Source organism: Phyllopteryx taeniolatus, chromosome 15 (assembly GCF_024500385.1).
Source record: "Phyllopteryx taeniolatus isolate TA_2022b chromosome 15, UOR_Ptae_1.2, whole genome shotgun sequence".
Taxonomy (NCBI): domain Eukaryota; kingdom Metazoa; phylum Chordata; class Actinopteri; order Syngnathiformes; family Syngnathidae; genus Phyllopteryx; species Phyllopteryx taeniolatus.
The window spans coordinates 11930638-12052533 of NC_084516.1; the positions used below are offsets into that span (position 1 = coordinate 11930638).

Sequence of the window (121896 nt, forward strand, 5' to 3'; positions counted from 1 at the left end):
TTCCTCTTTTATTTCAACATGTAAATAAGCTTTATCAGATTTGACGGCTTAGTCGCAGACTTTCCCCCAAAATCTGATGCTATCTTTCAGCAAAATGGGAACGAACATACGTTAAAATGTGCAAAACAGTGAAATTAAGCACCCCTCAGCACAAGTCAGCATCCCTAAAACTCTGATCCTACAATCGGCCCTGGTCTGTGACAGAAACCCCAGAACTCTGTAATCTGTTGATTTGCATGACTGACTTCATCATGACAGCGTTAATTACTTATTGTTGCTTTCTCTTTGAACTCCATGCGTTTTAAGCTTGCACAAAGCTGAGGTTGTGCCATAAAAATTACACCCATCAGCAAAGTACTTTAACTTGCCAAGTGCATCATTAAATATTCAATGCAAACTGTGAGCTGGTTTAAACCTGTGCATTTGCCAAAAACTAATATATGTGTCCCCACAATATACTGGATAAACCACTGAAGTACATACTTTTGTCTTTCACTGCTGCATCATAGTTATAATTATTAATTCCAGATATATCCAGTTTGGCTTAATAACAACCCTTACAATTAAACTCTTCCAATAATGGTTCGCGCTACTCCCAATGTTCAACCTATTAAACATACTTGTGTCTAGTTTCTCAAAATGGTTATCACTGTTTTAATGACTAGATATTTAGAACATATACATAGTTTTGATATTAATCAAAAATAAGACCTGTTGCACAACAATAGTGTTCATATACATTATTTAGACGTTTATGCAATAACAGCAATTGATAGTACGATTATGGTCGGAGGAAGTCACTGATGGTGTAGTGGTTCACTTGCATGATTTCTGTGTAGGCATGGTGGGTTTGGTCTCCACTCAGTGACAAATATGAGTGTGGATGGTTGTCTGTCTCTACACTGTATGTGCCCTGTGATTGACTAGCAACCAGTCTAGGGTGTAAGTGTGTCTTTTTTCCCCAAAGTCAGCTGGGATAGGCTACCGCTTCTCGTGAACAGTATAAGCGGTATAGAAAATGGATGGATTATGGTCAGAGGTCTTCAGAATAAACAGCATTTGAGTCAATTGGGTGACCAAGCCACAATGCAATCTCATCTTGGACCTTTCTGATGGGAGTTTGTACTGTATTTTCTCTGTCTTCTTGTATGGATATTGACCAGATAATCCAGTTTCCTTGTTCCTAAAACACGCAACGTTCATTGAAGACTCTAAACTGCGTGTGAACGTGAACTTTTGTTTGTCGAAATGTGCCATGTGATGGACTACAACCAATCCAGGATTTAACTCTTGCCCAAAATCTGCAGGGATCAAGGACGACCTTGATGAAAATGGTTGGCATTAAAAAAAAAAAGGAAAATGTTAAATAAAGTAAACACTTAATTTGCTTGAGTGTGTTGTTTATTGTCAACCAGTTCCACATTATGTTAACAACACAAAAATATGAAGTTGACCTAACATTATCATATTTGTTTTGTGTTTAACTAACACAATACAGTTGTGTGGAGGCAGTTGAGAAGAAAGTATTAATTCAAGTCAACACTTCATTTGTTTGAATGATCAGCCCAATATTTGTGTAGTCCTAACCTAGGGGCTTTTAGGGGGATCCGATCCTGTGGTAGGTCTACTTTACATCAATGTCTTCTGGGTTAACTATATGAATTCAGCTGCCAGAAACATTTAATTGGAAATATAGTCATAAAAAATGTTGCTCAATTTGCTGTTTTGACATTTTCATCTCAGAGCTCAGATCAAATAAAGATAATATATATTTTGTTATTACATTTTTGACACCAGAACAACTCAGTAGTATCATCAGCTTGACAGTCAGACAGACAGTTGAATTTAAGGATGTACAGTAAAAACTCAGTCAGTATAGAAAAGAGGCATGCAGGCAAGGGGCGGGGCTTGCTAGGTTAGGTGGGTTTGTCCACAGAGGTTCTCTCATCAGCAGAATGTCAGGATAGAAACACCTCCGTCTTCTGCGTCTGTGTCAGACAGGATAACGGAGGACTGCTGAGTGACCACCATCTTTAAAGTTGCAGCATCGAGACGCGCCCTCGGTAAGACTTCTTTTCTTTCATCCACCCCACTGATGACTTTCCTGGCTTAGTGGCTCCTCATGTACAATATTTAAATAGGTGTCCTTCCCTTGAGCACAATATGAATGCAACTGATGGCAATTTACACAATCAGTCCACATTATTAAGTCATGCATTAATCTTTCATGTTTAATACAATTATCTCATTCAAGACAACTAATTTTGTTGGCTTGCTAATGCAACATTAGGCATGCTTCCTTTTGCAGCTTCATTTGAAATGTTAATTACAATATTTCTTACTCAAACTGAATACCATTATAACGACACACATTTCAATAAGATGATTTTACCATGGTTTACAATGTAAAAACTTGATTGATTTCATTCTTTATGATAGGTTTGCCATTTAGGGACATCTCTTGAACTTAGGGAGTGAGAATGGTTGTCTGTCTCAATATGTGCCCTGCGACTGACTGGTGACCAATCAAGGGTGTAGTCTGCCTTTCTTGCCGATATAGGCTCCAGTTCCCCACAATCCTGGACAATATATCGCATATAGTAAATGAATGGATGGATGGATGGATGGACAGCTCTTGAGACCTGTGACTGCTCCTTGTACGCATTACACTACAGAAATCGGCAAAAAGCAGCAAAGGTTCAAGGTTGATAAAATGTAATGATGGCAATCATGGAGGAATTTAATTATAACTTCAGACGAGGACTTCTCTCCCTGGAGGGAACAATATTTTAGAAACAGAGCTCAAATGTGAAGCAATTCATCACAGTATGTGTGTGCGTGTACGTGCATGTGTGTGTGTGTGTCTGTGCGCGTGCTACCATGTGTATGTACTGTATGTGTATGCATGTGCAATTTAAAAAAAAAAATGCTGGATTGCACTGGACCTGAAATATTTGCAGTGGAGCAGCCATAATATTACATTTTGAAAGCTGTCAGTCATTCTTTCGTTTCTGTTTCTCATCAGAAAAATGGCCTCAAAACATGATCAGCCAAAAGCTATGAAAGATTGTAACTTTGAATAATTCATTAGTTTTAGAAGCAAAGTCAATATGTATTTTCTCCAAGAAAAGAATGAGCAGATGTTTGGTTGTTTAGGTGTTCCAGCTATCTGTCTGTCTGTCTTTCTGTTTCTATCTATCTATCCATCCATCCATCTAGCCATAGAAGGCGGGATGTGCAAAGGGCAAGAAGGCCATTAAGTCTACAATAGATTGAAATATAATTTAACCGTTTATCATTTTCGTCACTTTGCTGCCATTCCAATTATGTATTAAATGCGAGTGTGAATAAAACGTGAAATGGAAAGATGTGCCAGAGACTTTATGACCTCCATATGGCGACCGCTACGGCAAAAGAGGCTTTAGGTTTAGCACTTGTCTTATTCTCTTGCCCTGAGGAAATGTCTTCATGTAGGTCTTAGTCATCCACTACAGCAGTCAGGTGTCCTCACAAATCACATTTTGGAACATAACCCATAAATGCATTAGTAGGTGATGATAAGCTGTCATAATCTTTGATAAAATTCAAAGGCCAAATGTTAACTTGACTGCAACTGAATGGAATATACTGTAAATCCAGTAGCGTGTAATGTCCATCCATCCATCCATTTTCTGAGCCGCTTCTCCTCACTAGGGTCGCGGGCGTGCTGGAGCCTATCCCAGCTGTCATCGGGCAGGAGGCGGGGTACACCCTGGACTGGTTGCCAGCCAATCGCAGGGCACATAGAAACAAACAACCATTCGCACTCACAGTCATGCCTACGGGCAATTTAGAGTCTCCAATTAATGCATGTTTTTGGGATGTGGGAGGAAACCGGAGTGCCCGGAGAAAACCCACGCAGGCACGGGGAGAACATGCAAACTCCACACAGGTGGGGCCGGGGATTGAACCCGGGTCCTCAGAACTGTGAGGCTGACGCTCTAACCAGTCGTCCACCGTGCCGCAGCGTGTAATGTATATTAGTTAAATAAAATGTAATTTAGGATAAAAGAATAAGCCGGAAGCCAGGCTTGTGTTACTTCCGGTTTACCATAATTTTAAGTTGAATTGTTAAAGTCAAACTAATATGTCTCGAAAAGGGACACCACGTCACTTTTTATACGTATAAATTTTAGGGAAAGTGACGACAAACCTTTTTATCAGTCTCGTAATCTGAAGGTTGCTACACTTTATGGCATTTTGAGTTCTAGATGACAGAGGTTGAATGAAACTCAGAACACACACAAAATACATCCAAGAGTGGAATTTTATGGTATATTTAATGACATCTACATTAGAAATCTAGAGGGAAACACTTACAAAAGAAAGGAAGCACTTACAAAAGAAAGAAAATAACACTAATAATGCTAAAACGAAGGAAAATAGGTGTACGAAAAGGGATCTAGAACATCGTGTGTTGGACTAAAGTTGGAAACGTGAGTGTTTACTGCGTCCAGTGCGGATGTGAGAGAGAGCGAGGACAAAGTTGAAATTTTGTCTGAAGCTAGTAATTTCCCTGAAATTATTAGGCACTAATATTGTATCCTGGCAAAGGTTTGCCTCGTCTACTCACGACCGTAGGCTCAAGCTGGTGGGTGGTAGTCTCTCTCTGGAAGTGGCTCAGGAAGCAAGGCGACAGATTTGGTTGCAGAAGAAGAAGATGTAGAAAAATTAAGCAAAACAAAAGAGGCGGAAGACGAAAAATGGTTGTTTGTCACGCCTCCTTGGGAGAGTATGACTGTCTCTCTTCCTGCCTTTTTTGCGGCTCGGTGGCTATTTCAGAGCGATCATGCTTGGCTGGAAGCATACCTGGTACCTTAGTAGCAGCTGCTTTGATCGCCTATAGCGGTGGCCCACGGAGAGGCTGATTACCGAGCCATGTGCCCGAACAAAGAAAGGGTGGGGGGGGCGAAGGCCAGCCTGGCTGGCAAGCTGCCAGCAAGACGAGAGGGAAAAAAAACAAGAGAGAGAAAACACACGAGCGCCAGGGTTAAGTATCCCAGGGGCGTGTCGAAGAGGGACGGAGAAGACCACGCCCATCATCTTGAATCTTGTCTACAAATTTGATAAAATGGGTTGAAAATCAGATATTAATATAAGATAACCTCAACTTGGTACCCTCTTTGCTCACAAGTGAAGCACATAGAAACTTTATATTTTAGTTTTGGCAAATCAACTGCTTATGATTCAAATCACATTTCATGCTGCTTGGAGTCAAATCAAGATAAACAGTTTCCCCATAACTTTATTAAGGACTCGCAACAATAACAGAAAATGAATACTCCAAGCAGGAGTCCACGAAAGCATGTTTTTGTGACATGCGGCACATGATCATAGATGTATTATCATCCATTCATCCATTTTCTTTACCGCTTATCGTCACTAGGGTCACGGGCTGCAGGAGCTAGCTGCTATCCCAGCTATCTTCGGGGGGGAGGTGGCGTACACCCTGAACCGGTCGCCAGCCAATCACAGATAGATGTATTACTTTTTATTTATTTTTAATTTAAGCGGAGAGCTCGGGTGTGTTTGTGGTGCATTTGGAAATAAATCTGCAAACAATCAATACTGTTAAGTTTAGTTCTTAATTCTCATACTATATCGATGACTCTTGCACTGTGTGTGCATTTGGTGGTGTGTAGCTAGACCTGAGTATTCATTCCCCTAAATGAATATAATACTGAACTTTTTGTTTCACTTAAAAAGAATGCAAGCTCACAGGTTTTGGTCCAAGTGGAGTGTTCGCACAATTTCCGCTGCAGATTTAATTCTGTTCTGTACGTGTATTTGGGTAACGACATTGTTTAAGGATTTACTGGGGGTGGGCAAAAAAACCTTCATAGAATTCAGGGTTATGTAAGTATGATGTAACATATAACCGTGAAACATACAGTATTTGCAGGAGCACATGCCATTTTGCATTTGTTTAATACTTTATTTCTTTCCATGGTACTTTCATTGACTTTAAATCTTGGGAGAAACACGAAATTAATATTTTAAAGGCCGCAAAAATCTTCTGTTGGCACTTCTACACACTATGAAATCTCATTATACCAAATATCCTTGGTTTTAGATCTTCTGCAGAAACAATACAAAATACTGCATCGGTTGACTTCCTGTATTCGCCCTCTGGCTGTGAAGACGGAAATCCCAGCATCAAGTGTTATGTGGGTGAATTTTGTTCCACTGCGTGGTGGGATGCTCAGTGAGCAAATGCCTTTGATCTGCACAAACATGTGACAAGCATGACTCTGCCATCCGCCTGCCTTATCTCCACCGCTCTCTCATTCGTTTTGCCTCACCGCCGTTTATCCTGCTCTGTGACTAGAAGTGGGAAAGGCTTCTGCTTATGTAATATAGTGGCCCGAGTAGGCTTTACCAAACCACAAATGGTATCACTCTTTTGGGATGCAAAGCGACAGTCGTTTAGATGCCTTGCAAAGAGGCCTCTGCCCGCAAACTGCAGTCACTGAGTGGAATTTCCCTCGTTAATATTTCATTCAGTTGTAAAACAGGTTGAGGAGCCACCTCAAGGCCAAATGTAGCCATGTTGTTTGCTTATTATTGAGTCTCTGGAAGGGACGAAAGGACGGCATTGTGTGTGAGAGATGGGGAGTGTCATAAGCCTCTGCCTCTCTCATGCCTCTTTCAAACCTTGTGTCTTCTCTGTCCAGAATATGCACGTTTTTGTCCTCAAAAGAATGCTGTTTCACTTTGAGGTGCAGGTAGACAGCTGAGTCTTGACTTGAAGAGTTTTGTCAATAAAGTGTTTTTCTAAAACTCAAAATCAAGGTTAAATTCTCAGCCTGTCATCTTATGCTGCAGTTAGTGCTCGGCTTGTAGACATAAAACGGTCAGAGGCATTGACATACTGCGGCTTTATGTCTGCTCTTAAAATAAATGAGCTCACTCTCAAGTCTTTAAATTGCCTGCATGGGTGGGTCCTACTACGACACAGATTTGTTTAAACCTTATGCGATCGCCAATGCATTACTGGTGTCCGTTTATCCTTCCTTGTTGCTCTCTCAAAGCTTTCAATAAACATACAGCACATCTATTCACTTGGTCAGTTACCTAGATATTGCATGTGAATGCAAACAGTCAGCCAAATTGCCAAGGAAAATAAAGACTATACATAGCAATATACAGTATATTGTTGGAGGGCAGGTTCTGAGTTCAAATCTCGGCCTTCCTGCGTAGAGTTTGCATGTTTTCCCTACGGTCTATATTTTATGTACCCTGTGATTGACTGGTGAGCAGTACAGCCTCCCCCCCAAACAACCCCCAGCCCCCTCCCACTCCCTGATTGACTGACACTTCCTAAGTGCTAGACATTTCGAGAAATATTATGACATCATCGTCACACTTTTACTTTCTGTCCACTATATTGCCTATCATGATCTTGTGGAAAAGGCCCATTGTTTCTTTGCTGAACTATAACATTTGATTGTCCCAGCATTTTAAATTATGATTTGTTTATACCTTTGACTTCAGAGTCGGAAAAAAAAAAAAATTTAATGTGTCAATGCCTACTTTTTTATTGATTCCCCAATATTATTGATTTGACAGTATTGATTTCCCAATACTGTCAAAGAATAAACAACATTTATGCAGAGTGTCACTTTGGGGAGCCAAGAGCAAACCATGATGACAAATATATAAAGTTATGTGGCATGTAAATCACTCATCAGTTATTTTTAATGTCCAGATAAACTTTCATTCCAAATGTCATCATGATTTAGCACTCAATGATTCACTTTTTTGTATTTATTTTTCATCTCTTAATGAAACCTGATCAGAATGTACCACAAACATAAAATAAGTATTTCATTTATTACTGCAGTGCAGCCACAGTCATTCTGTTGCTGGTGCACTGCACCCTGCAGTAATTTTATGGACCATGTTATGAACACATTTCATAGTCACCATGTTGGCTCATGAGAGAAGCAGATATTTATGCAAATTATACCACAATATATTAATGTTGCAGTATTAAAAATACAATCAAAAATACATACACTGAATGTAATGCTGATAGTTTCACCAGGCCATTACCACACATGCACGCAGGCAGGCAGGCAGGCACGCACGCACGGACACAGGTACACACACACAGACACACACATAAACACACACAATATTAGACACACTTGTGCAATCTAATGAGATATTAATGAAGAGTTGTCTAATTCTGGCTTTACAAAGATTTTGATGGACAGGTTGGAGAGGTATTAATTCAATTATTTCTTTATTATTGTTGTTATAGTTTGCAGTGCAGTCAACTGGTTCTGGTTTCAGATCTCAACTCAGGCCTTTCTGAGTGGCGTTTTGTATGTTTTCCGGGTACTCAAGCTTCCTCTCACATTCCAAAACATGCATGTTATGTTCATTTGACTCTATATTTCCCAAGGTGTGAATCTGAGAGTGAATGGTTGTTTGTCTGTATGTGCCTCGTAATTAACTCGCAACCAGTCCAGGCTGTATTTTGCCACGGATAAACAGTAGAAAATGGATGGATGTGGCAATATATTGTCCTGAGAGGTGTATCATTTGTTTTTGCTTATGCCCTTTAGCTCCATAAGAGGGTAAAATATCTGAGTAAGTAATAAGATGCTTGTTGCAGAGGTTGGGGACTCAAGTCGGACTTAAGTTGCTAATTTTAGGACTTGGGTTAAAACTTACGAAAGACTCAACTTCATTTTTGACAAGTTTGCATATGAAAATCTAAATTTTCGAGTGTAAAATTTGTTTTGTTTTGGAAAGAAGTTATTTTTTTGTGTACTGTGCGCAAGCCTAGCCACCCAGTACGCTGTGACGTGGAGTGCAGAGGCCACCTCATGAAACAACTATCATGGAGGGAGCACCAAACGTTATTAAAAAATGAATTCAAGGTTTACCTTTTCAAATCCAGAAACATAAAATGACAACAAGGTAAGTTTTGATTCTCAAAGATAAGAGACACAACTATGACCTCTAACTTCCTCCATCGCTATAAAACCCACAAAGCGACATTAACGTCGCAGTTTAGCTAAACGATAACAGGTCCAACAGGTCAAAAAGATACAGTATGGTAGCATTTTGTTGTTACTCCGCAATACATGTGGAACATACAGAGGACCAAAATTACTTTTCGAAGAGGCCACTGTAACAAAAACAATACAAAAAAACCCATAAACCATTAAACATCAAAAATCCATTCATACATGCGCTTTGTTGTATGAAGCGGTTTTGATGAAAGAGGCGGTCTGGAGTCTCCCTTCCCCAGTGGTTCATTAGATGTTGCGTGCGGTCACGTCACGTCCGTACACTACAAGCCTTGCAAGTTCAAAGTAAACAGGCAACTTAGCGTCCATTGTCTAGTAACACACATTCACATACAGAGAGAATGTCTCCATTCTCCAGATCTGTCTAGCTCTGTACCACTCCTCAAGTTCTCAGGGCCACTTTGCAGACGGAGTGATGGAGTGCCCACCTGTCCCAGCTTTTTTGGAACGTGTTGCAGCCATAAAAGTTAAAGGTTAATGATTATTTGCTAAAAATAATAATGTTTATCAGTTTGAACATTAAATATCTTGTCTTTTTAGTGTATTCAATTAAATATAGGTTGAACATGATCTTAAAATCATTGTATTCTGTTTTTATTTAGGTTTTACATAACGTCCCAACTTCATTGGAATTTGGGTTGTAGTTCTCTGAGTTATACAGCGCTATCTTACTTTACAATAAAACGGTGTTGCCTCTTTGGATCATTAGCTCTCCAAGTTATTGTGTGTTGTAATTTTAACAACCATCTGAAGTGGTGATTGATAAAATGTCATAAAAAAAATATTGTTATTGTACATGTGAGTCAATTTTAGCCCAGCTTTCAACTCCCAGTTGTTCACTTGTTTCAAGCATTTGTCATTTCTCTGTTCATTTAATTCAAGCTTTAAAAGTATTGGCACATGAAAATGATCTTAGATCTTGTCTTCTTTTCTGTTGTTTGAACAGGTCTCTTGCCTCTAACACTTGTCAGCATGGATAAACACAAGATGCAAAACACACCAGTGATTGCCTCGTAAAGTATGAATATTTGTCATTTCTACGGTGCCCCCGCTGGAATGATTATAACAAGCCATGGCTATGTTTGTCTCTCTAAATATGACAGTCTGCAGAGAAAAAAAACAAACTGTTGTACAGTGTGATGAAAGCTGCTGCATCTGCAACTTAATTACAGTAGAGAGACCAGACGAAAAGTTTGATCCACTGTATTAGGAGGAGCAGATGGGTGCAGATGCAATAAATATGGAGCCAATTTGACAAGACCTAATAAAGCAAAAACAAAAAGACCCAAAAGCTGGCCAGAGCATGTCAGAGATTGTCTTTTCTATGGAAGAGACTTGTCCTAATTGTAGCTCCACCACAGACCCAAAGGTGGATGCAACCAAAATGGTCTTGTTGGGAATAGTGCTGCTGGTCTTTGTTGTGTTCGGCATCCTTGGCAACATTCTTGTCATCCTCTCGGTGGTGTGCCATCACCACTGGCGCTCGGTGACTCATTACTTTATTGCCAACCTGGCGGCGGCCGACCTACTGCTCAGCTCGGCAGTCCTGCCTTTCTCTGCCACCTCAGAAGCGCTTGGTAGATGGGTGTTCGGGCGGTCTTTCTGCAGCGTATGGGCGGCCCTGGATGTCCTCTGTTGCACCGCCTCCATCCTCAGTCTGTGTGTGATCTCTATCGACCGCTACCTTGCCGTTAGCTACCCTTTGCGCTACCCGGTGATGGCTACTGGCAGACGTGGCATGGCTGCAGTGGCTGCTCTCTGGGGACTCTCAGCAGCCATATCTGTGGGCCCTCTTTTTGGCTGGAAGGAGCCTGACCCAGAAGACGAGACAGTGTGCCGAATCACGGAGGAGCCCGGCTATGCCCTGTTCTCAGCATTAGCGTCTTTCTACATACCACTGGCAATCATTCTCTCCATGTATTGTCGAGTGTACAGTGTGGCAAAGAGGGGTACAGAAACCCTCAGAAAAAGTAGTGATGGAGTAGGAGTCGAGACCGAAGGGGTGATTCTGAGAGTGCACAGAGGGAATGCCGCTCAAATGGGCAAGCATGAAGAGGACAACATCCCCGGGAAGTCCAAATACATCACCAGTAGCCTCCCGAAGATGCTCAAGCTGCCAAGAGAGGAGAAAGCAGCCAAGACCCTCGGGGTTGTCGTCGGGTGCTTCATTCTTTGTTGGCTCCCTTTCTTCCTGGTCTTACCAATTGGTAAGTAACACAGTATGCCTCTCACTTATGTATATTCCAAATAATTTCTGCAAACTAAGTCAATTTAAGTGTTATCTAAACTGCAGAAGGTCAAGCTAAAACCTGTGGATGTTTGGTCAAGGGCCACATTATTAGCTACGCTCATTCTCCCAAAAAGTCGTTAAATCTAAACCCCATACACCACGCATTAACGAGACTGTCAAACATCAGTAGCTCTATGTTGTGGGAGATTATAATTACAACCTTAACTGAAGTTTCATTTGAATGTGCTTCGTTATCTTTGAGATTAATCAGATAATCGCGCTAAGAAGTTGCTTTGATTTCTGCAGCATTTTTATCACCATGTCGTCATTCATGTTAAAAGCTACAGCGAGTTAATTATGGAATTCTTGAAGTGGTGCTGCTAAAGCCGATGATGTTGTGTTAACATCCTCATTAAAAATCAATCTGTTAAGGAAAGATTGCCCTGGGAAACACTATTTTCAACACAATTCAAGTCATGCTGATAAGAATATTAGAATTTGGAATATTTTTGGTGAACAAAAAAATGAATTTAGGCTACACCACATGATGATCCATAAGATTGTATTTAATTAAATTAGTTGTCACTTCCAGTTGTTGTAGCCCCTATGGAGAATCTGATCTGATATAACAGAAGGTCTCCTGGGTTTCAAAAGCTGTTGATCCTTGAAACATTTACACACAAATGTTCTGTCATAAGAGCACAACACCAGGTTTGACCTTGCCCAGTACGTTACCTACACCTTGACCTTTTCCATAAGACACGTCAAGGAATTCAATCACAAGCAACCAACTGACTAAAAAAAGCACAGTGGAGCAGAATAGACTTTGACTGTGAAATGAAATTGAATGAGCGTCTCTCCTCTGAAAGCTATTACAGATAACAAGCATACGGTTTAATGGGCTGTAATGCTCATAGGCATCCTCAGTCATCGGGTATCCTCTCAAGGCAGTCATGTCATCACAGAAAAAAGTTATGCATTTTCAATCGAGGCAGACCTTCACGGCTCACAGCACAGCGCTCATTCCAGCTCCGAGGCAATGATAGCTCGGCATTCCCAGTATGACACTTTTTAAAACTGCTGAAGTTTTGAGTTTATTCCCAAACAACCCACAGGGAGGCTTCTTTGTTTGCCTGGCTGTCACTGCAAATGATGAGGGGACTGATCACCATCAGGAGATGACATTGCTCGGGGTGAAAAAGCTTTTTTCTCACATAAAGTTGAAATACAGCAGTTTCTATTTAGCAACTAATAAACTAAATACAAATCGTACTTTTATGGCCCAATCATTGGTACTGTTAAACAGGCATTCCATTCTGTAGATTATTACATCAAAAAATCTTTCAAAGCTCTCCCTCAAGCCATTATTCTATTTTTTAAAGATTCATGTTTCTTGTAAGCGCCACCATTGTTTACAAATATATCAATATGAAGTTCTATAATGTATTTGTATATTTATATTACGTATACTAGGTGCCTCTAAAGGTTTAATATGGTCTTGGACAAAAAGCTTTTCTGTGGAAAAAAAAAAAGTCCAGTAAGTGCTAATTTTAGCCATATTTCCATCAAGCTGTAGCATGTAGCAATAGCATGTAGGTGTATGGGGTTTGGTTGGCCAAAGACATTATTACATGAGACAATATTGCTAGTTGTTGATTATGTGTTTGGATTACCACCTCCACCACATGTTAAGTGACTATGCAGTGGAGAGGATACACACATGAAAGTCAGTTTTGATAATACTCCTTATGTGCCACTTGAGTCAATACAGTATAATTTGACCTCCATTGTGCCCAGAAGTGCAGTTTTTGTCAACATTTTCCACAATTAAATGGCCAAAAGCCAGCAAACATAATCAAATGATTAGCCCTACATATGCAGTACACTAAAGAAAAATGTTAATTTTTATGAAGCACTTTTGTATTTTTTATTGATATTGTGACAGTAAGTTAAGAATGACTTGGGCAATTATGCTATTAGGCTAACGATATGTCGATGTATGTCTGGGGATGTTCTAGGATCCGTCTTCCCATCCTGCAAGCCTCCTGAGACGTTATTTAAGATAACCTTCTGGTTGGGGTACTTCAACAGCTGCATTAACCCCATCATCTATCCATGCTTCAGCCAGGAGTTCAAGAAAGCCTTCTACAACGTGCTCCATGGCCGTTGCCTGAGATGTGCTAAAGCCCAAGGACCTCACACCACCACCCACTCCACAAATCCAGGCCCAGTAACTAATACCCCTGATTTCTCAAGCCATAATGGTGCTTCTTTATCGGGTTGCTGTGGGGCGCTGTGTATGTCCTCTGAAGGTGGCGCCGATGATATAAGTTCAGCAATCCAGAGAAAGCGTCTTCTGAGGTCATGGTGCTTCTCAGCTCGTCAAACTCCGGTACCTGAGAACTCGTCTGCAAAGGTCTTACACCTTTCTCTTAATGTTACTGGCGAGGCTGTTTGACTGCTACCTTACAGTACTTGGGGAAGCTCGATCCCACAAGGATCAATCACAAGTACAATGTGTATATTTTCATTGGTATGTCAACTGATACAACAACTACTTGTACTACTACTATTACTGCCTATAATTGTGCAACAGACCCTTTATTAGCATCAAACATCCATTTATTGCATTCCTGCGCAAGCACACTGGGCCTACCCAAGCCTACTTTAACATGATTATAGTAGAAATACCTTTGAGAGTAACCCACCTGTTAAACAACTCTGAAAAGAAAATAATACTAAACTTATCGGAAATCAAAGCTTATTTCCACTGATCTGACTACTGTTTCCAAATGCACTGGTACTCTATCCAAAAGGGTGAAACTAGACATATTTCTTGATTGACAGCTAATCCTCCTTTTCACGAGGCAATGTTAATGGAATGAGAACACAAAATGTGAAATGTATTAATTAAATTTAAAAAAAGCCCACATGTAAGGGATGAAGAACAGAAAAACCTGGATGTTCTCCATTGATGTCTTGTTTACTGTGCTGCATTGCTCTTTGTTGGATTCATTGGCTGTGTGGCTCACAGAAAGGGCTAAAGGAGATAATGGCATTAATTTGACATGACAAATTACTTCTGCGAGATTCTTTTAAACATGCACATAATAGCTGTTTTAATAGCAAAAAACTCATAGCACAATTAGTATGCGGGCTTCAATACTGGACAGAAAACTAAAGCAAAATTTGCATTCGGGAACGTAACTATTGATGTTTTCAGCCCTTCGGTAAGTTTCCTTTGAAAACAGCACAGAATCTATTTTTCAACCATGTCAGTGTAAAACGACATTAAAATTGGATCATTGAGCAGTTGAGTTGAGACATCGCAATCAGAAAGACGCACATCAATACCTCACTCCATTTTGTACTGCTGATGATCGCGGGGGAGCTGGAGCCCATCGCAACTGACTGGGCAAAAGGCAGACTATAGGCCTACTAGATTGGTTGTTACATTTAACTTTTGCAGATTACCATAACATGGGTGACTGATAATCTACACAGACATGCAACTGCAAGCCCTGTTACCGTGACCCCTGAACATGGATCTTATTTTTTAAAACATGGTGTCCCAAGTTGGCCCCTTTTCACCCCGAGCCTCAATAATGACCACTTTCTCTTCTTTTTGATGCATAACAAAAACAACAACACAAGTGCTAAATTTCGTCTCACTGGAGACAAAAAAATCCATACAAATAGAAAAAAAACTGGATGCACACAGTGCACAGTGTTCAGAACTTAATATTCATTCAGTCGTAATGATGATTCAATGCGAGCGCCATCGCACAATGTAAACGTGCAGTGAATTGATAATCCACCCGTGTGACACTGCGCAGTAGGCATGCAACACTTGTACAGTGTAGAACAAGCTTGCAAGGCCACAGTACTGCTCGCCCATGTTCAGCAAAGCAGAAGTGAACCTTCTCCAAATCAGGGTAGCAGGTGAGCTAACATCTATCTCAGCCGAGGTGGAGTACAACCTGGACTAGTTGTCCGTCCATCCCAATGTACATACAGTAGAGAAATATAACCTTTCACACTCCTTTGCACCTATGGACAATTTAGCCCAATGAATTGGTCTATCTACTGTACTAATTTATCTGCCATGCGTGTTTTGGGAAACTGGGAGGAAGCCAGATTACCAGGAGAAAAAACAGGCAAGCAACTGCTTATTTTTCTTATTCGTCTATGATTGTTTCCTGTCTTGTCACTGTTTGGTGTTGACACGTGAACAGTTATTTGCATGCAATTTGGGAGTTATTTCATGTGTTTTGTGAATGCAAACACTGTCTTATCAGATAGTGTATATATTTATATGGATAAAATATTTTAAATAATGCTAATACTTGTAAATGCATGGATTTACAATGATTTACTTCTAACACAAGTACAGTTGTTTTTTTCCGATGGAATTTTGCGCCCGATGTGAGCATAGCCTCACCTCTCCCCATACTATACTACTGGGTACCTTTTATTTTGTATAGTAGTTGTATTAATTGATCATTCGTTTACCTGTTATTACTCACTTCAAAGGGAGCAACAAGATTGTGGTCAGAAGTTAGAAAAGGACAGACGATGAATACAACATGAACAGTACATGCTGAAGATGAAAGAAAACAGCATTCCTCATGTATTGGAAACATAATCTGATCATTTTAGTCCGCAAAGGAAATTTCTAAACACACCGTACAACTCTGATCATTAGCATTACCACAACTGATCTTGAGAGGTGTACTGCCTGGTTTATATGATTTAGACCACGAAAAAGATGATTTGTGGTTTATTTGTACTTTAAGGACTGGCTCACAGTTCATCCATCCATCCATCCATCTTCTTTACCGCTTTATCCTCACTAGGGTCGCTAGGGCAGCTGGAGCCTATCCCAGCTATCTTCGGGCGGGAGGCGGGGTACACCCTGTACTGGTCGCCAGCCAATCGCAGGGCAGATAGAAACAAACAACCATTCGCGCTCACATTCACACCTATGGGCAATTTAGAGTCTTCAATCAACCTACCACGCATGTTTTTGGGATGTGGGAGGAAACCGGAGTGCCCGCAGAAAACCCACCCAGGCACGGGGAGAACGTGCAAACTCCACAAAGGTGGGGCCGGGATTTGAAACCCGGTCCCCAGAACTGTGAGGCAGATGTGCTAATCAGTCGTCCACCGTGCCGGCCAGTTCATACATATTGATGCAAATTTAAAGCATCAGCAATTTTTTTATCTACTTTTTAGTTTGCATTATATTTTCAAGGCTAAAACAAAACTTCTTGTGAAGCAAGGGCAATGATTAATTTCTTGGATATACCTGTATTGTGCCAAACGCTTGTCTAAATTATGAAAGAAATTGTATTCTTTAGAAAACAAAGCCAGGCTACTCTGTGAAACAGTGGTTCGCACGTCAGCCTCGCAGTTGTGAGGTTCAGGGTTCGAATGTCAGCTCTGACCACCCTGCGTTGAGTTTGCGTTGAATTGTCCATAGGTTTTAATGTGAGTATGAATGGTTGTTTGTCTACATTTGCCTTGCAATTGGCTGCCGACCAGTCCATGGTATACCTCACCTCTCGCCCAGTCAGCTGGCATAGGCACCAACAAAACCATGTCCCTAATGTGGATGAGCGATGTAGAAAATGGCTGGATGGATGGATGGATAGATGGGAAAAAAAGCCATATTTCTCCTTTTCCAGCTCAAATAGCCTTATGAATGAATTGATGAAAAGCTTTAACAACATGTTGCAGTGTTTTCTTTTTAGGACTATTCCCTTTGCCTCGTATTAAAAAAATAGCACTAGAATAAAAAAAATAAATAAATAAATAAATAATAAATAAATAAATAAATGTTCTACCCCGCAGGCAGGCAGTGGAGCAGTGCTGATACCTGAGCTGTCTTATCTGCCAAGTAAAGAACAATGAAGGAATTTTTTCAAAGACACATAATTTGTCATTTTGAAGTCACCTGGGGTGAGAACACAAGAGGGGGCGCTGCCAATATTCTGCTTCCACTCAGAGGATTGTTCTTTTTTTAACAGTGGCAATGTATTTTTTTAACTGTATAGGGCCAACCTCAAGCACTTTGTACTCTATAAGTCTCTCAGATATGCTTTCTCATTGAGAGATAATGCATCAAAAGACTTCCAAAGGAGGGTATATTAACATGTAATAAAAGACGCATGACTAAATTTGAAATGATAGTCTATGATATATTTTATTTGTTTATTCAATACTCAAACACTCATGTAAATCCAGAGCTTTCACTGTCCGTTAGCTTGAAAGTTTCTCTAATGTTCGTTATGATTCAAATCTTTGCATGCACTGCAGATCGTGCGTTCAAGCTAAGTTCCCCTAAGAAAATAAAATGCACAAAGCTTAAAAATGAATAATTCAGAGCGTATTTATCGAATTCATGTTTGCCTCCTCTGAGTCTCCTTACCAAAGTGAACAACCGGCATATGATAGCTTTTCTGTGTGTGGGAGTGTGTCAGATTATATTTTAGCAGCTCTGATTTAAGAAGCGGTATGCCACTCAAATAGAATTCAAGCAAATATATACATAAAAAATTATAGTATTCCTACTAATAATAATTTTCATTTAACCCTGCGATTTACTAGTGACAAGTCCAGGGTGTCCTTGAAGTCACCTGGGATACGATCCAGGATAAGCGGTGTGGAAAATAGTAGGGTGGACGGATAATATTTTATTATTGGTAAGGACAATTAAGGACATAACCCCCCCGGAAATCTCAGAAGCATCACATTCAGTCTTTCTGTTCATATAACTTTCAACAAAATGACTTTGCACTAACTTTCAGTTTTGCAAACACTTACAGCTGCTAATGTTCTCATTTAGTAGCTTAAAAAGGGAAAGTTCTGCTTCAAGCTGCTCCTTCCTAAGTCTTTAATGAAGCTTTAATGAAAATCACTTGCCTGTCTTAATATATGAACAACTATAGGAATTTAAATAAAAACGTGCAAATACACATGGGTGCGCAATTCATTTGAAATTTACTAATGACTTATCTCAGCTGAATAATGTACTGGTCCGGAAACTACAATTTTTAATTATGCAGTTGTAAAGGTCATCCAACTTTGAATTTGATGAAAATATTCAGGAAAAATACAGCTTTAATGTTGCAAAAAAAATCATTGTTTTTAAATTGCCATTATGCTTAACATCATATGAAATGGCAGCATATGAAACGTAATGTTAGCATACTTCGAGGACTCAATTCAGCAAGGTTCATTAGATTAAAACTATGTTTGTTTTGCACTTTCTTATTTTTGTAGCATACACAGCTTGGAGTGTTAAATGGCACATATGGAAATTGTACTTTTTAACTGGGGCAGTCCAGGTTTCCAATCTTGGCAAGCTTCTCCCCGTGATTGCGTGGGTTTTCTCACTCTCTTCTTTCTACTAAGGCTTCCTCTCACATTCCAAAAACACGCAGGCACGTTTCATTGAAGACTCGAAATTGCCCTGCGATTGGCAAGTGACCAGTCAAGGGTGTGGGATAGGCCACAGCCACCTACTACACTAATGAGGACATGCAATATCCAAACTGGATGGGTGGATAAATTGATGATGTAATTGCTTGTAAAGATACTGTATACGGAACAATAATATAAATGCATCACTTTGGTTTTTGCTCCCATTTCTCATAAGCTGAACTCAAACATGTTAGACTTTTTCTATGTACCCAAAAGACCTATTTCTCTCAAATGTGTTCACAAATCTTAATTTGTGTGAGTGAGCACTTCTACTTTGCCAAGATAATCCATCCACCTCACAGGTGTGGCATATCAAAATACTGATTAGATAGCATGTTTATAGCATAGATGTGCCTTAGGCTTCTCGCAAGAAAAGCCACTCTATATTGTGCAGTTTTATGCCACAGATGTAGCAAGTTTTGACGGAGCATGCAAGTGGCATGCTGACTGCAGGAATGTCCACCAGAGATGTTGCCCGTAAAGTGAATGGTCATTTCTCCACCATAAACTGTCTCCAAAGGCGTTTCGGAGAATTTGGTACATTGGACCCCCGCTATTGGCAGGGGATAACAACCAGGCCGGCCCGGACTGCAAATAGCAAAAATCCCTGGATAATTAAGGCCCATAATAAGTGCATTGGAAAATGTTATTTTATTTTAATGTTATTTTTCATAACTTTCTCGTTATAATGAGAAAGTTTCTAATTCGAATGAGAAACGTCTACCTGTGAGTGGTAACTTATTTACTTACTAACGGTAGCTTTCTGCTTTGGGGTAGCCATACAGTAACTTCCTGCGAACGGTATCTTATTTACTTACGTACGGTTGACTTACAACTATTTACAACCGAACCAGACTAAAAGACTTAAAAATTTGTTTTAAATGTCTCTCGGATTCAACATAATGGTGACAACGTAAGTAAAGCAGCAATGTCTGTAATAAAGTCCCAGGTGAAAATATAACCGAACTAACTCCTGCACTGTCATTTTCACACAGAAATGCAAACCGAAATGTATAAGGGTCTTTTATACATACTTTTATATATACTCCATACAAAAGCAAAAAAAATAAAAAAAAATTAAAAAAAGGGGGAGCGGGCGGAAAACAAAACATTATCGGAAAGGTGAATCAGGTGGTGCTGAACCGCGAGTATGCAGCAGTCTGCTGTACATCCAACCACACAAGCCCAGGACCTTCACCTCCAAGATCATCTGAGACCAACTGCCCAGACAGCTGCTGCAACCATCGGTTTGCCTAACCAAAGAATTTTTCCACAAACTGTTAGAAACAGGGAAGCTCATTTGCATGCTCATCATCCTCATCAAGGTCCCGAGCTGACTGCAGTTCGTCATTACGATCGATTTGCGTGAGCAAATGCTCACATTCACTGGTGTCTGGCACTTTAGAGAGGTCTTGGCTCCATGGATGAATCCCACTTTTCACTGTACAGATGGCAGACAGCATGAATTGCATCATATGGACGAGCGGTTTACTGATGTCAACGTTGGGTCATGGTGGTGCTATGGTATGTGCAGGCGTACAGTATATCATGAACTACAAACACAGGTGCATTTTATTGATAGCATTTTTAAATGCACAGAGATCCTATGATGAGATCTTGCAGCCTATTGTTCTGCCATTCATCCACGACTATCACCTCAAATTGCAGCATGATAATGTAACGACCCCATGTTGCAGAGGTCTGTAGTACACAATTCCTGGAAGCTAAAAACAAAAACAAAAAACATCTCAGTTCTTGCTTGGCCAACATACCCACCAAACATGTCACCCATTGAGCATGTTTGGGATGCTCTAGAAAAGATCGACATACACAACAGTGTATTCCAGTTTGTGCCAATATCAAGCAACTTTACGCAGCCATTGAAGAGGAGTGGACCAACATTCCACAGGCCCAAATCAAATCTCTGAGCAACTCTGTGCAACGTAGAGGCTGAGTGAGGCATATATGCCACAGTGCCGCCCACTGGGAATGTTAAGCGGGAAATCAAAGGAGAGTGTTTTACTATCCAAAGAGTGTAAGAACGAGAGACATATTTGAATGTTATAAACAATGCATGTCTGAATATTCGGTCACTTACATTTCACTTTGTTTACATGGACGCAAAATCTAATTCAAACCAATTGGATTTATACGACACCACATCTGAGCTTGCATTATCGCATGGTTCTTTTCTTAAAGAGCTTACTTACTCTTTTCAACAAACTGACATGAATTTGGCAGAAATTGTTATAAATTAATTAGAAAAGGTAATCTCCACATGGAAGTGAATTTGTATTTCATAATGCTGGGACCGGAAATGATTTTATATTAAATATTGCAGCTGTGAGCTTAATAATATGAGTCAAAAATAACATTGCTTGTAACAAAATGTGAACCGTATGATAGAGTAAGCAACTGGCTGTTATCCTTGAAGCTTGAAGGCATAAAATGGGCCTGGAATTAAAAAGTCAGGTGAGGATTCCTCATTTACGTGTTGCGTAATATAAAAAGGTCAGGATAGCTCAAATGTGGCTGTTTGAACTTAAAAAATAGGGCTGCATTGTTAAATTCCTAAAAATTGTGTGAAAATAATTCGTACCTCCAGTAGGAGACCTTTTCATTGCCCGGATATAATATCCTCGAGAACCAAATGGAAAGGTTACCTGATGGTGTGGGCGGCTTATTGTATTCAATTAACAGTCAGCAACTATTTTCTCTTCTTCTCTCTCTTTACCATGGATTTTTGTAAATGGCAAATTGGGAGCAGGGTGAGCTCTGGCTGAAAACAAAAAGAGTGAAAAGTGTGTTATAATCCTTGATGTTTGGGATATTTTGATATAGACATGAGGGAACTGTTTTAAATTGTGGGGACGAATGCATTATACAGTGGTGCCTTGAGATACAAGTGACCCGACTTTAAGTTTTTAGAGATACAATATTTTCGGCCCATATTTCGCTTTGACTTGTGGGCAAAATTTGGAGATACGAGCGTTGCATGGTGGCAGTGAGTACAACTCCCTTTATAAAGAGCTGCAGTTTGGGACAAGGTGGGCAATTTGTCAATAAAGAGGCTTCAAGGAGTTTGTTGGCAACCCCAGTTGAAGTTTATAGTCAAACTAAACATAAAACATACTGCCAAAAGGTAAAAGTCTACCCATGTATTTAATACAAACACATTTTGTAACTTTGCCTTAAAGTCTGCTAGCTAAATGCTTACACATAATGGGAAAAACTATGGCTATTGAATAGCATCGATGTGGCGGTGTCAAACAATGGATATTTGAACACAAACAGTGGACCATCACATGTACAGAGATAATCATAAAATCACAATACTCCTCTGCGAAGAACCACAAATAGTACTACAGCTTACTGAGCGATTGTGAATTTCTGCTTCATATATATATATGTATGTATATATATATATATAAAATCATCATCATCAGCTATTATCTATCCACTGCGCGATGAAGGCCTCTTCTTCACGTTTCCAACTACTACGACATTTTGCAATTTGTTGCCAGTGCATTCCGGTGTGTTTAATTAGATACCACTGGACACAAAGCGACCACGGCGAAGACCTAAGAGTAGATGGATATATATGTCTGCATTATACTGCCCCAGGTGGTCAAGGCATGCACACCAGGAGCAGCACAATGTCCATCATGCTGAAGTAAACATGGCAAAAATAGCTAAATTTCTTTACATTCTATTTCATTATGTCATTACTGTTTGTTTTATAATCTCATAGAGTCCTGCTTTTTCCTAGCCGGCACGATGGCCGACTTGTTAGCACATCTGCCTCAAGGGGGCCTCAAGGAGGCCTGATGTTCAAATCCCAGCCCCGCCTGTGTGGAGTTTGCATGTTCTCCCTGTGCCTGCGTGGGTTTTCTCCGGGGCACTCCAGTTTCCTCCCACATCCCAAAAACATGCATGGTAGGTTAACTGAAGACTCTAAATAGCCCGTAGGTGTGAATGTGAGTGCAAATGATTGTTTGTTTCTATGTGCCCTGCGATTGGCTGGCAACCACTTCAGGGTGGACCCCGCTTCCTGCCCACAGTTGCTGGGATAGGCTACAGCACGCCCGCGACCCTCGTGAGGATAAGCGGCACAGAAATTGGATGGATGGATGGATGGATGGATGGATGTTTTTTCCTATAAAAAAAACATTACAGGCATTTTTGTTTGTTTTGGGGGCAGTCTGAAACGGATTCATGGCTTCAGTTGAGATATGAGTATTTTTAGCTACATGCGGAAAATAAATTATACTCGTATCTCAAGGCACCACTATATGTCTCATTCAGATAACTAAAATAAACAAAACTCACCATGAGATAAAATAAAGCTTTGGTGATAGTGTCATAAGACATCAGTTGCTCCAAAGCTGTCTGCTGGAAATAGATCCCAATGAGTCATTGTGTACAATACAACCTCATTAGAACGTGAACTGTCATACTGCCAAAGAGCATATTCCTGACCTGTTGTCAACAGTGTTGCAGATCGTGTCTTAAGCATTAATGTGTTAGCTAACATTATTACAGTTTGTTATATCCCACACGCAGCGCCCAAACCACACACGCAGACTCGTTAGCTGTCAACGTTGTGTCAACAAATGAAGCTCCCAATCCACACTCTATGGAGAAATTCAATAAATCTGTCATGATAACCTGTCAGCCATCCTGCTCTCGCTACAGACCACTTTAATGAATAAGGGGGCTGTCTTCCGATATACCTTTACGTACCGTATTTCCGCGACCATAAGGCGTACCGTATTATAAGGTGCAGTCTCAGTTACAGGTGCTATTTCTGTATTTAACACATACATAAGGCGCACCGTATTATTGGGCGCAGGCATGGTAAAACATATGCTAGCTTAAAACATACGGTAGCATGCATGCACACTAAAACATACGCTAGCCTACATTGCTAGCGTATGTTTTAAGCTAGCGTATGTTATTAAAAAGGCAGCGGGAGCAAAACTGAGTTCGGTTGTACTTTATTGAAGTATTTAACAATGTACTCACGTTATTTTTTGATCAATCCTCATCCACAAATCCATCAAAGTCCTCATGTTCTGTATCCGAAATGAACAGCTGGGAAAGTTCTCCATCAAACACGCCAGGTTCCCTCTCGTCATTCTCGGAGTCAGTCTCGTTGCCGTGCGGCTCCTTACAAAAGCTCGACTAACAGTGCAAGTAGACATGTTAGCCCAAGCATCCACAATCCATCCATCCATACATTTTCTGAGCTGCTTATGCTCACAAGGGTCGCGGGAGTGCTGGAGCCTATCCCAGCTATCATCGGACAGGGGGCGGGGTACACCCTGAACTGTTTGCCAGCCAATCGCAGGGCACATTCAAACAAACAACCATTTGCACTCACATTCACACCTACGGGCAATTTAGAGTCGTCAATTAACCTACCACGCATGTCTTTGGGATGTGGGAGGAAACCGGAGTCCCCGGAGAAAACCTACGCAGGCACAGGCAGAACATGAAAACTCCACACAGGCGTGGCCGGGGATTGAACCCTGGACCTTAGAACTGTGAGGCAGACGCTCTAACCAGTCGTCTACCGTGCCGCCGCATTCACAATCTATTCACAAATTGTGGCGTAACTCACCCAGCACTGCCTCCTAGTCTTAGTAAAGCTGATAACTGATAGCTTGCAGTTTAAACTGTGCTTCGTAAGCGTGTCTCTTTGTAGGTGCCATTTTCGGGGGCCCTTAGCCAAACCGATGTTGTTTTGCACAATGCACATACCGGCGCTATATACCTACTGAGGGCATGCCTTTAGCGTCCTCTTTCACCCGCACCCTTCCCCCTTTAACGTCCGCATGCTGTCCTCAGTCACGTCTGCCTTTCCTCTATATAAGCAGCGTGTCGGCAGGAAACACTCCCAGTCAGCGCTCATCAGAGTCACACAACAACATTTACAGATTTCGGAACTCGGTGCACACATAAGGCGCGCCGCATTATAAGGCGCCCCGTCCATTTTGGAGAAAATCTAAGACTTTTAAGTGCGCCTTATGGTCGTGAAAATACGGTAATCCTTATTTACTGTCAAAATGTCAGAACAGGAAGGCGTTCCCCCTAAAATCCATCCCAAAAGCATCTGCATAAATGATGAGTTGGACTGTAGTCAGGCTGAAGTCATGGTGGCAATGCACACACATACTGTATGTACAGCAACAACTTACATGAGGAGTAACAATTCAAGAGTTACACTTGCACAATTTACAGTATATTCAATTTACAGTGGATGTTCCATTTTTGGTGAGGAACATAAAGAAAATAAAACCAAGATGAATTATTTCAGAACAGAGCAGAAAAAGACCAGAAGAGGAAGACCCAACTGGTGAGGAAGAGGACCCACCTGAGAGTTGAAAATTAAAACATTGATTGGCCTTTCCAGAGTGAGCAGAGGGCAAGACGAAGCGCTGTGGACAAAGTGCATACCAACAGTATCACCATGATAACATAAAGACATCATCTATGTAACTGAAGACGGTAAAACAATATGCAGAGTGTATTTTCAGGAGTGAGAAAAGGTTTTGCAGACACAATAAAACAAAGCACAGATCAAAATTAATGGACATATTTCGTACCAGAATAATTATTATTTATTTTTGTTATCTCCAGTTAGTCCAGTAGTGTGGATACGTGAACAAGCATCATATTGATACAAGGCGTGAAATACAAAATGCTAGTTTGTTGAAAAAAAAAATTTATAACAAATTGTTTGCATTAATGCTTTAAACCATCCATCCATTTTCTGAGCCTCTTCTCCTCACTAGGGTCGCGGGCGTGCTGGAGCCTATCCCAGCTGTCATCGGGCAGGAGGCGGGGTACACCCTCAACTGGTTGCCAGCCAATCGCAGGGCACATAGAAACAAACAACCATTCGCACTCACAGTCATGTCTACGGGCAATTTAGAGTCGCCAATTAATGCATGTTTTTGGGATGTGGGAGGAAACCGGAGTGCCCGGAGAAAACCCACGCAGGCACGGGGAGAACATGCAAACTCCACACAGGCGGGGCCGGGGATTGAACCCGGGTCCTCAGAACTGTGAGGCTGACGCTCTAACCAGTCTTCCACCGTGCCGCCTGCTTTAAACCAATACATTATTTATTTTTTTTAATGACAAAGTCTTTTTGGGCAGGATTCTCTCATCAAGGCACATGTCGACTTAACTAGATAAAGTATTTGGAAAAATCTAAAGGTGTCAGACTGCGAGGACCTATTTTGTGAAAAGCCTTTTTCAGCTGAGCGTACATTTTTCAATTCAATTCAGGTCTGGACTCTGGTTGGTCCATTGCAAAACTTTTATTTTCCTCTGTTAAAGCCGTTCTTTTGTTGATTTGGATGGATGGTTTGCCTCGTTGTCACGGTGAAATCATAAATTCTTCTTCATTTTCAGCTTTATAGCAGAAGCCTGATGCTTTTATGTCAAAATAGACTGCTATTCGGAGCTGTTTATAATGCCAGCCGCATTGACAAAGGACCCAGTTCTAGCTGAAGAAAAACAGCCCCAAGCGTCATACCGCCACCGTAATACTTCTGTGTGGTTAGCACATTGTTTTGTGATACAGTGCTGATTTAGCACCAAATCATACCTTTTGCAATTATGGCCGAAACGTTGAACCTTTATTTCATGAGACCATATGACATTCTTCCACACGCCTTCCTGGGGAGCCCTGGCTAGGGAGGACAAATTTGTTTCTGTTTATTTATTTATTTTGGGCATGTGTATGCGTGTATATGTAAGTATGGTATGCACATTTTTAAATGATATGATATATTGAGTCATTGCAAATGATTATCCAAATTACAGCTCACGGAACACTGTTGGTCCAGGGACCCCCATTTTAGAACCACTGCTCCAAACCAAAGCCCAGCCGTATTGAGCTGAACACCTGAAGCTTATTTGGGGTTTATCCAAGTCAATCTAAATGATGGCAGGTGTGTGCTACGGACGAATGTTTTACAATCGCGTCGGAATGTGTTTGGTCAGTGATTTACACAGCAACATAACCAGTTTTTATTGTGACCCCCTCCACCTTAAATATTTCAGTTCGATTTAGTATAGTCACAAAAACCTCATGTGTTATATTATGTATAGAAAGAGCAGTATGTGGGCTCCCTCTAGTGGTATGAGAAAGAATCCCCGTCTATGGGAAGTTCAGTTGTATTTCACTTTTAAGTTCGTTTCAGACAATACTTTTTTAATTGACTCATTAACGTGACAATGACATAGTTTATTTAAAGGTTATGTTTTTGTCATATTATGAGATAAATATTGATTGTGCTCCAAATGACATTGGAGTGTAGAGGTTTGGAGGACTATATGGTCACTTCAATCCACCACTGAAGGCCCAGTTCTGAAGTAGAACATAAAGCTAAGGTGGACAGCCCAAGAGGTTGCTTCCCAGAGAGCTAAAACCACTTTCGTTGTTGTCATGAACTAAATCTGTGAAGGTATAAGACCATCATTACATCATCGTCTACGCCAATGACTGAGAAAGGTAATTCCTCTGCATAAGAACAAAAGTATCTTACTTACATATGATGATGATGATGATTATCCAAAAAAAGAGGGAAAAAATTTACCAACCCATGGGTTCCATCCGTCCAGCTCGTCTGGCGCTCAAACATACCGTTTAACTGCAATATAAGGGCTACACTGCCATCTAGTGTTAAAAAATACATTACAAGGAGGACATTCAGAAGAGGAGAAGGCAGCGATGATTCTAATATCGCGTGATTCTTAGTCTGCTATGGGGATTTAATGTTTCAATTTCATTTTCACATAGTTTAACACATTTAAAAAAAAAAAAGAAAAAAAGAGTTTCCCGAACACTTACTGACTTCTAAATGCCCCTGGGTTGCCAGTATTTTCGACCACGGCTGTATTCTCTTGATATAAATATTTGTCTAAAAAAAAATCCTTCTCTCACTATTCTGGTATTAAACAAATAGAAATAATTTTGGACCTAAAACAGGAAACGTTTTGTCTGATTTCATGTCAGACAGCCAAGAAAAAAAGCATAGTGTCTTTTTATAGTCATGCTAAAACACACACACACACACACACACATATATACAGTATATTCCATCTTGATTGTGGGACCTCCAGTCCATATTTGGTACAGATTTGTTCAGATGAGACAAAAGAGGACCTTTTCAGCAAGTCACATCATCTCTGTGTTTACAGATGGTGGCAAAATGAAGCATCCAAAGAAAAGAATGCTGTGCTTTCTACTGTGAAATTTGGAAGAGGGACCTTTGCGTTTCTGAGGCTGCTTTTCTACACAGGGTGTCTTGACTATGTGCAGGGTACGACATCTCAAGACTATCAAAGTATTCTGGAGCCAAATTTACTGCCCAGTGTCACATAGCTTGTTCTCAGCCATAGGTCATGGGTCATCGAAAAGGATAAACCCAAAACACGCCTTTAACAACACAAGAAAGGCTAAGGTCAAAAATTTTGAAATTCTGAAAAGCCCAAATCTACATCCTATTGAACATCTGTTGAAGGAGAATTAGTTGCATGTATCTATTATTTCATAATAATAATAATATCAATATAATATTCTAATCTAAAAAAAAGTTATACTTTCCATGATTATTTTATTTCATTTCTGTCTAGGAGCAGTCATATGGTTATAATGTCTCATAGTAAGGGTTGAAAGGTCAGTTAAATTAAGCAAATATGTTTCCTTGCACTTTACAACACTAGATATTTGATTTTAATACATTTAATTGTCTGGCAAAGTGTAGTCTCTCGAATCACTTTTTTTACGCTTGCCTTGTCCGTTATTTCTGCATTTCATACAACACGACAATATGACACTAAAGAAACAAAGATTGCATTTTTTCATCTTCTTTTTTATTCTTTGAAGTCCATGTTGTTGTTTATTCCCCACTTGTTTTTAAAACATTACCAGCCATCAAATTTGACACTTTGTATTTCCTATAGTGAGCAAGCATCCCAGAATCCCCACGGCAACTGGGACAAACACCATCACATAGTTTCACTTGCACAAAGGGGGAAGGTTTATCAGGGGTTGGTGGTTGGGGGCCGAATATGGGCGATGCAGGAGAGAATCTCCTCTCAGTCTGCAGCACATTGCAAACATACACGTCACTTATATAGGATTAGCATAAAATGGCATAGTATTAGAACTCGGGCTGACTCGGCGTTATAGAAAAGTACAGCTGTGTGGTTCATGTGTGAATGTGCAAGGAGGGATGGGACACACACAGGGTTGTTTTGTTCGTGTGTGTGTCTGCAGACTGCTAATGGAAAACTCCAATCTGACAGGCAGGGCCCAGACAAACCACAAGCAGCGACTCATGACAGTGAAGAGCTCTGTCGGCGCGGCAACAACTGCAAACAACCAAAACATGCAGAGACACAAAAGGGCGGGACAGGTTGTGGAAAAGAGTGGGAGTCTCTGACAGGTAGTCACAAACTGGTTGAGTGTTTGAGGAGTTTCCACCAAGTGGCACAGGTTATTTCAGCTGAACGTGGTTCAGAATGGTAGAGCCTGACCTGCCTTGTAAGAGCTGCATGACATCATCTGTGCGAGACCATGTAATCAATAAACTTAATTTTAAAAAAGAGACAGTAAAGGATACGTGGAGGACATCAAGCTTTTAGAGCAGGGGCGTTCAAGCTTTTTCCTTTAAAGGCCACGTCCAGAAAAATGGAAGAACATTTGGCCACTTTGAAATTCATCCATCCATCCATTTTCTGAGCCGCTTCTCCTCACTAGGGTCGCGGGCGTGCCGGAGCCTATCCCAGCTATCATCGGGCAGGAGGCGGGGTACACCCTGAACTGGTTGCCAGCCAATCGCAGGGCACATACAAACAAACAACCATTCGCACTCACATTCACACCTACGGGCAATTTAGAGTTGGCAATTAACCTACCATGCATGTTTTTGGGATGTGGGAGGAAACCGGAGCGCCCGGAGAAAACCCACGCAGGCACGGGGAGAACATGGAAAATCCACACAGGCGGAGCCAGGGATTGAACCCCGGTCCTCAGAACTGTGAGCCAGCCGCTCTAACCTGACGTCCACTGTGCCGCCCACTTTGAAATTCTTCCACATTAATTCATTAAACACACTAACACCAATCCATCGAGTAATTTTATATTGTTTATATATTTTGGTTATTTTTGGAAAAACTGCTATGTCAAAGCTTTCTGTTATAAGTGACAAGTTTAGGATTTTTCAATTTTGGGGTGGCACACAGCCCTCTATCCCACTACAATAGATCCACCCCTGCTCTGAGCAAATCACAATATTCAGGACCATGCCGAATATTACTGTCGTCCCCTACACAATTTTAGACAATGGCAACACACAAAAGAATTGTCTACCAAGTAGGTGGAAACTCCAACGCCATCCCACCTCAAGTACTTCTGCTGTACACTGCAAAATGTAAGACTTTTTAAAAGTGAGAGAAAGCTTATGTCAGGGAGTGTTTTTAAAACCATGATTAGGAATGTTAGAACATGGAGGGAAAAGGTGGAATGAAGACACTTTCATCCTCCTGTGTAACTGTGAGTGCTTTAAATAGCCAGGAGATGAGGGGAGCAATGGTGGACAGATACCAAGCCGCATCCATTGCTCGGCATCGTGAAAAACAGATTATGCACGAAGAGGGAATAACAAGTTAGGAGGACTATTTCAGTTCTGCCAGATTCCATCCCTCCAACATCTACACTGCACACAAGTCACACATACAGTACAGAACATTATCAGCTCGCCGCCACTTTCAAGCGCAAAACAACGTGCTCAGCCGCTTGGCAACTACTTACAAATCGACACGAAAAAGTAGTTAAACAACAAAGTAAAAAAACAAACACATTTCAAGATAGTGCGCGCTTTTCATCTTTACAGGGGCTCTACTGGCGCAAGTTGCTCAAATGAAAGCGCAAAATCTGGCACCTTTGAATCGGTTTAACCTGGCTATTTTACATCTTTTTTCTATCATACATCCTTCACTTAAAGAATAGCAAAACAATTATGTATACACCTTCCGTGGGTTTAGGCACAAGGAGTAAGAACAAATAAAGGAGTTATTGATGAGTTGAGAAACATTCTGTGTGAAAATGCACTAGTTGGTGATGGACGGCTTCAAAAGTTTGGAAATTCTACAGCTGCTGTGTGAATTGGATGACGTGGAGCAACAATAAGGCATCAACTTCATTCATCTTTGCCTTAATTACCCGTCATGCCACCCGGTAATGGCTAAATACGTGCAGAGATGAGGCACAACGCTACATTTATAACAGACATCAGGACTTTTCAGCTGACAAGGAAGCTTAGACTAACTGTATGTACGTCAGCAAAGTGAGAAATCATATGAACGTGAAAGTGAAGAACCCTTGGTTGTTCTATTTTTTTTTTTTTTTTTTTTACTTAAGACAGCCCTGTGGGTGAATTATCGATTAAATGTTGCGTGGTGATGAAGCGCACATGCTGCTCTCAACTTAGAAAATACAGTACATTTGACCTTTTGCACTCAAGTACCCAATCCGCTTGACAATGTTAAATCAGCTCGGCCAATGGCGGCTGAAAAGGAGAAAGACCAGTATAAAACAAAATAAAAAGTGCACAAATTATAGTTTGTTTTTTTCTCTTGATGTGAGGCAGATCTTTTTTGTTTGGAACCGTCTTTTAGGATCTGGTTTGAGGGGGAGTGAGAATGTGGCGGGAGACAGGAGGTGGAGAAGTTACAGATCACAGATGGAGAAACGCCCAATCGGTTGTTGTGAGAAGTTGCCAGCACGAAACCCTCGGCATTTATCGGGCATCCTTCCTCAGATCCTTTACCCTCCCCTCCGCGCAGTGGATGGAGCACTCTAACCCAGGCTGGTGATGTTAGCCTTCCCACCCGGGGGCGCCACAATGCGCTGGGTGTTGCGGCGAGGAATGTTGTCGTCAACCTGAGCGCCTGTGTGGACAAAGAGAGCCAATTTTGCACTTTTAAAAGGAACGGCGAAACACTATATGTAGCTGCAACCTTTAGAGTAGCACAGTGGTTCTCAAGCCTTTCACACTAATTACCAACTCCAAAAGTACTTAGCTTTCCAAGTACCATCGTAATGACGAACATTGAAATACAGTAATGTAGTAGGCCTAAGGATTCATTTAAAAAATGATGGTTTTATTCCTAAAAAGTATATTTATTATTCTAAGCCACGCTAACATAACACACAGATTAAGACTACACATAAATATAGGAAAAGAAAAACCTGCATTTAAATAATCCATCCATCCATTTTCTGTATGATTCAGTTAAATGGATTTCACATAAGTTAAAAAATGTACATATATACATGTTTAAAAATAAACCGCTCTTAAATGATTAATTGCAAATGTATTGTACTATACATACTTACATACCTGTACTTAAAAAATGAACTGATGTCATAATTACCAATTTCCTCTTTAGCATTTTATCACAGAGCACAGGGGAAAAAAACTCAAGACAATTTAAAAAAGCCCTGAAAAATACAAACTAGGGGGAGGAGGGGCAATCAGTTGATCGTTAAGAATTTTGGTTGGCTGTGTGGAATTCAATAATAGTAGTACAATAGAAGCGCGTTGATTCAGTCCCAACTAGTTAGCGATCTGAAGAAGAACAGTATGACAGGAACTATGGGAAGCAGTTAAACCCATGCAGACCTCTTCCGGGCAGCGTTCTGCTCAACACAGCACTATGTTCATTCAGAGAGAATTTCCCATCCTATTAAAAATTATACTCGCAATATTCTCTTAATGTTCTCAATTAGTTTCTTTCTCGATGGAAATCTATAAGAGAAGTGGCTGTTTTCATTGAGTAACTCTGTCTTTTTAGTTCAGTTTAGTCAAACCTAGGCAATGATTTATCAGTATGAGTCTCCACTGACCAGAGAGGCTGAAGCCAGATTGATGCAGATTCCTGACCGGTTGCTGGTTCGGCTGCTTTGCAGGTGACGTCTTGGCGGATGAGGCGGGCGTCATGGCTTTAGGCGTGACCGACACCTCGCAAACCGGACCGTCGTACAGACCTCTGGGTACACCCCTCAACTCAGCCAGCTGCATTGTGGGAAATATAATTCAGCCAATTAAAAAGACAAAAGAAATAAGAACATCGATATCGATTCGAACTATGTGATACCCTGCTGCGAGCTTTTATCCTCTTGTAGACGTAGTCAGGGAAAGGTTTACGGGCCACGTAGCGTCCGGAACCTTCGGTGGTGTGGAGGTTTCCTTCCTCTAGGACGATCTTGCCCTGGCTGATCACCACCAGAGGCCCGCCACGTACCTCTGTTCCTTCAAAGATGTTGTACTCCACAGTCTGCAGAAGGAAGCCATTAAAGAACAAGGGAAAATATATTAATACAAGTCTTTCTGTTGCCACATTAAGAAAATCAGTTTGAGGTTATGTTCTGATCTACAAAGAGTCCTCATCATTATTGAGATGAATGAAGAATAGTCATACAGAATAAACACTAAACTCAAACACCCCTGAGGTCATACAATTAAGAATTTGAGTGGCCTCATAAGTGGCACAAAGCACCGTCATGCAAGACCTTGTAGTGTGAGACGTCACGTCAACAAAAGTTTTGTAAATTAAAGCAATAAGACTAGTATGGGTATCATGATGGTCAACGCCAGCATTTAATATTGGCACATTATATTTACACTTGTGTGACAGTTAGATTGTATGAGGTACATCTGCAAGTACAATGTTTGAATTTTCTTTTCCTTTTACTAATTATTTCATTTGCTTGTTAAGAATCTGCAAATGGCTGGCAACCAGTCCAGGGTGTACCCCAACTCTCGCTCAACCCAGCTGGGATAAGCTCCAGCTCACTCCCAACAGTGAACAAAGGGTTTTACGCTGGCTGAAATGGATGAATTCTATTTTTATTTCCAATGGGAAAAACTGGGCAGGAAGTCGGCCCAACAGTTCCGAGGTTTGGGTTTAAAATCTCACCTCTGTCCTTCCTACAGGGAATTTGCATCTTCTCCCTGTGATTGGGTGGGTTTTCTCAGGGTACTCCGGCATTCCTCCCACATTTAAAAAAAACATTCATGTTGGGTTCATTAAAGACTCACAATTGTCCAATGATGTGAATGTAATTGTGAATTGCTGTTTGTATATCTGTGCCATGCTATTGGCTAGTGACCAGTCCAGGGTGGATCACTCTTGTCACCCCAAATTGGCTGGGATAGGCTCCAGCTCACTTGCGACCTGAATGACGAACAGCGGTATCGAAATTGGATGGATGCGTTGCGAAAAACTGTTTCTGAGTCTGAACCAATCAGAGCTTGACCAGTATTCCCGAATGGAATGTGTTGGAATAAAAATGTAATGATAAAAAGCAACAAACACATTGAACATTAAGGCAAAGAGACTGCATCAAATCCAATTCATTGGCATATTTTTAAAGAGGTCCTACTAAATGGATGTAAACTAAAATGTAATATTCATTTGGCAATATTATCCGTGTCATTGTAAAAGAAACAAATTTCATCCATGATGCACTGTGTGATTTCCAGGTTGTGTTAGATGTGAAGCGGAGAGAAATTTTTATCTAACAGCTCCCGGCTGGGTTTCGCAAATGCTTTAATACAGCTGCACTGACTCATGACACAAATACCAGTCAGTATATTACACCAAAATAACTTCAAAGCGGAAACACATTGATTTCATCCTGTCAACATATTTTATTTTATTTTATCTCCCATCTTCATGATGATGATGTGAACTCCCTGTAGACCATGCTGCACACACAGATTTATGAAAATCCTACCCAGGAAGCTGTTGATGTCCTATTTGGAGTATCAGGCAAGCAAGTAAAATTAGAACATTTATAGTATGAAAAGAGCTTAAGCGATTTAACCCACATTGACCCCAAAATGTTCTAGGTTAAAATTGTCATAACAACAAGCACACAAGCCTCAGGGCAGAAGAACAACCAGGGTCAATCAAGGACAGTCGAACATATGGTTGCGTTTGTGCAAGTGCGTGCCTGTGCATATATGTGTGTGTGTGTATGCGTGTGTGTGCGTGTGTGTGTGTGTGTGCTGAAAAGTTACTGAAGGCTGAGGTCATACATTTGGTTGATTTTTGAACGGCGGAAATGAGATCACTAGTACAGTACACTGAGCTTGTATAACACACGCACATTGCAAATACCCAATCCTTACCGGGAACATAGCTTCATAATTTTCCGACCAGGCAGAATAAAAAGAAAACAAATAACAGATCCAAGTAAAGTGCAGACACACAGAGATTTATAGCGACACAGAGATCTGCCTGCGAACAATCAAAACCAATGTGTTCCAGTTCTTTCGGAAGATTTTAAGGATGACATCAGCGCCCTACGTCTGTGGGAGGTTCACACCCTACCCAAGCGAGACAACCATAAAACATCCTCTGACAGAATGCTCAGGTTTTCCTTGCTCGCTAATAAATACACACTAGAAAGTCTGAGGGGGAATCAAAAGACAACTTTAATCACCCTGCTCTATATAACCTGAAGTCAGTGAGTGGAGCACAGACCTCCGCCAAGTTGAATTGGTAACAATTTTATGGGTCATTTTCATGTAATTTAATCAATAACGATAAAGACACATTGAATTTCATTTTGAAAACAAATTCATTTTACTGATGAGTAGTCGTAGTGAGTAGAAGTAGTAGTGCATTATTGCCAGTTGTTATCATTCAAAAGGTACTATTTGTTTATAAGAAAAAAACATTTCTAAAGTTACATTTTTAAAAATTTTAATGCCATGTCTTGCAGCATATTTTCTATCCATCCATCCATCCATTATCTGAGCCGCTTCTCCTCACTAGGGTCGCGGGCGTGCTGGAGCCTATCCCAGCTGTCATCAGGCAGGAGGCGGGGTACACCCTGAACTGGTTGCCAGCCAATCGCAGGGCACATAGAAGCAAACAACCATTCGCACTCACAGTCATGCCTACGGGCAATTTAGAGTGGAGAAAACCCACGCAGGCACGGGGAGAACATGCAAACTCCACACAGGCGGGGACGGGGATTGAACCCCACACCTCAGAACTGTGAGGCTGACGCTCTAACCAGTCGCCCACCGTGCCGCCCATATTTTCTATAGATGCAAAATTAAATTTTGGGATATATAAGGGCACGGTGAATGACTGGTTAGCACATCTGCCTCACAGTTCTGAGGACCGGGGTTCAAATCCCAGCCCCGCCTGTGTGGAGTTTGCATGTTCTCCCAATGTCTGCGTGGGTTTCCTCCGGGTACTCCGGTTTCCTTCCACATCCCAAAAAACATGCACGGTAGGTTAATTGAAGACCCAAAATTGTCCGTAGGTATGAATGTGAGTGCGAATGCTTGTTTGTTTATATGTGCCCTGCGATTGGCTGGCAACCAGTTCAGGCTGTTCCCCGCCTCCTGCCCACAGTTGGCTGGGATAGGCACCAGCATACCCGCGGCCCTAGTGAGGATAAGCGGTGTAGATAATGGTTGGATGGATGGATAGATAGATATAGAGGATATTACTCATATTGCTTATTATTCATTTTCTATGAAAACTAACACATACATCTCAGTGTCTTCAGAATTCCTTTTTTGTTTGTCTTACAAACAGTCCTCCTAAATACTGACAGGTAAAATCATCAAGGAGGAGGAGCTGACTAACCAGACCAGGTGAAGCGAATGAGAAACCATGAAGTGCAGCAACACAGAAAAAAACACAAAGACATATACACACACACACACACACACACGCGCACACAAAGTGAGATATTGTGGTTGTAAAATGGTGATTGAACATCGTACCGAGTTGTGGCTCTTGGCAGAGATGATCTTAGTGACATCAGGGTCCCAGAGTACCAGATCTGCATCAGAACCCACACAAATACGACCCTTGCGGGGATACAGGTTGAAGATCTTGGCCGCATTGGTGCTGGTCACCGCCACGAACTGGTTTTCATCCATCTTGCCAGTCACCTAAAATGAAACCAAACCCAGAGTGAGAATAATCCCAATCAGGGAAATTCAATTGCCATTTCACTGAGTACAATGTAATCAATTATACTACAATTACATGATTTAAAAAATTAAAAAAAAAAAAAAAATCAGCTTTTACACAAAAGCTAATAATGCTCTTGTTGACTGACACTGTCAAAGGGATAATAATTTAACATTTTTGTAGCCATATAGTGGGATTTTGCTTGCTCAACATGGTTTCCTAAATTTGAGGGGCAGTTACATTTTTGGATAGAGTAGAAGTAATTGTGTGCATTTACTGCAACAGCGCTAATATGCTTAATATGCACTGTAAACCGTCAACGTAAGCACTCAGCCCACTCCACAAAGGTCAGTAAAAATTTGCCTTGCTGCACTCCTTCAACATCCTTTAGTTGGAGAAAGTCATTAGGTTCTGTCGCTCTCTTCTACTTGCTATCTGTGAACTGAGGTTAAGTGAAATACACATGAGAACACATACCACACATTTGTCCCAGATAATCGACATCCTCTCTTCCGTCCCATTAACACCTTCAGGAATCAAGCTGAAGTCATCTTTGCCGACAGCACGTTGGGCAGTGTTGAAGGGACAATGTGCACTTCCTGTCACCTGCAGGTCACCACTGTAAGAAAAGGAAGCACAAATATAAAGTACTGTCAGGGTATCTCCACTTGGAATGTTATGATGGTGTTACCAAGAGAGCAGGGAGTTAAGATAGTCTGGTGTGGTGGGGTCGGGGCTCAGTGGTGGCGAGGTGACGTAAGCTGCTGCCTTGGCCCAGTTCTTGCTCCAGTAGTGTGAGCCGTCTGTTCCCAGGCTTGCAGTGATCGGCTCCCCGTAGACAACAGTGCCTGCCCAAAACAGTTTAATATATATTGAAACTCAATTCACAAAGTTTACAGATTAATTGATTTTGAAATAATGCACTCCAACTTTGTCTGTAACAACCCAGGCTAAATGTAGCTCCTCAACAACATATACATCTTGTCTTTCTTTCTCAAGCTTTACCACGCCAACATACTTCCTTGGACTAACAGTACTACTGTCCTATTTAGACTGGGCTTTGGTGCCATCTTGTGGCATCGTAGGGTGTTTGAGAAAAAGCACCAAACCTGCAAATAAGTGAGTTTTTCAGCAAATAACGTAGGATAGGTTAAAAAAAAAACACTAACAGTGAACTGCAAATGTGTGGTGGATTACTGTACACCGCTATAATTTGTGCAGGTATTTGCAATGAGAGCCTTTTATTTGTATAGATCAAATTACTAAAAATAAAACCTTTCTGCCAAAGACAGCAACTGACTGCATCTCTTGTGTAGTAGTGACACGGGGTTTTTGAGTCTCACCCTTCTTCCTGGCTTGAGCGATGACATCTGCAGCACTCTTGCTCATCACCTTGGTGATGTACAGAGGGCAGTTGGTCTGATTGGCCACAGTCACAGAGCGGTTTACGGCCTCCGCCTCCACCTGAAAAAAGGAAATAATAATACATGCGATCAAACAAGAATGGCAAGATGAGGTAGAGTGCAGACTTCCATCAAGTCTGATCTATAATGCCCAATTGTGGTAAATATCCTCCTAACCTGCTTTACTTTTAGTGACTGTAGGTACAAATGCTGTACACAAGGGACAGCAGAGAGAGAGTTATTATGTTATTGTCTGGTTGATTTCCAGTCAATAATCGTGTCTGCAAGTTATTCAAAAAATATTGAACACGCTAATATAATTTCTATTATCTTGCACTACCCATCAGAACTGTTTTATCGGGTCTGCAAGTTATTCAAAAAATATTGAAGACACTAATATCATTTTTATTATCTTGCACTACCCATCAGAACTGTTTTATATAAGTGGATGATGTCCATTCTACAACTTATGCCTGTGCTGGAAGTTTTCTATATGATAAGAACAATGGTGTGATTTATTTTGACTTATTGACTTCCTTTTCAGATGCCTGCATTTTATGAAATTATAAAACTATAAATCGATTAGGAATGATATCCTTCCTCCTCTTACTCTTCTTTTCCAGCTGGGAAGTGAGAAGTGATTTCGTGACAGTAGGAATATGATAACAAGAAGAGGGAATTGGGAGATAAACAGAAGTTTTTAAGCAATGAAACACCCTGTTGTGGTAGTTGTGATGAGGCCAGCTCTCTTACACACTTAATCTCTCGTTTCCATTGTTTTCACCACGAAGGATGTGCTGTAACAGATCTGCTCAGCCTCACAGCAAAATACAAAATACTGAGAGTCTAAACTGCAGAGGATGTTAAAGGACTTTCCAAAAAAGTGACACATCCAAGGCCTAAATGCATCATGGTCCCATCCTCTATTGCAAGATGTCTAAAAAGGCAACATGAACTGATCCAACATTGAAGTCAGATTTCAAAAATGTGTCTCACCTCCTCAGGACGGCTCAACACGTGTCCCTCAGGACCACTGATGCCCTGCTCCAGGATCCTACGCTGTTCCTGAAACACACACATGTACATGCACACACACGCACACAAACACACACACACAACAGAATGTTGAGGCAACTGAAGTATGTTCCACATGACCAGGATTAAGAGTACAGACTAAGCACACATAATATGCCCTCTATGAATATTCATCATCATTTGTCGGTGATTAATGTTAATCAACCTTTGTGTCATGACATTATAGAGACGTAGGGGATAAAGAAACCTACCATTGAAGAACATGCTATTCATGTTAACCCTGTCCAGATTGATTTCGTAGGTCATACCTCAGCAACAATGTCTCCATTTTCGGCATGCACCTGAGCGATGGCTCCAAGATCACGGATCACACTAAACACTTCGTAAACCTGCAGGAAAGACGAGGACTTGTTGTACAAGTTGTAATATGTTGAAATGCATTTACACTCACTGGCCACAACATTAAATACACCTAAGCAACAGCTCTGAACTTACAAAAATAATAATGCACGGTTTTAATTAACATTGCTGAGAAATATAAACGTTACAATACCGTGCGTTCATTATTGTATTTTTAGACAAATAACGCTTCACTTTTTGCCACTCTTGTCCAGCTAAATAATGACTTCTACATCAAACTATGCAATTTATATTCTTATTATGTTGCTGTGCAGTCCTATATGAATGCAAACTATAACCACAAATGTGAAACTAACATCACTTCATGTGTCACTCAATTGCTTTCAAGCCACAACTGAACTTTGTAAATGGAAAAACATGGATAAAGCTCTTATATCAGATCTCATTAGATTGTACGAAGCCCAGTCCCCTAAATGAAAAAGAAATGTGGAAAAAATATATATAATAAGCATAAAAGGGCCCACCTGAGTGTCAGTTAGCTGGAAAAGATCCTTATAAGCTAAGTAGACCAGGAAGGAGTTGATACCTGAGAAGGTGGAAAATGATAGAACAGTTTTAAATTGCAAGACAAAACATGATGATATAACACACACGTACAGGTATCTCTGAGTATGGCGCAATTATACACAAGGAAACAGTAAATGTGTGATAAATGTGTGACAACTGCACAGAAGCATAAAGACTTAAAATGACACATCAACTCCACAAACTACCACAGCAAACTACATTACTAGTTAAAAGTGATGGTTAATTGCTCCATCCTGGTTTGCTAGTGGCACACAACAGCCTCTCGGGGCCACTAGTGAGCTTCATTAGTCCTTTCTTAAGCAATCTTTTTTTTTTAACAAAAAAGCATGGTTTAAAGTTGTTCTTTTGTCAGTAGCTCATTGCAACATAGCATTTGTTACATCCTAGCAGTTTAGTCATACCATGATCCTTCACAAGGGCCTCCATCTCTTCCTGCATGCCTCTGTGCCACTCAGTGATGTCCATATGCAGCGAGTAGTCGCAGCACGACTTGCTGTCGGCCCATTCACGCCACTGCTCGAAGGCCAAGATGAGACTGACGCCGGGCTCGGGTACCACATGGTCAACTGGAAACACACATAAACAAAACAACTCATTCTCTTTCATCTGTAATGTGTTACTATTGACTATAGCCAGACTGAGATCACAACCTGGCAGCGGAATGTTGCAGTTTGATCAGTGTCAGGGATAAGCATCACCCATGACGTAAAGCAGACATGAAATGACAGCAAAAGCTATTGCAGTTTGTGGGGGTTGAGATGTTTCGCAAACAAAAAATCTCGAGTCTCTTGTATGAGCCCGTATTCCCTGACGATAGCCTTCATTGTGTTGACTTCAGCAGGTTTTTCTCACTGTGTATTCTCTTTTCCATAGGGATATTATAATTCACTTGAATCTTGCGCATACTGCTTTAAAATGTAATCAATTCTAAGTCTGTTTGATTATCTCCCTGCGAGCCGACCCCCTCTTAAGAGGAAGAACATATAGTGAGACAAAGCAAAATGGCTGTGTTTGGGAGGGGGGGGGGGGGGGGGGGGGGGGGGGGCATTTGTATAATGCAGATGATAACTGCCTGTTCATATGTGTATATACAGTATGACCTCACTTCTGGAGAAATAGGGAAAATAAATAGGGAGACACTTCTTAGACCAACCATTACGTTGCATTTAAACTGTCTCCTTGTTTTTATTAAATTTTTTATTAAAATAAATAATTTTTTATTAAATAAATCTCTCATTATTCTCAAAGTGCTTGTCCTATCTGTTGTCTACTAAAGGGTTAACATTTTTCCCTTAACATGAATAACATTGTACCGGTATCGGTACTACAAATTAAATAATGAAACATGATGAGGGTGTCAACATTGATAAGCATTCAAAAAAGGAAGATGGATCCAAAAGAGTCAGATTCGGATTCTAAATAGAGGGAGCTCTCAAACGGCATTAAACTACATTGTTAGAGCAACAAATCCAAGTGCCACATACAGTAAAGGTTAAGGGAAGATGGGAGATAACTCACTGATCATTGTGGTGCCTCCCGCCAGTGCCGCTTTGGTGCCCTGGTAGAAATCATCAGCAGAAGTCATGCCTCGATCAGGCATCTGGAAGCGTGTGTGCACGTCGATCCCGCCTGGCATCAACATGCGACCGTGGGCGTCGATGGTTTTGACCCCACCAGGCACGATCAGGTTTTCCCCAATTTGTCTGAAAAAATTTCCAGAAAGTCCATCCATCCATTTTCTGTACCGCTTATCCTCACTAGGGTCGCGGGCGTGCTGGAGCCTATCCCAGCTATCTTCGGGCGAGAGGTGGGGTACACCCTGAACTGGTCGCCAACCAATCGCAGGGCACATATAAACAAACAACCATTCGCACTCACATTCACACCTACGGGCAATTTAGAGTCCTCAATCAACCTACGAAGCGTGTTTTTGGGATGTGGGAGGAAACCGGAGTACCCGGAGAAAACCCACCCAGGCACGGGGAGAAAATGCAAACTCCACACGGGCGGGGCCGGGATTCGAACCCCGGTCCTCAGAACTGTGAGGCAGATGTGCTTACCAGTGGAAACCGTGCCGCCTTCCAGAAAGCCAATTGTTGTTATATATATCGATTTGAAAGTTTCAAGCCTCAAATTCATTATGCATTTTCCGAAAGATTAAAATGTTTATGTTCGCTGGCATTCTTAAGTACAACAAAATAATTTTTTTAATTTGATTTATTATCTGCAATTGGCTGGCACCTAAAGTCAGCTCGGCTCGGCTGCAGCTCACCCACAACCTTAATGAGGATAACCAATAAGTAAATGAACAGATGGATTATTTTTTTTTTTATTATTAATTGGAATTTAATCTGTTGAGATAAAACAGAATTGTATTTGAAAAAAATAAAGACACACCACCATAACATCTTATTAAATTATATTAAATTTAGGAGAAAAGAAAACAAACAGAATGTATCTACCTATCAATCTGTATAGTATTAAATTACATGTCATTGCTTGATTTATTTTTTAAAATGACAGCCATATTTTAGCATTACGGCACAAAGATAAATTGGTATTTTTATATTTAAAACTTGAACAAATATATTTTCTTATGTATAGTTTATTTTATTTCTTAAAACTTAGATTACGACTACTGTCATTTTTGTACCGTGTTGACGTTCAAAAAACTTTTGTGAATAAAGCTTTCTATAACACTTTAAAGTCTATTACAATGCATGTTGCCAAACTCAACGGAATGGTGCAAAAGAAAACTCGATTTGGCTTTCACCACTGAATAAACATGCAGCTCACTTGATGACTCCATCCTCCATATAAATGTCGGCGCAGAAGGACTGGTCATCGTTGACGATCTTCGCTCCTTTGATCAGGAGTCGGTCACTCTGAAAGATAACGATCAGGATCACTCAGCTAAATTCAAATAATCCTGTTTTACGTTACATTTTCTTCAATGAAATATTCTACAAGAAGCAGATGCTGCACATCTGAACGTAGAGGTACTTTCATCAGTGTGGAATTTTAAAGACTGTCAAGATAAAGTTACAATGCTGAGCATTGGATTTGGCTCGACTTGTGAAGGGAGTTAGTGTGTATGTGGAAAATGTGACATAAAGCAGTGGATTGACTAGGCAGCCTCTGACTGTCTTGGGTTGCTTTCTGATAAGAAACATTGTACTCTAAACTGGCTTTATTCCTCCAATAAAGCACTGTGAAACACATGAATGCATCGATTGAGGAGAAGGAAATTGCAAAAAGCTCCCAAAAAAGGCAGCATGAAAATGGGGGAAAAGTACTTAAGAGTCCAAAGGAAAGGATAAAGTTACATTTGCTGTATATTGTACAAATTAGTCCGTTAAAATATGTAAAGTGCAGCTGCTGAAGCAATTATCTTCTGTGTTGGCTCTGCTATTCAATTATGGATGTAAAAGGCATTTCACCCAATGATGATTTAATTAAATAAAGGCAGACATATAGTATAATGCTTTAATTCAGTATGCTGCACAGACAACTCTGCCAGTGGGGGGGGGGGGGGGGGGGGGGGGGGAATGAGGGTGAGAATTCACTGGTGAGAGAATGAGGACAGCAGCCCACCCCCTGACATACCCCACAGTCCTTTTTAAGGATTTAGAGCTTTGCAGAAGCACACATGGGAGAGGACCAATCACAGGGCCAAGTGTGAAATCAATCATTATTCTAAGCCTACTGCAGGGCCACTTGTCTCGCTGTGCAAGAGACAGGAGTGGGTGAGAGGGGGTGGTCTGCCCCTTCCGTTGCTTCCCAATCCCCCCTCCCTTGAGCGACCCTACTGTTCTGGCTCACTGTGCAAAAGGGGAGTGGCAGCACTGGTCACAAGGGCTCTAGCATCCTACACTAACAAAGAACACTCTATTGGAACCACTGTTGTTAGCCTGAACCCAGCCAGTCCTGGTCCCAAGCAGCCAGTTGTAAACGCGCCCTGCATCGCCCTTACTTCTAAGCTAAACATTTAGGGTCAAATGTGTAAGATTTCAAATCTTAATATGATTACAGTCTACATCTTCTTGTTAATGACCATGATTTTATCTTGAAACTATACAGTACGCCTATTCCAAAGTCACTTGAAAGCAATTATTTGGGCCTTAAACATAACATAACTTATCCTCGCAAGCTTTTTGTACAGTACGATATTAGTGTAAGGAACTATAATGACCTTAACATAAAACAAATATTCTATGTTGTATGACTGTTTGTACGGTACAGGGTATATGTATTTTGCTCAAACCGGTGCAAGGAACTACTGTACTGTAAAACGGAAATGTTTGTCATACAGTAACCTCCTTCAATCCTAATTGGACAGAAAGAAAAAGAAGACACGACAGCAGGTCTTGAAGATCTTAGGCATCTGGCACGTGAATGGTTTGGAGATCCTCTGATAGTACAATAATACAGGATCGTGTTCTACTGAATATAGAGGAGAGACGGCTAAATGTTGTCTGTTTATGTCCCAGCAATTACTTGACATCTACTTCGACATTACGCAGATTACTGAACATTACGATCAACATGACCTGACGACAATTCCCTTTTCAGGTCAACGTTCCCAGTTTCAGACAAACCTCAGACCAGAAAAAAAATATTCTCAAATTGACTTTTAGGCTACTTAGCAGAGGTGAGGTGGGGGAGTATGACAAATTCCCACTAAAATTGTATTTCTTCTTTTAAATGTTTGGAATGACAGCTGCTGGAAGTTTAGTAAGGAATTCTGTCAAACTACTGCCAAGAATCCAGACTTATATAATCATCTAATTGTTGTCAGCTCACAGGGGCTGCAGCGTGTTTGTGTGTGATTGTACTGGATCTTCGCCAAACATGATAGTGACCTTTCTATCATGAGAACCTCTGACAGGATGTGGACTAAGCGCAATAGCAAATTGCTGTTTTGCAACATAAACAAATCAATTTTACACATACATGTGTGACTAAACTCCAGCAATAATAAAAGTTCCTTATCTGAACAAAAAATCAATAGTAAGCAGTACAGACACAAACGTAGAAAGTATTAATCAAACATTAATTTGCAGTTGGCTCCAACAGTTATCCTGTACATACAGTAAACCCCGCATGATCGCGGTTCGTCAATCCCCAATTCACCTGTTTGCAGATTTTTGGGAGGGCAACATATCCTCCATTATTGCTTGAAAAAACTCGCTGTTTTTGTGCTCAGGCCAAAGCAATAAATGTGTTAGGTTCTAGATTTCTTGTGTTCAGCGTAGACAAATGTTTTTGGGGGGTTAAAGAGAAGTTCTTTTACCTCCATCCATCTTTACGCAAAAAATCTGAAATCTATCATAAAATAAGACATGATGAACACTATGATTCAATAAAAGTGTTGCTTTAACGTCAGCTTGTGGCATCTTTGTGCCAAATAACTATGCTGATGTGAGTTTAGGAGCGTAATGTAGGACTTTGCCACCATCTTGTGGCATCTAAAGGCAATCGTAAAGCTTTTTGGGGGCGTGAAAATTACTTGTGGATTTTTGCTATTCGCTGCAGGCTTCAATTTCTGTCCCCCATGAATTACGATGGTTCATTGCACTTTTTTTTTTTCCACAGATAGAAGAACCACCATGTAGCACTATATGAAAAGTGAAAACTGTTGTCCTACAAAGTGGCAAACAACTCCGATGGCCACTGACATAATACTAATCAAATTTAGTGATTCAACATTCAAAATGCATGCCACCAACATCTTGTTGCTATGAAAACGACAGCTAGCATTTATCATTGCCCAGCAACGCTTTGTGTTTTTATCCAAATGGAAAACAGCCTAGTAACACAAATGAAGTCAGTTGGAGAAAGCTGCCAGTTACGACATTCAACACTATGATTTCATAAACGGCTATTTTGACTTATTCCACCACACCGCAAATGTCTGTCCACACATCGGCTACAAAAACAAATCCTCACTATAGTTCATTTACAATATAAATGGTCCATAATAAAATGTCAAAACAGGGATTACTCCTCACGCAGTACCATTATCTCATTAAAAAAAAATACAAATTTAAAACTAGTTTTAAAACATTATTTCAAATGGGTACCAAATATACTAATCAAAATTTTATTTATGTTTTACATTTTATTAACACATAACTGGACAGGGAAAAAACAAGAAAAAGTAAAGTAAAAAAAAAAAAACGTCCTGTTGTTTATTAATTTTTTTAATTCTCATTTTTTTTATTCACATTCATTTTCTAAAGCACTTTTCCTCGTTAGGGTTGCGGGTGAGCTCGATGTAACCTTGATTATTCGCATTGCTCATGTCAACAATCATTCACACGTACACCTATAGACAATTTTGAGAAAACCCACATGCATAAGGGAAGCAGCACACAAGAAGGCCACAGTCGAGATTTGAACCTAGAACCTCAGAAGTGTGAGGCAGATATGCCTCCTGTTCATTAAAACACTTAAAATTGTATTTTCTATCATCAACAAGTTCTTCCTTTTACATTTTCTGAAATCAGCTTGTTCTCTTAAATCCACTTAAAACCACACAAAAACAAGAACAACTGAGCTACGTATGTTACTCATCGTTTATTTTGATTTCAATAAAATGCTCTCTTTGCCACCTCGTTGACCCCCTCATTTAAGGACAAAGAGCAACCAGAGTCACTGTGGTCTTGTTCCTCACAACACAATGGTCTGCCTTGTTCAAGTGCTCAGTAATGAAAAATGTTCCATTTCTGTACACCTTTGTCTGGTGTTTGACTTTGGGGGAATTTGTGATTACGCTAAAGGGGTGGAGACAGGAGACCGAACCAGTGAATGGGTGGGTGCATTTGGAGAGCAACATGCTGTGTAATGTGTGAACTGACAGCGCCCCAGGCCGCTGTGTGCTGTGAGATAACAACATGAATACGGGGAAACATCCTTAGGAAAGGAAGTGCGCACAAAGGGACAAGCGCAGTACTGCAGGTGAACGCTGCCTAATATTATCTCATCTGTTAAAGTTTGTAGCTACACAGTATTTAATCCAGGTCATTCTTATTATAGCGCCTTTTTTTTAGTCTCCTTTAGAAATAGATTCAGAGACTTCACTTTGTGTAGTTTCATTTACTGGGCTGCAGCAAAAAAGTCTGAATTCTTAAGCAAAAATCAACAATTTTTAAGATTTTAAAAAATTTGATCTGCTTCTATAATATATAATAAGTACCTGTACTTTTTCAATAAATAATGACTTATATTTTTAATTACTGAATTATCATATTCTTGGGGTGCTGATCTTGCTATGTAGCACTGAAACTAGGGAAGGCATAATAAATGAAAAGTTGATTAACTAATCACTGAGAAGGATTGCAACTGTGTGAAATTTCAGGCCGAATGGAGTGCACGACTTGGTTGAAGCAGCAGAGTTGCCGTTGATTCAATCTCAACTATAGGTTGTGTGCATGTAGAAGAAGAACATGACATCATCCACGCAGACCTTTGCTATGGCACAATTCTTCTGCACAAGATTATTCTGCTCAAAACTGACATCGAAACAGGAGCTCAGAACATTCAGAGAGGAAAATTCTCCCATCACTGTAAGGAAAATTAATCAATATGTTAGTAAAAGTGTACATTTTCAAGTTACCCTTTCTAATTAATGGGGGGGGGGGGGGGGGGGGGGACAATTGTCAGTTTTAGTCCCGTCTAATAGAGTATTCACTTCAGTTGTAAATATATACACCCTCCAGTGATCTTCCTGTTTGAGGGAGAAATCCCTAACAGTGATTAGTCTTGCTGTATCCGGCTCCCGTCCCAGATGGTGAACTTGCATATGTTCATGTTTAATTGATGAGAAATGCTTTCAGCATCTAAGTACTGTACCAGCTGCACAGCTGAGTCTGTACTGAACACAGCGGTTAATGAAATGTGAAAATAACAATATCACTGTAGACTGCACTTTTCTAAACCACTCTTCACACTAATGCAGCTTTGTTAGAAAAATATATTTTGTGCACTTATAATTTGTTTTTGTATTTTAAGTAAATTCTCACCTCACAACCTTTTGTTTTTGGGTGAGGATAAGAGAGGAGACCTTGTTGCTCTGTTGTTCTCTGATGTTTTTATCACGATGTGAGACATAGCAAGATGTCTTTGGTTGTGGGCGGGGGGGGGGGGGGGGGGGGGGGGGGGGCCGGGCGCCACTTGCATGAGGCAGATGATAACTGCCTGTTCATCTGTATCTATGACCTCGCCCATAAGGAGAAATAGGCAGACACTTGCATGCAAGTTTTTATCAAATTCTATCTCTCGTTATTATCAAAGTGCTTGCCCTGTCCAGTTTAAGAAATGGTTGATATTTTCCCTTTACCAGCTTTATGGAGTTAAAAAAAAAAAAAACAAAGGCCATTCTTACCCTCCACACCTAGTCTTATGGACCATATTGACACAAATGTCACTAAAAACTGAGTTGTAGTCATGTTTGCCCCATGCATTTAAAATGGAAAGAAAAATGCCTCTGACCTCTTTTCTTTCTTGCGTATTACAGGAATAGCCCCTCTATCCATTTATGTTCGACCTAATTACTGTAAATACAACAAAACCAACTAATCCTCTGATCTCTGCTCCACCAACTGGCTGCTGCAAATGTCTTCAATCAATCAATAACAGCATCCTCAGCTCTACTGATCAAGAAATCAATAGTATGACCATAAAAGATTCATCTAATCAGCACTGAGGTACAATTAAATTGGAAACATTGCATGATATTCAGTGTTACTAAGACATTGTTGTATATTTTTACTTTAATACATTTTAATCATTTTATACTATATGTGGACATAGACTTAACATACACTGACTGACCACAACATTAGGAACAGTACACATAATGTACCTAATGTATATATATAAAAAAGGGTATTATAATTACCCTTTACAAAGATAATGTACAGTTTGAGCAATTTAACTATATAACTATAAGTATATATATATATATACTTATATATATATATATATATAAATATATACTATAAGTATATATTTACTGTGGTTTGCAGTTGTGTACATTTGCACTCCACTGAAAGGAGTTTCTAATTATCTATGAAAGTTCATTAGCTTCATGAGAAGAATGTTGCAGTGTAGTTCTACCACTACAAACTACGATAGTAAATACATGTTTATGCCAATCAAAACTGAGGCAGCCGTTTGATTCTTCTCCCATGCTGTGGACACACTCGGAAAATAAGACTCCACAGTTCCATCCCTAGTCCATTTCCTTTATCCCTTTTTTTTTAAGCTCCTCCTGTACATCCTTTTCTCACTCAGTTGAGAGGGGAGAAGAAACATGGAAGGAAATAGAAGCCACAGCCCCTCCCTTCCCCCTCCTACACCTCCTCCTCCCTATTCACTCATTTACATCCTCACAAGCTTCAAAACGATTTGAGGGAGGGGGAAAAAAGAAAAAAAATATCATCCAATGTGACACTATCAGTGTGACCTTTAGTGCCCTTTCCCTTTTGGAAGTTGAAATAAAAAAGGGTGCATGCATGGCGAGTCATATGAACCTTGCTTCCAACAGGCATACGTTTGTAACAAAGAGCACCGGCGTAAAGCTGACTCAGAATAGCACAGTGCACCTAAACCTGCATTACAGGGATATTTGGAACGTAAAGCTTCGTTTTAACTACGAAAGTTGACACATCGAGGTCGAATTTTTTTTTTTTTTTTTTTTAAATGCATTGAGAAGACGACTACACGCGAGGACGCGGCACAGATTGGACATTTTGTAGCCGAGGGTGGCGAGACCACAGCGCTCCCGGTGACACCCGCAGGCCAGTGGCCCACCGCCACAGCGCCTTTCGCGCTCCATTTCCACGGGAAACTCACCGTGATGCGAGGGATGTTCTTCTTGCCCTGATAGCCAGACATCTTCACCGCCTTGCTTTCGCCGTGGACCGCTTTGTGGGCGAACCCGATTGAAAAAGCACGAGCGCGGTTGTTCTTCGGGATGCTCCCCCAGCCCCCACAACCCCCCACCCACCCTCAAACAAACAAATAAAACAATTTTTTAAAATTGCCAGCAAATAGCTGTGGCTGAAAGTCAGGATGGAGTCCTTGGCAGCCTCCCGGTGTCTCTCCGCCAATGCACCGAGCCTTCCCGAGCCAGACAAGAAGGGGAGGGGCCCCCGGAAGAAAAGCAACACCACTGCGCATGCGCAGCGCCTCGCCCTGCTCCACTTGAGACACTCATGCCATCAATCCAGGATTAGACACTTAAGAAGTAACGAAGTACAAAGTACTTAGTTACTGCACTTTTTCACGAAACTGTACTTTACTTGAACACTTTTTACTTTTACTCCTTACATTTTCAAACAGATATCTGAACTTTTAAGACGGAAAATAACAGGGACAGTGGTGTTCGGGAGGAATTTTAAACTTTAAAAAAATTTTTTAAATTGAAATGGTTATGTTGTAATAATTGGTGAAAGACCGGATGGGATCACTAAAGAGAGACACGTTCGATTATATACATTACGCTCAGAAAATGCACATAACCTTTACGGGACCATAGCTTGTGACCCTAATAAAGTTTTAGTACCCTTGTCTTTAATGTCTCGGGAACATATTTGTATCCAATTTGTCCCCTGGAAAATATACAATCATTTCTGTCTACTTCTGGCAGTGTAAATAAAATTACAAAAAGTTACATCAAGGCCTCACGCCAGAGATAAATCCTTTCAGAATGAAAAATGAATAATAAACTAAACTTAAAAGATTGGGATTCAATGGTTACTGTACCTGGAGTTGTCTCTATAGTGGAACTTTGCTGTCTGATTATGTCGTGACTTGCATAATTGCACTAAAATGCACCCAAATGCTTCATTCGGATGATTATCTGCATATTGAGTCTTCTTCGATCAGGGAAGAGAGCAAATGTCTGAACTGTATAAAATGCTGAGTTTTGACACGGAGAGGTACATTGAGAAGTATTTTTTTTAACCATATGTTTATTATTGAGAATGTACGGAGCCCCCCTGGTGCCAAGGTATGAGAAAAATAAAATTCATTGATAATCTGTTCCCTCAGTTTAGTAATCCGTTCCCTCAATTTAGTAATCTGTACCCTCAGTTTAGTAATCTGTACCCTCAATTTAGTAATCTGTACCCTCAGTTTAGTAAACTGTACCCTCAGTTTAGTAATCCGTACCCTCAATTTAGTACTGTGTTTAGGAAACACGCAGGCTAATTGTAGCCAGTCCTGCTAGTACTGCTATATAATGATCAACCCCCTCGAACTACAGCAATATTGCCTTTCAGTTGAAAAAATGGGATGTAGGATATATCACGACATGACAATTTATATACAGAATTCACACGAGTAAGAATATAACATACAAATAGAATTTACTTTACTTGACAGATATACGTAGGTATACGGAGCCCCAGACATTTGCTAAACTGAGGGTACAGATTACTAAACTGAGGGTACAGTTTACTAAACTGAGGGAACAGATTATCAATGAATTTTATTTTTCTCATACCTTGGCACCAGGGGGGCTCCGTAATTAAAGAATGCAACTGCACTGTATCACACCAAAATGTTTTGTTTTTTTTAATTTTTTTTTAATAAATATTTTTGGTTATTTTATTTGGAGAAGGACTCCAACTTGGTATCTGAGTGAGTGTGGATGATGATATGATGTCATTGATGGAGTGTCAGTCAGGACGTGTGTAGCTAAGGCTTCCAATCAATATGCAACGTGAAAGCTGAGCTCAACGCCACCACTAAAAGCTTTCAACGGCATCCTGAGTCCTTAAAACTACATAAAGGATGCATCGCCATGGCTGATGCTGTACAATGAATTAGGGAAAAGGAAAAAAAGTCGATTTTCCTCCTAATGTGCCACATCCCCATGGACTCTCACTACCTGCTCGTGAGTCTAAAAGAGCAACGAGTTGCAATTGCTGTAATGGATAAATGCAGTGTAATGCTGGCTAAATGACGTAGGCAGCCACTCCCTCGAGCAGCTCTGCATGCCTCCATCCACTCGGTTGCGTCACAAGGCTTTCTGGGAAATGGAGTCAGGGTAAGTTGTCTGGTGTCCACTGAACCAATATTAAACAATGGAACGGGATGTTAAATATCATATGCATATGTTTTAGAACATGTTCAATGCTCAGCGAGACTGAGGTAAAAACCTTCTTTGGTAAATGTAATGAAAATGTACCTTTGCATCGTCCAGATTCTGCAGAGCTTCCTTCCCTGTGCGCTCCCTAATCTCCACCTTCTTGGGCTGGGAGATGTCGCTCTGCCGGTCAATGACGCGACTGTCTCGCTTGCCTCTGCACGCAGAGAGCGCGTCGAAGTCCAAAGTCTTGTTGTCGAAGGAACCTTCCACCGGGCAGAACATGCCACAAAACTGCTGCCTCGGCCTGGCGGGGCTGTCAGAGCCTATGCTCTTAAAAAAGCCACCTGCTGGCACTTCCCCGGTGGTCGACATGCCTTGCAAACGGTGTTGCAGCTGCGCAGGAGGAAGAAAGGAAAAAGCTTCTTCTTTAGCTCAGCTCTGCTCCCCTGTACGGCCACCGCCTTGAGAGGAATAAGGAATTCAGTTGCAGGTGGTGACGGCGTGACCAAAGCGGACAAAATAATAAGGACAATACAGCACGAAAGCAGCCCCACCCTTGTGAAAATATCTTAAAGTGAGGGGAAAACGGGAACATGTGAACGCGCTTGGACTTTTATTTCTAAGCTTCTAGCATGCGACCACAATGTGACAAGTCCGCCTATGTGAGGGACACACCGGGAACTGAGCCTATCAAAATAAAAGACGGATAGGATTTCCTGTAGCCGGTGTTGAAGATGTCGGGATGCAGGCGGGTACAAAGAGCACAATAGTTCTTTCTTCTTTAGAAAAATCCAAACCGACAAAATTGAAACGCATGTTTCTAACTGCTCTAATAAAGGAAAGCGTTGTCATATGTGGACGTACTACTTTTATGAAGGGCGTTTCCGGTGAAAAATTAGAGGACAATAATCGAACCTTGGAGAGTTCCCTGAAGTCACACCCAGTCCGACAAAAAAGAGATAGATAGTGCTGAAGGGACAGCGTCCATCTATCTATCTATAGCTAATCTAATAATATAATATAACTTTTTAGATCCAGGAAAGTTACAGAGCAGAAACCTTTTCAATAACCCACTCCTAAAACTAACCCCAATGAAACAAACAGGGAAAAAAAAGTCCTTTGAATTTACTTATTCCGAACATGTACCTCGGTTACACATGATTAAAATTTGTTTAACCTATATTATTTGGCTTGTTTAAAGGAAAAGACGGCAACATTACATCGGTTTACCACATTTTAATCATAATCAAAATTAAGAAAATAAATTAAAGTGGTAATGATACAAGAATAATGTTGTATTTTGTAAAGATAAAGCATTATGAATACTATTCTATTAAAGTCGGTTTAACAAGGGAAGGTTTTTAAGAAAGTCGTAATATTACGCCATTTATTTTTGAAAAGATGCCTTTATTTAAAAATAAAATGTATTCTCAAAAAATAAATGCCTATTGTCCCCAAAAGAAAAATAGGACTCAATTCCCGTAATAATACATCTCTTGTTCTTAAAAAACGAAACAAAACAAAACAAAACAGACTGTATTCATCAAGGGATGTCAGATTTACAGTATGTGATACATCACAATCATATCAGATCTTTTAATTGGCCCAAATATAAGGTAGGGAGTAGTTGGTTGATTATGCTCATTTATTGGTGCACCAGTCCCCATAAGAAGATGTATTTATTTTTTTAATTATACAAAATAATTTATTTCAAATTATTTTGCGGACCCACAAGCCATGCCTCGCAGACCTCGCGGGTCGGGGTACCCCAGTTTGAGAACCACTAAATTACAGTGTCGTTTATGTCTGCTTGTTGGAGTGTTCAACGTTTCACATAGATGTCCTGCCTGCTCTTTGTTGTGTGGTTTCTGTTTCATTCTTAACCCAGATATGATCATTTGCGTAAGGTTCGAAAGCACGTGTTGACAATCTATCTGCAAAGAAATTTACCTAATTGTTTTGTATGTGGGGGGGGTTGTCACTTCTCTGTTTGTACAAATAAAGAGTGTTTTAATGTTTGGCAGTGTGCCCACTGTATGCTCCACATGCATGGATTAGCACACTAATTGCCAAGTGAAATCCGGGGCCTTGGGGATGAAGTGCTGCTTCCAAAAATAAAAATACAATTGACACTTTTACTGTCTTTATTTGTGCACAGGTTACTTTTCTAAAGAACCTCTGCCCCTGGTCGCCATTGTAACTTTGGCAACAGCTTCTGTTTAACAAATCCTGACTCACATTTAAACGGACAAAACTGCAGAAGTGACTGTGGAGAACATTTCAGCACAGTTTCCATAGCAACGTGTTGGGCATTGAATGGTTTAGTTGCCACTATACCTCGTCTCTCAGAGGGCTGCGAGGACACTGCTCGCTGGGTATCCGTGGGCGGTGGCCTAATCAGACCAGCAAGAGAGGGTAAAACATTCTGAAGGTCTTGTGGGTGGGTTTGGAAAAGCAAAAATAATGGTGGACTCACCCAAACAGAGACAATGCTATTAATGTTCACACAAATCTGTGTGAAGCACAAAAAGGGAAGCTGAGCAGAGGCAGAGGGGAATGCTGGATAATTAGGGAGGAAAATTGGCAGCATGCCTGATAAACAGTTGGACGGGGCAGAGAGGGAGTGTTCTCTCTGGAGAGGAAGGGCACAGTCCTGGCATCCATTAACAGACGTACAACAAGTAGTGAGAGCAGCAGATCCTACAGCTCCTCGTGTAAACCTATTTCTTTTTACATGAGACCTGCTCAGTTACGTTTACACTGCAGTTCATCAAGCTGAAGAAACATGTGTGCTGTGGTGATGAAGAGGTGAAGGAATCCAAACAGACAAATCATCACAATCAGCTAATAAGAATCCCTTTAAAGGAGAAAGTGAAGTTTTTATATACACTACACTGCTTTTGTGTCTGCTTTAGTATGGAACATATTATTTTTGGTTGCTTCTGGCTGTCGTCCACCACTTGTTTATTTCCTGTATCATATTATGGTTGGGGGTTACCACATGCAGGATATTGTAACTATTCCCTCTTTTGAGGAAAACATTGGTGTGAAATAATAAAACATGGTGTACTTACCATAGGCAACAAAACTGCATTTAAAATTTTTTTTTATACGCATGTTACAGTGTGATAGATTGTGCAAGTCTACCTAATATTGTGGCAGGCCAACATATAAAGAAAGCGCTTAGGTTATGCTTTTAAATGTAAAATGCTCTATAAATAAATTTGAGTAATCGAAGAGCTTGGAATATGTGAGCTATTGCATTTGCTATAACTCTATATAAATATATATTATATCTATATTAACATAATATTAATATATATATACAAATATATAATTCCTCTATATTATAAATCTATAAAACTCATTGATAATTAGTATAGGTTGCAATGATCGGTCAGTTTATTTTCATTTTCCCCATTTACTTTGTAATTTAAGGCGGATTAATAAAGAATTGTTCATTAATTAAAACCTCCCTGATGGACAGTTAACTTTGGTGTGTTCGCATTGCATTTGAATGTTAGGATAAGGATTTTTATACAGCTTGCAAGCATGTTTTTGTACACATAACAACTACATCACACAACCTTTTAAACTAAAAAATACAGTATTTTAACACTGACAAAAAAGGAAGCTATAACAAATAATTTGGGTTGACCTCACTCTAAAAGGGGGCTGATGAAGGTGAATGAGAAGGGGTAAATAAATGCATGCATGGTGAACACTGAACTAAATTTGCATTCTGAATACAGCATGATTATAAACAGTTTTAGTATTTTACGACAGTGCGCAACATGTACACATTCTACTTTTGATAAACTAGAGATGAAGAGGAGAGGAAGCAGAGATTCTCATGCTGACGGTCGGGCAGAGGGTCGATGCGAATGAGCAAAATTGTCTCGACATATTTTGTAATGTAGCTGTACTTTGTTCGAATGTGTTACGTAATTCTGTTGGATGAGTGAATATGAGATGCTGCATCCAACGGTGTTTTCCATTGAAGTAAATAAATACAGTATGTCAGATTCTCCTTACCAATGCAAGAGACATGACTGGCCAACACCCACGGTAACCCATGGTAACATCATCAGCTGCAGTGGGAGGAGCTATGGGTCTTGCAGTGTTGGGATTGGTCAATAAGAGGTGTGCTGAGGATGGAGGAGGAGGAGACAGGCTGTTTGTGTTATAAATCAATGAATCAATCAGGCACGACTTACTAAATTAAAAAACAACAACAAGACTGCAACATTGCCACATACATTAAGACTGGGTCAACTGACAGTTGCTGTAATAAGTTACAAGACAATAACTAATGTATTAATGTAAATGTTTAAGTTTAGCATCTATGGCAATGAGCAAAAACAACTTCAGATATGGTAGAATGTATTTAGTATTTTTGATTAAATAACATTCCATATTTTTCACACAGTGTATTTTGGGATAAAGATTCATGAAGTGTCTATTTAAGTGCTACACATGATCACATATACATACATTTAACCTAATGCAGTTCTGAAAAATAGTCTCTCATATATTTACCCTGTGTTTGATTTGATAAAATCCAATTATGTTTCACCCAGAATACTTTCCAAGGACAGTCTCATAACTAAACTAAATTCTTGGTAATTATGTTTCGCCAGTGAGAGCATGACTTGGCAACATATACAACTTGTGTGTGAGGAGAAACATGGCAGCACTACAGAATATTCACCACTGGAGAGCAGTGCTAATGAGAATTCATGAGAAAGGCATATTCTTCTAGGGAGGGGCGGGGATAACTGTGCAGTAATGGCATCCGTTGGGTGGCTGCAAATGTGAGCAATGTGGGGTCACACCAGTGATAATATCTACAAGTTTTAATGCAACAAGTGCTGTTTAACAAGGTCATTTGGTGGCGAGTTGGGAGGTAAAAACAGCCCCTGCACTGTGTCTTTTTTTCCCCTCAAAGTGGTCAGAACATGTCTCTGTTGTGACTATAGCCCTCACAAGAACTCTGAACAAGTTATGAAACATGGGACTCAGGTCTCAGCTATGCTGGAGCTGGCACAGAAGAAGCTGTGGATTTGAATGGCGTCCAAAACAACAGTTGTGGACTGTGACAGCTGCCAGAGGGTGAGGAGGAGGGAACAAACAACACGATCTCGCCACAAGTTTTAGGAGTGGTCCTTAAGGATCAGTGAAATGTTCAAATGTCCACTCTCTCCTGCCACTTGTCTTTAAAGTAAAAGAATGTAGCCCAAAACATGAAATGGTCATTCAGATTATCTTTAATGACAACATTTGTATCATTTGTTGAATGGAATAGGAGAAGTAAAATAAAGCAAATGTATCACAATAATTAATGTTAGACCATCTCAGTGTGAGAGCACTCTCCAAGTTCCTTCTCATATCAGGACCAGTCAACGCAACGCTTTTTAGTTTGGAAAATGTCTAAGGCGACTCATGATCATATTTAAAAAAAGGAGGCATAATGAGCCTTCTGACTGCTGCACAAATACACAGGAGCAGAAGTATTAAAAACTAAAAAAAAAATAGCAGAATATTCACACTCAAGGTAATACGGTGATAGCTAAATCAAATTCACCACTCTGCTAACTAAATAGCTGTTATTTAAAAAAAATCACAATTAACCTGGTGGGACATTGTTGTTAAGAGTACTAAATAAATGAAACAAGATTACTAAACAGAGGAACACTTTAGCCTCTCATCTCTTCAAAGAGTCATCAAACACCTCTTTCTAATAAATGCTCAACATTTTGTCTACACTGCATGACCACGTGCCACAGATTTGGCATTCAGATGATGGGTCAAAGTTCAGTACTGGGCAAGAAAGACCCCAGTCTCCTCCCATTCACCCATAGAAGGTAGCAAATAAAGCTTTGTTCTGTGTCAGTCATGTGTCTGCAATCACAAACGGAGTAGGGCATTGGTAAGTGAAATAATTAAATGTGGCAGCCATGTTGATCAGACATAGCAGGAACTAGTGCCCAAATTCAGGAAGGCTTTGGTGCATTTTTTTTTGTCACAACGACAAAGAACAGGTTTGTGTACGACAACAGAACCTGTTACCCAGATAAATGAGACATAAAAAATAATGCTTTTATGAATGAAAAAAAGTCTCAACGTTTTTTAAACGCAGATTTTTCGAGAAACACCTGAACTAAATGTTCAAAACTTAACTCTCATCTACATTTTTGACCATATATGTTGGTGCCAAATTTTATCAGGTAACTTAAAACTGACACAAAAGACAAAAGAAATCCAACAGCAAAGCACTGTCCTGCATTCAGGACCCGATGAGCTCTTACGATATGTTGCACACAAAGCTGTTCAACTGAAAGAACACTGACACAGTCTGAACCTTTCTGGACTCTGCAACACTGTAGCCCTATAGACCCGACCTCAAAACACTGTCAGCACACATGTGGCTTGCACACCCTTGCCCACACCCAGTTTTCCATTTACTGTCTTTTCTGAAAGAAATGTCACCCATCTAAAACAAGCCTATGTATATAGCCTTTGCACTCTTTGAAAAGCGTTTACAAATGAGTGGAAATAAAGGGATTGGCTATCTAGTGTCAGAAAAGCCAGTCAAAAAGAGAGATGGCGGGGCTGAGGATGATGGGGCGCAATGCATTGCTCCTGAGAACATGTCATATCTCAGCGAGGAGGAGGGGAGGAAGGGGGCAAGCAGGGGAGAAGAAGGACAAACTCTTCAAATGACAGCAACACTTTCTCTGGCTCCAGGCTACTTCTCAGGCACTTTTCTTCAGTTTCAGCTTCAGAAGGAGCTGGTGGGGGGCGTGGTCATCCTCTTCCCAATGTAAACTCTGTTGAGAAGATGCCCAGATGCAGGTCATATGTCAAAATGCAGCCCCGAAAAGGATTTTGGGTATACTGATGATATCTGGGCATGACAGCTGACATGTGACTAACAGCGCCCCCTCCTGGACCTAATCGGCACTTTGGAAAACATACCTAAGAATTTAGTTATATAGACCATTTCAAAATGTTTGTAAACAATAGGCACATGGAAACGTCCTGGTGGCAAAAAGTGACTACTCCTGACTTAAACTGAAAACGATGACAAAAACTTGTTGTGTTTGGGTTTGTGCTGCCAGATATGCCCCAAAAAGTTTTGTTTTTATTTTCATTTAAAACAAATCCACTGGAACCTGTGGGTTAGGAGGCTAAATCGAGAGGAGGTCATAAATAGTTGTACAGAGAACATCGCAAGACTGCTTGTAGGACATTGTACGAGTAAAATTAGCAAAACATAATGGCTAGGATGCTAGTAGATTTCAGCGCACTAGCTATTTCAATGTCAAAAGAGCACATCTGTGCCATTAATCCTAGCAACAGAAAAGTTCAATAATGAGTCAGTCCCTCAATTATGTCTGAATTTCCACCACATAAATTTTTGAATAAACGTAGCTGTTGAAACAGATGTTACACCCAGCATTGTGTCTCTCTTCAAAGCCATTTACATTACGTAACATCATCATTTGGACTGACATTCAAACTACGGTGGTCGAGAAGAAGGCTAAAATCATCATTCACCATTTATCCTGTTATATCAATATCGCTCTGCTTTGGTCAAATGGCATGTAAGGGGTTTTTTACTAGTAGTGCCATTATTTACTAGTAGTGCCATCGGAGAAAGTTACGGCTTTTGCCACCCGGAAGAATGTGAGACTTCATTGTGAAATATCCCCTAGAAAAAAAAGCTAAATGTAAACTATTAACTCATTCACTGCCAGCCTTCCCAGTTAATATGGATATTTAATTTCTAAAGCCGTCAATGGCAGTGAATGTGTGACGAACACAGATGAGAGATTTATATACACTCAACAATGACAGTAAAACAAATGATGGATCAACAGGAATAATCTTTAATAGTGTACTAATGTTGACTTGGTGCTTCTTACCCAAGTCCAAGGGCAAGGATGTGTGAAATCAGCAGTGATGGGATGAAGACTTTGAGGAACTCAGCAGAGAAGAAGCCTCCTTTCTTCATTGCACCCGTCTTCCTCATGCTGAGCGTCACAGAGCGTCGAGGGTGACAAAAATTAAACTCCCTGCGAGGAAAAAATGTGAAGTTACAATAACACACATGGCTGATTGGGGGCATATATACTGAAATTATATTTTGATATCACAGCATTTCTAATTTTCAAGAAACAGATTTTACGGCTTTTGGAATGAACATATGCCTGGCACAGTCCTTTTAAAAACAAGTTCAGAGCTTCCGTGGACTTCAAAATAATGAACTTGCCACACATTTTAAAAGACAATAGTGTTAAACTTAGTGAGGACATTATTGGGGGTTGAATATTTAGATTAGTCTCTATCACACACAAATACAAAACAATTCATGCAATTAATTAATGCAACTGATGCAAAGGGGTTGTGCATGCCAGGGTCCCATGCTTCTACATTTACTTTTTATTGCAGTAGAAGAATGCTGAAGCACTTGCTCAGTGATGTGACGTGTGAGCTGCGGCTGGAGTGTTTGTTGTGTGTGCGAACGCCAGAGGAAGTATGAGAGTTTGTGCATTCATACGACGTACGATCGGCCAAATGTGGCTCCTTCAAAAGTATGCCAAACTGTCACGTTTTTATTCAAACGAATTGACCATATTCACAACCTTGGCCAAAGCACATTCACGGTGGTGCCTTGAGATATGAGCCGTCCCTCGGCTGATTTTTTGCTTTGACTTGTGAGGAAAAAAGCGCTAGATGTGCTAGATGTTGACAGTAAACTCAGCTTCACAACAAGCAGCAGTTTGGCAGATAGGGTTAGGGCAATTCCTCAAAAAAAGAAGCTTCAAGCTGTTTATTGCCACTCCCAGTTGGAGTTTACTGTTAAACCAAACATTACACAAAAACAATTATGCTGTTTCAAACAATCACGTAACTTTGCCTTAGGAATGTCAACAAGCTTAATCCTAACACACAATGAAAAACGCCATAGACAGGCTAATAGCGTCGATAGTCAAGGGGTTATAACAATTTAAGCAATGGATACTCAAACACAAATGATGAAGCAACATGAAGACAGATACTATAACAATACTCACATGCATATATTCTTTATCATATCATTTGGAAAACTCTTTGTTTGTCTCCATGTCTATACTATACTGCCCCCTGGTGGCCAAAGTGCACACACCAAAAGGAGCACAATGTGGGGCTGGACCAGATTAATAGGATTTCCGTTCATTGCAGTGGGGACAGATAATTTAGATTTGGTCACGGAAGGAAATAAACATGTAAGTCAAGGCACCACTTAGTTTAAGTTTGTGAGTCACATATGTAATAATGTCAAGCAGCTGGGTTATTTTGGTATCTGGGTGTCACACCAACTTTATTGTTAGAATGACTAACCGCTTTCTCAGTACAAACAAGCAGGTGTGGATGTGTGTGTGTGTGTGCGCGTGCGTGCGTGTCGAGGGTGATGTTTACACAGTTCAGACTTACTTAGGAGGAATGTTTTCCGGTCGACTAGACCAGTCAGCAACCCAATCTGCGTCCTTCATCAGGATGTCCATATCCCTCTCCTTGTCCAAGACATCCTCTTCTATCTAAAAACACAAACACCAAGTCATCCTCTATAAACGCTAAACACATAATATGCTTGGAGTTACAGAATAAAACAAAGGCTATTTATCAACTTGATGTGTCTATGAGACTTGTTGGCAATCCTTTCTACAGAATGCAAATGCTTTTCATGTTTGTTAAAACTTAGGTGGAGAGTAGTTACAACTCTGATGGATACCCCGGTTTGGGCGTTGAGGTTGTCAAGGCAACAGCTCTAAAGAACTTTAGAGGCCTCACGTGAGCTCTTACTTGACTGTCTCGTCTGCTGGTCACGTCCACATCGAAGATGATCTGCCCTTCATCTTGCGGAGTGTGGGGCCGCGGAGGACTGAGCGATCAAAACCACAAATAAAGCATCTTCAGTAATGGTAAGATCAAACAGGGTCCTCCAGAACATTGTGTATGATAGGAAATTCCACAGTCATGTCATGGAAAATATTTAGTTTGCTTGGCTGTTTAAAAACTAGAAATGCATAAAGAGAGAAGTACCCTAGTCTTGTTAGTTTATTGTCCTTATTCACAGCAGTCATTTTGACAGAGTAAAGACCGATACAGTTAGCAAATGACGTTCATCACAGTTTCAGGTTTTTCTTTCCTGGGTATATTCTAATAAAGACAATGAGAAATAATTGCAATAATTACAATTAATAATTGCTAAATGGTTTAAGCAAAAGTGAAATATCCATCCATTTCCTGTACCGCTTATCCTCACTAGGGTCGCATGTTTGTGATAAATCTATCAGCCACTCAGGGCAGGCACGTGGTCTGGCATGTGACAAAATTACATAGAGCAAACAGCACACAACCTTTCCAACCACACGTAACCATAGCAAAGGTAGATAGGCCTTCAGGTTCCTCAACAACCATTTTTTTCCCTCAGGCTGTGAGGACTTGAACACATCTGGGACACACCGTGCCACTAGGACTTAGGTCCCTGACACTTTGCCATGCTGCTCGAACAATAGTTCAAATTCTTCAAATATACTCACCGCAAGGACAATGATGTATTCATGTTGTCTTCTTCAAGGCAAATTTGTTTGTGGCTGTTTTTTTTAACCTCATGTATACCAATAAAATAAAATGAATTCATTATTCTAAATAAATTGGTAAAACCTCATAGATGCAAACAGGCGTGTAAGGGCCAAGTGCACACAGGGTTCACACACAAGAGAAGATATTGTAGTCAAGAGGCTGGGGAGGGGTGTGCTAAATAGTAACAGGCTCAGCTAACTTGATTTCCTCCGACTGAACCAGCCCTTAAAAAGGCTACAAGTCAAAAAGAACCTTGGACGAAAGCCGCCCACTATCCTGAAATCCCAGAATGCTATGAACCCAAGTAGCTTGGGACTCTTAACTTTGCCACAGGAATATTCTTGAGCTTTAACCTACTGTATATTCACGATTAGGAAGAGAAGGAAATGACACAGCAACTTGAACCTAATAAAATAAAGCTGAATGCTTTGTTCAACAGGTCAAAAAGTAAATTGTACTTACAGGGAAAAGTAAGCCTACCTGTCACAGGAAGAATTGCTTCGGCTTGACTCATGCTGGGCATCCAGCAGGATCTTCTCCATGTCACCGTTGTGGATGGAAGACGAGGATGGCACGTGCTCCAGTGCCCCTACCATGGCCTCCTCTTCTTCCACCTGAGGAAGGGGCAACAGCCCTGAAGCAGGACTAACTGTGGAAGGGGACTGGGTTGTCCCTGTAGCGCCTCTGTTCATCTCCAACTCCACCCAGGACCCTATGGGGACAAACACGGATATGCTGACGGTGCCTCCAAAACAAAAACTAGGTGCATATTCACATTTTGGTACAACCATTGATGAGATACTAAATCCTAGTATTTATAACTTCTTTAATTTAGCTACCTCAATGGTATTCTATAACTGTATGGAACAGATTGTTGATTGATAGCATCAACTCAATACAACACTGAGATAGATAGAAACAGAAGTTTGGAACATTCTTAAAACGTAACATTTAGAACTGACCATTCATTGACTGCCAATTTTCCTATCAAGAAAATGTTGTGAGGAGGACACCAAAATAACAGTTTGGCTTGCAGAAAGATGTCATGACATTTTTCAGAAAGGCAACAATCCAATTGCATTTATTATTAGAGTTGCAGTTTCAGGTGATGTCAAACCAGGTAATTGCCTACTCAAATATGACTATTTATAGCAACCCTAAAAGGCTGTTTACATGGTCGTGGTTTATTTTAAGTACTGCTTAATATCAAATTATGGCAGTAGAAGTAAACATGGACAATGTTACGGGAGGGAATTACACCTGTGCTTCCCTGATTTGACCTCACAAGCTTGCAGGGTCCATAAAAAGAATCTGAGGACTTTAACTCGAAGAAAAACAAGCGGATGTGACAATGGACTGCCTGAGAGTGTCAATCAAAACTTGATGAGGAAAGCACTATGTCGTGCTGTGTGATGACAGGGCAGTAAATGTCTTCCTCTGGGTTCTTGTGGACCTTGCATGTGATATATGACGCTCCTTCTCTGGGAGCTGTGAGCTATGAGCTGTGCATGGGCAGGCAGCTGAGTGGGACTGACCACGCAATAAAGCTGTATTACAAATATAGATGACGGGCGTCCCGGTTCAAGAAGTGAAAAAAGACAAATAACTGCAATTTTTCCAAAACCCTCATGACATTTAAAAAAAACATTCTTACCATAGACCAGTGATACCTCCCACAGAGGTCACATGATCCTGTAACCGTAAAATAAACAGTGTGTTCACACACTCAATTGCAGAGACAATCACACTCACTGACCCAATGCCGCCCGTCCCTCCCCTAAAACTGAGCACTCACTCTCATCCTGTGGATTACGGAGTAGACTATGAGCAAAGCTGCTGTTGACAAAGCATTGTCTCTGCTCTGTGGTTTGAAGCCACGTTGCCCATGGTGCCATCGGTTAGGAACATTCTGGCCTCAGACCAGTTATCATCTGTCAGGTGGATTAAGAGAAGGGACACAAAGGGATCTTTTTGATCTACTGATGTTGAGGAACGGACCCAGCTGAGCAGAGCTGGAGGATCTTGCCCGAAGAGCGTATGTAATAGATAAATGTGTTTATGACCTGGTGTGAGAGCTCCAGGAAAATCCAGAAATAGCCTACTGGCTCAGATAACACGCATACACACCGTCTTGTTGATAACCTGAGGGTTGAGGGACATGTCCTTACAGCTTTGTCTGACATGTACAGCGACAGTCCAGTATGTCTCAAGCCTTCATGGTCGATCCAAAGTGACACACAAACCTTATAAACACTTCATCAAACTCATGGCCAAGTAAACTGGGCAGCCCATTAACAATGACTTAATGGAGCCTCTTCATTAAAGAATGACAGAAATATAATAAGAGTTTTTAGCACTAATAAGACAAAGTTGTCCCTAACGGGTGAGATGAGATGCAGATGTCATAAGGCATCGCTATGTTAATCCACATAAAATACACTCTGTCCAATATATTCAAGAAGGGAGGTTGAAATATTTGAACCCGATGCCCATTTACTGACTGAAGCGTCTGCCACTGGCCCTTGTGAATGCAGCTGTAAATAGCATGCCCCGTCATGCCTCTCTATAGTGATGGAGCAACAAATCACACACTCTTGCCTTGTAAGCAGTTTAATATTCATGCTTTTGTTCCCATCGGCCTGACAGTTACGTCGTATTAATAGGCTGAGCTCAACTTGGCTTGCTTAACTAATGTAAATCGCGATGTAAATTTTAAACAATGATTACTGTTTTGGGAATATATATTTTTATTCAATCAGGCAAAATAAAATATTAAGACCACAAAATAATAATATACAGGGCAGCAACATAACCATATAGGTTATATTATAAGAACGCTCTGAACCCTCGTCGAAATTGTTACAGAATCTTCTGCCCCGATTTTTGGGAGTCTTCCAGCTGGCCTTGTTGACAAAACTAAAACCCACCTCCACACCACCGCGTGATTTGCTGATTGGCTCACAGGCCCGTCAGTCAATAAGATCAAAACAACCATTGGTCCGGACGCTGTCAATAAACACATGGAACATGGCGCTCTTCACTCCACCTCCTTAAATGTAATTTCGCGGTGGGAAAAAAAAATCAACGAACATGCTAAACTATTTTAAATAAATTACATCACACATAATATACAGCCCCACACGCCGATAGGGTTAGAGAAAACACTGTTAAAACCCTGAAACGTAGGTGACTACTTACCGTTTAGCCCAGAGTCTCCGTTGTTGTCTGTAGCAGTGTCACTAGCGTCGGACATCGTTGAGCCTGATAACAACCAGTGTGGGTTGTATAAAAAGCTCGTCAGTGGAAAATGCGTGTGATTTTTCCTTCATACATTCAGACGAGTGACAACACAAGTGTATCGCCACGCCGTCCGATGCTTTTGTTGGAGGGGTCCTACCTAAACTAAGGCTGTACTGCGATTTGTTTTGATGTGTTACTGGTGCGGTTGAGGCGGTAGCCACCGCGAGACTCACAGGTCCTCCCGGAGCTGACTGATGACGTAGCACAAGGAAGAAGAGTGTAATTATATAACATTCTAAAAATATACACGCAGTATATTAATTAAACTCATTCGAGAAGTAAGTCTGCGTTGTGTAGTAGCTTTAATAAGGAATAAAAGTTATTTTTGATCATGAGCTGTAACTCGGCGTCCATGGTAAGCGTGCGTGTGCTCACGTACACGGAGACAACAGAAATGTGGTTTCAACATCCTGCTGATTCCAATGATAAAAGTTCACGTTCTCACTCGGCTTCTATAGAAGAGAAAACATGACCTAACGTTACATCTGCTACATTTACGTCAAGAGTCCTGTAACATTTGTTGCATAAATGTTGCCATTTTTCTGAAATCGGTTAAAACAAGTTTGTTTTTAGTGAACGTATCTGATCAAATTCTTCAACTGATTATAAACGAAATATTTGTAAAGCAATTTTAACATATACATCTGTATTAATTTCTCCAAATTACTTACTATAAATAAAATTTTAAAATGAGCAATTATTTTATTTGACATTTTTACTTCTTTTTTAAACCCAGCAAATGTCAGTTTTTAAAATAAAACATGGCCCTTATACACTAAAGTTTGCCCACCACTGCGAGAATTTAGAAACTTGTATGACATTTAACACCGACACCATGTCCCATGACAAAGACCTACTCATGAGGTGCCTCATAAAAACAATCGTGTGCAAAAAAAGTAGTTCCTTTATTACGGTCACCGCCATAGATTCAAACTGTAGTCGCACATTGATAAGAGGCATCAAATAGTCTAACTGGTCCACGTTTGTAGGTGTGGAGACAACACTTCAGTTCTTTTGCGGCTCATTGCACCAGCACATATAGTAGCAGTAATGTTTGAATTTGAATTAACAGGATGCAATGAAATGCCTCAAATAAAAATGTTTCATACATTTGCCTAAAAAAAACACACATAGAAGAACTTTAATTGGAGCAGGTCCAGTGTCAAAGCAAACAATTCCCTTAGGAAGTAATTCTTCTGATCTGTGGTACACAATAGGAAGAAAACGCTTGAGATTACCCCATGGTTAAAATGCTAAAGGTCCAGTTAAAAACTGTTACAATAAAGGACGCAATAATTCTGGTGCCATATGGACTTTTTTGTCAAATAGTTAACCCTTATGTTTGAATCAACTCTTACGTTGCTTTTGTTCAGCACAAGCCACAGACCAAACTTGAACATAAATATTTTTGGAATAATATTGGTCATTCAAAACCCGATTAACCAAGACAGTAAGTAGACTCAAGAAGCCCAGAGCTATGCCTTTGTCACAATCTCTGAGCATACCTTTGTGACTAGCAAGTATGCATACATTTAATGGAGATATTTATAGAGATTTAAATAATACTATGACAGCATTACAGATGACTTCATAAAATAATGTATGCACACATTAAAAAAAAGAAATGAGAGACTGGCATTTTTTTCTTAGAATACTAAACACTACAATGGCACAGAACAATGAGGGACATACTAATAAAAAATTTCACAGAACCAAGGGAGATTATAAAAATAAATTTGTACTCCAAAAATGTTGGATATTAAACCATTGCATTCACATTACCCCAAGAGAGGTAGGTGGGCGGGCAAAAAAAATAAATCAAAAATAAAAAACTAAATGGCACATCACTGCAACACAAAGGCAGGTGTCACCGTCACAGACAGGTTGATGATGACGAAAAGCGAGGCTTCCTCCATCTCCATCGGGAACAAAGGCTGGTCACACCCAGTAGCGACGAACAGGGGATGCTGGTTGTCAGCTTTACCATGACCCACCCTGGCTGAGGCCGCGAGGCGGCAGTGGTGCATCACGACATCTCTCTCTCTCACACGTACACGCACACACACCAGATCTTGCGCACATTAATTGACTTTATCCTGGAATATGTAGAGGTTGTTGGTCGTTGCTACCGCAATGATGTTGTCCTGGGGATGCCAGGCAGTGTGAAGGATCTTCTTGTTGAAGTCCAAACTGTCTACGCTGATCTCATCCTTCTTGCGCTTGCCCCCTACGCATACCTTGCGGGGTTTAAGGACCTGCATGGGCTTGATGTTTTCTCGGGATGCTTCCAAAGTGACGTCACGCCTCTGGCCCCGGTCGAACATCCGGAAGAAATTGTTGTATGAGCCAGTCATCACCACACTGGCAGAAGAATGTAGAAAAGATGACGAGACTTTTAGTATTCAGGGCTAAACAAATATTTGTTGGAGGGGGTGAGACAGTAAAAAAAAAAAAAAGTGCTGCAACTTAGTGTGCAGGCAAACGTGTAGGTCATCAATACTGATAATTAAAAATCAACACAATCATGAAATTGAGTGAAAACCAAATGAAAAGTTTCTTTTGTTCTTTTGAATCACCTGTCATTGCCATTCCAGCAACATTCAAACTTGTCAAAGATGCAATCATTTTCATAAAGCGAGCACAGTTTGCTCCTCAAGTGCTCATGAACCTGGAATGAAAAGGAAGAGCAGGTTAGAGGCTGGAAGAGCTTCTCTACTCCTGAGTTTGATTTAAAAAAAAATAAAAAAAAATGTTCATAATAGAGGTTCATATTGTGTCAAGGTTTGGTACAATTAAACAATCTTGTTTCTGAAACTGACACAGCATGGTCATATTTGATGTGCCCATGAATCGATACAGCAAACTTCTACAACAATGTGAAATGGCCTTCGACATGACATTCCAGATCAGATGGATGACACTCTTCACACTAAATGAAGAAACAAGTAAAGCTAACCACACTAATGGTTATTTCTATTAAATGAAAGTTTATTACAAACAATCACGCAAATACATTTATTTAAAGAACACACCTGATAGGTCTCCACTGGCCTGTTCTCCATGTTTAAGTCCCAAATCTTTACAGACAAATAGTCCCTGGTCATCATGTAGCGTCCGTTGTGGCTAAATTTAACATCTGAGATTGAAGATATAATCTCGGAGAAGAAAGAGCGATTACTTGGATCTTCTGGCTCTTCAAAAACTGGCGATAAACAAAAATTAAAGAGAACACTTACACACATTTTCCCTAAAATATACAGATATTAATTATCCCTATTGGAATCATGTGTGAATAGGAACAAATTACTAGCCACCCATTCAGTTTTGCACATAAATTTACTTAGATCTGATCTATATGGTGAAAAGGAGTTGAATCTGGGGGTGGGGGCTAATGGGACATATGGCAACTAAACTATGGGTTTAGATTGCTCACGTTTGGAGTGCTTGTCACATAGCGCAGAGATCCTCATGTCACACAGACGGATGGTTCCTTTGCTACTGCTGTAGACGAAGGTGTTGCACTGATGAGGATGGAACTCGGCCGCTGTGATCACCTCTGTTAGCTCCTCCATGTTGGCTGGTTTGATGTCAACAATATCTGGAAGATGCTTGGTTAAGAGGAATACACATGCTTTCTACAGGATCCACAAGCCCAGTTAATATGCTAAATGATGTGTGCACAATTTTCAAACAGAAGGGCAAGGCCATAACCAGATCCAGATCAATTGAGGACAATAACAAACCATCAGGCAGTTAACAACCCTGTTTGTGTGTGTCTTTCTGTAAAGAACTAAAACGCCCTAAGATGGCGCCAACGTCCTGGCTAAATAGGAATAAGTAGTAATTTATGTCAAGGAAGTATGTTGAAGTAACACAGTACAAGCTGACAAGCTTTGAATGCCGAGTAGCAACTAAGTTACACGTGCATTTCCGTTTTCTAAATAAATAAATAAATCACCTGTAACCTATTTGTTTTTAAAGGTAATGTTTTAAGACTAGTTTAAAAACTACATTAACCTCTTCTGTGATCATAGTTTGTGTTTAAACTAGCAATATAGGCAATTAGACATTTTCTTTAGGGAGTGTCAATTGCGTTTTTTTTAAAGGGACAAAGCCCTTCTGCGAATAGCAGGGGTTCTCTGTAATATATATGCACTTTTTATACAAAAGGGGAAAGCTAAAACAGAAAATTGGGACAATCTTAAAATTAAGCCTCAACCTTGTTAGTTGCTTGCCATATTTCTGTCTATCGATCAACGTTTTGACACATCAAACATTTCCCTGTCTTTCTTTAACAATCTCCCTGCACTGAAGTCAGTTTATCTAACCATACATCCAAGAGGTCCGACAACGCTTTAAATGAAACATAATCACCACAGAATAGGCCAAAAAGTGCTGAATGAACTCCCCATTCATTACTACTAGAAGGTCTATTCTCATGAACACTTTCGTAAACAGACCTACAAACCATGCTTGCAGTTACACATTGATACCATAAGACGTTTGTGTAATCTCAGGTGAAATGGCAAAATACAGTAAATAATAAAATAAATAAATCTCTGTAATGCTGTAGTGTCCAACACGGACAGAAAAAGATACTGAAGCTGCGGTCAGTGATCTCTAAGTGCCAAAGGTTAATGCGGAGGTCATCAGCAGACAAGTAAGTCTCGTTGTCACTGTTGACCGATATTGAGTTGATGTGGTAGGTATGAGCATTGGCGAAAACCCTGCGTGGACTAGCTTCCACCATGAGGTCCATGGGTATCAAAACTGGCACCTGAGATATGGTGAACAAACAAGGGTTAGAAATGGATACTGCAGGCACTTAAGAACATCTGGAATTTTTTTATTTTTTTTCCAAAGTAAACCATAGCAATTCTGCCCTCTATGGACTCAATTTGGTAAAACAACAACTGGATGGAAATGTTAGGTTAGGGATAGACATCTTTTATGATCCATATCCGACAAAGGCCAGACTCACATTTTTAATGAAACGTAAACTCTTCCCCTTGCAAGTGTATCAGGATTATTATTTTTTTTAATTCACATTAAATGATAAGACTTGAAAATCCACTTTGAGTGCTCAACTTTTTTAGCAAAACAACACCACACTGTTTAAAATTATTATGCATATAGGACTAAAAGTTCTGGGGAAGATTTTTAATAAATGTTTCACCTATCTGATATCAATCTCCCTCTGAATAAAGACAATTATTTAAGGTTATTCCACGAGTTGACATTTCAATAAAATCATTGTACTGCAAATTTCTGTGTGATTTAGAACGCAAAGGAATCGGTTTCAAATAAAGACATATTAAGAAACATTTCCGTGAGGTAAATGCATCTCGAGAGCAGTTCTTAAAAAGCCACTGATGGGCAGCAAGCAGATAATAAAGGCTGCTGGAGTTACTGGAATTGAAAGAACCTCTCAATGCAGGACCCTCCAAAGGTTTGCAGTCATGCATAAAGCTGATTGGCCAACCCTGACCAGTGTCACAAGGATGAATGCCATGCTACTTGGTCCAAATGGATAGAGTTATAGATGGTTGGTGGATGGAAACCTTGTTCCAACAAGGCTACCAACATGAGCAAGATGGTGGCAGAGTGATCTTTTGGGTTTAAATAAACCAGTGCGATAGAAGGTAACCAAATGTCCCTGAAAAATATGTGCAGTTTCTAACCATTTTCAGCCATGAGATGAAAAGATCCGTGTCTTCCACAGCCAAATAATTGCATAGCAAGAAAATGCACAATCCCACGCTGCAAAAAATACCATTAAAGATTTAGATATTATGGTTATAAAGGGAGAAAATGAATGGTGCATAACAGATTATGCACTTCAAATGAGCAGTCGATAGCTCTTGTAAAAAGAAGTTGCTGGGTTCATTACCACTATCCTGTTTTCAAGTTGAACATATTAGCCAGCTCTCTGCAATTTGATGCATTTGTGCGTTGTATTGTAGTGGTCAAACTGTCTCGTGTTCGCACAGAGGATGGAGGAGAGCCACGACGGTGGAGCCTCCAACCCCAAAAGATATCCAACAGCTGAATCCAATGGGCAGTAGAGCTGAAGAGAGAACGTGAGAGAGACCAAATGCGCCGAACTTCTACCACCGCTTCACATTATCAGTAAGTAGGGCCTGACCCAAAAACTCGAAGTCGTTGCTATTAGTTCATTACACAAGTGGTGTCACGCAGCCCCATCAGAAAGGTGCTTATTTTTGTGGTTTTTAATGTCTATGGAGCTCTTTCATTCTCATTCAATTCGGCAAGCGCACCTAGTGACCAGTGTGTGTACGTGTGCAGGCAGATTTTGATCTCTTGTGTTGTTGCATAATGTCATCCGTGTGCTCTCAGGGTGTGTATGATTCATGGGCTGACCCGTAGTGAGGTGATAGTGTTGGGATCCTTGTAGCGTCCATCTTCCTCTTTGAGATTATAGCCCTCTGGTCTCCTGTCTCGTTCACTGATTTTCCACAACTTAATGGTTTTATCTGTCGAAGACAAAATATGGTAAACGTCCCTTGGTATAAAAATCCCTTGTGGCAACTATTGTCATCACATGAACAGAATCACTAACATAATTGATATGTTTGTAAGAATATGAGTTTAGTTAAAGCCGTATTACCATAGCTTGATTGCAAAATAATAAAGATTCAGTTATAACTATACAGAGCTCACGTTAGCAGACATTTAGCAGCAAAATATGGCACAGTTAAATACTTAACCTACATTTTAAAGTCTTGGGTAGTCACAAGACATTTTTTGTATATCTAAGGTTATTATGAAAGTCTATATAAGAAATTACATTTATGAAGTGAGTACCAGTAGATGTTAAGTAGAAGTTTGCGCAGGCAGCACTTCATTGTCAGAAGAAAACATGAATGTGACAGGAATGTTCAGTATTCCCAGCATCTTATTTTTGTGTTCTTTTTGCTCACTAGGATAACTAGTGAGCTTGATAAAACTGAAATTTGGCTAATTACTAATTAACAGTTGTTTGTTTAGCTATTGTTGCAGTACTATATTTACCACTGAATTGCAAATATGTCATGTAGTATTCATTGTTGCACCATTGAGAGGCTTAGTTATTTATTTTTAATATACTTGGTTTACAATGGTTCTGACATCAGACATTTAGAGGTTACGAACAGTGCAAAATGAACTTGTTTGCACAACGGCACAAGAAGACGGATGCTCATTAGAAATTTGTCCAGTAAGAAAGTTCCTAAATGATTTTCCTCAAGCATTCAGCTCCTCCAAAGCACAATGGTGCTACACTACAATGGTGGTTGGCTGGGCGTGGTCACAAGTACTAGAATGTAGTAGCACAGAAAAATGCATCAAACAGTATTCCTGGATTATTAATTTACCATTGGTTGACAAGAGGAACTGAGCAGCATTCTTCTGAGGAAGCCAGCGGATCTTGTTAATCTTTTCTTCAATCTCCAAACTCTTTAAGTAGTCAAACTCAGGCTCGTGACTCTGGAAAGTGCTATAGACGTTGTACTCGCTCCGAAACTGAGGCAGACTCTTATTCTGCATGAACATCAGAAGAAGACACTTGGATAAGAGGCAGGAAAGTATGGTAATATGAATTGTTTTTGTAATAATTACGAAGGAAAATATAACATTGATGCCAAAAGTTAGACTAAAGCACTTTCTTAAAGATATTAGTGGGCGTCACGGTGGGTGACTGGTTAGCACATCTGCCTCACAGTTCTGAGGAACAGAGTTCAAATCCTGCCTCGCCTGTGTAGAGTTTGCATGTTCTCCCCGTACCTGCGTGGGTTTTCTCCAAGTACTCCGGTTTCGTCCCACATCCCAAAAACATGCACGGTAGGTTAATTGAAGACTCTAAATTTCCCTTAGGTATGAATGTGAGTGAGAATGGTTCTTTGTTTATATGTGCCCTGCAATTGGCTGGCAACCAGTTCATTGTGTAACCTGCCTCCTGCCCGCAGTTAGGTGGGAGAGGCTCCAGCATACCCGCGACCTTAGTGAGGATAAGCGGTATAGAAAATGGATGGATGGATGGATGGATATTAGTGTTAACACTTCCTTGAGTCGTACCTCTATTTCCTGTTGGAAAATGACCACACGCCCACCTTTGTCACCCGTGGCCAGCAGCTCACCTGTGTGGTTAAACTCAACCGTGGAGATTATGTCGGCTGAATTTAAAAAACAAAAACAAAAAAGGACAATTAACGTGGTGAAGAAAAAAAGTCATTTGATAGCATCACTGTTATGGAGGACAAGTGTCTTGGCTTTTTGACAGCCAAATTAAAAGCAGTTAATCTTAACCTGTCCCCAGATTCCCACTTCCAGAGACCCAAGTATGAAGGATTTAGAAAATAAAAGAGAGAAGCACATTCTGGGATCATGAGGTACTAGATTGGGGGTAGGCCACAGAAAGATGTAGAGCAGACGGGATAAGAGTAAGCCACTATTCACATACATTGTTACTTAACCCATTCCTGCCCAGTGAAGCAGAAAGGGATTATAGAATGTCTATGAGAATGTCTTTGTAAATAGATTGCCTGAGGTGTAATGTACAGAGCACTACATTAAGGCCTCTTTATACTCCCGTGCTTGCGCGGCTGACAGCGCCCGCATTGCATCACGTGACCGACGCATCACTTGACGTGCACACGGCACAAATTGTCGCCGCGCGCAGAATTACGCGGAGATAATCTCTTGTGATTGGTCCGTTTTAGTCACATGCTGTGATGACGGACTCAGCTTTCCCCTTGGTTCCACACCACCGACGTTGCCCCCTTCTTGATCGATTTTGCAGTCTAATTAAACGTATCATCTGGTAATCTAGGTCCATTTGTTCTAGCAGACATTGTTCCACGGTCGCCATTGTTTTTGCTTTGTTCCGGAAAGTAAAGTGAAAACGGCTACCGGAAATGGCCATAAAATGCAGTGGTGTCATAGCGACACCCCCAACTTGGAGGAGAACTGCAAGACATTTTCAAAACAGTGCGCGTGGGTTGCACTCGAGTATAAAGGCAAACTACGCGCGGGATAGCCGCAGTGACGTAAGCGCGGTCGCCGCCCGAGCGAGTATAAAGAAGCTTTTAGAGTGTTACTCTACATATGCATGTAATGACTACCCTACATTAACATACATACACCATAGGAGTGACTAGTTTGATTAAAGGAGATTTTGCAACCAAAAAAAAGGCCATAAAATCACAATAATTATATTAATAAAAAAAGATAAATACCACATTTTGTTAATAGTGGCCAGGGGTCTTTATTTACTCAACAACAAAGAGTAGTAGGCATTTATAGAGAGGGGGACTTAATATGTACAAATGCATTTTTATAATAAGATATCATAATAATTTTATCACAAATCGTTATAGTTGAATACGTAATACAGTATTTCCGTAATACAGTACTTACTAAACTACTGATGGGGAAGATCTTTTTTGCGCAAACATTTTTTGGAACAATATGAAACCATATTACCAGTGAATTACAATATATCAAGTGAATCCCTAAAGCAAAATTAAATGTGTTTGCCAGCATCAAGATTTGTTGCACATATTCTAAGGTTATGTTTTTTTCTGTTAACCCAACTTTTTTATTATTTACCCTCAATACCCACACACAGCCCTCCTACCAATCAGGGGTTGAGTGTATTAACTATTATTTTTTTTTACAACTGGTGTTAAAAAGGGAAATATCTGCTTTCAGCAAACAATTTCTATTAAGAATGCTATTCAAACCACAACTCAAATCCATTTTTTTTATTTTACTGCAGTCTTCTTTTCGCACAGTTGTTGCATTTATTAGATATGTTACCTACGATAAATAAAATAACTAATCTTGAAATAGGACAGTCTTGTTATGGACCACCAGCTAGTCATCAACTAATTAATGGCATACAATGAGTTGCATTCAAGGCCAATTATATTGTCCCATTACAAGTGCATCACTACACCGCTGTGCACTCTTGATAACCAATAGAAATGGGGGGAAAAAATGAAACAAAATAAAATTTGCTATCGCTCATACCTTCAGCCACATCGTCGTCAATGGCTCCTTTCACCTGAGAAAAACACCACTGCATGTCACCTCCAGCTCCTGCAAAAGTTATAAACACTGAATTGAATGCAAAACAGACAAGCAGCCATCTACACACATGGACAAAATTGTTTGTACAGCTCATTTAATGAAAGAAGAACCCACAATGGTCATTGAAATACTGCAACTTGAAATTGACAAAAGTAATAATAATTTAAAAAAAAAACTAAAAACAAGCCAGTGAAAACCAGACAATGCTTAAATTGAATGTGGTCCAACAGAATCTTTTTTTTTTTTTTTTTACTAAAACAGGCCTATAATATAGAGATACAGATATTTGATTGCTGCAATTGCCTCAAATGGTTATCCATTTGCAATGTCGACCAGGCGGCAGATACGAGTCTGACAGCAGAGCCATCATTTTTGTCTATGCGTGTTATAATAGTTGGTTTTTGTTGAATCACAATGTAAAAACAATGTCTTATTTTCTTTGGTTAATTTTCTGTAATTTTCTTTTGTATTTATTATTACTTTTATTAGTTTCAAGTTTTGTCAGTGACCACTGTGGCGTTTCCCCCCCATTACTTGTCCACGTGTGGAGTATATGGGCACAAAACCTCTTAAATGTCTTCGGGTTTTAAATAAAAATGAATTTCATGCACATCAACAATTATTAAAATCCACTACAATTATATTATTTTACAAGAAAAAAATGGTGTAATAGGATGAGAGTGATGGGAATAACCAGTCGGTCATTTATGAGTCGTCACAGTTGCCATATTCACATATACTAAGAAGAGGGAGGGGGAAACAAGATATTTCCAAAAGGATAGGTTACATAGAAATTTGCTATAACGTAAAAGAAAAGGGCAATGACGAGCAGCTCATTACCAATCGTCGCAACGCAATGCGTATGCCCGTGGATCCGTCTCACTTCCCCGCCCAAAAGGAACAAATACACTAATGAAAATCTACCATGAGTGACCTTTTTATTACAAACGGTAAAATTACACCAAATCATAAAAAGGGTGATTACACAATTTCAATTGAACTCGTGAAGTTAACAGCTCACGAATAACAAGTGAAATTGTTACTATTTGGCTACTGAGTGACCTTTTTATTACAAACGGTCAAATTACACCAAATCATAAAAAGAGTGATTATACAATTTCAATGGAACTCGTGAAGTTAACAGCTCACGAATAACAAGTGAAATTGTTACTATTTGGCTACATAAATGTTACACGACAGTGGGACCTGATGCACCACCACATATTCCGGTTTCGTCATTAAAGTGATAAAACTGCAAAACCTCCAATAGCATGTGGTCAATGTCAAAGTTTGAGCTAACATTAGCTCCAAGACAGTTATAGCATGTGTATATCGGATCATTTCTACTTTTAGTGTCAAATGTCGCTTCTGTAATTCATTTGGCAGTGGAGCGGATGTCTAAAATTATTAGTTTGGAGGTGCCACGGATATTCCCTCGCTGTAGACCCGGGAAGTTATCGTTAGCACTCAGTATCGATGTACAATATTTAGCTTGCAAGGCTGCTCCAAGGCGGGTAATAAAGCTAAATGGCTACATGGTTCATTTTGTTAGCAGCCTAGCCGGTTAGCTGTAGCAAAACGCGACGGGCCAGACGCGTGATGACACTGGAGTTTGCCCACGAGCTAACGTTAGCATTAGCATTGGCTAAGTTTAGCTACCGTTAGCTAAAGTGCTAACAGGGCGTACGCAGAGTCGTGCAGCCCAACGAGGCAGGGGGCTTGAGCAGCCGGAGTGAGGTTGCCAAAACGCCGGCATATTCGTACTGTTTACATGCGGGACGGGTGAAGTGAATTACCTGCCATGACGAGACAGACTGGGGGCTCGCCTCAGTCAAACACGAGCCTTCCTCCCCACTCCCACGCGTTGCTGCTTCGTGGGAACGGAACTTTCTCTCGTGATGGATCGCCACTATCCGGCAGCTGGAACCTGAGTGTCGGGGCGTTAGGTGTACCGTAACGCGGTTATAATAATCGTCGCTCCTGAGTCTGTTTCTCTAGTTGGCATCCCACAAGCCACTTATCTACCCCGCCACAGCCTCCTTCCGCACCTCCACTCAAATGTTTTTTTTTTTTTTTTTTTTTACAATGCGCGCGCACGCCGCAAGGCAGATGCTCTGATGCGCGCGCACGCCGCAAGGCAGATGCTCTGATGCGCATGAACGCGGAGAATTGTGGAGAAAAAAAAACTGAATGAAACCTCACACCAGAAACATAAGCGATGGATAAATTTTTTTTGTCAAAATGATCTCATCGTGACTTCAACGTGTAAGTCGATTTTAAACCACTCCTTTGGATACCTGAAATCACCATATATCCACATTTCTTGACCTATTAAAGCAATTACATCGTCAAAATGTTTTGTTGATTCACGACCTCCAGAACAATCCATCACATTCCCTAAATTTCCCTTTTTTTGGACAATGAATTCCGCAAATTAATAGATATATTCTTACAATATTTACCTTCTTTCACATTTCTTGACTGATCAAAACCATTCCATTGTCAAACCTTTCACTCATTCAGCGCATTTGAAAAATGTCCACATTTTGCCAATAAAATTCCCAAATTAAGAGCTATTTTTACACATATACCTCCTTCCACATGTCCTGACCGATTTAAACCATTCCAACTTCAAGTCTCACATCCTACCTTTTAATTCAATTAATTCCACAGAATTTCAGTTCAGCATTAGCTCTGACCCGTAATTCCTGCAGAACTTGCATTCTCTATAATTCACTGTATAATTACGACTGGAGCCAAAACCAGAATAGTTTTACTGTATTTCATGTGCTAACAATTCATTTTGGTTATTTTTGTCTCCAAAGAGTGGCTTCAAAAGGTCTTCAAAATGTTGATGTTAAGGGATATGATTCACAACCACTATGCCTTGGCAAATAAGTGTGTTATTCTATCTATGCCAGCAACATATCTTGACGTGCAGAACAAATAAATGCTCTTCCACTAGATGGCAGAAGGTACAATTAACCTGTGCATCAACTTGTTGTTATGCATACAAGTTACAACAGATACGGTAGTAGCTTTGTGTTCAACTAAACAGGTCTAGATTTCACAATGAGTCTCCGCATTTGTGAGTAAATTGAGACGAGAGCATAATTATCTCAGAAAATATACTGTTGTGACATTTTTTTCTTTTGTGGTATGCCGTGAAATTTTGACACTGATTTATCCAATGCTTGGATTTTTTCTTTTTTTTTCTTTTTTTTTTGTCACCAGTTGGTGGCAGCATAGTTCAGCATTAACGCTGTATAAGATAACGGAAGTAGAATTAGAGTAAGCTTTTTGACACAAACCAAAATAACGTCTAGGCTTTCCCCGAGCCCACTTGACTATAAAACTGTCCCAAGCGTGCAAAATGGTCACAGTAAATTTCACAAAAGTGGTGACGTTGGGATAAAATAGGCGGGCGCGTGCATGTGCGCGCGCACACGACCTCCGCCTCCTGCAGGCCGGGCGGGCATCAATAACGGGGTGTGTCCCGGGACAGCCTCAAAAGTAGCGGCTTTGCGCTCAGCTGCCACGCCGTCTCGACGCCTCACTGCCTCCCCCCACCCAGCCTTGCAGCAAGAAGCGTTTGTTTCACAGAACAACTTTCAGGATCGGTAAGGTACGACAAATCTGTGGGCCAGGATAATTATTTGATGCTTCAGTGAACTCAAATGACTTTCCTGTGTAACAATAAGAATGAACGGACCTTATTTCTGCATGGCGGCCTACTTTGTGTGCCTTTCTGAAGTATTGAACAGTCGTAGCAATGTTGTAGTAACAACCTTATAATGGAGTGCAGCCGCTGCCTTATAAGGACATAACCCTTGCACGTGGTTTCCAATGTGTACTTTGGCATCACGGTGAACAAAGAAATAGTGGTTAGCACGCCTGCCTCACGGTTTTGAGGTTCTGGGTTCGAATCACGGCTGCCTCCGCCCTTCCTCTGTTTTCCCAGAACTTGTGTGGGTTTTCTCCCTTCTCTTCCCACATTCCAAAAAAAACCCAACATGTTTGTTAGGTCAAATGAAGATTTGAAATTGTCCATATAAATGTGAGTGTGAATGGTTGTTTGTGTATGTGACCTGCAACCAATCAAGGGTGTTTCAAATTTAAAGTCAACTGAAATAGGCCACAGCTCCCACGCAACCCTAATAAGGTTAAGCGGTATAGAAAATGGATTGGATGGGGGGATAGCATACCATTCAAGACACCTAATTAAAGAACAGTTGAACTAACCCGAAATGGTGTGATTATCATGATCTATTGTATGGCATCCACAAGAGGAGATGTCTGTTGTTCCCATAGAAATGTCGAAGCAAATAGTGAGGAAGTCGCGACAGTGACCACGAGATGATCGTGTCACACAGTGTTGTGTTTGTCATAACATGTGTGAGGAGGGGATATAGATAGACAGTTGCCGTCCAATCCGAAAGGAACGGCGTGACATCCCCACTTAAATGTGAGTCCAGGAAGCCTGCGTCCTCGCTAATCCACGCCCTGCAGATTTACAGTAGAAGGAAGTCCCAAACAACGACATGCTTTTCTTTGTGTGCATCTTATGTGAGATTTGGGTGTTTGCTCAAGCTCCAATGAAGATACAAAGAAAATAAATATAGGTTTTATTCTTTTCTAAATTGAGTTTAGATTTTCGCAGGATTGTCTAAAAGTTGTAAGCGTGTTCACAAATTGATACAGGCCGACTAAATTGAAATACATTTAGGGGGTTAAAATCCCCATCAGGGATTCAATTGAGTACCATTAATCAGTAATTAATACTTTACAACACTTTACTGTACACAGCACCTACGCCACATGTCAAATCCAGTTTGTTTGTATAGCACTAAATCACTAAAGAGTCTCAAAGATTGAGAAAGATTGATGATAAATCCCCGATATAACCCCCCCCCCCCCCCCCCCCCCCCCCCCCCCCAAATCTGGTAAGTAAAATAGAAAAGAAGAAACCTTAAGCAGGGACAATATCAATATTATGATATGTTTTGACTGTGACAGCAATTCTCACTACTTTATCTCATTGAAGAGGATGGACGTGTGTTTGATGCCACCACCAACATGTAACAATGTTGGCAAAGAGGAAAAGTCCTGGCTGCTCAGTACAATCTGGTTTCGCCATAATATTATGACAAGTGCATAATGTACACTGTAAAATGAGTTGTGTTAATGCAGTGAGAGGAGAGTTTTTCAACACTAAAAATAAGAGACATAAAGCTGAGTACACTTTGTATTGTTTTATGCTTATTAATGAACTTTTATGATACATAATGAAAGGTTGTTAAAATGTTCCATCAAATATTGCCTGTATGGTTAACAAAGATGTTATGATGGTGACTTATGAACAAATCGGAGGAGGACCAGCATACTGGAAAGGATTGTGTGATTAAAACTTGGAGGTTCCACTGTATACAGTATTTGCACTTAAGATAAAAGCTACACTATGTTGCCAAAAGTCATGGGACTATTCTATGCTTCCAATCTTGTAGGAACAGTTAGGTCAGGGGTCACCAACATGTTGCCCGCGGGCAAAATAGCTGACCAGTGATGGGACATTGTGATTTCCTGGGAATGTTGTAGAAGTGATCATTTGAAAATGTAAACACTTGCAGAGATTTATTAGAAATAAAGTGATTGCTTTTTTATATTCATCAGTTTCCTACTTTGTTAAATAATTTGTTAGCATTATTTTGAGCTATTTAACATGATCTGTGTTTTAACATAGATTAATAAAATTGATGGTCAAAATTAACATAATTAAAGGTAATTTGAGCAAATTTGTTATTTCACAAGTGTGAACTGGTAGTCCTTTGCCTTAATCAGTCCTCAAGAAGTAGCTCTCAGTTTCGAAAAGGTTGGTGACCCCTGAGTTAGAGTTTCCATTTGGTGAAGGCTCTTTTCTTTTTCACAACTGTGCCCAAGTGCACAAAGCAAGGTTTAATGCAAGATATTGTGGGAAAACTGAATGTGTCAGTCCTCCTTTAGGGAAAATCCCAGTACAAGCCTGCAGTTGCTACACATCCTGTAAATATGAATTGCACAAATAAAATTGTGAATCATGAGCATGCTTTTTCAGCTGGGACACCAGCTGACAAATCACAAGGGCTTTGATACCCATGCTGTTTTGGGACATATGAGGCTACTGTTTGTGCTGCACCAGTTTTGAGGCCTGCAGCAGGGGCTGTCCAAAAGGAGGGGCCATGATGAGCTATGTATGGGGGAGGGGACCATATAATGTGTTGGAAGCCAAAGAGGGCTGGGGCATGAGGTTAGAGAGTTCTGTGCAATTCCACAGAGGTTTGGCATTATTGTATGTGGACACATTTCTCCCAGCATGTCGAATAATCATGTGACTTTTTTGGGCTAGAATTTTAGACTAGTAGCAGAATTTTAGGCTAGTAGCTGTAACCAAAACTCCCGAAACATTTAATGCTTTACGTAATCAACCATCCATTACAAACCATGTTACATGCTGTAACAAACTCATTTTGTTTATTATGACATTTTCAGGCAGCATGGTAGAAAGTGGTTAGCACTGCCTTACAGTTCAGAGGTTCTGGGTTTGAATCTCATGTTTTTCTGTGTTTCGTTTGCCATACAAGTCTGTAGTGTACCCTGCCACTCACCCAAAGTCAGCTGGGATAGGCTCAAGCTCACCCATTTTCATAGTTCAGACATACTTTTCAGCCTTTGATTTTTTTTTTCAAAGTGTTAAGTTCCTCAGGCATGACGAATCCCCCCATATGTTTGCTTTATTAGGGCTGACAAAGCCAGTGTCTTACTTGGGGAGAAAAACAGCTTTGGTGCTCAGTGATGGCAGGACACTTTCCTCCATTGGGGGCTATGATTGCAGTCAAAGGCTGCCGTAGCGATTTTTGTAGTTTTTTCTAAAGTGCCGCAAAACCAAAACTGCACAAAAGATATGTGAAAGTAAATCTGTGTTAGTCTCCAGATTTTTACAAGGGTTCTATTTTTAACAAGATAGCTACATGCGTCACTGAGTTTGAAGAATCTCCTGTGGTGCCTTTTGAGATACTGTAGATTTATGAAATGCATATTTAACAGAAGCAAGATGAGTATGAAACTTAAAGGTCCCATATTTTTGGCTATTTAGACCTCTATATAGTGACTCTCTAACATGGACTTAGTATAAAAGTGTCAATTTTATTAAAAAAAAAAACACCTTGGTTTTGTCATACGAGTGTCACGAAAAGGACAGCTACTTCTGTTTGACCCACTTTTCTATCCGCTTTGTACATATTTGGCTAAGAAAGCCCCCTTTCCTCTGATTGGTTGCCTCCGTGTAGCAGACACCCTTGTGAGCAGACGCGTTTGTTATGTTGACAGTGCTTGCTTGGGAGAGGAAAGGTACGTGGAGATCTTTGCTAGTGACGTAGATAAGCTTGAGACTCAGGCTTCTCGCCAGAAAAATGTCTGGGACTCAGGAATGCGTGGACAATTTTAATTAATTCTTCACGTTTACTGAGGCACCATAGCGCCAATATTGCATCCCAAATAATAGGAAAAAAAGTTGTTTTGGTAAAATATGGGACCTTTAAGCTCATAGTTTTACAGTTTATGTTGTTTCATTATATGTTTGAGACCATCCTCAAGGTATCACGTTAAAAGTTCTCTGCCAAACATCTGCCTTCATGTCCAAAGATCCTCTGGTTCCACTCAGATCTTTGCATGCATGTGGTCATCAGATTGTTGGATGTGTCAGTGACTTTGTAGCCACCCAAGCAGAAGTTGCTAATTTATAACCAGTAGTTTCGAACATAATGTTATCATTGCTGTTGCTGGAAGTAGCAGTGTGACTGTTCTAGAAGCAGATTTTGTTCATTATGTTTGAGGTGTGAGGATAAGTACTCTACTTACTACACTACCTAATAACTGATGAACTAAAAATATAATATTTGTAGACGTTGCGATAGGAAAAGTTAGGTAAGCGCATTAAGTGTATCAAAGTATCCCTTTGTGTACAGCTGGGCATTTTTCTGTTTTCCATAACCTCTGTAAATACTCAACTATAGACAGCACAGGTCATAATATCCCAAGTATGGTAGTGTACTAATGGATTAGATGTCTGCTGTTGATGGCACATTTCAGTCAATTTCCTTTGACTTGTGCATAATACCTGAATGCTAGTATCAATCTAAAAACTGCACTTTACCAACTCTTAAGTCAGCCACATTCGATTGTGTGACACTTTACTTACCAACTAACTTTGATGATGTGTGGTGGCAAACTGCATGGCAAATGTGGCAAATTTGAAAAAGATAGATTACAGTGCATGCCTGGGAGGTGAGTCTCTTCAGATTGATCCGCCCTGTTTCCTTAAACAGAGCCAACTCTCCAGTGTAAATTCCATTTTTGTTTTCACGATGTTGTGTTATTGTGACATTTGGCCCACCGCAAACCGAGCGACATGGCCGAAGCCGACTGAACTGTTGCGCCATGTGCAGGGTTCGGCATCTAGTTTTCATGACTGGCTGACTGTAAGCCGCTAGTTTTACTTTGATTTAAAATTCAAACCGCTGGCAAACGTCGCAACATCGGAGATGTAACAGCCAATCAAAAATGCACATGAGCTTTCACACACACAAAAAATAACCTTTCCGGATATGAAACATAAGCGAGACCCAAGCTGCCAAGCCACACCAACACCACAGCATTTAGAGTAGCCTATTATACATTGTGTTTTACAATATTGACTATATTTATAATTTCATATGTACCTTTGGCTAGAAGCAAAGCGTGGAGCGTGTCCGTTGGAGGAACGGGGTTGTGTTAGGCCGCATTGCTTGATGTCCAACAGGCATAAGTTATACATTATTTTAGTCAGCAGCCAGGACAGGAACGAATGTACCGCTTTCCCATATCTCATTTCTCCTCGTTGCCATTACAAATGACATCGAAAAAACTCAAGCCAGCAAGCTATTAAACTTTAAACAGATTGCATAATGAGTTTCTTCTAATTACTTTTCCGTGTTGCAACATTCCGTGGACAAATTATTGCACAATGAGTCCTGACTGTTAGGTAAGAAATGCAGAAATAGTGGAAAATAAATTTGTCGGCCTTGATGCATGAGTACCCCAACTATCTTACTTCCCCCTCAAGAATCAGCATCTAGATGCTTGCCATGTTTGTGGTCCCAGTGTGGACACCCGGACGGTGACTCATGCACGTAGAGACGCTGCTTAACTGTGGAGAAACAGATTCAAACAGTTTGAAACTGCATAACCCTCAACTTATAAAAATGTTTGGACCATACTAGCATCAGAAAGTGCTCATAATAGTTGAGAAACACTGTGTACTTGAGGTTGTTATGATGACATCTTTAGCTAAATAAATGAGTTAAGTGAAACGTTACTGAAATTCGGTAGGGAAGGCCAACTTAAAAAAAAAAAAGGTGAAATCTAACTTGCTAACACTGCTTCAATTCAGAGAACTTGTTTACGCTCTGCAGTGTTTACTCTTCCAGTAAGAGAGTCAAGCTAGTCTGCTGAAAACATTTCCGTGACCAGTTGTATTATTTATTCTCACGGTGTGTATTATGTAATCTTAATGTAACCATTCGTTGCTGTTGTAGTCAGAGGCTATTAAATATTCAAGTTACATTAAATAACAATAAATGACTGTGCATAGACAGCATGTTTGTAGTACAGTATATTTATAGTTTGGTTTAATGCACTACAAAACACTAAAGGGCTTATATTTATGAAATTTAGTGGATGGGTGGAGCACAAACCATGAAGTAAATACCATTTTCTATCTTGAACATTCTATTTATATGATACATGCTTTGTTATTTGCCGTCTAAAACTTAAACCTTGTAATGCCTTTGTAGAAGCTCAGAAAATGTGACTTCTTTTTTTTTTTTAAACATTGCAAAGCTGTACCTTAAGCACTCTCTGATTGTTTGGGCCATTTTATTATTCTTATTTTTCCGTGAAACAAGCAATAGCGTCAGGACTTGATTTAATTTACTGTTGATGATTAGTTACTCTGGAAAAAATGTAAACCGGAAGGTCAGGCCTCATTTCTCACATTTCAAACATCACATGCCACTGAGTAGGCACATACTTGAAACCCTTGACTAGACTGGCACCATGTGTCTTTATATGCTTTCACAAATGGTCAGAAATGAGTGTGTTTTTGTGTGTGTGTGTTTTGATGTGACCATTTAGCTGAGCTGATACACAGTTGTACTTAGTAAATAAACTACGGACATTTTTCCATCCATCCATTTTCAATAGCGCTTGTGTGAGCTGGAGCCTCTCCCAGTTGACTTTGGGCGCGAGGCGGGGTACAACCTGGACTGATTACTAGCCAATCGTAGGGCACAACAGACAAACAGCAATTCACACTCACGTTCACGCCTATGGACTAACTCCGTACTAGTTTCCATGTTCACTTTACAAGTGCACCTGTACTTTTGCTTCTAAGTGTAGGATGCTACAGTTATGTGACACCAGGCCATTCTGTCAGTGTTGTTACATGTTGGTGCCAGGATTTTAGGATCTTACCAGTTTATGTGTGATTAAAAAAAAATGCAGTCCTCTCTCTATTCATGCTCATTATTCATGCTACTACTCTGTTCATGTTATTCGCTACAAGTGCAGAAGTATTTGAATAATGATTCTAATGTTGCATACATCGCCACAATGCATTTAAAATTAAAGCATCAAGTTTAGATTAAAGTGGAGGCCTTCAGCTTCAGCTACTGAACACAAAAGTGAAGGCAGCAAAAATGGAAAACAAGTGACAAATCAAAGTGGCTGCAATGAAGGCCTGGCAAAGTATTACTTTGCTGGAAATTTGGTGACAACCATGGTCTTTTTCTTTCACAGTCTGCAAAGGATATTCATCCAAGTATTAAAAAAATCTGGGGTTAGCATTGGTAATGTAATGGTGCATGGGGCTGCGTTGCATACGGGACAGTGGGGGTTTGATTTCCGGCCAATGCCTCAGGACTCAGCCACTGCAGTGCAGTCCTATCCTGTCCCAAGACAGAATAAATGGGAGGGTTGCATCTGCTGTAAAAATTGTCCCCAACAAATCATGCGATTGACTCGCTGTACCAAACTATGCGTCACAATCAATACAAATTGTGGTGTTATATGGTGGTAATGATAAATGATATAGTCACTGATGGTGTAGTGGTACACAGGCAGCGTGGGTTTGTGTGTGTCTGTTTCTATACGTGTCCTGTCATTGACAGGCAACAAGCCCTGGGCTAGGATAGGCTCCAGCTCCTCTTAACCCTGGACAGGATAAGCGATACTGAAACTGGAATGGGTGTACTGGATTAAAATTATTGTCCCAATATGTTTGAACCATTGAAGGGTTGTCCTCTCCATAAAATGGCTTTAATTGCTAAATGTTCATTGTCATATTTTTGGAACACCTCTTCAATTAAGTTTCAAATCTACTCTTCACATCTGGATTGTTTCATTTCAAATCATGGCAGTGTTTCGTTAAAGGCAAAAATCATAAAAGCTCAATGTTCAAATATTTCTGGACCTTACTGAATCTGTTGTTCTGTTTCCACATTCAATAATGTGTGGTACAGATGTGCACATTTTGAATATGCTGAAGAGAAAATATACTTGATCTCCATATGGTGTTTAGAACGTCTCTGTCGGACTCTCTGAGTCATAATATCCAGAGCTTCCTTCCACAACGGGAAACACCCACCATGCACAGGGCACCCGTGATTCACTATGCAGTGCATTAATATCTAACTATAGCTCAAACTTTGTATCCATGGCAACAGCTCAGCCTTAAGGGGAGTGGCTTGATGTTTCCACGAGCAAGTGGCTCATAAATAGTTGGAGCTAAGCTTCACTTATCACAGAGTGACAACTGTTACCTCTGCAGTATTTGTCCACATGGTCAGACCAAGCTTGTTGCCAGGACAACACACCTATATGCTCAAATCTGCAGAGGAGTGAAAAGAACTCCACTTCTAAAAAGTTGCGTGATTTGCTTTCAGGTAGAATGGCAGACCACCCAGAGTTTGAGCGGGCTGGAAAGAAGCAGGGCCTCCAGGTGTGGCGGGTGGAGAACTTTGACCTTGTGGCTGTTCCTGAGAACCTGTGTGGAGGATTTTACACAGGTGACGCATACATCATCCTCAACACCATCAAGCAACGCTCAGGAAACCTGCAGTATGACCTCCATTTCTGGTTGGGTGAGTGGAGAGAGCCTGACAATTTCCCAAATGCAGAATTAAAGAAGACATCCACTCTTAAACATTTGGTCCAATAATGGCAATACGTAGTCAGTCAAGACTGGTTAGCACATCTGCCTCACAGTTCTGGGGAACGGGGTTCGAATCCCGGCCCCGCCTGTGTGGAGTTTGCATGTTCTCCCTGTGCCTGGGTAGGTTTTCTGCGGGCACTCCGGTTTCCTCCCACATCCCAAAAACATGCGTGGTAGGTTGATTGAAGACTCTAAATTGCCCGTAGGTGTGAATGTGAGTGTGAATGGTTGTTTGTTTGTATGTGCCCTGCGATTGGCTGGCGACCGGTACAGGGTGTACCCCGCCTCCCGCCCTAAGATAGCTGGGATAGGCTCCAGCAGCCCGCGACCCAAGTGAGGATAAGCGGTAAAGAAAATGGATTGATGGATGGATGTTTTTTATCTATTGCGTGGAAGTCAACATTGCTAATTTGACGAAGTCCATTAGCAGAAACAGTTACTGAAGTTTCCCAACAATATCTACAAGCAAATTATTATTTAAACAAGTCACATTCATATCCATACAGTTAGTGGTTAAGTGGTCTCACACAGACTGATTAAAAAGCCATTTTTGTACATATATTTTATTTCCGGTTTCCATTAATGTGGCCAAATATAAATTACTGGCTGTATGAGGGCTTGTGTCAGATTTTAATTCAAAACTTGCTTCTCTGGATAGATGTGAGACCCCTGGAATAAAATACTGTGCAGGTTTAACATGGAATCTGTGTGTTGTTGTCTTGGTGCAGGTGATTTCTGCACCCAGGATGAGAGCGGCTCAGCGGCCATGTTCACGGTCCAAATGGATGACTTCCTGGGAGGAAAACCCATTCAGTATCGGGAAGTCCAGGGACATGAGTCCAAAACCTTTCTTGGCTACTTCAAGTCTGGGATCAAGTACATGGTGGGATTTTAACTAATGTTTACATTAGAAACTGCATGTTTGTTAGTCTTTGTTAGCATTTGGTTCATTGTCATCATTTTTATTGTAGTTTGGTGTGCAGATTTGGTATGTTGGTTATTACATTTTGAAAAGTTTTGAAGTTAGTCTACCTGTTTGATTCCCCCCTAAAAAAAAATATATATTTTTTTTAAATACCAATTAATTTTATGTCTGACTCCCACAAAATTTACTCATTATCAAGCAGTTGCTGAACCACACATCATATCATCCCAGTGTAAATATGCTAAAAATGTATCTCCAGATAGAACTTGATATTCATAGGCAGTCATTAACTTTGGAAAATGTATCTTGTATGTACCAGAAAGGAGGTGTGGCATCAGGGTTCAAGCATGTCGTCACCAATGAGGTGGTTGTACAGAGAATGCTCCAGGTTAAAGGTCGCCGTGTTGTCAGGGCAACAGAGGTGCCAGTTAGCTGGGATAGCTTCAACCAAGGAGACTGTTTCATTCTGGACTTAGGAGCTGTGAGTCACCTTGGGGTCCCTTTTTCTGAACAAAATTGTGTTATTACAAAAATTATGGGTAACTGTTTGAGTCCATTATCAGGTAAAGATTGTGTTAGCTTGTGTTGTCCTCTTCCTCATGCTTTACAGGAGATTTATCAGTGGTGCGGTTCCCAGAGTAACCGCTTTGAGAAGCTGAAGGCCACACAGGTTGCTAAGGGGATCCGTGACAATGAGCGCAGTGGGAGGGCCCGCGTCTATGTCTGTGATGAGGGTATGGAGAGAGAGAAGATGATAGAGGTAAGATTATTTTATGCTGTATGTACTGTACGGTCATAAGCAACAACAGTAGGTACACATGCACAGTCTAATGCAATCCAAGTTTCAAAAATAATGTCATGAACAACCCATATAGTCATTCAAAAGTGAGGTAATCTTATGAAAGGAAGCATTCTTTAAAATATAGTTCTTATACTGAATGTTGTTAGATCATACAAGTGTCCTTGCGGACACGATGTGACTGGTGAGTGCATGTGTCACATTAAAATCAGACTGAAACACTGTTATTTCTGTCCATAGGTTTTAGGAGAAAAACCAGATCTGCCACTCGGAGCCTCTGATGATATCAAGGCTGATGCTTCCAACAGGAAGAAGGCCAAACTCTACAAGGTACTCCTGCTTTCTTTTTGCAGTAATTACTCAGAATTATTCGTATAGGTAGTTGTGAGTCATGAGTCTGATTTAACTACAAGTATGTCGTAATAAAATTGATTATTCTGTAGCAAGGATATGATACGTAAAAGAGGAAAAGGGATGTACCATGGCAGATATCCATGTCCCAAATTTAGTTAATACCAAGTAATAAGTATAACACAAATCTTAAAAGTAGTGGTAGTAGTAAATCAGAAAATACCGTTTATCACAATCCAGGCTCAATTGAAGAAGAGCCTGCTTAAGAGATTGTAGCCGAGAGAGAAATACTTTGACTTTGCCACTGTGGAGCCTTTGTAGTGTGGGATGACTCTTCCAACACGTTTTACAGCAAACAACCCTGAACCAAATAAGTATTGATTTGGAAAATAAACATCAAAACCAACTTTACTAAATCTGACAAAGCAACACATATATAATGTAAAAAAGAAAAAGAAAATAGCCAACGGGTATGCCGTAGTCCGCAATGAAGGGTTACATCACCTACATTCTGGATAGCAAGATAATGCAAAATTGACACAATGGATTCCCTTTGACATGGAGGAATGAGGCTCAAGGTGCGTGGGTATCTATGACAGTGTACAATTTGATACTGATCAAAATTATATATCATTTTGGATGGGAGTTCGCCCAACCAGTCTACATGTGTTTTGTGGACTTGGAAAAGGCGTTCGACCGTGTCCCTCGGGGAGTACTGAGGGGGGTGCTTCGAGAGTATGGGGTACTGAACCCCCTGATACGGGCTGTTCGGTCCCTGTACGAGCGGTGTCAGAGTTTGGTCCGCTTTGCCGGCAGTAAGTCGGACTCGTTTCCAGTGAGGGTTGGACAAAGGCTGCCCTTTGTCACCGATTCTGTTCATAACTTTTATGGACAGAATTTCTAGGTGCAGCAGAGGCATAGAGGGGGTCCGGTTTGGTGGCCTCAGTATTGCATCTCTGCTTTTTGCAGATGATGCAGTTCTGTTGGCTTCATCAAGCCCGGATCTCCAACTCCCACTGGAGCGGTTCGCAGGCGAGTGTGAAGCGGCTGGGATGAGAATCAGCCCCTCCAAATCTGAGACCATGGTCCTCAGTCGGAAAAGGGTGACGTGCCCTCTCCAGGTCGGGGATGAGATTCTGCCCCAAGTGGAGGAGTTCAAGTATCTTGGGGTCTTGTTAACGAGTGAGGGAAGAATGGAACGAGAGATCGACAGGCGGATCGGTGCAGCGTCTGCAGTGATGCGGACTTTGTATCGGTCCGTTGTGGTAAAGAAGGAACTAAGCCGAAAGGCGAAGCTCTCAAATTACCGGTCGATCTACGTTCCTACCCTCACCTATGGTCACGAGCTGTGGGTCGTGACCGAAAGAACAAGATCCCGGATACAAGCGGCCGGAATGAGTTTCCTCCGCATGGTGTCCGGGCTCTACCTTAGAGATAAGGTGAGAACCTCGGTCATCCGGCAGGGGCTCAGAGTTGAGCTGCTGCTCCTCCACATTGAGAGGAGCCAGATGAGGTGGCTGGGGCATCTGATTCGTATGCCTCCCGGACGCCTCCCTGGTGAGGTGTTCCGGGCACATCCCGCCGGGAGGAGACCCCGGGGACGACACAGGACACACTGGAGAGACTACGTCTCTCGGCTGGCCTGGGAACGCCTCGGAAGAGCTGGATGAAGTGGATGGGGAGAGGGAAGTCTGGGCCTGTTTTAGTCCCTGCTAAAGCTACTGCCCCGTGACCCGACTTTGGATAAGCGGTAGAAAATGGATGGTTGGATGGATGAAATGCCCATAAGTATTCAGCACAGCAATCTGTCCCAATGTCAACCCTTTAAACCGATTGGGGAAACTAAGCAAGAGCATTTGAGGCAGCCCACCATGGATTTCCAAAAACAAATAAAACCTCAGTGGAACTGCTGTCTCGATCCCCAATATATCCAACCTACAAAAGGTCATAATACGTAATAATGACCAACTGTTCAATCGTTGTATCTTATTTTTTCATAAATTCAATATGGCCCTCGAAGGACTTTATGAAAACTGAGAGATACGCTGCTAGGAAATAGATTCTTCATCCACGCTCTGTCAACTGACCAAATATCTTTGTCTTCCATGTCACCTTCTATGGCAGGTGTCCAATGCCAGTGGAGGTATGACTATTACACTGGTGGCCGAGGAGAACCCATTCCCCCAAAGTGCCCTGGAGACTGGTGACTGTTTCATTTTGGACCACGGATCTGACGGCAAGATCTATGTATGGAAAGGTAAAGGTGTAGTTTTTAAGCCATGATCTGTTTTGATAAAATGTAGTAATCCTCCACATATTTGCGGGTCACTATTTGCAAATTCACCTATTTGTGTTTTTTTTTCTTTTGTTTTGGAACCTATCCTCCGTTAATTGCTGAAAAACTCCGTGCGTGTGTGCTCTTTCTGAAATGCCCAAGATGCCACAAGATGGCTCCAAAGCCCTGTCTAAAGTGCATCTGTGTCAACTATGTTGACGTGATACATATCGACTGTGACACAAGCTTTGTATGTCGGGGGGAGCTGAGTTTAGCCTGGATTGTCAGTGTAAAGTCTTCTACAAGCGCACTTACGATGCATTTAAAAAAAATAAGAAATCAAATCATTAATGTAAGTATTTTGGGATCAGTGTGTGATATATTTACGTTTCTTTTTTGGGGGGGGGGTCAATTACTTTAATTTTACTGCTTTTCATGTCAAGGCTTGGTCCCTATCCCCTAAATAGTGTTGTATAACTGTATTTCTCTCAGTCATCACCACAGCTTTTCTTTCTCTCTTTACTTCAAAGGTCAAGACGCCAACATAGATGAGCGAAAGGCGTCAATGAAGGCTGCTGAGGAGTTCATAAATAAGATGGGCTACCCCAAACACACTCAAGTGCAGATCCTGCCAGAGATGGGCGAGACTCCGCTCTTCAAGCAATTCTTCAAAAATTGGAGGGACAAAGATCAGACCGTGGGCCTGGGTGTGGCCTACATCGCTAACAGCATCGCCAAGATCGAGAAGGTGCCCTTCGACGCCGCTTGTCTGCACGACTCCCCCGCCATGGCCGCCCAGCACGGCATGGTGGATGACGGCACTGGAGAGAAACAGGTGAGGGGATGGAGGCAAGGTGGGTTCGCTTCTAATTGTTGACTCTTTTAATACTGTACTGGTAAAACCGTCCACATTGACACTAAAAATAATTGAGGATTCTGTTCCCGAGCTCCTCCTGCAGGTGTAAAGTATAATGTGAAGTGTAATTGCTAAAGCTGCGAACTGACAAAGACGAATGAATATGAGACAATGAATGAATAAGAGAGAACCTATGGCAGAAATTGGCGTTTTAATGGATATCATTTGACTCAAATGATTCAGATTCTGGTTCTGATTAGATGGTGCACGTTTACCTAATGACATGTCCTGTGAGAGTGAAAGAGACCACTCGTCTTGTCTTTCCTGGCAGATCTGGCGTATTGAGGGATCTGACAAAGTGCCAGTAGAACCGTCTACATATGGGCAGTTCTTTGGTGGAGACAGTTACATCATCCAGTATAACTACCATCATGGAGGACGTCACGGACATATCATCTACATGTGGTGAGAAAGATAAGCTTGTAAACTATGTAAACAGAAAAAAATATATATATATATATATCTTAATTAGCATATCTCCTGAACAGGACTCCCAGTGTGTTTGCATATGATGATTGTAGTTCCTCATTTCCAGGCAGGGCATGGACTCCAGCCAGGATGAAATTGGGGCTTGCGCAATCCTCAGCGCCCAGCTGGATGACGAGCTTGGCGGCGGTCCTGTCCAGGTAGCGCTCATTGGACTTGTACCCCCAAAAGCTTTTACAAAACTGCTTTTTATTTTCATGACCTCAAACCCATTCAGTCACTCACATTGTCAGTGCTCCACTTCGGCCCCCAAGAAGCACATTCTCCTCATCTGACCTTTGCCTCCTTTCGCCATCTCCTTTCCTCTCCGCTGCTTCTTTCCTTCTTGATTTCACAATACATCTTTCTCCTCAGGTTGTTGGTGCTCCTATAACCACTCAGGTATTCTCCTTTTCAAACTGACCCTTGACTTTTTGTCCAGAGCCAGTGACAAAACCCTACCTATACTTTGGATGTTAATATTTGATAAGGGAAATAGTACTTGTACATCCATATTGGAGCTGTTAATGGTTCTTCCATGTAACTAATAGACCATTTTCCAATCCTACAATAGTGCGACAATGCCTCATACCATCATTTGATGACGTTAAGGTTTAAATACGCATGTAGACAAAGTCTGTACTGTATATTGACGATAGTTGATAATAAAGATGTGGTCAACATCACATCACAGTCCTGGCTCTGTGCATATAAGATGTCCACTTCTCAAATTTGCCTGCATTTTCACCTCACTGTGTGCCTTGTCATTTCCATGTGCATGCTTCATATATGTATACATTACATTGCACCTCAACTGCATGTACAGTAGTTTGTGTGTGTAAAACACGAAAGCATTTTCCAAGATCCCCACTCCCACTTTGACGGGGCACTCTTTGAAACACTTAATAACTTAAAAAATGTAAACCTAAAAATATTTAACTAAAAACTTGTTTTTAACTGTTATCTTTATATGTACGATAATAATACAAGGATAATAATAATTATTATAATTATTTTTATTTAAATAAAATGATAATTTAATCTATATATTTATGTATTGGTGCATATATATCTTTATTTGATTTTAACTTTTACTTAACAACTTAATATAGTTGTCTTTGTTAATGGCTGGGTGAAATCACATGCTTCTATTCATTTATAGTGAGGTGTATGATGCCAAATATTGTTCCTAATCCTATCTAGGGATACAACAGTGTCTTGTAAATGTTTAATTCGTATCTAGACTAAAATTATATGTACAGATGATTATTACAAAACAACTGAAACAATTAGAAAAATGTCCACATTTTGTAGTTTTTGTATTTTCCTTGTTGTAGATTTCTCATTGACTAGAATACCATCCATCCATTTCCTGTACCGCTTATCCTCACTAGGGTCGCAGGCGTGCTGGAGCCTATCCCAGCTATCTTCGGGCGAGAGGTGAACTGGTCGCCAACCAATCGCAGGGCACACATATAAACAAACAACCATTCGCACTCACATGCACACCTATGAGCAATTTAGAGTCCTCAATCAACCTACCACGCATGTTTTTGGGATGTGGGAGGAAACCGGAGTACCTAAAGAAAACCCAAGCAGGCAGGGGGAGAACATGCAAACTCCACACAGGCGGGGCCGGGATTTGAACCCCAGACCCCAGAACTGTGAGGCGGATGTGCTAACCAGTCGCGCACTGGCTGTAGTATGATTGCTGACCAAATAATAAATACGGTGAAATCTCCACTATTCGCAGGGTAGAGGGACCAGGCCTTGCTGTGAATATGGAAAATATGCAAGGAATTGATGCCCACCCAAAAGGTTTCTAATTGCCTATAGATGCCACAAGATGGCGGCAGAGCAGTTTTTGTATTAGACAAGGCTATGGCGTGACTAAATGATGCTCCTCTCCTCAGTTCAATATAGTTACCTGGCACCAAAATGCCACCAGATAGCGCCAAATCAATATTTTTATAGACATAGCTGTAGTCTGAGCACAACAACAGGGATTTAGTGTATCTAAAAATAAACCCACGAGTATGTGCGTGTTTAGTGTATCTAAAATTAATGTTTTGGTAAAAAAAGTAAAATAATTAACAAGGTCCCCATTTCATTGTACAGTTAATCAAGTGAAGAGATACCAAAAAAATCACATTAAAATGAAATTACTATCTGGCTTTGATGCACAGAAAAAAAAGTCAAATAAACATTTACATGCAACAAGTGCTTTGTTGCGTGATTCTGTTTAAACTTTTTTTTAAGCATTGTCATCGGCTGCTGAGCTGATAATGTTCACTTTGTGTTGTTAACATAATTTGATCAAAGAGATTCACAATATAATAATGCACCCATCCACCAAATCTTGACACCCAGCATCCTGCAGAAGTGTGTGATTTGTAGTTTAGCTTGATCCTTCTCCTTTGTGGCCCAATTGTGGCATTGCTGGACATTAGATTACACAACAAGGGATAATCAGTCTGCAAGATAACTAAGATTAAAGCATGAGATTGCTTGCACAAGGAATCAGTGCACAGACCTACTAATGAGCTCTGTGCTGTTGGTGTTTGTGTCAGGTGAGGGTGGTGCAGGGTAAGGAGCCGGCCCACCTGATGAGTCTATTTGGAGGACAGCCCATGGTGATCTACAAGGGTGGGACGTCCAGGGAAGGAGGTCAGTCAGCTCCTGCAGAGACTCGCCTCTTCCAGGTGCGCTCCAACTCCGCCGGACACACCAGAGCTGTGGAGGTAAGACATCAGAAACAGTAATTAAATGACACTATGGAAGTGTTGTCTGTACATCCTAAACCTGAATCATTTTGTGTGTATTGACTCATAAATTCATACAAACATGTCATGGGAAATACCATCTGGAGAACCAAATGCACTGCCAAAAATAGTCCCCAATAAATTAACTTTAGTCTCTTGTGGAGACAGTTGCCAAAATCAACAGTCTGAAATAACAGAAAATAGGAGGACTAAAAGCTTAAAAACGTTCAAAGCTGTCAGTAGAAATGAATGTGTATGGGGGCTTGATTATGGGTCGAAACCTAACATGTATGATAATTAAGGAGTCCCCTTTTCGCTTCACATAAATGAGACAAACCGTATCATATGAACACAAGAATTCAAAGCCTTTTCTGTAAAATTTTTTGCAAAGGACTGGGCAAAGGTTCTAAACATAATTTTCATGCATTTCATCTTTTTTTAAACAATAATGGTAAATATCTTTTTTCATAAATCAAACATTTCAGTTATTGCTTTGGCTGTATGGATGTCATATTGCAGACCGTTCAGAATGGGAAATTGTGTCTACTTCTTGTCAAAACATTCTCATTGACATTAACATAATCTTGTTTATGTGCAGGCATTGGTAGTGTAGATGTCACAGGTTTGATTCCTGGCCCGTGTGTGTCACTGAAGGGAGGTGGTGTAAAAATTGTGCCAAACAAACTATGCAAATGACTCAACATATGTGTATGTCCAGGTTGATGCAGTGGCAGCCAACCTGAACTCCAATGATGCTTTTATTCTGGTGAGCCCTGGAGGTTCCTTCCTGTGGGTGGGAGTGGGTTCCAGTGACACTGAGAAGGCAGGAGCCCAGCAACTGTGTGACATCTTGGGAGTGACGCCCTCCGAGCTACCTGAGGGAGGGGAGGCAGGTAATGAGTCTAGGGACTATCTGAATAAAGTAAGATTATTTTTTGCAAAGCTTGCAAGTTCCACACAACAAGGTTTCCCAACCACTGTGCCGCGACCCATTAGTGTTATCCAATTTCACTTAATTGAAAATTATATTTACTGCGAATAATGTATCTTTGTTCTTCTATCTGTGGTAGTGACGTACTATATAATGTCAGGACTCATGATGAACAATTAACTAGACTCACTCCACTATGTATCCACCAGTGGTCATAATAATAGCTTTGTGTTCAACTAAACAGGCCCAGATTTCACATCAAGTAAGTACATTTTGAGTAAATGAATACCGTATATACTTTTTGTGCCATTTTTGGTTTGGTGGTGTGCCGTAAGACTTCTCTCATGTAAAATATGCACTATGGCGCCATAAAGGTTGGAACAAGCTAGCATACTATCATTAAGTTGAGTGAGTTGGCCAAGGTACCCGTTTTATATCCAGTACAATAACAAGAAGCACGTGTCCCATTCACAGGTCACTTCTGGGACGCTCTTGGAGGAAAGACTGAATATCGCACTTCTACCAGACTTAAGGACAAAATGGACGCCCATCCACCTAGACTCTTTGCCTGCTCCAACAAGACTGGAAACTTCATTGTGAGTCCAATTTACTAAAACACACACACACTATGTCAAATTAACATAGTTGTAGAGTAGTCATACATACTGTACATAAAATACAGAAACACATCATGTTACAGTTAATACAGAAAACAACACAAATCAAATACAAATAAAAAATCTAGATACCATCCAGATTGAGATTTGGATGTAATTTGCAGTGGTGGAAAACTGCACTACATCATAGTGAGAGGTATTTGTGACATTTTTGTTTCCTTATTTACCTACATGAGAAGAATAATCCAGTACAGTATATTAAAAACAGTATGATGAGATCTTCCATATGCCACAATTGCAGCTTTACCTACAGGTATGGTTTGTACCTGGGAGTATATAGCAGTGTACACTTAATGTGCAAACAGTGATGGATATTTTTTTTTATTTAGGGTGGATGTGCACCACAAAGAAACATTTGAAAATAGTATTGCTTTTCATCACATAATTTAGTTTTGATAAACTTTTTTGTTTGTTTGGGTTTTTTGGGGGGGTTATTTCGTGTTTTCACTGAGCATTCCGCATCAGGTTTGTGATTCCCATTGTTTCTGAATATAGCCTGTTGTTACATTAAATTGTGAAAAGTCATGATTTAGCTGAGAAGCTGATTTAGTATGCTTAAAAAGGGTCAAACCTGAAAAGAAAAAAAAATGGATGGATGGAAGTGGTGTCACCATTGTTTCAGTATATAACAGAAATGTACAGATACTCCTGAAAAATGCTGAAGCAACAAAGCTTGGGAAACTAAAAATTGGACACTTTATGCATGCTACACTTGTGAACACATAATTTAAATTCCAGATTGAAGAGGTACCTGGAGAGATGACCCAGGATGACCTCGCCACTGATGATGTCATGCTACTCGACACCTGGGAGCAGGTTGGGAAAGCAGAACAATATCTTTGAGATCAAATCAAAAAATGAGCGTAAATGAGCCAATATCCTATACTTCCTATGTATGCGAAGGTGTTTGTCTGGATCGGCAATGAGGCCCAAGAGGAAGAGAAGACTGAAGCAATGGCATCTGGTAAGACCATCTTCATGAAATCTACTAATCATCAACTCTACAAATTAAGAGAGACCACTCCAAAATTATACGTTTATCTTATTTTGGTATTTATAGGTATATGTTAGAGTAAATTGACATTTGTTTTATTCTTTTAACTACTGACATGACTCCAAAATTCCAAATAGAAATATTGCTATTTAGAGCATTTGTTTTATTATTACTATACTTATTTTAGAAAATGAAAAATGGTCAAAATACCAAAAAAGGAAAATTTCCACAGAGCTATATATATCCATGGCTTACAATGGGGTTCAGCACCCCTGGCGATAGCTGACGTTACACAAACTTGTATGTAAATTGTAATGCACCATTAGTGCATCACTCACTGATGCTAACGCAGGAGTCAAATCATGATTAAAGTAAATATTTGTATCAAAACACTGCTAGGCCATGCAACTATCACAAACCGTAATTGGCTGTGCGTGCTTTATGCAGTGTGATGATGTCATAACCTCAAAATGTTGCAAACCCCTTGTACAGTATTTAGCTATTTGTTCATGTACTTTTAGTTATATAGTGAATCCCTGCCTGTTTTCATTTCACTATTTACAAATTTAAAGACGATTACTTTTTTTTCTGTGGAACCTATCCTCAGCTATTTGTGGAAAAACTCACCTATTGCCTATTTGGGTGCATTTTTGTGAAATGTTCTAAGATGCCACAATAGCTCTGACTATTAGGAAAGTAGTCATTAGTGTTAAGGAAGTAATTTGAAGTGATACATCTCGACTGTTATGAAATATTTGTATGTTGCGGATGAGCTAAGTTTAGCCTCGGTTGTTAGCGGAAGTTATATAGTCTTTGGTGCATGTGTGTTTTTGCTCTGCTGAGAGGCTAAAGCTCACGCTAACAAACAGGAGATCTTGTTATTGCTTGATAATTGCTATTTTTATGGGTTGCAAAAGCCACAAAGATGTGTAAAATCAAATCATCTGTAAGCTTTTTAATTATAGGATACTGTTTTAAGATTAGTTTTAAAGTATTTTGTAATCATATTTACAGGTTATACTATTAATATAGGCAATATTAAAAAAAATTTGAGGGTGTCACTTATCCAGTCTTTTGCTAATAGTGTGGTTTTACTGTATTTAGTAGGTGTTTATGCAGGTAGGATGATTGTGCATGGTTGCTCGTGTTAAAGCAAATCTAAGCTAAATAATTGCAAACCATAATAGTCGTCAATCAGCAATTAATAATGAAATCGCATCTCGCCCTTCAGCGGTGCGTTACATCGAGACCGACCCCGCTAACAGAGACCGCAGGACACCCATCGTGAAGATCAAGCAGTGCTTTGAGCCGCCCACTTTCACTGGCTGGTTCCTGGGCTGGGACCACGACTATTGGACCAGCGACCCCCTGGAGCGGGCCATGGCCGAACTGGCCCTGTGAGCTCCCACCTGGTCCCCCCTACACACCGGACATCCAACCAGCACCCGACACTTAGCCGCCTCTGCAAGCACAAGACTGTTTTTGTTTTTAGCTGCCAGTATGCCTTGAGACTTACGTAGCTATGGTAAAAAAAAAAAAAAAAAAAAAGGTTTTTGCTCCAGAGTGCTAACTTCATTCTCTTTTAAAACCAAATAATCGCTGCAAATCTTTTTACAAACTATCTTCATGCAAGGTTTTTGTTCAAATGCAATACACATTTAAAAAAAAACAAAAAACATATTTTCTAATTGGACACATGCCTAGACACAGCAAGCAAGGGAATAAAATGCCTTAATTTTGTAGTTTATTTTATCCTTTTAGTTTTTAATGGTACTACGCCCATTGCTTAGGATTATGGATGTTTTTATTATGGAAGTGGCGTGCATGCCATATTTATTATTTGATCAGCATTGCTGCTTTTTGCTGCTGCTAAAACTTGTCCATGTTTTACTGTTGACAGTTTTCCTACACCTTACCATCACAATAAAATCCAATTAAAAGGTGTGCGTGTGTGTGTATATATATATATATACATATATATATATATGTATATATATATTGTTTGAATATCCATCTTTCGGATCAGAACAGTCTTCAAATACTGTACAGAAAAAGCAAAGAACATGAACTTGTACATGTTTTCGTTCTGAAAAGAAAAATCCATGGCCAGTATGTGTATAGTACATTTAATAGTAAATAAACATTACAGTTTTTGGCATTCAATTTTAATAAGTTCAGGAGGACCATAACAGACTTTTTTTTTTTCTATCAATAGCACTTCAAGACAAATGCTGTTTGAGTGGGAAAACATCTAATGCAATGCCACCTTAACAAAAAACGTTTTACCATTTATGTAGCATTTGCATTGTAACTATATGACAGTCGACTGTCGCAACACTTATACAGTACAGTGGACCCCCACTATTCGCAGGGAATAGGGAACACGAATTTTAATTGCATTGAAGAAGAAAAAAATAATCTGCAACCCCAAAAATTCTCAAATAAGCGGAGTTAACCGCAAATACGTTTTTTTTTTTCAGGATTGGTCTCCAATAAAGAAGAAAATAAAAGAAAAACAAAGCTAAGATTGGAAAGAAATGTTTTTTTATTTAATTGAAACAAACCAAGTAGGTAGATCCGCGTGTGCTAAACCACAATTATGCGGGAGTCCACTGTATGTAATTCAACTTCTCAAAGCTAAACTTGAATACACTTGATGGCATTGCGTGGAATAGCACATGCGAACACACCTGACTGGTTTAGTAAAGCTATTTAGTTTGAAATTCACTCTATATTGTAACAGCTACTGGTCACATCACAAGTTTGAAATTCACTATATTCTAACAGCGCCTGGTCACATCATTTAAAAACAAATAAAACACGTTTTAAGACAGACCAATACAAAAGCTCTTAACTCTTTGGCTGGCTTGAACATCCCTCAAGACTAAGTGTGTGACCAAATACTTCTTGCTTTGAAAGAAATATAGGGAAGTAGAGGAAATAAAAGCTCCGAAGCTATGTTTCAAACTGCATAAAAAAAAGTGTCAAAACGAATCCATAGCAGTAAGTTGAGGCTTTTTGCTTCAAAGGTTTGATTCTAAGGGACTTTCTTTATCTCTCTTATGAAACAAGACTCTATTATACACATATGGCTTAAGTACATTGCAGGGAATCCACTCTTGTCTCTCTCAAAAATAAAACTTTATAAGATTACATAATAGCTATATGAGACTCCAGCTAAATAAGCAGCATATATAGTCATGTATATGACAACTACAGTGAAGACCTGTTCATGGGGATAGGGAATTGGTTGGGGGGTGTCACGAAAGAAGAAATAAATGGCTGCATCCATCTACTGTTAGTCCATCCATCCATCCATCCATCTTCTGAGCCGCTCCTCCTCACTAGGGTCGCGGGCGTGCTGGAGCCTATCCCAGCTGTCATCGGGCAGGAGGCGGGGTACACCCTGAACCGGTTGCCAGCCAATCGCAGGGCACATACAAACAAACCATTCGCACTCACATTCACACCTACGGGCAATTTAGAGTCTCCAATTCATGCATGTTTTTGGGATGTGGGAGGAAATCGGAGTGCCCGGAGAAAACCCACGCAGGCACGGGGAGAACATGCAAACTCCAAACAGGCGGGGCCAGGGATTGAACCCCGGTCCTCAGAACTGTGAGGCTGACGCTCTAACCAGTCTTCCACCGTGCCGCCATCTACTGTTAGTGTTTTTTCATATTTATCATTACAGATTCTAATACTTCATGCAGGTTAGTATGACTGCCTCACAGTTCTGAGGACCGGGGTTCAAATCCCGGCCCCACCTCCTGTGGAGTTTGCATGTTCTCTCGTTCCTGTGTGGGTTTTCTCCAGGTACTCCAGTTTCCTCCCACATCCCAAAAACATGCATGGTAGGTTGATTGAAGAATCTAAATTGCCCGTAGGTCTGAATGTGAGTTTGATTGGTTGTTTGTTTATATGTGGCTTGTGACAGGCTGGCGACCAGTTCAGGGTGTACCCTGCCTCTCGCCTGAAGATAGCTGGGATAGGCTCTAGCACGCCCACAACCCTAGTGAGGAAATTGGATGGGATGGAGGTAAGTATGAACTCCTCTAGTGTTACATCACTAGATGTGGATCATGTCATGGCTCTAAAGATGTATATACAGGAAGTCCTCGATTTACGAACGAGTTCCGTTCGTACGCTGGCGACGTAACACGATTTCCGCGTAAGTCGGATTTCACCGTTAAAAGTCGAAATTTACGGCGAAATACTTCTGTTACGGGTATTGTCCCACATGATTGTGAAAGCAAGCTCAGTGTGTGTGGGCGTCGATGTGTGAGTGAGACGGGACTGTGAAGGAGGAAGGAGTGCGCACCGGTGCGGGTGTGTACAGTAGCGAGTGAAGTGATGGGGACCGGGGAAGAGTAGCAATTAGCGGAGGACCCGTTGAAGCTGAATGTGCAGAGGAGCTAATAAAGCCATTAAAACAGCAAATCGGTGCTTCATGCCTTCATTGTTGCCGTCACCCAGCTCAGCTGCGCAACGAGAGAAGGGAGTTAACCCCTGCGTCTCCCGACCACGGTCAGGTGACCGTAGCAGGAAAGGTTAACACTTTGTATAAAGAAACTAAAATACATTAAAATAAAAAAATAAGATTCTGTACTTACCGTTACTGCTGAGAGTGTGAAAAAGGCAAAGATACTCCCGCCACACAAACACACACAAGCACTATGCACTAGCTAAGCAGAAACACTATGGTGCTGGGACAAAATGGCGGACGAGGCACGGGCGTCGTAAAGTTGAAACGTGTAGGTCGAATGCGTCGTAACTCGAGGACTTCCTGTATGTGTTGATTAAGGGCAAGGGAGTTCCAGCAGATGGCACTGTGGTGTAAAAAGCTTGTTACATTAATTTTCATCTTAAAATACTGATGTTCACTAAAGAATTGCGATTCAATTGCAAAAATGTATAAAATAAACTTGTCTTGTAATTGTTAGTCCTTTCCTTAGCGTTGAGAGTGTCTTTGTGCAGACACTCCCTGCCCGTCCTCTGCTATACGTGGCAGCCTCTGGCCCAAGTTGCTAAGAAAACAACATATTGAAATTCTTGTTCACTCGGTCAGCTTCATAATTCATTACGTAGACTATTCTCTTTAGTCTATGAGGTATAATTCACTGCAGTTATAGGAAATTATATATGTGAAGACCCGGCCCAACGGCAAGAATGGACAGAATATAGTATTTTTTCCTGGTACTGTATGTAGCGTACTTACTGCACGTGGTTGGAAGTGAGGCTGCGGAAACACGTTACTAAAAATATGCAATGACACAGACCGCGTGCATTTTAAAATACATATTGTGAAATAAAACCTCGTAAGTAAATAAAATGTATGCTGGCAGTGGTTGCAGCAGAACTGCAGCTTCAGGCATTACATGAGAAATATGTCTATCAGTGTAAGGTCACTTTCACGTTTTCGATGCCAATGCTCGTTGCGTGTAGCTTTACATGAGAGAGATGATTAGTGTTTAATGAAACCCTGCATCATCTCCAGAGGCAGAGGGAAGATGATGGTGGAGTTCTTTTCGGCAGCGATTGTGTTGAGGGTCTGCAGGTAGCGCAGCTGCAGGGCGGACGGAGACTCCGCGATCACCAGCGACGCTTCCTTCAGCGCCCTCGAGGCGTTCATCTCACCTTCTGCTGCAATAACCTGGGAAGACACACAGTAACAATTATCCACCATATCCACATAGAGATTATTAGTTGAACTATTTATTTGCTAAATGTAATCAGAAGTAGCTCAGCGTATGCAACACCAAAAAAGGGCTACGGTTGCTGAATACATAATCGCACATTTTCCAAGCTCTTTTTAACAGGGTTCCTACACATTTGAAATTAAAAAAAATTCCATCCTTCAATATGTTTTACAGACCCTAATACTAGACTTCTTGGTTATTGTTAGATAAATTGTAGAAGTTATCATTTATTTGCTTAGCTTGCATTAGTATAAAAAAATCTTGGTAAAATGAAACAAAATTTAAAAAGCCATTAATTTGTGACTTTTCAGTAATAGATGTATATCATGGAAATAAATCACTTCATCGTGCAATGATCACATTTTCTGAATACGTATGCCATAATTTCCAGAAAATTGTAAGCAGGGAAGCTAAAGTAATATAACATATATGGCACAACTATGTTAAGACCAACCCCGGGTAAGCTAAATACATGACCATTCATTTTAAGCTGCACATGAACAGTTCAAAAAGTCTTTCAAACTGCTGTACTGTCTATAAGGACTCAATTTGCCTTGTGGCATCAATACATTTTGTATCTTCTGGTATGACGACGACTGTATAAATGAGGATAGGGGAAGTAATTACATGCCTACATTTACTGTTTTAATCTTCAGAACATAGCGAACGAATGAATATCGCAACAGATCACATTTCGTGTGAGTGGGGGGTCTGGGGCATTTGTCAAGAGATAAACTTGGTTGGGTGTACAAAACTCAAATATAGAAATACTAATGTATCAAACCATCCATCCATTTTCTGAGCCGCTTCTCCTCGCTAGGGTCGCGGGCGTGCTGGAGCCAATCCCAGCTATCATCGGGCAGGAGTAGTACCCCGCACTACTAATACTAATGTATATTATGTTAAAACATGTTGAAAAGATGGATTAAATATAAATGAATAGTGTTAGGAATGTATTAATGACTATACAGTGTAACTGGGCATGAAAAGAAATGACTAACTTCAAAACTAGAACATGCTTAATACTACTACATTTATACAGGTAGATCCATGTTCTCCTCGTGCCTGCATGGGTTTTCTACGGGTACTCCGATTTCCTCCCACATCCCAAAAACATGGATGGTAGGTTAATTGACAACTCTAAATTGCCCGTAGGTGTGAGTGTGAATGACTGTTTATTTATTGTGCCCTGCGATTGACTAGCGACCAGTTCAGGGTGTACACCACCTCTCGCCCAAAGATAGCTGGGATAGGCTCCATCACAGCCACGACCCTAGTGAGGAAAAGCGGTATAGAAAATGGATGGATGGATGAATTTCCAATAGTAAATAAATATTAAGTTCAAACGCACTTTACTTTTTCAATGTTTATACACAACTGTCACTTTTTTTTTGTTTTACTTTAGTAGTCCTTTTGCACAAATAAGATGTGCAAATTTTTATTTATCGGATGTTTTATTGCTTAAAAAATGTGACGTGGCAACCTAAAGAATCAAAACAAATTGAACTGTGAAGTTTTTAACAATACCCGCCGGAATGTTAGCAGTGTAGCATACCTTGGCTCTGGCCTCCCGGGTGGCCTCAGCCTCGGCCGCCATGGCTCTCTGGAGCTGCAGAGGCAGCTTCACATCTTTTATCTCCACTCGCTCCACCTTGATGCCCCAGTCATCAGTAGCATCGTCGAGAGTGGACTGACAAGACACAGGCGGACATTAAAATGCGGTTTTAATATTGCTGGTAATCGATAAAATGACACTAATGCGATCATGCTCACTGGCTAAATCCTTCTTATCAAGACCACATACAAGTATGAACAAGAGACACTGTCTAGTCTACTAAAATGAATATTTGCCTGATCACCCACCAAATATTAGCAGTATTTGAATCATTTTTAAAAATTATTTTACAGTTCCATTGAGAAATCACGTTCAAATTCCGCTTAACCCTTGAAAATAGTCAATCCCAAAATTAATAATTCATGCCTCACAATTCTACACTTGATCACATGGTGGCAGCAAAGGACAGACTTAAAACACATTTTCAGACGACTGTTTCTTTTTTCAGCAGCAATGCCAGACGTTCAAATATGAACAATACATTGCAGAGCAATACTCTATTTGACACACACATATGACAATTGACATCACCATGATTATGAGAGTAATTTATGGCTCACATAAATCCTCAACCTACTGATCAGCCGCCTCTGAAAACAAACATTGAATTATTCACAAGGTTGATGGATGAATAAATGATAACAATCAGATGCAAACAGACAGATGTGCTCTACATGCAGTATCACCTGCTGTTTCTTAGCTTATTCACTTCTCTGCAGTTTGTTAACTTTAAATTGACACTTGCAGCTAAATAATGCAGCTTAATCCTCTGTTCTGTTTTCTATAGGCTCCCTTTCTGTTGTGCTATGTGGCCGCAACAGCTGCTTGATGAACTCCATCCCCAGAAGCACACATTAAGCACGGGTTATTCTGAGAGCAGGTCCCAGGCCTCCCTCAGTATAAAATAGCAATGGGCTGTTGGAAGTTCTTCTGTGAACCCTCTGCCAAACACTTCACATTTGGGTTGTTCTATTTGGTGCATGTCATCATCACCAGAACCAAATACTCTGCTCCTCTCTTTAGCCGAGTGTATGAGGCGCAGGGCCCCAGATGAGATGACAATTACAAATATGATCAGTGGGGTTATCTTGTTATGAATGACCTTATTTTCCAATATAGTGTTTGTCACAGCAGTCCAGTAACAAAACACCACTGGGGTTCAAATCAAACGGGTCGGTCGCGAGGGGCTCTATATGAGCATGGCCCCTTTAAGGAGGTGAGTCCAACACCATACGAAAATTCTTGCCGTTAACATTTTACATCCATCCATCCATCCATTTTCTGAGCCGCTTCTCCTCACTAGGGTCGCGGGCGTGCTGGAGCCTATCCCAGCTGTCATCGGGCAGGAGGCGGGGTTCACCCTGAACTGGTTGCCAGCCAATCGCAGGGCACATAGAAACAAACAACCATTCGCACTCACAGTCATGCCTACGGGCAATTTAGAGTCTCCAATTAATGCATGTTTTTGGGATGTGGGAGGAAACCGGAGTGCCCGGAGAAAACCCACGCAGGCACGGGGAGAACATGCAAACTCCACACAGGCGGGGACGGGGATTGAACCCCGCACCTCAGAACTGTGAGGCTGACGCTCTAACCAGTCGTCCACCGTGCCGCCACATTTTACATTAGTATTTCAATTTAAAGTATCAATACACACAAAATAGACAAAAATCACACTTTTGTGTAGATGTTATCCTTAACATCACTTGACTCTCGGTCCCAGAATAAGCCAAGCAATTACGTTACTAAATGAGGCAGGAACAAAGAAATGTAATACAGGTTTGTTGTAATAATCTAAATGAAATATGTTTACTTTCCTTATCTCATGATAGTACAGTATATGCAACTGAAAAGTTTTAATACAAGTGAAAGCCCATGCACCATATACCGTACCATCCATCCATCCATTTTCTGTACCGCTTCTCCTCACTAGGGTCGCGGCCGTGCTGGAGCCTTTCCCAGCTATCTTCGGGCGAGAGGCGGGGTACACCCCGAACTGGTCGCCAGTCAATCACAGGGCACATATAAACAAACAACCATTCACACTCACATTCACACCTACGGGCAATTTAGAGTTTTCAATCAACCTTCCACGCATGTTTTTGGGATGTGGGAGGAAACCGGAGTACCCGGAGAAAACTCATGCAGGCACGGGGAGAACATGCAAACTCCACACAGGTGGGTCCGGGATTTGAACCCCGGTCCTCAGAACTGTGAGGCAGATGTGCTAACCAGTATCCCAACGTGCCGCCAACCGTACGATATCACCTTTATATTCTTTTCCTTTTCGTAGCGTCAAGGCAGCCCCGCAAAAGAAAAAGCAAAATGGGACAAATTTCTAAATCTAAAAATTACACTTACCTATTCACAAACACACCAGCCTTTAAAACAATTTAAATTAATTTCAAATAATCGGCAATGGTCACCATCAGTCAATTATGCAACCGATGTATTTGTAACATTTTGCGGCACGGAGATTCTGTAGTTTTGTTCCTGAGTGTCTGTGTTGCACACACAAACACACAGACCAGCAAAGTGCAGCACATTCCTCCCCCACTCACACTCAATCGGCTGCAGCACAGGATAGAATGAAGATGAGGGGAAACTCTTTTTCTTTTTTTTTTTTCTTTTTTTTTTTTTACTCCATGGTAAGTTGTCATTTTGTAAAACAATACAAGACTACACTTACGCCCCGTGACAATAACGTCCGAGGAAAGAGGCAGTTAGGGCACGCCAAAGAGAGCACATTACAGTGTTTTAACGTCATTTAAGTTGCATCATTGTGGAATAAAGACATATGCAACTGTTAATAACAATGTCCACCTTTATTTAATAAGATTATTGTACAGCATTTTAAGTTGGGTAAATTATCCTTGTGAGATAAAGTTATGTGACTGTTAATTCCTGTCCACCATTATCTAATATAAGACTATTATACAGATTACTGTTTACAGTCCTTCAGTTGACAGTACTTTAAAGAAATTTAAGTTCCTTATTCTGATTTAATAGTGTTCTGCTTTGTCTTGAAAGATTTTTTGGGGAATTAGAAAAAATTGTGTTCATGTATACTATATATAAATGTTCTTATTTCATATATCGTCCGATATTTCATAAATCAGCAGTTTTTAGCCCCCAAAATCGGCATCTGCCCCAAAAATCCCATTTTAGTCGGGCTTTATTTACATTTCCAAAGTAAAGCGTGAGAAGAGAAGGGGATAGATGCAGACTGAATATGTAACATATTACCTCGAGAAACTGAAAGGACTCTGGGTCAGTCAAATTATAATTCCAATAGCAGCTGAGCACACTGGTTATGCAAAGACATACAAAAATTAGTGCCGGAGGCCTTTAAATGTTGTTTAATGTTGTTATAAATAACATTAAAAGTGTTAAGATCATTCACCTGTTAAAAAGTAATCCTCTGGAAGGATTTTAAGGACTTTATCTAACTCAGGAAATAGAGAAGATTTCTCAAATTCACACTTTTTAGTTAATGATAAACAGTAGTTTCCAAAACCTTTGGTGATAAATATTCAGTGGACAGGGGAACATGTAAAAATGGCTACAGTATGTAATTAGTAACTTATGCTGTCAAATAATTGTGAGACATTTCAAAAGCCCTTGTGCTGAGGTGAAAAAGCTTTTGTTTAGTGCTGTACACGCACGTGGAGAGCCCCATGACAGGGTTTGCCTTGGGCCCCCAAACGAATAGCTCTGTCCTGATTAGTGTATTGTTGTGGAAAGGGGGAAATGCAAGCAGACTGTGAAGGAAAAGGATTTTACCTGCATGCTGTGTGCAATTTCTTCACGGTCCGAAAGGATCTCTGCCAGGTTCTTGGTACCGAGAACATTCCTCAGTGTGGTCTGGGCCAATAGGCGCGTGGCGGCATCGGCGTTAGTGATGTTGGCCACGGCCAGAGTAGCATTCTGAACTCGGTAGTACACCACGCCATCCACACTCACTGTCACTGAGTCTTTCGTCAAAACCTGCAAGGGGTTGAATGTACCAAACAGGTAACAGGCAGGAAGATATTGTTGAATGTGAGGAGAATGCAATAAGCGTTTTTTTCATTGTATCACACCAGTATACAACAATAGTGATTTGTCTTCCATGTCCTTCAGGATTTTATTCATTTATTAGGGACATTTTGTAACCCCCTTTTATTTTCCAAATAATTTATGACAGGGATTGGAACCGCAAAACCACTAGGAAAAGCAAAGGGGGTGAAAAGGCCAAATGTGTTTTCTTGTTTTAAAAATAAACAAAAATACATTTACCGTAATTTCTCATGTGTAATGCGCATTTCTACCCCCAAAATATTGTCAAAAGTCAATAGTGCGCATTATACATAGGTATAGGGGCAAATGGAAAAAAGTTCACATTTTATAAGTGTATGCCGCCATCTAGTGGTTATGAAAAAGCTGGACACTTTCATTCCAAAATGCCATGGCCACCTAGTGGTTATAAAACGGGAGTAGCCTACACTTTCATTCCAATATGACAGGGGTACGTATGACTGCATATATGTACAGTTGTGCGCATAAGTTTACATAGCCTGGCAGAAATTGTGAAATATTGTTTTTGTTTTTTTTATCAATATGACTGATGACTGAACAACAACCATCATTAATTTATTTATGGTTATGTTTTGTTTAATGATAATGATTTTCTGAAATGCTTGACCGTTTAATTTAAATCCCATGAAAATAAAATAAAATGTGTTTCGCCTAGTCCTTCATGTTTTCTTTAAAGAATTGTACCCATCTTGCAAATTCTGCCTGGGTAATCAAACATATTAGCACAACTGTGTGTTTTCTTATTTACTAAATAAAAGTAAGGCTGTGAATTTCAAAATAAGAGCAAGTAAATTAAAAAAAAAAAGGATGAGGTGTTCAAATCAAATGCTTCAGAATAATTATTTGAAAAAAAATTAGCAAAATACAGATAATACTTAATGTTTTGATCATATGGGTAGAAGCAAAATCATTATATATAGGTAGAAGGGTTTCCCAGAATTTTTAGGTCAACTTTGGGGGTGCGTATTATACATGGCATTATCCATGAGAAATTATGGTATTTAATCAATTTAGAAAAATATATGACAAAATAATTGTATTTTATTTAAAAAAATAATAATGGTGCAAGCAGTCTTGGGACAATACTAGCAGATGAAAAGTTAATGCTTGCAGGATTTTTTCACCCATCCATCCATCCATCCATTTTCTGAGCCGCTTCTCCTCACTAGGGTCGCGGCCGTGCTGGAGCCTATCCCAGCAATCATCGGGCAGGAGGCGGGGTACAGCCTGAACTGGTTGCCAGCCAATCGCAGGGCACATACAAACAAACAACCATTCGCAATCACATTCACACCTATGGGCAATTTAGAGTCGTCAATTAACCTACCACGCATGTTTTTGGGATGTGGGAGGAAATCGGAGTGCCCGGAGAAAAACCACAAAGGCACGGGGAGAACATGCAAACTCCACACAGGCGGGGCCGGGAATTGCACATCGGTCCTCAGAACTGTGAGGCAGACGCTCTAACCAGTCGGTCTCCGTGCCGCCGGACTTTTTCATTTCGAGTGGAAATATTAAAGGATTTGGATGGACACACAAATCAGTAAACCAAGTTGGAACAACTGTGTTGGCATGTGCTGCCACATTGATTGGCCACATGGATCACACACACAATCACGCACACGTGAAACAATTGTTACAAAATGAGTTTTGACTGTCACTCATGGGTCTGCATCGATAGGGAAACAGTATTCATTTTGTTATTTTGTGTTTTCTACAGTGTAACTGGGCGGGGGTGAAGTGGTTGAGAAGGGGGGAGCAAGGAAGCTTGTCACCGGCTGGACTTCTGAAATTATGACACCTTTTAAAATTATTATGACCACTTCTAATACAACTCAAGTGTTTTCCTCTTTTGAAGTTTTGCATCCCCAAAATGTTGTGCCTGCAGCGATCCAACATCCAGAGTGTATACTCTATGGTGGAATGAATGGTAGTTGTCTGCAACCATGTATTTAAAGTTGAAAGTGTTTTATATTTGTGAGCTGAATGAGGAAATTCCAAAATGTGGTTTGACAGCCTTTGAATGTCTGCGGATGTATTTGTTTAACGTCAACACAACTGTGCGAGTCATACCTCTTGCGGTGGAATGTCGAAGGTGATGGTGCGCATGTCCACGTTAATAAAGCTGTCAGTGCACGGCAAGATGAAGAACAAACCTGTGGAATCACAAGAATGCAAATAGTCTTAGCAAAGACTACATCCACGGTAAACACAATAATAAGCGCGCGTCTTCACAAATGTTTGAAGCCGGCAGGATGAATGAAATCTTGGCAACGGGCCAAGTCAAGCAGGCTTTATAAGACTGCAGCTGTGCTGACAGTCGGGCAAAGCAGTGAAGATTTGCAGCTTTCAGAAGCCCTTTTCAAGTCACAACCATCTAGCGGGGGCAACTTTGCACGTGCCGGATTCAAATGCTAGGTATGCAAACATTTAGCTTTCACACATTTTCAATTATGGAAGTGCATGTTTAACTGCTGAAATCAGAACCAACAGCCAATACTAACTGCAGTCTTCCTCAAGCAAAGTTGAGGCGGGTCATAAAGGCCTTGGGTGTGACCCTTACAGATTGCGAGGTTGTAGCATAAAGTAAAACTCCAGTGAAATGTTTTTTCGTATCAGGAACACCAAATGCTTCATAAACAAAACGGATGCATTTATACACAAAATGGATGGCTGCATCAATTAAAAAAACAAAACCATGCATATTGTGCTACAGCCTGATTGTGTGACTGAGGTTAAGGGGACATTACAGGCAACCAAGTGCTGAATTTAGTTGGGGCATAAGCACCACGAGACCCCCAGGAATGTGAGATTTGCTGGCAGAGAGCTATTATTACCCCATGCCAACAAATGGCATCCCCTGGCACTTCAGGGAGTCCAATTTCACCATTTTTAAGAGGACACTCCCTGCTTTTTATTAGATGCAGTAAAACAACGAATCAAAGATGAAGAGATGGTGAGCTATGAGATATATGCAAATTGTTCCTCGCGGGAGCCTGTATTTTTCCTCTACAAATACCTTGTCTTACAAGAATAAAATAGACAGTCCCATCACTATTTTCAGATTTATTACTGCATCTATAAGTCAAACAGCACTGGCAGACATATGGCAACACCTAAATGAGACCCTGGTGAATGTCATTGCAGGATGCACTTTGAGGAGGGGCATATTGTTTCCATTCATGAGTTGCACCAAGGGTGTCTAACAAGATTACAATTTTTTTTTTTTTTTGTTTATCCTGTATTATTACTGCTTTTAGTGGACAGCTGGATTCTTTACTAACCTGACGATTATTGTGTTCATTGGGCACATTTCATACTAATTCGACCCCTCAGTGACATGAGTTATATTTACATTATTTTTGTTACTACTATCCTGAAATGTGCATGCTTTTGGAATTGTGTCTTTAGATTTACTCTGAGCTTTCTGTCCCATCTTTTATGGGTTTGAATGTCATGGTCCGTACGTGTCTGTAAGTAACCAGGCAACCGTTGATGCACGAGCCTATTTATGTCAGAAATTAAATCAACATGACCTGTGACGTATATAAGCAGTTTGCTGCAGACTGAACAGATCTGACTTGGCTCTGCCTCCAATCTGTAGGCACACCTCCATCTTTTAAATCATGATGATGTTTTTCGCTGGACCAGCCGTTCATTCATCCCAGAGGGCAGCTCAAGCTCCCTGCAGCACATCAAGCCGTAAAACAACTGCAAACTCATTCTGTTGCAACTAAGTGCAAACTGCAATTCCCTCACATATGATTTGTAAACGCCAAGGATGTCATCTTTTTACGTTGAAACGTCAAAGGAATAAATTGATGACGTTGATTAATACATCACAGCATATCATAATGCTCCCTAGCTATAATTAAAATATGCCCGCAAAGAGGCAGTGCATATGGATGATATCAAAGCAATCAGATTATACATTTAGTAATAACCCTTTTACACTAAGGGATTACATGAGAATACAGTGCAGCAGAACTTGGGTTTTGTCTCTTCTTGAACTCAAACAAACTGCTTGATTAGAGTGATTACATGATATACAGTGGAACCGCGATAAAACACACCTGGATATAACGGATATCGGACAAAACAGACTGTCGGGACTGAACAATGTCCAAAAATAGTTTCCACTTGTCACTTAAACTGCCGTTGACAAAGTCTGCTTGTTCCAGAATTGGCCGCTGTTGTTTACTGCTGCTGGGGTGCATTACAGGCAGAGAAGGGGACTGACGTATTTCCTGATCACAGATGTACAAAAAAAAATAAAAATAAAAAAATAATAATAGATCCAATTCTAAAAGATGTGCCTCCAGTGCCTACGTGGCGACCATGTGGAATGTGGCGCATTGACTAGCGGCATGTCATGATGGATACATCTATTGTAGATAGACTCCCAGTGCAGAGAGAGACAATGGCATGGTGGCAGTGTTAACACGGAGGAATACAAACACAAGTCTCTGTACTGGTACAGTAACAGTTTTTGTCAAGCCGTTCGATTTTGGCAACGGATTTGGAACTAGGAAGCACACCTATTCCTGGTGGCTCATGAAGGCGACGCGCCTATGATGAGTACTGTACCTCAACAATGCCACCATGAACAAGCACATCAGCGTGGTAAGTTTGGCTCAAATGTGAAACTTTCAAACATTTTCAAGCTTTTTTTTAACAATTTAATAACTTTATGCTGTACTGGGCGTTTTAAGCCATGAAAAAAACACCTACAAAACAATTATTTTGTACTGTACCGTAATAAAAATATCTCTCAGAAATATGTGTGGAAGGTGTAGTTTCACAGTAGATTCCAACCTGGTCCTTTGGCTCCTCCTCGCAGCAGGCGACCCAGGCGGAAAATAATGGCCCTCTCATACTCCTTCACAATCTGCGTGCACAGGCAAAGCACACAATGATCTTGTATATCTGGTTTTTGTAGCTCTTAATTGACATCCAATCAATATCCTGTAATTTGATCCCATCTTTTTGAAAAAGGACAGAGCAGTTCATCTGTTCAAAGGGACAAAGGCTTACCAGCTTTTAAACAATGACAAATACAACAGAAAGGTTACATTCAAACACTGATGATGACTTATACTACTGAACTTCTGAGATACACAGACAAAAACAGCATAATGCATGCAGTCAAACAAATCTGACCTTGATGCACATCCAAATGGAGATGGGCAGTGTGACCACCATGAGAAGAAGAGACAACCCCACCAACATCCAGCCACAGAAGCCAATGTCAGAGTCTCCACTTTCCAAGGCTAGAAAAGAAAAACAAACACACAGGCGTCATTGTGATTTTCATATTCAGATGTGTAGTTACATGGGGTCCTCGGATTACTATGGTGCTCTCATACAACAATTCGAGGTTATGGCATACGGTGTATGAGTATGTCATCACTTGGCATAGGAAGGCATGCTCAGTTACTGCCGTACTTAATGCTTTTCATTTGATTGTTTTGAATTTATGGTCTAGAAATGTGTTGCAAAGAAATGTAATTATGACATTTGGAGTTTATGAACTACATACAATGAACTAGTTTGTGCAGTAGTGTAAAAAAAAAAGGTTGTCAAACAGCACAAGAAGGAACACTAAGTTTCCACCGTATTCATTGTTTTCCTTTTGATTGTTTTATAGTTATGACCAAGAAGTGTTGTTCCATACAAATATTTGCCGTAATTGACTAATGCGTTTGACAGTTAATGACATTACAGTGCCATAGGAAACGGCACTCAGTCGTAAACAGAGGACCCCCTGAATTTGGCAATTCTTCAATACTTGCTCTTATCCTTTCAAGAATGTTTGACCGTGGCACACTATGCTGTCAATAGAGCCTATCAAACTTTGGCATGATTACATCAAAAATCCACCAGTGAACAAGTGAAATTTTTTTGCTTTGCAAAAGCTTCACTAGGAGTTTATACGCCCTGACCACATTCCAGCAAAGCCAATTTATCAACAAGTCACATTTTAAAGAATTTCCAATTGGGTCCTGACATGCAACAATTCGAGGTTTCAAATCGACTGCGGTGTAAGAATACATCGTCATGTGGTACAAGAAGGAGCTCAGAGGAAAAGGCTCAATTATTCCTATACTTACTACTTTTCATTTGATTGTTTTATAATTATGCCCTAGAAGTAGTTTTAACACAAATATTTAATGTATATATTAGCAATGCACCAATATCACTTTTTGCAGACTGAGTACAAGTATAGTTACATTGAGTATATACTTTATTATTTTATTATTATTATTGTATTTCCTGTGTCATTGGCTGACAATCAGCTGAGGGTGTACCCCAAAGTCGCCCAAAATCAGCTGGGATAGACTCCAGCACACCTGTGACCCTAATGAGGGCTAGTATAAGCAGTCCAGAAAATGGATGGGTATATGTTTTATGTGTGACCTTTATTATGTACAACACTTTGGTATAGCTGCAGATGAGCTTTAAAATCCCTGTAAATGATAAATAATTATTTTCTAAAATTTGACATGCCACAGAGAAGTGTTGTTAAAAACTCTGCCAAATTTGAATGATTAAAAAATTGCGACGTATATAAAATGAGGCTTCAAAATCATGAAAAATCATGCACTTGTCTCTGCTCTCAAACGCTGTGGACGTGTCTGCTGAATGCACTGAAACCACACCCCTCTCAACTGTCGACTATCAATCAAATACCACCACTACGACCGGAAAAATTGATGCTACTTGGTCTAGCAACATTATTATTCTTAAACATCCCTACATGATAGAACCACCAGAGCCAGAATCTAACTCTGGGCAAGAAGAAACTAACCTCCCTGAGAATCAACATCGTTCCTCTCAGTCTGCAGCAGAATGGCAATTTATTCCTCCCATTTATAAATTAGCAATATGTATCAGTCTAGAATAACCTAAGTTAGCGATTTAAAGATATCAATAACAGAAAACATATTTTGTCACGCTATCAGATAGTTTTTTCAAGTTCAAATCAAGAACAGACAGGCTGAAAAGCAGTTTAATGCTACATCTCCGCAATACAGGACTACATAGTTGTGAGTCTTTTCATGTATTCAGCAGTGTTGTTCGAATATGGACAATATACTTAGAGACACATCTATGATTTCATTTTGCATGGTCTTTAAAGTACTCTATAAATAAGTTGGGGTGAGTTACGTGGGGTCTCAGTCGAAACACTAAGCGGCATGATGCAAAAACGAGTAAATACAGAAGACAAGGATCAAAAAAGAAATAAGCAAAAAAGAAGAACTGTTTCTGAATCTGGTGGATATACAAGTAGGAATATGTCATGCCCATGTAACCACTGTGTGCTAATACAGTTTCTTGAGAATACTACAATTTATAAAATAAAACTGTGACAGGACAACTGCAGTGACATTTTATCACACAACCGCTTACTTCTCTTTACTCAACGTTCCGCACCACAGCGCGTTGCCCAGTCACCTCAGTCGCGGCTTGGTGATGGGAGCGCGGCTGGCGGGGTTTGCGAAACTCTGTGCTTGCCGGATGGCAGTCACCAGAGCGCAGTTAATCATCCATTTTGCAGAACATAATTTCTAGTTGCCTAAAATTGTGTTTATCCGTGCGTGTCCTTAAAGTATCTCCCCAGGGCTGCGATGGATCTGACATGGAATGTATATGTCAGGCTGTTCATGTGGTGTATGTGTGTTGTAACGGAGTATTTTTACAAGTACTGTCCGTACATGTGGTATTAGCACCAGTAACGACACTGGTATTAGCATCGGTGCGTTCCTAGTAATTATTCGAGGTTACGAACGGCATGCAATGAACTTGTTGTTTATGCCCTAGAAATGTTTTTCATACAAATATTTACTGTAATCAAGACTTGACTACTGCATTAGTGTAGGTTAGAGATTAGAGTCGTAGGAACTAAACTCAGTCATCAACCAAGGACACACACCCTCGCCCCACCCCCTTTGCTGTTTTTTACAGGACTATTGAAACATGCATTTTGGCAGCTATCATTGGTTTACTATCACCTTCTTCTACGTGTTCCTAATCATTGATCACTCACTCTTAATTCGCTGTGCTAAAAGCTAGCAATCATCGCTGCTGCCCTTCAAAGCAGTCTAACCTTCACTTCGAAACTTGATGACATGCAGTGATTCATTGGGTGTGATCGGATGCAATACCTTCTGCATCATGTAAAGCGCTGCTTGGACCTACAGACAAAGTTAAAAGGTCAAAACACCATTGATCCAAGTACATTATAAGAATATACTGTACAGTAAACCCTACTCATTCGGGTTATGTCGACCGAACCTTGCAGAATAATAATAATAGTAATTGACACCCCAGTTTTTAAATGGAAATGTAAATATACCAAAAACTATGATGCCAGAACTTTATTATTTAAAACACATCTTTAAACATTAACCTTGAAAATAAACGGCTTACAAATTATTTCATTTTGAATCAAATGCACCAGAGGCGTGCGCATTCACACTCATGCGGCGAAAACGCTTCAGAACTCCCACTAAGAACACAGGCTAAACATAACTCCTCCGCCACAAAGCAAAGATGTTAGTCTCTCAGTTGAGATGCGAACCTCAGCATACTTCCTTGACACCAATGACTAGTTCCCTATTAGCAAGGGCGCCATCGTGTGGCGTTTTTCAGCAAATAGCTAGCAGCTGACAATGTTCCACAGAAAACACGAATATGTGGACCGGTGAATAGGCGGGGGTTGACTGTACTGTATATCTAAAGGTATAGACAACCTATCCTGGATGGTCTTGGCATCGTAAATGCGTCCAAATGAGATTATCAATAATGATGACCTGATGAACTCGGAAGTGATACAAAATTAAAAGAAACCGTATTAATTTTGACCTACATTTTGTAACCATATGGTCCATGCATTCAGTGTATAGTTTGTGTTTCAGTCACTCAGTCGCTCGCAGATGCTTCCAATGAACAGCTTGAACTCACGACAAACGCACCATGGCAGTTTGCACTTGTACGGAGCCCCCCTGGTGCCAAGGTATGAGAAAAATAAAATTCATTGATAATCTGTACCCTCAATTTAGTAATCCGTTCCCTCAGTTTAGTAATCTGTACCCTCAATTTAGTAATCCGTACCCTCAGTTTAGCAAATGTCTGGGGCTCCGTATACCTACGTATATCTGTCAAGTGAAGTAAATTCTATTTTTATGTTATATTCTTACTCGTGTGAATTCTGTGTATAAATTGTCATGTCGTGATATATCCTACATCCCATTTTTTCAACTGAAAGGCAATATTGGTGTAGTTCGAGGGGGTTGATCATTATATAGCAGTACTAGCAGGACTGGCTACAATTAGCCTGCGTGTTTCCTAAACACAGTACTAAATTGAGGGTACGGATTACTAAACTGAGGGTACAGTTTACTAAACTGAGGGTACAGATTACTAAACTGAGGGTACAGATTACTAAACTGAGGGTACAGTTTACTAAACTGAGGGAACGGATTACTAAATTGAGGGAACAGATTATCAATGAATTTTATTTTTCTCATACCTTGGCACCAGGGGGGCTCCGTACACTTGCATTCGAATGGTGGTCAAATAGTTACATGTTCCGTGTGCGTCGTTAACTTTCGCTGTGGGTCTCCCGGCAATGTTAGCCTGCAACTGGGAGTGGCTAGCCTTCATTATCTTGGCTTTAGCGAGCTTTGTGAAACCTCATTTCGAATTGAACACTTTTATTTTTTATTTTTTTTTAATGCCAGTCACACTAGCTGCGAATAAAGCGAGCTGTGACATGTCGTAAAGAGGAGATACGTATTTAGCTTTTCCGCGCTCAGAAATGAATGCATTGCGACACTAAACCTACTGAAACACAAAAGAAAATAATGTTAGTCTCTGCTGTATATGAGTGTTACCTGATTGACGTTCTCGTCTTTTTGTAGCTTTCAATGATGATTCTTCGTTGTCCATGGTGACTATTACAAATCTTTACAGGACGTACGTGAAGTGAATCTTAGCAACATGGGCGGTGTTTTGGGCGGTGGTTTTGTCTGAATATATTTTCCCTACATGATGACTAGAAGGGACTGTGACGCACCACCACCAGCGCTTATAATGCAAATTGTTTGCAGCCCGGGCTAAATATATCAAGCTAACGAGCAGTTTGGAAACACACACTCAAATAATCGCCAATGTAATGATCTAGACTATTGACTGCAAACAACCAATTTCTCAATGAGACCGTTTTAGGCATTATTTAAAATAACATAGGGAGGTCAACGTTCCCATTGGTTTATCGAGCATATAAGGCTTCTATTCTTTACGAGAGATAACATAAAAATGAAATCAAAAACAAAAAATAAAACAGTTGTGGCATATGGTATTAGGATTCATTTGGATTGGGTGTCCCAAAACATGCTGCCTGCAAGTCAAACTTCGGGGATAAACAATTTGAAGATTTAAGGTTATTGATTTATTTCCTTAACGCCTTTCTTATCTTTTGACAATGTTTACATTTAATGACTGTAGAAACGCACACGAACGCGGTTCTTGTATGTATGAATACATAAAATACTGGAATTCAAATGTAAAGATGTGGACAAACGCATTTTAAATACAGTATTGCTTGCGTTCACTGAGTGGAAGTTGCTCTTTCGAGGCCAGCCAAGACATTCCATTCTGGGGTTTCCTGGCAGAGTGATGAATGCTTTGCCTTGAAGAGAAATTCGGAACTCCATCCCATCTAATCCTCTTGAATTATGATGACGGCAAAATGTGGAACTGTTGGATTAATTACCACACGTCCACAAAA

At 40.5% G+C, this 121896-nt stretch overlaps 6 protein-coding genes across 15 annotated transcripts; 2 read left to right on the forward strand and 4 right to left on the reverse strand.

Annotated features, from left to right (window-relative positions):
* The first annotated feature begins 10386 nt into the window (after positions 1 to 10386).
* Positions 10387 to 14313, forward strand: LOC133490260 (alpha-1A adrenergic receptor-like). Its single transcript, XM_061800120.1, has 2 exons — positions 10387 to 11290; positions 13332 to 14313. Exons 1-2 carry the CDS (start codon positions 10387 to 10389, stop codon positions 13769 to 13771), a joined length of 1344 nt encoding a protein of 447 aa, XP_061656104.1. The 3' UTR covers positions 13772 to 14313.
* A 14354-nt stretch (positions 14314 to 28667) lies between these two features.
* On the reverse strand, positions 28668 to 57413 carry LOC133489877 (dihydropyrimidinase-related protein 2). 2 transcript variants are annotated; one of them, XM_061799095.1, is made up of 15 exons: positions 56350 to 57413; positions 52414 to 52775; positions 43011 to 43099; positions 41733 to 41917; positions 40616 to 40780; positions 40151 to 40212; positions 39575 to 39655; positions 39228 to 39296; positions 38172 to 38292; positions 37520 to 37676; positions 37306 to 37447; positions 36636 to 36806; positions 32980 to 33159; positions 32729 to 32897; positions 28668 to 31770 (listed from the first exon to the last, which is right to left on the reverse strand). In XM_061799095.1, the coding sequence occupies exons 2-15, from the start codon at positions 52684 to 52686 to the stop codon at positions 31679 to 31681; spliced, it is 1956 nt and encodes a 651-aa protein (XP_061655079.1). In that variant the 5' UTR covers positions 52687 to 52775; positions 56350 to 57413; the 3' UTR covers positions 28668 to 31678. The 2 variants fall into 2 exon arrangements, with proteins under 2 accessions (XP_061655079.1, XP_061655080.1); XM_061799096.1 differs by lacking the exons at positions 52414 to 52775; positions 56350 to 57413 and adding an exon at positions 50073 to 50227.
* Positions 57414 to 57563: 150 nt separating this feature from the next.
* On the reverse strand, positions 57564 to 66451 carry LOC133489879 (BCL2/adenovirus E1B 19 kDa protein-interacting protein 3-like). Of its 3 annotated transcripts, none has more exons than XM_061799100.1 (6): positions 66145 to 66449; positions 63427 to 63658; positions 62152 to 62242; positions 61795 to 61898; positions 60243 to 60392; positions 57564 to 59144 (listed from the first exon to the last, which is right to left on the reverse strand). In XM_061799100.1, exons 1-6 carry the CDS (start codon positions 66197 to 66199, stop codon positions 59096 to 59098), a joined length of 681 nt encoding a protein of 226 aa, XP_061655084.1. In that variant the 5' UTR covers positions 66200 to 66449; the 3' UTR covers positions 57564 to 59095. The 3 variants fall into 3 exon arrangements, with proteins under 3 accessions (XP_061655084.1, XP_061655085.1, XP_061655087.1); XM_061799101.1 differs by having other exon boundaries at positions 62164 to 62242; positions 66145 to 66448; XM_061799103.1 differs by lacking the exon at positions 57564 to 59144 and having other exon boundaries at positions 60239 to 60392; positions 66145 to 66451.
* A 681-nt stretch (positions 66452 to 67132) lies between these two features.
* Positions 67133 to 78399, reverse strand: LOC133489878 (serine/threonine-protein phosphatase 2A 55 kDa regulatory subunit B alpha isoform). 3 transcript variants are annotated; one of them, XM_061799097.1, is made up of 10 exons: positions 78132 to 78399; positions 76276 to 76344; positions 74320 to 74417; positions 73620 to 73785; positions 72628 to 72740; positions 70846 to 71023; positions 69680 to 69844; positions 69279 to 69448; positions 68823 to 68914; positions 67133 to 68607 (listed from the first exon to the last, which is right to left on the reverse strand). In XM_061799097.1, the coding sequence occupies exons 1-10, from the start codon at positions 78136 to 78138 to the stop codon at positions 68328 to 68330; spliced, it is 1338 nt and encodes a 445-aa protein (XP_061655081.1). In that variant the 5' UTR covers positions 78139 to 78399; the 3' UTR covers positions 67133 to 68327. The 3 variants fall into 3 exon arrangements, with proteins under 3 accessions (XP_061655081.1, XP_061655082.1, XP_061655083.1); XM_061799098.1 differs by lacking the exons at positions 72628 to 72740; positions 73620 to 73785; positions 74320 to 74417; positions 76276 to 76344; positions 78132 to 78399 and adding exons at positions 71928 to 72006; positions 72137 to 72577; XM_061799099.1 differs by lacking the exons at positions 72628 to 72740; positions 73620 to 73785; positions 74320 to 74417; positions 76276 to 76344; positions 78132 to 78399 and adding an exon at positions 71928 to 72011.
* Positions 78400 to 79815: 1416 nt separating this feature from the next.
* Positions 79816 to 101657, forward strand: gsna (gelsolin a). 2 transcript variants are annotated; one of them, XM_061799445.1, is made up of 17 exons: positions 79816 to 79955; positions 88354 to 88547; positions 89347 to 89501; positions 89863 to 90024; positions 90154 to 90303; positions 90583 to 90672; positions 92818 to 92950; positions 93499 to 93803; positions 94156 to 94289; positions 94420 to 94510; positions 94725 to 94751; positions 96920 to 97090; positions 97830 to 98004; positions 98517 to 98638; positions 99458 to 99535; positions 99623 to 99683; positions 100945 to 101657. In XM_061799445.1, the coding sequence occupies exons 2-17, from the start codon at positions 88355 to 88357 to the stop codon at positions 101112 to 101114; spliced, it is 2217 nt and encodes a 738-aa protein (XP_061655429.1). In that variant the 5' UTR covers positions 79816 to 79955; position 88354; the 3' UTR covers positions 101115 to 101657. The 2 variants fall into 2 exon arrangements, with proteins under 2 accessions (XP_061655429.1, XP_061655431.1); XM_061799447.1 differs by lacking the exon at positions 94725 to 94751 and having other exon boundaries at positions 79817 to 79955.
* A 166-nt stretch (positions 101658 to 101823) lies between these two features.
* On the reverse strand, positions 101824 to 121149 carry stom (stomatin). 4 transcript variants are annotated; one of them, XM_061799448.1, is made up of 8 exons: positions 121001 to 121149; positions 119270 to 119299; positions 116265 to 116374; positions 115920 to 115992; positions 113178 to 113260; positions 110811 to 111014; positions 106968 to 107102; positions 101824 to 105366 (listed from the first exon to the last, which is right to left on the reverse strand). In XM_061799448.1, the coding sequence occupies exons 1-8, from the start codon at positions 121053 to 121055 to the stop codon at positions 105178 to 105180; spliced, it is 879 nt and encodes a 292-aa protein (XP_061655432.1). In that variant the 5' UTR covers positions 121056 to 121149; the 3' UTR covers positions 101824 to 105177. The 4 variants fall into 4 exon arrangements, with proteins under 4 accessions (XP_061655432.1, XP_061655433.1, XP_061655434.1 ...); XM_061799449.1 differs by lacking the exon at positions 119270 to 119299 and having other exon boundaries at positions 121001 to 121146; XM_061799450.1 differs by lacking the exon at positions 119270 to 119299 and having other exon boundaries at positions 115859 to 115992; positions 121001 to 121031.
* Between the last annotated feature and the right edge of the window lie 747 nt (positions 121150 to 121896).

Coding starts and splice junctions, on each gene's coding strand:
- LOC133490260 (XM_061800120.1), top strand. CDS start 10,387: ATGTCAGAGATTGTCTTTTCTATGGAAGAGACTTGTCCTAATTGTAGC. Junction 11,291..13,331: donor CTTCCTGGTCTTACCAATTG/GTAAGTAACACA, acceptor GGGATGTTCTAG/GATCCGTCTTCCCATCCTGC.
- LOC133489879 (XM_061799100.1), bottom strand. CDS start 66,199: ATGTCCGACGCTAGTGACACTGCTACAGACAACAACGGAGACTCTGGG. Junction 63,659..66,144: donor CGGAGACTCTGGGCTAAACG/GTAAGTAGTCAC, acceptor TTGTCCCCATAG/GGTCCTGGGTGGAGTTGGAG. Junction 59,145..60,242: donor ATCCTTGCCCTTGGACTTGG/GTAAGAAGCACC, acceptor TCTTCTCAACAG/AGTTTACATTGGGAAGAGGA.
- stom (XM_061799448.1), bottom strand. CDS start 121,055: ATGGACAACGAAGAATCATCATTGAAAGCTACAAAAAGACGAGAACGT. Junction 113,261..115,919: donor AGGAGGAGCCAAAGGACCAG/GTTGGAATCTAC, acceptor GTGATTCCACAG/GTTTGTTCTTCATCTTGCCG. Junction 105,367..106,967: donor CCCGGGAGGCCAGAGCCAAG/GTATGCTACACT, acceptor GTGTCTTCCCAG/GTTATTGCAGCAGAAGGTGA.
- gsna (XM_061799445.1), top strand. CDS start 88,355: ATGGCAGACCACCCAGAGTTTGAGCGGGCTGGAAAGAAGCAGGGCCTC. Junction 90,304..90,582: donor AGAGAGAGAAGATGATAGAG/GTAAGATTATTT, acceptor TTCTGTCCATAG/GTTTTAGGAGAAAAACCAGA. Junction 98,639..99,457: donor ACAAGACTGGAAACTTCATT/GTGAGTCCAATT, acceptor TTTAAATTCCAG/ATTGAAGAGGTACCTGGAGA.
- LOC133489878 (XM_061799097.1), bottom strand. Junction 73,786..74,319: donor TTTTCCAACAGGAAATAGAG/GTACGACTCAAG, acceptor ATGTTCATGCAG/AATAAGAGTCTGCCTCAGTT. Junction 68,608..68,822: donor TGCTGGAATGGCAATGACAG/GTGATTCAAAAG, acceptor TTCTTCTGCCAG/TGTGGTGATGACTGGCTCAT.
- LOC133489877 (XM_061799095.1), bottom strand. CDS start 52,686: ATGTCGACCACCGGGGAAGTGCCAGCAGGTGGCTTTTTTAAGAGCATA. Junction 40,781..41,732: donor GGGAGGCACCACAATGATCA/GTGAGTTATCTC, acceptor GTGTGTTTCCAG/TTGACCATGTGGTACCCGAG. Junction 39,656..40,150: donor TCCAGCTAACTGACACTCAG/GTGGGCCCTTTT, acceptor TCTTTCCTGCAG/GTTTACGAAGTGTTTAGTGT.